The following is a 138,710-nucleotide window of genomic DNA, read 5'->3' as shown; positions in this document are numbered from 1 at the left end:
AGTGGATGAGTCTCTGAAAAGTGAAGCGAAGGAGTTAGTCACTCAGTCCTGCCGACTCTTCGTGACCCCATGGACTGCAGCCGACCAGGCTCCTCTGTCCACGGGATTCTCCAGGCAAGAATACTGGAGTGGGTTGCCATTCCCTTCTCCAGGGAATCTTCCTGACCCAGAGATAAAACTGGGCCTCTTGCATTGCTCATTCTTTACCATCTGAGCCACCAGGGAAGCCTGGCTGGGTCTCTAGGTCTTCCTTGTTCTGTTTGTGTGTGTGTGTCTTTTTCTCAGTTTGTCTCTCTTTGTCTCACTCTCCCTGTCTCTCTCTCTCTCTGTGAAGTTGCCCTCTCTCCCTTCCCATTTGAAAGCCGCCTCCCACATCTGTCTTCCGCCAAGGCCCGGGCTCTGACCCGCCGTCTGAATGCCTCACTCCAACCACACATCTGTGGGGTAATTGTCTCCTACGACCACAAGGTACTGAGGCAAATTATAGTTACGGGGCGGGGGCCTCCATGTGGGCGAACCCGCGTCCGCTGGGCTGGGCCCTGCTGGCCTCAGCTGGGCTAGCTGGCCAAGGCGTGGCCCCGTTTGTTCCTTTGGTTTGTTCGGGCCCTGGCAGCAGCCAGGCCCAGCCCCTCGTCCCTCCCCACCCCCACCCCCTTGCCAGACCTGCAGCTTTTGCGCCAAGAGGAAAATGCCTTTGGGGAGAGTCAGCAGGAAATGCCAGTGTTTGCAAAACCCTGACCGGTTTTTCATTCATTCATTCATTCAACAAATAGATTACCGGGCGCCTACTCGGTGCCAGGCGATGTTCCAGGCACTGAGGCCAAAGCTGTGAAGAAGACAGACAAAAGCTGACTTCCCCACCTCCCCCCATGCCCAAGGGATGGCCACAGATGAGCAATAAGTAAAATGATAAAGTAAAACTAAAATTGGGAGGGGGGATGCTCATGAACAGTAGGGGCACTTTTTAAATAATTTTTAAAAATATTTGTCTTATTATTTATTTATTTGGCTACTCTGGGTGTTAGTGACGTCATGCAAACTCTTAGTTGTGGCATGTGGTATCTAGTTCCCTGGCTGGGGATTGAACCCAGGTTCCCTGCATTGGGACCTCAGAGTCTAGCCTCTGGACCACCAGAGATGTCCTGTGGGGAGTACTTTTAAATGGCGGGTGTGGGCGGGTGCTGGGTGGGCTCCTCAGAGGTGTCATCTAAGCTGAGACTTGAGGAGGCGAAGGTGGAAGCTGGGTAGGTGTCCAGCATCCCCCTGAAATCGCAGAAGTGAGCCCTACTTGCTGTGTGTCCCGAGGCTCCTGACTTAACTTTTCTGAGCCTCCATTTTCCTGTCTGTACTGACCTTGCATGGCTCCTGGCCTGCAGTTTGTGTCAATAGCGGTGATTGGAATCATCTGGTCTAATCTACACCCTTGCACTTGGTCAGCGATCTTCGGTTCCTGCTGCGTGCCTCACTGGAGTCCCAGTGAGGGCTTGGACCCAGGTGCTGTCTTCTGGGAGCCCCCAAGCCAGACCCAGAAACTCAGTCCTGTGTGCTTGGGGGTTGGAACCTGGGGCCAGCAGGTATGTGTCATACAGTGTCTTTCCATCAAGAAAAAAGTGGCTGATTGTCCAAGCCTCTTAGGGTGGGTGGTAAGAGTGTGTAGTCCAGACAGTGTACTGGGCATGGCTGGGTCTCTCTCTGTCTCTCTCACTCACTCTGTCTCTCCCTGAGAATCTCTGTTTCTTTTTTGTCTCTGTATAACTTTCACCCTCAGGATGAGGTGGGAAATATTGGGCTGGGTTTTGAAGGATGCATAGGAATCCACAGGTAATGCAAAGAGGAAGAGTGTGTCAGGCAGAGAGGCCAGGGGGAAGTCAGTCCCATTCCCGGCGGGGGAGACTTAACCTGGGGACACTGGGGAGCATGGAGGGCGGCAGGCAGGAAAGAGAACCCATGAGAGCCATGTTTTAGTCAGAATCCTCCAGGCTGGTGGGAGACAGGGCAGAAGAGGCGGGCCTGGGACAGCCACACTCCCAGCGTGCCCCTCTGCTTGCTCGCAGTGTCATGGGGGCCAGCTCTGGTGCCGGCTGCACCCAGTCCCACTGCCGCCTCCCCCTCCCTCATCCACTCCTAATTGGAAGCCCTAAGGGCCAGCAGAAACCTAGCGGCCATGTGCTCTCCGGCTGGACCTCACCTCTGCCCCTTCAGAGCTCCTGGCAGCCCCTAGCCGGGTTGGGAAGTCTTGCCAGTCTCTCCTGCTGCCAGAGTGAGGCTAGGACATTGACTCACACAGAGAATCGACTGGCCGCTTCTCATGGAGTTTAGGCACACACTCGGTGCTCCATAAATGCACAGTGATGATTAGATGATGAGATCAAAGGGATCCCCGTGGCTCACTTCTGCTCAGAAGTTGGGAGAAGAAAGGGAAAAAGTCGACCAGTGACGATCGCACCCCCTTCTAAGGGCTTCTGTGTTTTGTCCCGTCACCCCCTCGCACCCCACCATTGTCCTCAGTGACGTCATCTGACATCTTCAAGACAAGGAGAGTGAAGCCCAGAGAGGCCCAGGAACTGGTCTGGGATCACACAGCCAGCCTCGGATGTCACCTTGTTTGTGCACCGGGAGTGCCTCTCTCTCCCCAGCTCTCTAAAGGTACCATCTGCTGTCCCTGGCTTCAGGGCCCCACCTGGACTTAATGAGGCTTGGGGCCCCAGCACCACCCCAGCCAGCATCCAGCACAGGGTGGTGGGTGTGTGGGAGGGCAGGGGGGTTGACGCCCCCCACTGCACATACACCAGCTCCCTCCCAGTCCAGCCTTTCTTCCCTGATAGAGCTGATGGGTGGCTGGTAGGCAGGGGAGGGGGGAGACAAGCCACGCTCCTTCCGGGGGTGGGAGGGGGATTCCCAATCAGAGGCTCATTCACAAATCCTTGGTTGGTATGACAGTGCTGACTGCTCACACACACACACTCACACACACACACACACACATACAGGGCCTGCGACGGCCTCCTCGGGGTGTGGGTGGCCACTTGCAAGAGACTGGCCTGGTGTGTTTCAGACCAGTGCATCCGCGCCCCTCCCTCTCCCCCTCAAGCCTGTGATCTCCAGCTCTGAGTGTCCCTCAGAGAAAGCCCCTCGCCCCGGGGGCTATGGAAGCCCGGACCCCGGACTTGCACCCCTGGCGGCCGGCCCAGCCTGCGCTTCTGACTGAGTGAGGCGGCTCGGGCCGCCCTCCCCTCCGTCCGAGCATGGAGGTGCCCGGGCCCCTCGTGTCCAGCAAGCCGGGCGAGACCTCGGTCAAATGGCAGCTCTGCTACGACATGACGGCCAAGATGTGGTGGATGGTGAGTGAGGAGGTGCCCGCCATTGCCGGGCAGGGGCTCGGGCAGGGGCTTGGGCAGGGGCTCAGACCGCCGTCTCGGGGGGCAGGAGGGGACGGCGGGCAGACAGGCGCTTCTCGCCTCATTTTCCAGCCTCTCGGATTTGGGGACACTTGGACGTTGGTGAAGGGAATTCAGGCATGGTTAACGGTTGGCGGTGACCCGTCCCTGAGTGTTTGGAAAATGGGGAAAGGTGATCAGAAGCGGGGAAACCAAGGCCAAACGATGGAGAGAAAGTCATTCCACTTGGAAGCATGGCCGGGTTGCCCAGAGGCAGCTGAGAGTCCAGATTCGACTGTGTCCAGAGTGGCCAAGGGCGCCGAGAGAGGCCATCCTCTGAGAAGGTTTTCAGCGAGTTGACTGGACCTGAAACCTTGCAGAGGCCGAGACTCAGTTGCCCTCAGGGCCTACGATGGGAAGTTCTGAGTGCAGGAAAGTATGGGGTCTGGGGGCTCTGGGGGTCAGATCAACAGACAGAAGGCGGGAGCCTTGTGATCTGAGCCACTGTGGGACCCCAGCCGCACCTCTGCCCGTTTCTGTCCTCCCAGACCTAAGAGAGGGTATGGGCACCCCATAGTATCTGCTCCTAGGACTGGGCACCCTTCTGGAAGTTTCGAGGTAGATGGCCACATTCAGGTTCCAGCCGATGGGAGAGGAGACATTCTAGGGTAGGCTGTGGCACCTGGGGGCTGGGGGCTGGACATTTGCTGCGGTTCTCTGACCAGCATGAGGCCATAAGCCAGTGCACCATTGTCTGCCCCACTGTCCATCTATCCATCTGTCCCTCCAGCAGCTGGCTCACCACCTGAAGTGGAATTGTGAAACCCTCTACCTACCTATACGGTTCTGGGTCTGAACCTGGGCGTGCTGTGTGACCTTGGGCCAGTGACTTGCCCTCTCTGGTCTTCAGGTTTCATCAGGTCCATCAGGGAAATGGTTTGGGGCCTGGACATCTCAGGCTTGGCAGCCAGTGTTCTCCAAGGAGAACTGAGCCTTAGATGGGAGATCTCCTTTGATCCCTCATTACAGGCCCCCTGGAGTTGAGATGACTCAAGTTGGTTGGGGGCAGGAGGAGCTGGTTGACCTTGGAGTATGAAGGTTTTGGGGTCCACCAGTTCAGAGGTGTTCCCACATTCCTGAGAAGTGTTGTGCACTACTTTCACTTTTCATTCCTCATCTAGCCAACACTGATTAAACACTTACTGTGCCTCTAGCCCTGTTCTGCTGCTGAGGACACAACCAGTGACCCAGACAAAGATCCCTTTCCTCTTGGGGCTGATGTTGCAATAAGGGAAAAAAGCAAAATCAGTGTGCAAAATCAGACTTAGTTATGATTGTGGAAGGGGTTCTAAGGAGCTGGAGGCTTTGAGTTAGGCTGGCCAGTCTAGGAGGGCTTCACTGAGGAGATGACATATCATCTGAGACCAGGCAGATGACAGAATTCATTAGACGAGAAAAGGGGAAGAGTGGCCCTAGCTGCAGGCACAGCCCATGTACAGACCCTGGGGCAGGACTGTGCCTGGTGTACTGGAGGAACAGTAAGGAGGCCGTGTGGAGCAGACTGAGCAAAGGGTAGAGAGGGAGGAAGGGAGGGCAGGGAGAGGATGGGGCCGGTCGTGCAGGGTCTTGGGAGCCATGGGGAGGACTCGGGCTTTTACCCCGAGGGAGGTCGGAGCCCTGAAGGGCTATGGACAAAGGAGGGATGGGGCCTGTTTTACATTCTTTAAAGTTCCCTTGGACTTCTGTGGGGAGAAGGGATTGTCTGAGACTGACGTGGCAGCTGGTACCAAGGGGAGGCCGGGAAGATATGATGGGCGCCTGGAGGGTGGAGGGAAGTGGGTGGGTTGCAGATGAAGAAAAGCGAGAACCTGGTGATTAGATTGGAAGCTCAGATAATGGCATAATTTGCTTAAAGTCACCCAGGAAGTGGCAGGCAGAGCTGGAAACTGGAGAAAGCTGGGGCTGAAAGTCAGAAGTGAGGGGGCAATTCCCCATCACCTACCGCCAGGAACTTGGGAAAGTCAAGCACAACTGGCAGTTTGTGATAAGAAAAATGGTTCTGTGCAAACTTGAGGTCTTATCAATAGAGGTAGAAGCCCCAATACAGGGGAGGTTATGGATCAGCTATTGGGCTTCCCTTGTGGCTCAGCTTGTAAAGAATCTGCCTGCAATGCGGGAGACCTGGGTTTGATCCCTGGATTGGGAAGATCCCCTGGAAAAGGGAAAGGCTATCCACTCATTCTGGCCTTGAGAATTCCATGGACTGTATAGTCTATGGGACACAACTGAACAACTTTCACTTTCACGGATCAGCTAAGGACAGGTATCAAACCAGGATATATCCGGAAGAGGAAAGAGAATGGGGTTCAACAGCCTGCAGGCAAAGACTGAGACTTGGGACCTCAGCCCTAAAAAGCCTGGGCAAATTTGGTCAAATTCACCATCTTGTTCTGGACTCAAGTCTCAAGCTTGGTTACCTGGGCCCCACACAGAAGATCTGCCCCAGCCCCACCCACATGGAGCTCCCAACACAAGAGCTGAAACAGTGAGACCCAAGATAGGTCTTAAATCTCCCCAGGTGAGGCTGCCCTTGGGCACTGGGAGCCGAGGAGGTTGTGGGGGAGGGGGTTGAGGTCTGCCTAACGCCAGAGGGCAGGGTTCAGCCTCTGCAAGGGTCAGCTCATCCTTAGGAAGGAGGCTGAAAGGTAATAAGGCGTCCATCACAGGAGGCATCCAAGCCCCACCTGGTGGGAACTGCATCCTCTTAAGTGGAGAGGACCAAGCAAGTCTAAAAAGGTCCCTTTACTCTCAGAGCTTCAAAGATCGCAAGGTGGGTGAAGGAACCAGGCAGCATTCAAAATGTGGGTCTGGACAGGGGAGTGTGGGGAGGTGTCCAAGATTTCAGTCTCAGTCCCCAGGCCCAGGCAGACTCTACGTCTCCTACAGTGACCGGGGTCCGTGGGACTGCCAGTGTCCTCAGAAATATTTTAACTTTTTTTTTCTTTTAATAATCAGAAGAACACTGAATATGATAATAATGAACATATAGCAATGAATCTAGCCCAGATTATGTTTATGTGTTTACCAACGCAGCCAGGAAGCATAATTGTTAATAATTTTATTTTTAGGGAGGAAGGCAAAATGCACTGGGCCCTCAAAAGTCATAATGCAGCTCTGTTTGTTCACTCTCTGTTCATTCATTCAGAGAGCAAATTAGCTAACATTTCTGAGCCTCAATTTCCTCACCTGTAAAATGGGGGAGGGGAGCATGAATGATAAGGCCTCTCTCCTACAGGGTCTTAGTGGGAAATCCAATGAGCTTATGACGGTGGAGGTGTCTGGCAAGCTGTTAAGGGCTGTGCCCAAGTCAGGAACTGTGTGATACTCACACAGCTAAAGCAGGAGAGATTGTGGTTATAGTCTAGGAGGACTTCCATGGCTGCTCACTCCATCTATTCAGTGGGTGCCTACTACGTGTGAGCAGTGAACCAGGCTGACCCAGCCCTGCCCTTTCTAGGCTCATGGTCCAGCTTGGGGTGGGGGTGGGGAGTAAGAGAGAAAATGAATAAGCACAGGAGATAATTTCAAATTGACAGGGAAGCTGTAAAGACCTAAGCAAAGAGAGCATCGGACCTGACCAGGAAGCCGGGTGCGCAAGGAAGGTCTCTTTGAGTTGCAACCTGAGTGGTCTCAGGGACTAAAGATCTGGAGGTAGTGAGCACAATGCATGCAAAAGCCCTGGGGCAGGACTGTGCCTGGTGTGTTGGAGGAACAGCGAGGAGGCCCCTTTGGCTGGAGCAGAGCGAGCAAGGGGGAGAGAGGGAGGAGGGGACGGGGCAGGTCGTGCAGGGCCTTGTGGGCTTGTGGGGAGGACTTGGGGTTTTATGCAAGGGACACTAGCGAGCCCTGGGAGGGCTGTGAGTAGCGGAGGGCCTCCCCATCTGCCGAGGAGGTCTCTCTGCCAGTCTGCGAGTGCCGCCCGCTGCCTCCCCCGCCGTGTGCCCGGCGCTGGGGTGGGATTCGGGGGGCACGCAGTCTCCCCAGCCCCCGGCCCGCGCCCGCCCGGCCGCCGCCCACTCTGCCCACATCTGAGGGACTGAGGAGCCGGACAGTCTGCTGCAAACCACGGAATGTTTCCCGGAGCGCCCGGGCCGGGAATGTCGGCGGTGAGGAGGGGAAGGGCGGGGAGCCCCGGAGAAGAGAGTTGGGGAGACACAGAGAGCAGGGCCGGGGCGGGGGGTTGGGCAGTGCAGACCCGGACAGCACAGAGGGCAGAAGGGGTCACAGTATGCCACCCTCCACTTTACAGAGGGGGAAACTGAGGCACGGGATGGTAAATGGATTTGTCCATAGAGCTAGGGTTGAAGCAGCATAAGGATTCGAACCCAGACCACCCGGCTGCAGAGCCTGGGGGCTTAACCGCTAAAGAAGTCAGTGTGATATTTTGTGAATGAATGAAAGAAAGAAAGAATGAATGAATGGTCTCATAAGTGAGTGAATGAAGGCAGCTGACACTGCCAGCCCCGCCTCTCACTTCAGCTCGAGACAACTAGTCCCTGACCACATGCATGAACCCCGCCACCTCCACCCTGGCTCCAAATTCCAGCACTTTCCTACCTTCTAGGACTCCTTCCTCTCTTCCATCCTTTCTTCTCCTGGGCTGGCAAATGTGGGGTGTGAAGACCATCCCCTGGGGGCTCCTGAGGCTGCCCCTCCAGGAGCAGGGTAGAGCTGGCTGCTGCTCATTCTAGAAGTCAAGAGAAGGGACGGAGTGGCCCAGAAAGGGACAGCACTTTTCCCAAGGTCACACAGCAAATTGCCATAACTTCACAATGCTGAGCCGACAGCTCAAGATAATAACCAACTGGAGTCTTCCCAACAAGCCCACAAAGGAGGCTTGTTCCCCACATTGCAGATGGGGATACAGGCTCAGAGAGGGGCGGTAGCTGTATGAGGATGCAGAGATGTGCCAGGGCGACATAGTGGAGCAGGGCTTGGCTTCTGAAGCAGCCTCTGTCTCTGTCATCCATGAGTGGCTGCTATTACGGGAGGTCAAGTCACCCAGGTGGTGAGTGTCACACCCTGGCCCCACACCAGCTGCTGACACGGTGCTCTGGTCCACCTCTACACCTGGTGGCCTTGTGAGGCTCTGAAAACCTGAGGGGCAGAGCCGAAGGCAGGGTGGAAGAGGATGGTCCTTAGATGGAAACCCAGGGAACAGGCTCTGTTCAGGAGGGCTCTCTGGAGAAAGTGGCATGTGAGCCAAGCCTGGGCGGGGGGATGCCAAGGCTTTCAGCTCAGAGAGATGATAAGGAGGGCATTCCTGGCAGAAGGAGCCATGCAGAAGCAGGTGTGGCGGTGGGGATGTGCTGGGTGTGACCGAGCTAAGGTGGGGAGGAAATGAGGTGGCAGAGGGAGGCAAGAGGGGAGTGTGAAGCCAGACCCTGGTGGGCCTAGCCTGCCGGGATGCAGAGCAAAGCCTTCCTTCTGGGGTAGCAGGGAGCCATAGAGGGTGTTTGAACATGGAGGGGTGTGACCAGATTTCAGGCAGGTGTGAGATTTGGAATGAGGCCAGGGGGAGATGGACGTGGTGATACACATGGCAGAAAATGAAAACTGGGCATGGGTGGGAGAGAGCCCCAAGGGGGTGAATGGGAAGAATGTGGGGGGGCCACAAGCTGTGGAGTGGGAGATGGGGGAGGATATGAGGCTAATGCTGGGATCCCAGCTTCAGGGACGGAAAGCAAGGGTGGAATTGTTCCTGAGATGGGAGCATAGTGGGCAGGCAGGACCGTGGAGGAAGATGTTGAGTCTAGCGACCCTAAGGGATGGTCTGGGAGGGATCCTAGGTAAGGTGTGGAGAAAACCACTGGGGCCCAAAGTAGTGCCTGGTTCATGTTATGCGATCAGTAACTGCTTATCCATGGCAGGGAGGGACAAGGGGTCAGGGAGGGAGCGATAGAGGGATGGAGGGGTGGACAAGTGGGTGGATGGATGGATGAGTGAGTGGGTGGGTAGATGGATAGACAGTGGGTGGATGAATGATTGAGTGGGTGGGTGGATGGATGAATGAGTGGATGGATGGATAGACTGTGGGTGGATGGATGGATGATGGATGGAAATAAGTGGATGGATAGATTGTGGATGATGGATGGATGGATGGATGGACATATGGACAACTGGATGGCTGAATGGACGGATGGGTGGGTAGAGGTTGAAGACAGAAGTGGCTGTCAGAGTGTGAAGGACAGAGGACCCAGTACAACCCGGGAAATCCCCACTGCAGGGCCAGGCTGGTGAGGTTTGGGGGGGCATAAATCATGTTAGTTGCCCCCTAACTGTCTCTCAGTGAGGCCCCCCGGGCCCTCTCCTCTGCCGTCCCTCCTTGTAGATGGCTGTGGGGCTGGATGCTCCTCTCCACACACACACATGGCTCAGCTCTGGGGGGCCCACCGCACACAAATCAGTGGAAAATTAAACTAGTGCCTGTGTGCTGGTTATCGGAGGCCTCAGCTGGGCCACTTAATGACCCCTTTCTGGGGATTGTTACCAGCTGGAGGTGGCTGGTGGCGGGGGTGGGGGGGCGTCAGCACCAAGCCACCCAATCTGAAAGGGAGAGGGAGAGGGTGGTCCCTGGAAGCAGCGCTGTCGGGGAGAGGGGAAGGGCCATATCATGGAAAAGATGGCGCTGGATGCTAGGTATGGACCCACCTGGGCTGCGCATCCTGGTGGGGCTTCCCTTGGGACCTCTGCCCTGCAGTGCCTCCTGCAAAGGTGCCTGGTAGTTTCAGCTCATCTTTTAAGTCTCAGGTCCACCACCTCCAGACAGTCCTCCCAGACCAGATCAACTACTCCCGTCATTCACTCTTAGAAACATCTGCCCTGCCCACCCGTGTGTATAATCTTAGCCCCCTGGTTCTTATGCAAGGGAGTTAAGAGCAAGCACTTCACTTTGCCACTCGTCAGCTGTGTGTCCTTGAGTAAGTCACTTTCCCTCTCGGCGCCTCCTTTTCCTCATCTGTAAAACAGGGATGAGAATAACTCCTTCCTCATAGAGCTATTGGGAGGATTCAGTGAGCTATTCAGGGCAAACTGGTTATTACTGAACACGTACTAAATGCTGGGCAGTGCCATTTGGGGCGGTGGAGGGGGGTCACTGAGACCCACAGTTGGATAAACTGACCTGATACCATCATTGTGTCATTCAGTCCTGATTCCCCAGCTCCCATCCTGGTCTCCACAGTCTGTTATCCCCATAGTGGCCACCAGAGGGAGGCAGTGAGCATCCGAGTCAGACTACACCTCCACCACGGCCCCTCCCTGTTCCCGACAGACTTCCAGGGCTTCTAACTCCCTGGGGGGAAAACCCAAGCCCTCCCTGTGGACCGCAAGGTCCTGCATAACCTGCCCCACCGCCTGCCTGCCCTTCCTTCCTCCCTCTCCCCCTCGCTCACTCTGCTCCAGCCACACAGTGCCCCTCTCTCTTCCACCAATGAACCTGTCACAGCCCTGCCCCAGGGCCTTTGCACGGACCGTGCCCTCCGCCCTAGATGCTGTTTCATATCCCCTTTGCCAAGCTGGCTTAGTTTCATTCCTCTGTTTTCAGCTCAAATGGCCCTCAGAAAGCCCCACTTCCCAACTTTTGTCCTGTCCTTACTCCTCCCCCATTCTCCTGAATGCAGCAAGCACACGTTGCAATTATATTCTGTGTAATTCTGTAATCCCTACTGTGCCACAAGTGGGAGCGGGGATTTCTGCCCTGGCCTTCTCTGGGTTCCCAGTGTTCTGAATAAGGCATGACACACAGGAGGCGCTGAAATTATGTATTGAAAAATGAATAAAGGAATATTAATAAATATCATGTAAATAATGTGGCTGACAAAGTGGTCACGCACTCCCGTCTCTCCAAGCTCAAGCATCTTTATTCCCCTTCTGCTGGCTGACATCACTTTGCTGATAAAGGCCCATATAGTCAAAGCTGTGGTTTTTCCAGTAGTCATGTACAGATGTGAAATTTGGACCATAAGGAACGCTGAGCACCGGAGAATTGAAGCTTTCAAACTGTCGTGCTGGAGAAGACTCTTGAGAATCCCTTGGACTGCAAAGAGATCAAACCAGTCAATCCTAAAGGAAATCAACCCTGAATATTCATTGGAAGGACTGATGCTGCAGCAGAAGCTTCAATCCTTTGGCCACCTGACGCAAAGAGCTGACTCTTTGGAAAAGACCCTGATGCTGGGAAAGATCGAAGGCAGGAGGAGAAGGGGACAACAGAGGATGAGATGGCTGGATGGCATCACCAACTCGATGGACATGAGTTTGAGCAAGCTATGGGAAATAACGAAGGACAGGGGAGCCTGGCGTGCAGCAGTCCATGGGGTTGCAAACAGTCGGACACAACTGAGCGACTGAACAACGACAAAGGTCTTAATTGTGGCACGCAGGATCTTCCTTGTGTCCTGAGGCATCTTTCAGTGTGACACACAGTCTTTAGTTGTTGTGTGTGGACTCCAGAGCACGTGGGCTTCACTAGTTACAGTAGGTACATGTACAGTAGGAACATGGGCTTAGTTGCTCTGAAACACTTAGTTGCATTAGTTCCCCGACCAGGAATCAAATGCTCATACTGAGCATTGCAAGGTGGATTCTTAATCACTGGACCCCCAGAGAAGTTTGTCATGTATCTTTTGAATTAGGGTTTTCTCTGGATATATATCCAGGAGTGGGATTGCTGGATCATATGGTAACTCTTATTTAGTTTTTTAAGGAACCTCCATGCTCCTCTTCATAGTGGTTGTATGAATTTACATTCCCACCGACAGTGTAGAAGAGTTTCTTTTTCTTCACACCCTCTCCAGGTGTGAAAGTAGGCGGTGGGGCCAGAGGCTGGGGGAGGAGATGGGGAGTCAGTTTTTAATGAGGATAGAGTTTCAGTTTGGGAAGATGAGAAAGTTCTGGAGATGATGGCAGGGATGGTTTGCATGACAATATGAATGTGCTTAATGCCACTGAGCTGTGTGCTTAAAAATTATTAATATGGTAAATTTTATGTTCTATGTATTTTACCACAATTTTTTAAGGTGCGTCCATGCAGTCGGAGAAGGCGATGGCACCCCACTCTAGTACTCTGGCCTGGAAAACCCCATGGACGGAGGAGCCTGGTGGGCTGCAGTCCATGGGGTCGCGAAGAGTCGGACACGACTGATCGACTTCACTTTCACTTTTCACTTTCATGCATTGGAGAAGGAAATGGCAACCCACTCCAGTGTTCTTGCCTGGAGAATCCCATGGATGGGGGAACCTGGTGGGCTGCCGTCTATGCGGTCGCACAGAGTCGGACATGACTGAAGTGACTTAACAGCAGCAGCATGCAGTGGACTTCATGCTTAACAAGTTGCTTTGGTTATTGATCGGTAACCATCTCTTGCTTGCACGTCAGGTGTGTCCAACTCTCTGCGACCCCATGGACTGTAACCCACCAGGCTCTTCTGCCCATGGGATTTCCCAGGCAAGAGTACTGGAGTGGGTTGCCATTTCCCCCTCCAGGGCATCTTCCCGACCCAGAGATCGAACCTGCGTTTCTTGCATCTCCTGCATTGCAGACAGATTTTTACTGCTTGAGCCCTGGTAGAATCCGTCTGTTAGGACAAACCAAGTGATAGAGGCCGCAATGCTTATGGATCCCACAAGAGGGCAGCACGTGACCGGGAGACCTGCCCTAACCCTTTGATCCGTATTCCCACGTTATCGAAGGTTTCCTTTCTGTTTCCTATCTTTGTTTTATTTACCTCTGGATTTCTGTCCTTTTTTCCTAACCCCGTCCCTCCATAGGCAAATGTCTTAAGTGTCAATGTGTATCTTCTTTACGTCTGTGTGTCCTTGAAAATGTATTTTGTTAGGCTGCACATATAGGTAATAGGCCTGGAAGTGAAAGTGAATAGTGAAAGTGTTAGTGGCTCACTCATGTCTGACTTTGCAACCCCATGGACTGTAACCCCCCAGGCTCCTAGGTCGATGGGATTTTCCAGGAAAGAATACTGGAGTGGGTTGCCATTCCCTTCAGGGAATATTCCCAACGCAGGGATCGAACCTGGGTTTCCTGCATTACAGGTGGATTCTTTACTGTCTGAGCCACCAGGGAAGCTAACAAGCCTGGGAAAATCATGCAAAAGTGAATGGTGTGGCTGTGTGCCAATAAAACTTTATTTATAAAATGCAGGGCTGGGCTACCTATTCGTCAAGGTTCTCCAGAAAAGCAGAACCAACAGGGGGTGTGTGGGTGTGTAGACATAAACAGACATAGGTATAAGTAGATAAATACATTTATTTTAAGAAATTGCCTCATGTACTGTGGGATCTGGCCAGTCTGGAATCTGTAGGGCAGGCCAGCATGCTGGAAATTCAGTTAAGAAGTGATGTTGCATCCTTGAGTCTGAAATCTGCAAGCTGGGCAGGCTGAAGACAGGCAGGACTTCTGTGTGACAGTTTTGTGGCAGAATTCCTCCTTTCACCAGGAAACCTCAGCATTTGCAATTGGATCCTTCGACTGATTAGACGTTTGGTTGTTTCCAGTTTGGGGTTTTTAATGAGCGAAGCTGCTATGGCTATTCCTATGCATGTCTTCTTGCGGGATGCTGCACTGCTGTATATATCTACCTATGTCAACTGGTAGTAAGTGGCTGCTTTCCAGAGGGGCTGCCGTAGTCCACACACACACACACCCTCACACACACACAGGCTCTCAGCAACCCTCAGCATCCCCCCTCTTTCTCATTTTTGCCTCCCTGACAGGTGTAAAGTGATACAACTGTGCTACTCTGCCCTGCTTATGGCAGACCATTTCTCCTCTCCTCTGAAAGCTGCTGGTTCATACACATTGTCCACTCTGCTCTAGGGGTACCATCTTTTTGAAATGGTTTTGAGGAGCAGGGCCACCATATTGTACACCTCCAGGGCAAACATTTTCTTGGAACTCAATTAGACTAGAGTGAGAATGACTCCACCTGCCACATGCGATACAGCAGCCCTGATTAGGAGTTCCTGTACACTCCAGCTGTTGGTCCTGCCATTTCTCCTCCTGTTCCATCATCTCTCTATTCTCTCTGTTCCTAGTGTCCTAGGAACAGAAATCTTTCATTTTAATGTCCTAGAACTTACACATCCTTTGCTGTCTCATGTAACTCAGTTGGTAAAGCATATGCCTGCAATGTGGGAGACCTGGGTTCAATTCCTAGGTCAGGAAGATCCCCTGGAGAAGGAAATGGCAACCCACTCCAATATTCTTGCCTGGAGCAAACCATGGACAGAGGAGCCTGGCAGGCTACAGTTCACGGGATCGCAAGAGTTGCACACAGCTTAGCGCTATCTTTCTTTCTTTGCCTTCTAGCTTGTGCTTCAGAGGTTCTGTTTACAAAGTCGTTTCCCACCCCCAGGTCCTAAAGTTCTTCTCATACATCTTCTTCTGCCAATGGTCCCATTCTTTTTTTTCACATTTAGGTCTTTAATCCAGGGAGGCATCCATCTGTAGGTGACATCAGCCAGGGGGACAGTTTGAGTTTTCTCATGGAGCAAGTCAGTTTTCCCCAAGACCATTTGTCCAGCCACCCTAGTCTTTTCCTTGTTGGCTTGTGATGTCACATCTGCAGATGTCCGAGGACACACCTCTAGGCTCTCAAATGTCTCTGATGAGTCTGTTTGAGTATTTTAGTATAATTACTGTTAATTTTTTGGCTGTCCTGGGTTTTTGTTGCTGTGGCCGGGCTTTCTCCAGTTGTGATGAGTGGGGTCTACTCCCTAGTTGTGGGGCGCAGGCTTCTCGTTGCGATGGCCTTTCTCTTGTCGCAGAACAGGAGCTCTAGGGCACACGGGCTTCAGTAGTTGTGGCACATAGGCTTAGTTGCCCTGCAGGGCAGTGGAGTCTTCTCAGAACAGGGATCGATCCCACATCCCCTGCATCGGAAGGCAGATTCTGAAGCCCTGGACCACCAGGGAAGTCCCATCATTTGATTGTTTTAAACATCTTGACCCACTGGCTGCAATTGGTGAGATGTGAAAGCTTACTCTATTTGACAGTGGGGGAAACTGAGACTCAGGGGGAGGGAAGACAGTTCCTAAAGTCATACTGTCAGAGGCCAAGGGGAGAGTCAGGACCGGAAGCTGGGCAGGTTGTTTTCTTTGGTTCTGTTACATCTGTTAGTTGTAAAGCAGGGGGAGGGGGACGGGGTCACAAGTTTTTCTATTAAAAGGTAGATAGTCGATATTTTTAGCTTTGTGGACCATTCAGCCTCTGTCGCGGTTACTCAATCCTGCAGTTGTACCATAAAAGCAGCATATATGACATGTACCTAAATGGGATCGGTCTGTGCCAATAAAACTTTATTTATAAAAACAAGCAGTGGGCTGGATGTGGTCCCTGGGCCATAGTCTGCTGATCACTGGCCTAAATGTTTATCAGACTCCTACTGGGTGTTGAGCCCTGTTCCAGGCACTGGAGATACAGCAGTGACCAAGACAGGTGTACACAGACACAGCATCTAACAATGCTGAGGCTATGAAACAAACAAACAAAAAAAACTAGGACGATAGGTGGGTGGCAAGTGGAAGGGGTGAAGGGAGGGAAGGCCTTATAGAGAAAGTGTCCTGAAAGATGAGAAGCCAGCTTTAAGACATTGGGGGCATGTGTCCCTGGCAGAAAGCACCGTCTGTGCAAAGGTCTGGGCAAAGGACTGGTCCTGGTGTATTGGAGGAACAGGAAGGAGGCCCATGAGGCGCAAGCAGAGTGAGTGAAGGGGAGAGCGGGAGGAGGGGAGGGGAGGCAGGGGACGGGGCAGGTCATGCAGGGCCTTGGGCCGTGAAAATGACCGTGGATTTTATTCTTAGGGCGATGAGGAGCCATGGAGAAATTGGGGGACATTTTTCAGATGGGATTGGGTGGAGGCAGGAGTGAAATCCAGGAAACCAGAGAGGATCTGAATCAGCCCCCACTGGGCAAATTTCTTCACCTCTCAGATTCTCAGTTTCCCCATCTGTAAAATGGGACCCATGAAATCCACTTAACCCCACAGCAAAGCAAGAGCGCGTGGAATGTTCATACCCACAGGTTGTAAAGTCAGAGGCAGATCGGGGGTCTATCCTGAGCAGTTAGAAACCATGTGTGCCCGGTCAGTGCCCCACGCACAGTGGACCCACAGGGATGTTACAGGCTATGAGCAGTGGAGGAAATTAGGTAACTGCCCATCTGGAAGATGGAAGAGCAGGAGGAGGGAGAGAGCAGAGGATGAAGGACTGAAGCCTGGCCCTGCTTGCCAACTCCTGCTCTGCCCCTCCTGCCCCCTCCCATCTCACTCTCCCTGAGTCTGCGCCAGTCACAGGGTGGGGGGATCCACAGAGCTGCCTGGTAGATTCAGTTACAGTGGTGAGTGTGTGTCCCGAAGGCTGGCGACAGGTGGCCAGCATGGGAGGAAGTGGATCATGGGCTGGACCAGCGTGGAGTCTGCCCTGTATGACTGTCTGGGCCATATAGAGATCGGGGAGTCTCTCCTGCCCCCTCCCTGCCTCTGGGGACATCCAACACCTGCAAGGAGGCAGCAGGAAGCCAGCCTGGGAGTTGGGAGGAGTGGGAATTCCACCCTCTCCCTCATCCAGTCCAGTTACTGCTGCTGGCCACATCCCTGACCTTTCTCCCAGATGCCGGAGCTGAGTAATAGTTACCGGAAAAAGCTGAGTGGTTGCAGCGCATCCTCCTTGGGGGTGGGAGTCACTCTGGATCCCCAGCCTGGTTGTTGGAGGCCAGGGTACCATGGCTGTGATGTGTGATGGGAACAAGTTTCCTCTTCCCCTCCTCCTGCACTGTCTATCCCCTATTGCGCCCACAGTCCCCCAACACAGGCCCTCCAAAAAAGTGACACTGCTGACCCCCCTTGTAGCTCCCCACAAGGCCTGATGGGTGGACGCAAAGGTCCAGGCATCTCTGGTTGCCCCATGTTTCCTTGCGCTTTAGTCCTGCAAGCGTATGAGTCCAGGAGGAGCCAGGCAGCAGCTTGGCCGGGAGCCTCGGACGGCAAAGGGAGCTGGATGAGAACCTCAGCTCCGTCACTTCTTTGCAGGATGACCTTGAGCAGGTGAGCCTCCCCTTCTGAGCATCAGTTTCTGCCTCTGGGAAATAGGAGCCATAAAACACCCCTTCCTGGTTTTGTGAGGTTGCCAAGGGGTTCCCATGTGAGCGTCCCAGCACAGAGCATGTTCCCGAGTGGCTGTGCAGTACACATGAACAGCGCCGCAGTTGTATGCAGGGTGCTTCCTGGGTGCCTGTGGAGCTGGCATTCCAGGGAGAGAGACAGACTACAGAGGAAAAACAACACATACTATCAAGGGACACTGAATGGCATAAGGAAAACTGAAATGATTGTTAGACTTTATTATTATTGCAGTCAGCATTCGTTTTTAAAATATTTTTTATTTTTGGCTGCACTGGGTCTTCACTGCTGTGTGCGGGCTTTCTCTAGCCGCCGTGGGTGTGGGGCTGTTCTCTAGTTGTGGTGTGAGGGCTTCTCACTGCAGTGGCTGGCAGGCTCTAGAGCACAGGCTCAGTAGTTGTGGCCCTCAGCCTTAGTTACCAAGCAGCATGTGGAATCCTCCTAGACCGGGGATCAAACCCATGTCCCCTGCATTGGCAGGTGAATTCTTAACCACTGGGCCACCAGGGAAGTCCATCAGCAATGTTGATAGCCAATGGACAATGTGGCTAGCCCACGTTTCAGCTTCCAAGGCCTCCCAAGGTCTAGGATTATTCAGCACCAACTGTACACCATGCTCCAAATGTTTAAACCTGCAAAACCCATTCTCCAGAAGAGAACGTGAGGCCTCGGGTTTGTGCAGGGTCAGGAGCCGGTTGTGCAAGGCAGAACCTAGGAGTGGATCTGCCAGGTGGCACACTTCCTAGACCCGTCTCCCCCTCCTCGGGCAGAGCTGGCGCCCTCCCAGGGGAACCGGCCCCTGCAGCCCCCAAGCTTCCCCCAGCAGGTGTCCAGGAGGGCTGGGTTGGGGAGGGGGTAGCCCCAGTGGAGCAGGGCAGAGCAGGAGCGGAATGCTACCTCCCCCAAGGCTGCCTGGGAAACGGCAGCACCTAATCCTGGCTCCAGAGGACACGTCGTACCCGAGATTATATAAACCAACCTCTCCAAGCGCTGGCTTAATTCTTTCAGGCTTTCCCCCGCATCTGTCATTCTTTAATCGCCCTGTTAACGGAGCTCTTGGCCAGGCCCCTCCCAGAAGGGGGCGGGGTCTGTAGCCTGACCTTAGCCACCGCCCCACCCCCACTCCGTGAAGGTTCAGTGGCCTCTGCCCACCCCCAAGTCCAGGTCTAGGTGGTGGAAGGGGCACAGGGGTGGTGGGCTGGGCGTGGTGGGTGCAGCGCGTGTCTGAGGGATGGGAGTAGTGATGGTGGTTGCTAAGTCGTGTCCGACTCTTTGTGATCCCATGGACTGTAAAGCCCGCCAGGCTCCTCTGTCCATGGGATTTTCCTGGCAAGAATATTGGAGTGGGTTGCCATTTCCTCCTCCAGGGAATCTTCCCAACCCAGGGATGGAACCCGGGTCTCCTGCACTGCAGGCAGATTCTTTACCAACTGAGCTACCAAGGATGGAATCATAGGGCCTAAAGTGAGGACACCCAAGTCAGGCTCTGGCCCCTCTCTGACCCCAGATTTGTCCCCTCAGTTTCCTCTTCCAGAAAGTGGGGGTCCTGACCTCCAGGTTGTGAAGAAAGCCCCAGAAGGAGTGAATGCATAGCAGGTGCTCAGTTAATGCGGGCTGATGAACCAAGAGGTGGGATCCACACTGGGGCCAGGACAGCTTGGGACTGGACGTGAGGCCTCATGACTGTGGTGGTCCTCACCAAGACTCACTGTGTTCCTTTGTGAAGTGGAGAGGCCACCTCCCCTCAGCCCAGTCTGTTCAGAGAGTTCTCAACACAAGGAAAAAATTTTTTTTTCTATTTCTTTAACTTTGTATCTACATGATATGATGGATAAATGTACGGTGGTGGTGATGGTGGTTACGATGGTGGTGGTTTAGTCACTAAGTCTTGTCTGACTCTTTGCCACCCCATGGACTGTAGCCCGCCAGGCTCCTCTTTCCATGGGATTCTCCAGGCAAGAATACTGGAGTGGGTTGCCATTTCTTTCTCCAGGGCATCTTCCTAACCCAGGGATTGAACCCACATCTCCTGCATTGCTGGAGGATTCTTTACAACTGAGCTACCTGGGAAGCCCAAACATATAGTAGTCATCAAAAAAAAAAAAATTAAAATAAATTAAAAAGTCTCTTATCCTTGAGAAAAAAAAGAAGAAGAAGAAAGAACAACAACAAAAGTAAATAAATATGCAAGCCAGGCCTATTGCACAGACCGGCAAACCAAGACTGGGGTCCCCTGCCTCTGGGGCAGGGCCGGGAGAGTTGAGAAACCCAGAGGGCTGCCTCCCACCCCTCCACCTGATGGTGCCCAGTGGATGGGAGGCTGAGGAGGTGGAGAAATGAGCTGAGGGCATCAGTCCCCATGGTCCGATTCAAATTAGTGCCAACCCCTACTCTGAAACTCTGTCCTTCCATTGTCAGCCAGGCCAGGTGGGCAACAATGTTGAGGTGCCCGCCCTCCCCACCCCGTGGCTCTGCCCTTTACATAACCCAGCAGCACAGCCGGAAATCACAGTGCCAACGACTCTCTCCCTCTGTAACCGACTTCCTGCCGTTATGACCCACCTTGGGTGCCAGCCACCCGCTCCCCGCCCCCCAGCCTAGGCTGCAGTGCTAGGACTTCAGTCCTCACCTGAGGCTCCCACTCCCAAGAAATGCCCCCCTAAGTGGCACATCTACCTGGGTGTGACCTGGGGCCCAATTACCAGGCTCCTACTACCTTTCTGACTTGCTCTCCCTACTTGTTGGGTTCCCCCTACCTGGCTGCTGGAGGTCGGAGGGCAAAGGGCGAAGGCCAAGGAGCTCCCTTTTAAGACTGAGAGGAGCAGGAGTTGCCCCCTAATTTTTAGAAGGCAAAGAAACCTCCCATTTGGCAGGACTTTTACGAGCAGCTGGCAGGAGGTGGGAGAGAGCCCCCATGGTGGGAAGAGGAGACCCCCAACCCTACTCAGGGGATGTGGGAGGTCTGTCTCTGGGGCCCTCCTCTAGCCAGCAAGGCAGCCTGCAAAGAGTGGCAACTGTGATCATCATGTGGATGTGCCCATTTTACAGATGGGGAAACTGAGACGAGGATGCCTCCTGCTCGAGGCCTCACCATCTTCGAGCAGCAGAGCTGGGGTCTGAGCCTTCAGTGGCCTGACTGCTGGGGCCTGGCAGGTGGGATTCAGGGGAAGAGGCCTCCTGGGCCCTGTGGGACCGGAAATCACAGTGTCACTCCTGCCCCTGTTGCTGCACGGAAGTGCATGATATCTGTTACTTGCAGCAGCGCCCCCAGGCACGTCAGTGAGTTCCTCTCAGACCAATGGGGAAACCGAGGACCAGAAAACAGCAACTTGTCTGAGTTCCCATGCGACAGCGGGAGACAAGCAGCCTGGGGAGCCCTGAGCTGGGCGGTCATGGGGGCCAGGTAGGCTGTGTCCCCACGGCCATCCTGAATTGGTCAGTAGCTCCCACCTCACGAGGTCCCAGCCTCAGTTTCTCCATTCGAAGGAGAGATGCCAGAGACACAAGAGTGGGACTCTGGAGGCTGTGCCCAGGTCGGCATGTGTGGGCAGGCTCCAGAGTGCCAGGCGGTGCCCGAGTCCACACCCAGGTGCCTGTGCCAGGCCCTCTGGCAAAGGTGCTGGGTGGAGGCCTTCTCCAATGGCCTCTGTGGAAGTCTGGGCTTGACTCCGGCTACCACCCTCCATGGCATTCTCAATGTCCCCAGCAATGGCAAGCTCCCCCACAAAGTCACCAGGCAAACTAATGACCAAACCAGGATTCCAACCCAGTTCAGCCTGACTCTAGAGCCAAGGCATCTGGACAATATCAAAGCCCTCAGGGATACAGTTTCCCAGCTGCTGGGCATCCCCTGCCCATGGGGAAATGGTCATGCCTCCTGGAACTGCAGTCTCCCTGTCTTGTCCAGAAGGGTCGTCACTCACTTGCTCTTTGCTCTGCTCCAAGGGTATGAAATGTTTCCAGTAGGGGGAATATTTCAGGTACATTTCCTGCTCTACCAGTCTCCAAAGCCAGGAAGTGCCACTAGGTGTCTAACCCCAGTCTCTCTTGCTGCTTTGCTTCCCTTGCCTCCTGTTTGGATGGCTGCAGGGATGAGCCCAGAGAAGCTGGGGGGCTGGAGGAACTGCACCCTGAGTGGGTCAACAGCAGTGCCTCCCACCTTCCGGGAAGATTGGGTGAAAGGCCGGGGAGCAGACCTAGCTTAGCAGAAATGGGGGTATGAGTACAAATGACCTGGGAAGCTAGCTGTATGTTGCACAGAACCCTGGAACAGACCTCTTGTCTCTGGGCCTCAATTTCCCCATCTATAAAATGGAGGCAACAGTCCTACACCCCTGAGAGGGCAGCTTTGAGAATTACTGCATTGAGTCTGTAAAAGAGTTAGCACAAAGTCGGGCCCCATTGGCTATTGATGTTCTTATTATGATACAAGTGAGTGAGTCTGTCTACATCACAGGCACCAGAGGCAAAGATGCTACCTGTGGTGACTGTGGGCAGGTGCCTCAATTTGTGCATCGGTGAAATGGGCTGAGTAATGGAAGCATCGGTGGCAGGGGTAGAATGTGAGATGGTCACGTGTAGAAGAGGCATGGGAGGTACCTGGCACACAGTAGGTGCACAACAAAACTGTCCTGCTTTCATTGTCCTCACATCCCTTAGCTGTCAGGAAGATAAGTGAAGCCCATTCTGTAAAGGTCTGGCCCGCGGCAGGAGGATATATGCTTGTTGAGTAAATCGTGACCATCAGGCAGACTTTCTTGCACACAACGTTTTCCAGTTTCCAAAACACCTAGCCCTCTTTTGCAGAGTTTCTCCCCCGTGGACACTGAGGATATTTGGGGAGGGGAGTCATTCTCTGTGGGGCTGTCTTGGGCACTGTGAGTAAGGAGCAGCATCCTTTCCACCCCCCACCCCCATCATGACAACCACAGATGTCCCCAGACACAGCCCAGTGTCCTCTGGAGGACAGAACCGCCCCGCTGAGAACCCTACAGCCTTGTTAGCACCCTCACGTTCAGAGAGGTCCTTTAGCAGAGGAGAGAATTCAGGCTCAGAGAGAGTGCACAGCACATCAGGGTGCAACCAGGCTCTACAGTCTCCCCGGGCAACCCATTGCTCAGGGCACTAGTCCCACCTGGGGAGGGTTGGGCAGTCAATGCGATCGGCCATGCCAGGGTTCCAGGAACTGGTAGAAGGAGCCCAAGGCATGCTACAGTTGCAAAATCTGAGGGCGGCATGCCTGGGCAGTGCCACTGCCTTGGCCCTGAGGGCACCATCAGGATAGAAAATGCAACTCAGAACTGGGCACCAGCACAAACAGTGGAATCCCGGGCCTGGGTATGGTGGGTGGAGAGGAAGTAGCCAATCAGCCTGCGCCTGGCCGCGAGGCCTATCAGAACATGCCTGGGTACATGCTGGCCAATGACAATGCTCCAACAAGTCACGCCCCATCTCCAGGTGAAGCCCATTGGCCCAGCAAAGGGTTTCGGAGTGGGTTCCTTTAGGCCGCCAAATCTACCCCTCTTGGTCCCTTAGAGACATCCTTCTGCTGGTGCTTCCTAAGCTGTGGGCCTCAGAGTTGGTTTCAGGGAGATCTTTGCTCAGATGTGTGCTCTTGGGCTGTTATCGCCTTAACAAAGCCGGAATTATACTTAAACGTTCAGTAAGTCATTCACTAAATACTTGTTGAGCAATTGCCATGTGCCGGGCACTAAGGAAGTGAAGATGCAGAGGAAAAGCCACATTGGAAGGAGAGGAGTCAGGGCAGCAGTCATGGCACGTGCAAAGGCCCGGGAGCGGGACCTGACTGGGTGTGTTGGAGGAATAGCCCGGAGGCCTGTGTGTCTGGAACAGAGTGAGTGAAGGGGAGAGAGGGAGAAGGGGCAGGTCATGCAGGGCCTCATGGGCCGCGGGGAAGACTTATTCATCTTGAGGGCAACAGGGAGCCCTGGAGGGCTTTAGACACTGATAAGATATGCTGTGCCACTTAAACACTGGGATTTGGGGTGCAGTTCTGCCTTTCTCTGGGCCTCCCAGTGGCGCTAGTGGTAAAGAACCTGCCTGTCAATGCAGGAGACGTAAGAGACTTCGGAGTTCAATCCTTGAATTGGGGAAATCCCTTGGAGGAGAAAATGGCAACCCACCCCAATATTCTTGCCTGGAGAATCCCATGGACAGAGGAGCCTGGCAAGCTACTGTCCATTGGGTCGCAGAGTCTGACACAACTGAAGCCACTTAGCACGCACACACACAATACGTACCTGTGGAGCTAATGAACATCCCAGCAAATAGCTAGTTTTACATAGTAGGTATACAACCTTCACCTGATCCAGCCCAGCCCCCATTACCACCCACCTGGACCCAGCTCATCGCTCATCCTAGGCCCCGACTGCCACCTGTGCCCTCGGTCTGTGCTCCCCGCAGCAGCTAGAGGGCGCCCGAGAGAACCTGAGTCAGGCCCCGCCCCCTCCTCTGCTCCGCGCGCTCCAGGGCTCCCATGTACCTGGAATAACAGTACAAGTCCTCTCTGAGGCCGGGAGGCCCAGCTCGACCTGCCGCACCCTCTTCCTGCCCTCCCTTCCTCCCTCGCTCACTCTGCTCCATCCACAGGGACCTCCTTTCTGTTCCTTCAATACACCAGTTGTGGACCTGCCCCAGGGCCTTTGCAGGTGCTATGCCTTCTGAACCCCTCTCCCTCTAGACACCCACATGGCTTCTTCTCCACCTCCTTTAGCTTATTAAATTGCACCCCCAAGCCTGACCTGCCCATTTCCCGTCCCCATCTCTCTCATTGTTTTTTCTCCAACTTACTCATCACCACCCAACACTGTACATTCCCCTTCCACATCTTGCTCCCCCACCTATCTCCCCTTTTGCACCATCAGCTCCATGAGGGCAAGAATTTTGCCCTTTTTTTGGTCCCCTACCGCATCCTCAGTGCCCAGAACAGTGCCTGGCACACAGAAGGTGCTGGATCAATGTTGATAGATGAATTAATGAAAGAAGACTATCTTTAACCCCTCTGCATATGTTCCAGTTCAGCCCCCAGCCCCTTCCAGTATCCCCTCTGCCCCACCCCTGCCCCACCCCACCCCCCAGCTCTGGGGGAGCCCCCAGGGTTCCCTGGGCTGAGAGAGGGAAAAGCAGATGTGGTAAGAAGAACCCAGGGCTCCAGAGTCTGGACAGAGCCCCCCCCATACTTTGGCAATTGGGCAACAACCTCCAGCAGCCATCAGCCACTTTGGCTCTCACCTGGGATTTGCTTTCTGAATTAGAGGAGGGGGAGTAATCGGGGTGGGTGTATTTGTGTTTGTGGGAAGGCTTCATGGCCTGGCAGCCTGGTGAGGTCTTGCTAGGTGACTGGCTGGGACTCATTTCTGGCCCTATTCCCGGAATTGGGGGGACCGAGGAAACGGAACCGTGTGTGTCTGTGTGTGTGTGTGTGTGTGCAGATGTATGGAGGGGTCTCAAACCCCACCCAGCACAGAAGCCAGCATGGCCCATCTTAGGGGGCCAAGACCTGGGCAAGCCCTCTGCTCCTTCAGGGCCCAGGGTCCCTGCCCTGGAACTCCAGAAATCTCTGCCAACCAAACCCAGTGCTGAGATTTCAATGATGAACAGATGGTCTCCAGCCTGGCAGGGAGCGAAGTGCCAGGCTGAGCCCTGGAGGGGTAGGGTGGGCCCCCTAGAGGGCTCACCAGAGTCAGGAGTTCCTCTGTGTCCAAGGTGGGGAGATTGCCATCCTCATAGGGTCCTCCCCGGTGTGGCCACGTCGTGCTTGGCAGAGGACTGCCTGGGGGAGGGCGGAGGCCTGGGCCTGCTGCCATGTCAAATTCCTCCCGGCAGCGGTGGGGGGTGGGGTGGGGAGGGAGAGGTTTTTTGTTTTTTGTTTTTTTTCCAACAGAATCCAAAGGAGGAGAGGGAGCTGTTGGCAGGAGGAAGGGATTGGAGCTAAGCCTAGGCCGGGCCACTCTGAATCATACTCCTGGCCTTGCACTCTCGGCAGCTGGAAAGGGGGGAGCAGGTAGTGGGGAGGATTGTGCTCTTCATCCTCTGCCTGCACCCCCTTTTCAGAATCGGGGGTAGCCGCCTCAAAGGACAGCAGACCTGGCCTTTAAGGTCCATGCCTGGCTGCTGCCCTGTCTCCCCCCATTTTTGCTTAGGCCGTTCCTTTGGCCTGGGGTGCCCTTTGCATCCATCTCAGGGTCTCCCCAAGCCGCCTCGAATCTGGTCTTCCTCGAATCTGATCTTCCATCCCTGCCTACCTACAGGCCTGAGGTTGGAGCCTGAGGTCAAAAAAAAAATTCAGTAATACCAATCCTGACTTTATTTAATTGCAACATTTTGTTGCTCCTAGATTTTCTGAAGATACTTTAAAAGATTATTTATCTTGATGACTGAGCTTTTGGTGCCATCTTAGATATCATACCCCTCGATAAGTGCCACATTGGCCTCACCCACATTGCAGCCCTGGGGATCTAGTTTGTGCCAGGCTGAAATCAAGGCCTGAGGATGGAGACAAGACAAAGAATACAAAGGTCATGGGGCTTCCCTGGTGGTTCAGTGGCTCAGACGTCATGCTCCCAATGTAGGGTCCCCCCATGTGATCCCTGATCAGGGAACTAAGATCCCACATGTTTCAAATAAGAGACCAAATGCCACAACTAAAGACCCCACACGTTTCAACTAATACTTGGTGCAGCCAAATGAATGAATGAATGCAAAGGTCAGGCATCTAGTTCCTATCACTGGAGGCAGATGCTGAACCAGTGAGAGCCTCAGGCACCTGCAGTGATGGAGGAGCCCCAACATTGCACATATAGCTCAGCCGCTGTGTGACCCTGGGCAAATCATTTCCTTCCTTGGGCCTTAGTGATGTTTCTTCTTTCACACAAGCTAATAAGGGTTTCCCTCCCCCTCCTTGAGGGCTCTTTGTGGATGAAATGGCTTAATAGCCGGAAATGGCTGCTTACACAATGTAAAGCTGTTATTAGGGCTTCAAGGCCACCCGTGGGCCTCAATTTACTCATCTATAAAATGGGGGTAATGATACCTGCTACAGTTAACCTCCCAGGGACCCAGAGGATTCAAAGGGGAAGGATGGTGCTTTGTGGGGGAACTGTGTGAAGGCTGGGAAAGTAGGGATGGTGGTTTCTGTTTGGAAGACTGGACCCCCCGCCCCACCATCAAAGTAACACCTCCTGCAGAAACATTGAAAAGCTTACTGGCTGTGTGACCTTGGACAACTCCCTCAACTTCTCTGTGCTTCAGTTTCCTTATCTGTACTATGGGAATGATAACAGTACCTTCCACTCGGAGCCATGACAATGAGTTAAGGCAGAGATCAGCAAACTACGTCTCAAGGGCTAGATTTTTCTGTTCAGCCGTTGACCTAAAGCTTTTTTGTAATAATTATTTTTAAAATTAATTAATTATTTGGCTGCACTGGGTTTTATTTGTGGTATGCAGAATCTTCGTTGCAGTATGGGATTTAGTTCCCCAACTAAATCGAACCCGGGCCCCCTGCATTAGGAGGTTGAAGTCTTAGCCACTGGACTACCAGAGAAGTCCCTAAGCATGTTTAAATTGTTGAAGGAAATCATAAGAATAGTATTTCATAGCACATGAAAATGATGTGAAATTCACGTTTTGGTGTTTGTCAATAAAGTTTTGTTGGCACCCAGCCACACCCATGGATTGACAGGTTGTCCACAGCAGCTTTTAAACTACAAGGACAGAGTGAGTGGGTGCAACAGAGATCCTCTGGCCTGAAAGGCTGAACATAGTCATTCTCTGGCTCTTGGCTGGAAAAGTTTGCAAGCCCTGGGTTCCTTTGAACTGTGGTAGGCACAAAATGAGCCTGACCCAGGTGTGTTTGCTACTGTTATTAAATCTGGCCCAACCCCACCTCTGTTAACTTCAAACAGCCAGCATTTCCCTCACACCACTGAGGATTCTTGAGAGCCTGCCTTACTGCCTCATCCTATGCCATCTCCTCCACAATTGCCAATGGCTTGACACTTAGTTTGTTCCCAGTTGCTAAGGCAAATCTGCAGAGGACAGACTTGTGTCTCAGCTGGTTTGTTGCTACAAACACCTTCCATCATTCATTGGGTGTTAGGTCCCATTCTGCTGCTGCTAAGTCGCTTCAGTCGTGTCCGACTCTGTGCGACCCCATAGACGGCAGCCCACCAGGCTCCCCCGTCCCTGGGATTCTCCAGGCAAGAACACTGGAGTGGGTTGCCGTTTCCTTCTCCAATGCATGAAAGTGAAAAGTGAAAGTGAAGTCACTCAGTCGTCTCTGACTCTTAGTGACCCCCTGGACTGCAGCCCACCAGGCTCCTCCGCCCATGGGATTTTCCAGGCAAGAGCACTGGAGTGGGTTGCCATTGCTTTCTCCCATTCTAAGCACTTGGCAAATATAAAATTATTTAATCCTCAGCATGACCCTGATGCTAGGAAAGATTGAAGGCAGGAGGAGAAGCAGATGACAGAGGATGAGATGGTTAAATGGCATCACTGACTCAATGGACGTGAGTTTGAGCAAACTCATGGAGATGGTGAAGGATAGAGAAGTCTGGCTTGCTGCAGTCCATGGAGTTGCAAAGAGTTGGACACGACTGAGCGACTGAACAACAATGACTACTGTGTTCCCCTCCCCCATTTTACAGATGGGCAAACTGAGGCTCAGCAAGTTGAGTTGACTTGCCCAGGGTCACGCTACAGCGATCTGAACCCAGGCTAGGCAGCTCCTGTCTGTGCCTTGAGGTAGAGATCCAGAAGCTGTAGTCCTTGTAGCAAAAGAAGCAAGGATTCAAAGCCTCTCTGGTTCACTGGCAAACTGTCCCCACCAGGTACATCTGAAGATCACTTAGGGCCAACTCTTTGATGTTTCACTCCCACCTATGGCCTCCCAAAGGCAGGCCCTGAACTCTGAGATTCTCCAGGAGAACTGGTCATCACTGCCAAGACAGGAAAGTGACAACCACTGGGTACAATCCTGTTATGGATTTAGGTTGTTGTTCAGTCATTCAGTCATATCCGACTCTTTGTGGCCCCATGGGCTGCAGCACACCAGCTTCCCTGTCCTTCACTATCACCCAGAGCTTGCTCAAACTCAGGCCCATTGAGTCAGTGATGCCATCCAACCATCTGATCCCCTGTCACCCCCTTCTCCTCCCACCCTCAATCTTTCCCAGCATCAGGGTCTTTTCCAATGAGCTCTTCATGTCAGGTGGCCAAAGTATTGGAGCTTCAGCCTCATCATCAGTCCTTCCAATGGATTTAGGGGTCCAAATCAGTAGCTGCTTTGCACCTGGCCCTGATGGGGCTAGGGGCAGCAGGGCTCTGCAGAATCCAGCAAGCCTTGGATTTATGGCTCACCTTGCCTGCTCCCCCACCCCTGCTGCCATCTGACTGGCACTCTCCCCATCATTCACCAGGTCTGCAATGATGCATCTGCTCCTATGTTTGTTCAGTCTTGGCCACTGGGTGTAGAGCAACTGAAATTCCCTCTGGAGGGCGTGTCCCATGGTGCAACCACTTTGGCAAATAGTTTGGCAGGTTCTTATAAAGTCAAAAACACACCTACCACCGTGGGATCCAATCTTTGGCTGTGAGATCTTTGCCCAAGAGGAATGAAAGCTTATGGCCATGGAAGACTTTGATATAAATGCACTTGGCTATGACCATTCTACTCCCAGACCTTTACCACCACAAGGAGTGAAAGCAAATGTTCATAGGAAGGCTTGTGCCCAGAGGTTCATAGCAGCTTCATTTGTAAGAGTCCAGAACTGGAAACAACTCAGATGTCCATCAGCAGGTGAACGGATAGACACTGTGTAACATATCCAGACAGCGGAACACTAGCCCAGGATAGAAAGGCATGAGCTGTTGGTACAAGGGACAATGAGGATAAGCCTCAAAATAATTATGCCCAGTGAAAGAAGCCAGACACAAAGAATGTTATTGACACTTGGCCACACCCATTCGTTTACTTACTGTCTGGGTCTGCTTTTGTGCCAGAGGCAGAGCTGAGTGATCAGTGATTTAGAGTAGTTAGGAAGTAACTCTCTGGGCCTCTGTTCCCCCATCTGTAAAATGGGGCTAAGTCTATCACCTGCACACAGGGATGGGTATCTGCAGCTTTGGGACTGTGTGGCTTTCTTCATGTTCTTATGTAAGTGTTGAACACATGTTTTTAACATTCAGCAATTTGGGTTTTCTTTTTATTCTCCCTCTGCCTAACAAAAAATCTTGGAGATAAGTTCATTATCAGTGCTGTGGTTGAGGAACCCTAGTGTGTGTGTGTGTGAATCTTTTAAATATACATTTAATACATACACATATTCTATAATGTATAAATATAAATTATATAATTAATAATAATTATACATGTTGTTGTTGTTCAGTTTTTCAGTCATCTCCGGCTCTTTGAGACCCCATAGACTGCAGTACACCAGGCTTTCCTGTTCTTCACTATCTTCTGGAGCTTGCTCAAACTCATGTCCATTGAGTCAGTGATGCCATCCAACCATCTCATTCTCTGTCACCCCCTTCTCCTCCTGCCCTCAGTCTTTCCCAGCATCAGGGTCTTTTGGCTCCTATGCATGTGTTTATATGTTTAGTACATATACATTTTATATGATACATTTTTTTAATATATAAGACTTAAGATACACACATGTGATTATTTTAAAAAATGGGATTTTAAACAGGCATTACCCCCTGAGACTTTCACTTATTCAGCAAATATGTACTGAGCCCCCACTGTGTGCCAGGCACTGTTCTCAGCATCAGGAACACAGCTGTGAACCAAGCAGACACCCTCCCCTCTCCCAACATGGAGCTGACAGTCTCTTCTCAGCACATCCTAATTTTGGGTTCGTGATTTTGCTGTTTATTTGGGCTTTAGATGCTGGCATGAGTTTAATCCCAGCCTGACTCACGACTTGCACTTATCATTGTTCCATTTATTAGTAAATTTAAATGTTTGTTAATAGAATAAATATCCTAAATCCTCAAAATAAATACCACTAGGATAAACAGAACTTTCACAACAACTCACACCTCAGAAATGTTTCTCCCCCATCCTACTTTTTGGGCTCCTCTCCCCAGAGTTAATTACGCTTCTTAATCTGGAATGTTTCCTTTCTTTGCTTGAAAATAACTGTACCTCAAATATGTATTCCCCAAAAATGTTGTCTCATTTTAGTTATCTTAAATTCATAAAGACCCTGAGGCTGGGAAAGATTGAAGGCAGGAGGAGTACCAGACAATAGAGGATGAGATGGTTGGATGGCATCACCAACTCAATGGACATGCTGCTGCTGCTGCTAAGTCGCTTCAGTCGTGTCCGACCCCAGAGACGGCAGCCCACCAGGCTCCCCCATCCCTGGGATTCTCCAGGCAAGAACACTGGAGTGGGTTGCCATTGCCTTCTCCAATGCATGAAAGTGGAAAGTGAAAGTGAAGTCGCTTAGTCGTGTCCAACTCCTAGTAACCCCATGGACTGCAGCCTACCAGGCTCCTCCGTCCATGGGATTTGCCAGGCAAGAGTACTGGAGTGGGTTGCTATTGCCTTCTCCGCAATGGATATGAGTTTGGGCAAACTCTGGGAGTTGGTGATAGACAGGGAAGCCTGGTGTGCTGCAGTCTATGGAGTTGCAGAGTCAGACATAACTGAACAACCGAACTGAAATTCATAGAGGGACTCATGCTGTGCCTAATATTGGGGAGTTTTTGTTACACTCCATGTAATATTGCTAAGTCCATCCCTACTGTTTGCCTGTGGCTGAGAACACCACTCTAGCTGATTACTATGCCATTGGGTGAATTTCCCAGGATGCATTTCTCTGTTTTTTTAGAGATGAGAATTTGGGTTGTTTCTGGGTGTCTGCCTTCTTCACAGTGCAGTACTGAACATTTGGGGGCATATTTCCTGGGGCAAAAAGTCAGGGTTTCTTGCGGTATTTATCTGGGTGAGGAATGGCTAGGTTATGTGGCACATGAATGTTCAGTGTTGTGATTAATATCAGTCTGCTTTCCAAAATGGTTGCAGTGTGGAGGAGTCCTGTGTACCCACAGCCTCTCCAACATTTGATATTGTTGGACATTTTAAATTTGGAACGATGATACAGGGATGAAATTGGACCTTGAGGTGGCTTTGTCATGCATTTTCTTGATCCCTAAAGAGGTCAGACATCTCCTCAAACTTCATGCACTTTCTGGCCACTCATGTGTCATCATTTGCTTGCTTTCCTCATTGTCTTTTGGGGGTGGCTGCCTTTTTCATATTGAAACTTCTTTTTTAAAGAACTGTACCACTCCATCAGAAGGCTATACCATTCTTTATAGCATGCATTCTCAGCACAGGCAAAAATCAGTTCTTGGGGAGTGAAAAAAATCTTACGCTTTTCAGGTAGAAAACATAGCTATACATATACTATATAAACAAATATTCGGTATATTTGTGGTATTAAAATTTCATAAGAGGTGATTAGGAAAAACTGTCTAAAACAACCAGGGAGGGATAATGAAAAAAAGGCTGAGAAACATTGATTTATAGCAATTTGCCCAAGTCTGTGCCAATAAACATCATTGGGCATACCTTTGCCCAAGTTCAGGATAGACCCCCAGAAACTGAACCATAAGGTCTGAACTTGTCTTAGTCCTCTACCATGTGTGCCAAACTGCTTTCCCAGTTCATATATACTTTTACCTCCAAGTAATTTATGAAAATGCCTGTTTTACCACATCCTCACCAGCACTGGGTTTTATCAATTCAGAAATCTTTACTGATCTTGATGAGTGCCAAAACATGGGAAGTTCTTATTGTTATACTTTCTTTGGTCTCTATAAGGCTGGACATTTTAAATATGTTTGCTAATCAGTCTGTCTTTTGGGAATGTTCTAGGGTGGAAGAAACATAAGTCAACACATCTGGGAGAAAGGAGATCTTTTATATACAGTGGTGGTAACTTAACAGAGTAGTGTCCTACAGTTATCCAGAAAGCAGAACTTGTAAGTGATGAACTTGGATATTTAGCAGAGGGGAATTTCCAATTGTCGAAGGTGCAGATCAGTTTCTCCTTGCTGCTTATAGCAAAATGTGAGAGGAAAGAGATAGATGGAGAGAAGCACTGTTAAGCAAAGAGGAACCAAGACTTGATGATTTGGGAGAATCTCAGTTTATGCAGATCGCCAAAGAAGCCAAAATTAGGAGATACATTGTCAGGAAAGCGTCCTCTGGACCATTATCACTTACAGGTTGGATGAAACTGGGCAAGAGTTTAAAACCTGGTCTGAGCCTCAGTTTCCTCATCTGTGAAATGGGGATACAGAGGTAATAGCACCCACCTCCTAGGGCTGCTGTAAGAGTAAATGAGCAGGTAGTCCTGTGTAAAGCATTTAACTCTATGCCCACAGACCCAAGGATGGCCTTGTGGGCAAAATGACGGGTACGGGGGCAGCTTTCGGGCCTCTATGATAGCCCTCAAGACCCGAATCTCTGTCTGGCTGACATTAACCCACCCCTTCCCTCGTCTCCTTTCCCCTATTCTCCTCCCAGGTACCTAATTCCCTGAGGCAAGGAAGGAGTGGAGTGTTGAAGCTGGGGATTAACAGAGGCCGATTAGAGAGGAGCTGGGAGCAGTGGGTCTCTGTCCTCCTCACCCTTTCCTCTCCAGAGCCAGAGCTGGGGTATGCGCCCTACTTTCTTTGGCTCCACGTGTGTAAGACGGAAGGCCCCCTCCAGAACCTCCCCATTCCGACCTGCGAAGCACCCGGTTAGAAACGTCAGGATCAGGACCCTTGGGTTTCTGATATGCTGGTTGTTGAGTTTCCCTCTCTTCTTAAAAATCCGGCAAGGGGGACTTCCCCAGCAATCCAGTGGTTAAGACTCTGCCTTCCAATGCTGGACGCAGGGGTTCGATCCCTGGTCTGGGAACAAGGATCCCACATGCCGCTGGGTGCGGCCAAAAATTTTTTTTTCAAGTGGGGAGAGGAATGCGCAGAAGAGAGAAGAAAACTTCAGCGTCCCAGAGCGAACGCTCCCTGGACGCCTGAGATATAGGCTACTTCCGTACCACTGAACATATACTATGTTGGCAGGGCTGTTGTTACCACCTCTTGCCTGAGATTTTTTGGCCGACCCCCGGTTTGCCCAGCAAGACACAGAATGAACTTCCAGAAGCCCCCAGAGTCAGCTAGGGCTCTAGAAGGGCAGTCAGGGCCTGATTCTGCTCCCGGAGTGCTGCCTGCGCCGACTCGAAGCCCTGGCGCTCTCCCTGTGGGAGCTGGGAATCATTTCCCCAAAGGGATCCCTGAATCCCCGAGCCCCAGCTGGGGGAAGTGAGGTCGCAGGCGGGAGGGGGGAACCCAGACGGAAGGACGGCCACAGAATCGCCTCCACCCCACCAGGTCTCAGCAAGCCCCCCTCGCATCGTCCCGGGGTTGCGCCAGACGCAGAGCCAGGGAGGAGGCGGGGAGAAGGGGGCGGTGCCTATTCTGCGGCTGCCCGAGGAGGGGGACTGCGGGAGAGCGCTCAGTGGGGTGGGGTGGGGCTGGGGGGGCGCTGCGGCACGGCTTCCCAGCCCGCAGCGGCCCGCGCGGCAGGGGCGGGGGCGCTGACCCTCCCCGGTCCGGCCCTTCCCCCGCTGCGGAGGCTTCGCCATTAATCCCGACCCAGGGAGGGGGCACCTGCTCCCCCCAACACCCACGGAGCCGCCGCGCGCGCTCCCCGCCCCCGCCCCGCCTGGAGCCCCTGCGGGATCCCCAGGGAACCCCTGCCCCCCAGGTCTGTCACCCTCGCTGTCCGAGTCTGTCTGTGTCCCCATCTGTCCCGTCTCCCCGCTGTGCGTGTTTGTGTCTGTGTATCCGGGACACCTACACTTGGGGGCAAGGGTGGCTGCGGCGATGGCTGGGAGGGAGGGGTCGTGGGGTCGGCATGGGGCTCAGACCGAGGTCTGAAGTGTCTTCCTGCGATTGTCAGTCTGTGTGGCTGTCTGAGTGACACCCCGCAAGCTGTGAATTTGTGTATGTGACAGCGTGGAGGCTGTGGGTGTCTAGGCGACACCCTGCAGACTGTGAGCATGTGGGTCCCCTTGTATCTGGGTGACACCCGCAGGTTGTGAGTGTGTCTGTGTTGGTGGCATCCTGCAGAAGGTGTGCGTCCGAGAACCGAACCGAGCGTGGGCCCCGGGGTATCTAGGTGACACCCGCAGGCTGTGTGTGTCTGTAACACGTCTCAGGCGCGTCGCTGTGCTTTCTGTGTCGGTGTCGGAGTCGAGGAGGCCCGGGCCGCGAGTGTCCCCAGTTGCCTCTGTGTGTGTGTGTGTGTGTGTGTGTGTGTGTGAGCGCGCGCGCGCCGTAAAGGTGGATCCGCTCCCGCCGCAGCGAGCCCGACCCGGGCCCAACGACCCGCTGCCGCGACCGTTCTCCCGGCCTCCCCTCGCGCGGGCCGGGCCGGGGATGGAGCCGCAGCCTGAGCCGCCGGAGCCGGGGCCGGGACGCGGAGCGGCCTGAGGCGCGGGCGGCGCGCGGGACCGGGGGGAGGGCGGGCCGAGGGGAGGGTCCTGAGCCGGGGGGGCGGGCACGGCGCGCCCCCTCCCTAGCGCGCTCGCTCCCTCCCCCGCGCGCCCTCCCTCGCCGCCTCCTCCCGCCGCCTCCGGCCCCCCCTCGCCGGGGACCGAGCGCGCTCGCTCCGGCGCCGGCCTCGCCTCCTCGCAGCAGCGCCATGGTACGTCGCCGCCCCCACTTTCGTTTTCGCCGGGGGAGTTTTTGGGGTGGTGCGTGGGCTCCCGGCGAAAGTTGCGAGGTCTAGGGGGGCAGGGGGCGGGGGCCGCCCGGGGGAGGGGCTCGATGCGGGGAACCCCCCTCCCGCCCGCCGCCCCGGGACCCCCGCCCGCCGATCCACCCCCCCGCGGCTGGGGGCGGAGCTGGCGCGCGGGGAGCAGCGGGGGACCCCAAGTGGGGGGCCCCTCACGGGCGCGGCGGAGTTAGAGGGGAGGGCGGGGCTCCCGAGAGAGGGTCCCCCCAGGCCAGGCCTCCGCCCCCTCCTTGGCCCAGCGGGAGGGCGCGGCTCCGGGCACGAGACCCCCGAGCGCGCAGCCCGCTGGGGATCCCGGGTCGGGGAGGGGGCGCCCGCCGGGGCCTTGCGGCCCGGGGGTCGCGGCGGCCCCAGCGGGCTGCCCCGGCCCGGGCGAGCGCGGCGCGCCAGCTAGCGGAAAATGGCCGCTGCGGAGAGGGGCGGAGAGCGCGCAGCGGCCGCCGCCGGGCGCCTTGAACTTGGAGCCGGGCGGGCGGCCGCGCTCGGCGCCGCGCAGGGGCAGCCACCCGGCTGGCCCTAGCGCTGCCTGAGCCCCGCCCCCGGGCCGACCCCGGCCCTGCCGCGTCGCGCGACGGGTCCCAGCCGAGAGGGGTCACAGGGTCTAGGCCGGGCGCGCCCCAGGCCCGCAAGCGCCGGTAGCTGCACTTGAAGGTTCCGGTGTCCGGTCCGCCGGTGTCGGTGGCATCCGCACTCGAGGGCTGCGTTTGGGGCCCCTGTGCTCTGCAACGGGTCAACACGGGTCCCTGGGGGTGCATTCGAGGGTCTGTGCGGCTAGGTGGTCCCATCCCTGTCCGTGGGTCCCCAGGCGTGGGGTCCTCTCCTTTACGAATCTGTGTATCTGCGCATCCACGTGGCTGTGTGTGTTGTGTTGCGTGTTGTTAGAGCATTGTGCAACTATGGGACAGTGTGTACGTGTTGGGGTAACTGGGCGACTGTGCCATGCGTCCCCGTGGGGCGGTGTTGTGAAGCAGCGTGTCTGGGTTGTGTGTCCCCGGGGAATGTGATGTCCCTGGATGACCGTGGGGGTGTCCCCGTGTGAGTGGGAGGGGGGGTTAGGGGGTTGCCACTGAGTGGGGAGCTGTGTCGTGTGACTGCGTCTCAGGGGACATTTCGGTGTCACTGTGTGCGTTTGACTGGCGCTGAGTGACTATTCTGAGGATGGGTCTACGATTTCTCCCCCACTCCCCCCAGTCCCTTTCTTCCCCCTAACCCGAGCTACCAGGTGGGGACAGTGGCTTCCTTCACTTTGCCAAAGCTCTGTCCCTTCCTCTCACTCCCCACCCAGTTCCTTCCAACTCCCCCTGCCTCGAGGTCCCCCATCCGCGCGTCCCCAGGTGGTCCCAGCTTGAGGTTTGGGCGCGAGGTGGCGCCGGGACGCGATCACTCGGCGGCGACGTCTCCCGCCAGGGGCTGCGCGTGCGCGGGGACCTGGCCCAGAGAGGGGCGGGGCAGCGGGGGTCCCCACTCCTCCTCTGAGGAGGTCCGGAGGGATGGGTGGTTACCCAAGCTCGCGTGGGTTAGGTCTGGACCAGGGAAGTGGCCAAGGAGACCCTCTGGGCTGGATGGACAGGGAGCCGCGCTGCGAGCCCTGCCTCCAGCACTTGTCTGGGACGGGCCAGACGCATGGGCACGCAGTGTTGTTTTCTCCCCTCCAGGGGAATCCCCACCGCGCCCCCACGCCCCACCCCAGGGCGCTTTATATAATTTTCTAAATATAAAAGGCCCAAGACTAGGCGCGAGTCTTTGGGTCTTACTTTGAACCTGCATCCCTTTTGGGGGTGTTGTTTGGGAAGGGGAAAAAAAGGGGTCCCACAGTGACACGGAATCATCCACACCCAGTACTCGGGTCCTCAGCTCATGTGAGCTCCCCCACCCTCAGGCCCCTCCACAGCCTGTGCTCCCCACCCCGTACACCCACGGCCAGCGCTGAAACGCTGCCCTCCCCCACCCCCCACCCCCAGGCACTGCCCTCCACCACACTGGCCTCCCTCCCCACCTGTCACCGGGTGTGCAGGGGAACACCTTCGTGTAATTGCAGTCAGTAGCACACACCCGTGACCCTCACAGCTATCTGTTCACAGCCACACATGTATAGAATTCTGCCCCTACACAGGTGCACACACAATCACACACAGGCAGGCAGCAGACACACAAACAGGCACCTGCATTTGTGGGAGGGGGAGGAGCCAAGCCCATCCCGCCCTCCCCCAGCTCCATGTACAAGCCAGGGTCCCTGAAGATCTGGAGAGCAAAGACTCCATCTGTGGGGGTAACTTGGGGGGGGGGCCAGCCATGAGGGAGGAGCAGAAATGCAGTGTGTTGTGTGTCACTGTGCATGTATTGTGTGCGTGTGTGATAGGTGTCCAACTCTTGGCGACCCCGTGGACTATAGCTTCCCAGGCTCCCTCTGTCCGTGAGATTCTCCAGGCAAGAATACTGGAGCGGGTTGCCATTTACTTCTTCAGGAGATCTTCCCAACTCAGGGATCCCGAATTGCAGGTGGATTCTTTACTGTCTGAGCCACCAGGGAAGCCTCTGAGTGAATGTGTGTGTGTGTGTGCGCGCTGGTGTATAATCCTGGGAGGCGTTCTGCCTATGGGTGCGTGTGCTCCTAAGCATGTATGGCTGTGTTGTGGTCTGAGTTTGTGATTCTGGCTGGTTGCACTTGTGTTGTATTTGGGGTTGTGCATGCCCTCGTATGGGTCTGTGTGTCTCTCTGTGAGTCTATGTGAGTCTGTGTGTGTGTCCCCTTGGGTCTGGGTATCTGTCAGAGTCTGTGTGACATGCGAGAATCTGTGTGTCTCCATATGAGGTGTTTCTGTACATCTGTGTATCTCTCGTGACATGCTGGGTGTGTTTGTGTGCCTCTGTGTTGTATGTCTGTGTCAGCCTCAATGTCATCCCACCATCACTTCTCAAGGCTGAGGACCTTAACATCCCCCTCTGGAGGTTCAATTTCTCATCTGTAAAATGGGGACACAGGATGCCCTGCAAGGTAGGAGGAGGAATGGTCCTGCCCCCCTGGCTGGAGCTCAGTTTGCTGCGTATGGCAGCTGGAGGGTTCCCAGGCGGCTCCAGCTCTTATCTTTCCTCCCTGAGCTGCTCTTGCTTTTTAAAATTTTGCTGTGGATTCCACTCACATTTTAAAAGTTTGCCTTTTAATAACACAAGCCACTCATGAACATCTTAAGAGGATGTAGAAGTGCCCAGAGTAAAAATCAAACCTTCCTTGTCACCCCCACCCTGTGGGACTCCCTACTCCAGAAAAGCCCTATTTTCACCCAGCTTTGTCTGAGCAGCTACACATGTAACAGATACACATTCTCATAAAGGATATATGTATATTCTTTAAAAAAAAATTCCCAAATGCAATCTTGAGTCTGTTTGCTGAGTGTACAGCAGAGGTTCTCCCCAGGGCACACTGAGTGAGGTCTGGGGACACCCGTGGTTGTCACACTGGGGGGCGGGGCTCCTGTTGTCCACCCCCACCCCCGCCCCGCACAGTGCTCAGGACAGCCCAATCAGAGAGGATGGTCTGAAGTGCTGAGTGGGGAGGAGCCCTGGGCTGCAGGGTATTTCTTGGAGGCGTCTCCAGGTAGAAGTCCCTTGTTCTTTTGTGGAGCTGTGTAGTATTTCTGGGTGGCACTGCTGAACTGGTCCCCACGAGGACGGACACAGTAGCTGGTTCCAGATTGTTGGCATTAGTGTTATAGGGTGACAGTCAACACCCGCCTGCATCTATAGCTGGGACAGTTACAGAGGAGCCTAAGAGTGAGTGATGGGGAGAGCATTTTTAAACAGATGAGTTAACTTATGTTCCAAAGCGCCAGGAGCTAAAGTCATGCAGTGCCCCCCTCCCCAGATGTTTCACACATAGGTCCAATCCAGCAATTGTTTTGTTTCAAAAACACTATGTGCATTCCAAACATTGGCAGGTTTACCCACAACAGGCCAGAGGGGTAGAAACTTTTATCACCCCATTTCTCAGAACGGGAAGCTGAGGCACAGGCACTTTGGGCTCCTGGCTAAAGGAGACGTACACCCAAGGCTGTAACCCTGCACTAAAACTGCCCTGCTGTGGACCTATTGTTTACAGTGTAGGGACCCCTTCCTGCTGAACTCGATGATATAGATGGATAGATACAGACAAATGCATTGCTAAGTCGCTTCAGTCATGTCTGACTCGTTGCGACCCCATGGACTGTAGCCTGCCAGGCTCCTCTGTCCATGGGATTCTACAGGCAAGAATACTGGACTGGGTTGCCATTTCCTTCTCCAGGAGATCTTCCCAACCCAGGGATCAAACCTTAATCTCTTATGTCTCCTGCATTGGCAGGTGGGTTTTTTACAGCTAGCACCACCTGGGAAGCCTAGATAGATATAGATAGACAGACAGATAGAACTCTTCACTCTCAATTGTGAACTTGTACCCGCCACCACTAATGTATTAATACTGTCTTTCCACACCTTATCTCAAGGACTCCGATCTGCCCAACCTCCCAAAATGTGAGAGTTGCATCTATTGTAACCATTTTACAGATGTGGAAACTGAGGTTTAGACAGAGACAGAGAGAGTCTGTGCTCTCCAAACTGCGTTCCAGAGTAACCCAAACTACCTGGTGAAGGCTGCATGCCGAGTGGGTGTTGGGAACAGTCTGGCAGTCGCAGCCACCTGGGAGAAAGCTCCTAAGGCAACTTGAACTTGAAAATGTCTGTGAATTGGGGATTCTGCCCTCCAGGTGTTCACAATGGTTTTCAAAATAATAAAATATTGCTTTCTGTTATGTTGGCATTTGGATTCCTAGACACCTGTCTCTCTCTTTCATCCTGAGGTTTAAATGCCCCCCATGGTTGCACAGTGGGAATTTAGAAAAACAAAACATTAGTGAAGTGCCATTTGAGTGACTGTCACTCACAGCAGGGGGAGCCGGCAGGACGGAGGGCGTACGTGTCTGTGTGAATCCTGCTTCCTTCTGGCCTAGCCCCAGGGCCCCAGTAGCATCCTTACCTCGGGCCTCGGGTTCCTCCCCTATAACATGGGGGAAAAGCATTCTTTCTGGGCATGGGGCAGCTGCCCCAAGTTGGCAAGGGGTTATCATTTGTCCTTGGAGATGGGTCAGAATGGCCAAGCTTTCTAAGAGCATCTCAGTGCATATTTAACAGAAGGTCAAGGCACTTCTAAGTGCTGTTCTTCTGCTGACCAACACCAGGGGGTGGGCACTGTTCATGCACTTCACAGGGGAGGATGCCAAGGGGGGAGCATCCTGCTCTTTGAGGTGGCAGAAGTGCCTGAGAGAGGCTGGGAGGGTGTGCAGGATGAACACAGGGAGGGGTGAGGCCAGGTCCTCAGGCTCCCTGGGGGCTCAGACTGGAGGAGGGCAGGTCTGTTCTCCAGAGGGGGAACAACAGAGCCTGCCATGTGGGCTCAGGGGCCAGGTAACTGGGCTCCAAGCCACCCAGTGCCTCAGTTTCTGGATCCAGTCAAATGGGTCCACTGTGGGTGGGGGTCAGTAAGAATCACTGGACACCCAGGAAGAGGCTGCAAGGGTTTATCTGGCCAGCCTGAGGTTCTTCCTGGACACCTTCCTCCTGGGGTACTGGGGAAACATATAGGGGAGGCCCAAACCCCACCCACCCAGCTCCCAGTTCTCCTTTGGTGCTGGCTGAGGAAGCAAGAGCAGAGTTCTGGAGGCTCCCCTGTTGGTTAGGGCCCTTCTGGCTACGGAAGGGCAGTTGTAGACAAGTCCCTCTGCCTGGGAACTGCAGTCCCGGTCTGGCTTCCCGGGGCTATCAGGGGGAGAGGATACCATAAGACCCCCTTCTCCCGCCATGCACCCCGGGTTGTACATCTTTAAGGGGAAAAGCGCGCTCGCGCCGGGCCTCTGCACACGTCACTTCTTCATTCTTTCCCTCCCCCCACCTTGGCTCCTTTCTCCAACTTCCCGGCCAGCTTGGGGCGGGTTGTGGGGGGGGCCTTCAAAATCCACCTTCGGCCCCCAAATGTCCCGCAAGAGCCACCAACCCCTACCCACTCGACTCGGGCGGGCGATCCAGGGGGACCCGCTGCGGCTGGGGTGTGCGCAAGCCCGTTGGTTCCCGTCCGGTGCCCCGGCACAGGGCGGCTCGAAATTCGTAATCATAAGCAATGATGGGGGTTCAGGAGGCATGGGGAGCGCGGGGTGGGGGGCGGCTTTCCTTTCTCGCTCGCGCTCTTTTTTTACCCCCCTCGTTTCTTTGAAAGTTGGATATTGAGAAGTGGGAGGTTCGGGGTGGGAGGGGAGAGAAATTGGGGGAGGGAGGGAGGTGGTTGTCGGAGGGAGGAGAGACAGAGACACAGAGAGAGACAGAGACGGGGGGGTGCTGGAAAGGAAGAGAGAGAGACAGACAGAGGGAGAGAGAGAGGGAGTCGGGCGCAGGAGAGAGGGAGAGCGCGGGAGGAGGGAGGGAGGCAGACCGAGGGAGGAGGCGGCGAGGAGCGCGCCGGCCGCGGCCGCGGGGGGGGGGGGGGGTTTGGAAAAATGACTCAGTAAGTTCAGCGCGCCCGCTCCGGCCGGCCCTGCGCCTCCCGCCGCGCCCGGGATGTATTCGTCCCCGCTCTGCCTGACCCAGGTACGCCCCCCGCCCGGCCCCGGGTGCGTGCCCCCGGTGCCCCGGCCCCGCGCCCCCCGCCACCGGGCCCCAGAGTTTGGAAGCCCGAGGAGGCGGGACGGAAAAGGCGCGCGTCCCTCCCGCCCCCGCCTCAGGCCAGGGTCCGGTAGGCGGCGGGGGGATGGGCCGGGACCCTCACCCGGGACGCCTGCCCTGCGTGCCCCACGGGACCTCTCCCCCTGGCGGACGTGGGGGCTCACCCTGCAGTCTCGCCCTCCCCAGACGCAGGAGGCGCACCCCCACCCAACCCGGGAAGGTCGAGGGGTGCCCGGGAGAAGGCCAAAGGCGGGGTTCTGTGCGAACCCCCGGACTGGACCCAGGCCTGCTCATAGGAGGAATCGAGGGGGTCCCCGTTGGACCCTGGATGCCAGGAGACTCTGGAGGGGAGAACCCCTCTGATACGGGGACGAACGCCCCCCCACCCCATAAGGTGGTGCCCCGCCACCCCGGCCCTGGCCGCCTTTCCCCCCATTATTGGCCCACGTGTGCGCGGAGGGGGAGGGGGCACGCGAAGTTGGAGGCACCAGCGGTGGGGGGAGGGGGTGCTCCAACTTCCCGTCGGGTCTCCCACTCCCCGCGCGCCCCCAACCCCGGCCCGATATTTTCGCTGCATCGATTGTGGGTTATTGAGCCGCCGCCGCCGGCGGGAGGAGCCGGGAGGCCGGGCGAGCCCGGGTCTGGCCCGGGCACTGCGGCGCTGCAGACGCCCTCGCCAGCCCGGCACCTGCCCCTGCCCCCTCGTGTAGCCTCTCACCCCTGGCCGCGCTCCCAGGCTACCCGGGCTCGGCCCTTGTGCAATGACCCAGGGGGTGTGTGGGGAGGGGGCGGCTGTGCCCGGGGTCGCCCCAGGGGACCCCTTCTCTCCCCCAGCTTCCTCCAGGGGGACCCTCCCAGGTCTGCTGGTTCCACTCTCCAGCTCCGCCCCCACCCCACGTCCTTGGATGTCTTTAACACATGGGGGTCCGGCCTCAGTTTCCCTCAAAGTGACAAGTGGCTGCGGAGGCAGTTTCTGGAGGCAAAGGCAGTGTCAAGTAAGAAGCCGCAGAAGCTGGGCATCCAGCGGGCCACCGACTATCCTGAGGACCAACTACTGTGTGGGGAGCACGTGGATGCTAGTCTCTGCTGGGCGTCCCCCACCACCATTCACGATCCTGGGGTGCCCCTCCCGCATAGCAAGCTCTTTCTCACAGGCCCCCTCCAGCCCCCGCAGTTTCTGGCTCCCCACAGGGAATGTGAGGGCCCATGCCAAGGGGGTCTCAGGGCCTGTCTTACCCCTTATCCTCCGAGTGACCTTGGGGATGTCCCTGCCCCTCTCCAGACCTCCCTTCCCCTTCAGAGCAATTTTTGGTGTTCCCCAAAGCCGTCATCGCTGGCTCCCCTCTGCCGCTTGTTGCCCTAAAGCTCACCAAGTACCATAAGGGTCCTAGTCAGGGTTGCTGGGTGACCTTGGGCCTCAAGGGGTGGCCTGGGTGGCCCCGAGGTGCCCCCGCCCCCTCCGTCCTTCCCGCGCTTGCTGGCTCCCTCCCTCTGGGAACCGCCCAGGGGGGCTGAGCCCAGGGAGGCTATTCCAGGCGAGGAGATTGGACGGCAGCCTATTGTCACTGCGCCCTGGAATTCCCCCATCAGGACTCCTTGGGAGACAGGCCTTGGTCCACGTTGCCTGGGGGTGGGGGGTGGCAGTGAGAAGCAGAGCTGGCCTTCCTCTGCTCCCTGGGCCTGGCTTTCCCCGGGCACAGGGCAAGGATCAGCCAGGCAGGCTCTGGGTGGAAACATGGTAATGAAAAATACCTGAGGTTCTGTGTGCAAAGGACAGGGCGACCGGGAGACAGTCCGGTGGAGAGAGGACCTGGGAGCTCCCAGGCCAGGGTGGGGATGGGGTGACCCAGAGGCAAGGGGATCCCTCTCCTCTGCTTATTCTCCCACGGGTGCCCCTCACCCTGGAGGGATGCCTGGGACCCCCTTCAGCACAGCCTCGGTGTAATCTCAAAAGCTGCATGCAGGCTCAGTCTGGTCTGGGCTTTCCATCTGGGGGATCTGGAAAGACTGTTCACGGAGGACCCCCACTCCTGGCTGCATCTTAATCTCGCCCTACCCACCTCTCTCTGACTGCCTGCATCTCTCCCTGTCTCTCTCCCTCTCCATCTCTGGGCCTCTGTCTCCCCTCCTCTACTGACTAATTTTACGACCTGAGCCCATCTGAAAATAGCTCCCTTTTAGCTGATCCGACCCGGATCTTCTCAGAGCCGAGACTGGATGGGGGTGTGTGAAAGGAGGGAGCCGGGCTGCTCCGGTGCCAGCCCGCCCTGTGCCCCCAAGGTCCTGCCCACCTGGGGTGGGGGTAGTGCGGCCACGGCCCAGGCGGCCCTGGAGGATTCTGGGAGCGCCGTCCTTGTTTCAATGGTGACTCAAACGCTTTTCACTTTTACTCTTAAGAGGAACTGTGTGGAGCAGCCGTTACTTCCATAAATCCTGCCGGCGGGAAGGCCGGCCTCCCCACGCTTGCCCCGCTCTGGGCCTCCCTCCCTGCCTCCCTCCCGCCCGCCTCTACCGCCACGTTAGTTATTCCGGGTTTGGGGCCAAATCCCTCTTGGCTGCAGTGCCCAGGATTCCCCGGGGCTGAGGCTGGGCCTGGGCCGTGGCCACAGCAGCGCCGGCTGCCAGGGCCCCCCTCATTCATTCATTCTTCCCTTCATTGCTTCACCCCATTGCCTGGTGGGGCAACACTCTTTTTTAAAAAATCACTGTTTCTCCAGTGGGGAGACTGAGGCTAGGAGAGGGTCCCGGACTCTGTCTTGATTGAATATGATAGATCTTCATTAAGCGCCTCCTATGGGCCAGATGTATGTGGCGGCGGCTTGTGGCAGGGCACAGAAGGCATGAAGTGCCAGCCTAGTATGAGTTCATGGAGGCTCTGCTGGAATTTGGGGGCTGGGTCTCCCAGCATTTCAGGACTGGGAGAGGGGCCAAGACCAGAGGGGGCTAGGGCCTGCCCCCCGGGTGGCACAGCATGGCTGGTGAGTCTGGAACTGGAGCCACTGCCCACCTGACTGGTCAGGCCTGGGCAGGTGGGTGCTCCCTGAGGTTACCCCCCCACGACCTGTGGTCTGGTGGTCTCCGATTGGCTCCTATCCAAGGCACGACCTCGCCCCATGTTTCTCTCCCTCTCTCTGTCTCTCTCTGAGTCTAAGGCTGTGTCTCTTCCCCTCCCTCCTCTGCAGCGGAGGTGCTTCAACGCGTCAGGGTCCGGTGCCTTGTAAATCACGACACTGGGCTTCTGGCCGAGTCAGCGTTCTCTCCCTTCCTCCCCTCCTCGCTCGCTCTCTGCCTGAGCTGACCTACCTTCCTGTCTCCCACCTAACGGATGGGACCCACCAAATGTCCTGGGGCTTCCTGTCCCATGAGCAGGCGGGTTCGCAGTGACCGCACACACGTGTACTGGCTCGTGGCCTGGGTGCGAGTGAACCCTGGGTGTGCCGTCCCCAAAGCTCACACTTCCACACGTGTAGGCACACAGATGTGCACATGTATGTGCCCTGCCTGGGATCAAGAGGCAGGAACCCAGGTTGACCTTGGATATGCATGTAGATCCTGCCTAAGTGGCTGTGTATCTCTAGGCAGGTGACCTGGTCCTTCCTTGCATGCTTCAACCTTAGCTTGGGGCCTGGTATACAGTCGGTGCCAAATAAGCTTGGCTGTGATGATGGTTGTCACTAAACTAAGAACTGCAGCTTCCCAGGTGGCACTAGTGGTAAAGAACCTGCTTGCCAAGGCAGGAGATGCAAGAGACACAGTTTCGATCTCTAGATCAGGAAGATCCTCTGGCAGAGGGCATAGCAACCCACTCCAGTATCCTTGCCTAGAGAATCCCATGAACAGAGGAGCCTGGTGGGCTATAGTCCATGGGGTGGCAAAGAGTCAGACACGACTGAAGTGACTTAGCACAGAAACTGATAACCGGATTAAACACCCCATAGGCATTTTCCGGCTCGTCCTCCTTGCCTTCTGTCACTATCTGCTCAGGGTGAGCTGGGAGCCAGGGGCAACAGTGACTCCCCAGAACCTTGAGCCCTAACCACCACCACCACCACCAGGGTTTTTCTCTTGGTCTTTCCTCCCCTACCTGCCTAGCCCTGTACAGGGTCTCCCTGAGTTTGACCAGACCCGCATGGGAACCGGCTTCCTTCGTCGACTGGGGTGTGTGCCTTGGGAACAAGCAGAAGATGAAGTTGGTGCTTTCTAATCTGGATGCCATTGAAGCAGCAGTGAAGAAACAGATCAAAGCCACGCCCTCGAGGGGCTGCAGTGTAGTGAGGGGATGGCAGGACCTGGCTGCTGCTTTGGTGTCCCGAGGAGGAGGTGGCATGTGATCCAGGGCTGAGCAGCAGAAGGGGGCCACATGGGATTCAGAGAAAGCAGGTGGGGTACAGAACAGGAAGCCCTGAGGAATGACCAGACCCTGAGCTCGGGGGGTTGGGGGAGCTGGCAGTGGGGCCAAGGATCAGGAAGTTCAAGGTCATGGGACCCAGGTTCAAGTCCCAGCTCAGCTCCTTCCTGGCTCTGTGGCTGTGGGCCAGTGGCTTCAAGGCTCTGTGCCTCAGTCTTTCCCTCTGGACAGTGGGTACAACAATTTTTCCCATTTTGTAGAGTTGAGAGCTCAGTAAATGTTCAGCCTTGCTCCCCGTCTCTCTCCCTCACACCCGAACCTTCTGGCTCAGCATCCACCCAGGACCCCAGGGCACAGAGAGTAAAGTCAGTAGATTCAGGGCTCAGACTCACTGGTCACTTGGCCAGGTTTTCTACTCCCTGGACTTGGTTTACCCAAAGTCTTCCCAGGAGGTCCTCAAAGGCCCTGCCTGACCTGCCCATCCCCTCCCTGCCTGCCCTCTTTTCCTCTCCCTCTCACTCACTCTGCTCCAGCCTCACTGTCCTCCCCGCCTGTTCTCTCCAAACATAAGGCATGATCCTGCCTCAGGACCTTTGCATGTGCTGTGTTCTCCACTTGGAAAGCTCCTACCATGGATGCTCATCTTTTAGGTCTTTGTTCAAGTGTCCTCTCCTATGAGAGACCCTCCCTGACCACCTCCAACTAAAAAGAACCATCCCCAGGGGACTCCTTGGACCGCCCCCCACAAACTCCTTTAAATTTCTTTAGAGCACATTGTTCAACCTGACATTTTCTTTTTTGTTCCATCCTTCCTTTCTTTTGCTTTCTGTCTTTCATTTATTTATTTTTTTAGCCACACCTCCAAGCTTGTGGGATCTTAGTCCCCCAACCAGGGGTGAAACCCAGACCCTCAGCATTGAGAGTGTGGAGGTGGAGTCCTAACCCCTGGATCACCAGGGAATTCCCTGTTTTATTTATTTATTGGCTGCAGCTTGTGGGATCTTAGTCCCCCAACCAGGGATTGAACCCATGCCCCCTGCAGTTGAAGTGCAAAGTCTTAACCACTGGACAACCAGGGAAGTCCAACCTGACATTTTATTACATTTCCTAGCTTGTTTAATATCCATCCCTGTCCAAATCAGGATCCAGGTGAGGGCTGAGCCCAGGGCTCTGCTGGGCCCCAGCATCATGCATGGAGCTGGCACTCAAGAGATACTTGTTGGAACATCAAATGTATTTTTCCCTCATTGGATAAGAGCTGTTCATAAGCTATGATGCTCTGAACTTGGAAGGAGGAATCACTAGCAAGAACACTTAGTCTGGCACCAAATGGGCCTGCATTCAAATATGAGTTCTGCTGTTCGACACTTAACAGTGGGCTTACCTGGAGGAAGGGACATTGGAACCTGAGTTTTGAAGGATGCACAGGAGTTTGAGATGAGCACTCAGGAGGTGGACAAGAGATTCTCAGTAACATTCGTTGAGTCACTGAGGAGAGAAATGCTTTGTGGAAAACTTTTGGTTTGGAAATTGGAGCTTGACATCCTGGTTTGCTGTCCTGGACTCTCAGAGTGGGTGAGCCACGGGGAGGCCCAGTAAGGGACACAGCCCAGAGCACAGTTGGCCAGTCCATAGTGCCCAGCGAGGGCTTGGACCCAAGTGTCTGCCTGCCAGCTGCTGCTGTCTTCTTTGGCCAAGTAAGGTTTTTGGAATTCTTAGTCCCCCAACCAGGAATCAAACCCATGTCCCCTGCAGTCAAAGCACAGAGTCTTAACCACTGGACCACCAAGGAAGTCCAGCTTGACATTTTATTACACTTTTTAGCTTGTGAAGTCCCAGTGGGCCAAGTAAGGTTTCTGGGGTTTCTTGCTGTCTTCCTTAACCTTGCATCTGTGATTACCAGAGCAGTGAATAAGCTCCCCACTGATCCCCAGCAGGGTGCCAGGTCCCTTTTTGCCCATTGTACAGGATGAGAAACTGATGCCCAAGGTATGGCAGCGATCTGTTCCTGGATCATACAGAAGGTGAAAATGGAGGCTATTGTCACCCAAGCTTTTTCCCTCCAGTCTGCCTGGCAGCAGGTGCCTCAACCCTGGGCCTCAGGGTTAGGGGAGACCGACTGAGCTGGACTTGAAAATGCCCAGCTGTGTGGTCCAGGCTAGGTCTGGGAGAACCCTGAGGAAAGCAGGAAAGGCTGCCTGAAGGAAGGAACATTGGAGATGGGGTTTGAGGGATGTGTAGGAGTTCAGGAGGATTCTTGGCTTCTAGCTTTCCTTGGCTGTCTCCCTTGCCCTGTCAACCAGTGGGGGCATTGGGAAGTGTCTGGGGAAGAGGCCTTGGTTGTCACAGGTCTTGTGGGACAAAGAGAGCGACAGGCCTGCCTCTCGCCTGGGTTGACCTCCCTGGGAGGACGTGGAGGCTCAGGCAGCAGGTCCATGACCCAGTTACAGGCTGTTTGTCTTCCTTCCTCCAGAACCAGCTGGGGTCACCAGTGACGTGGGCTCCCGCCCCTGCCCACCTCCCTGGCATCTTTCCCCAGAGAGGGCCCAGGGAGGAGGGGGTAGGCATCGGCAGGGGTGAGGGGGCTTGGAGAGGGGAGGAGAAGGAAAAGGAGAGAACTCATCAAACGGGAGGGGGCTCAGAGGCACAGGGGTTCAGGGAGAGGTAGGGTCTGGGCCCAAAATAATCCTAGCAACAACAACAATAATAATAGCATAATTCAGGCTTTTGAGAGCCGGGCAGATAAGGGGGTTCCTATGCTAGAAGGAGATAGCACCCCCATTCAGCTGGCTGACACCCCAACTGCCCCTTCCCAGTTCCCTCTGATCACTCCCCCAATAAGCTCCAGGCCTCGGATGACAGGCCTCCTTCTACCATGGTGTTCCCTCTATGGGGGACAGTGCCCCATGCCTCCATGTATTCTCTGCCCCGATTCTCTGGCCAGACTCCCAGGCTCTGGACCCAGGTCTGCAGATCAGCTGTGTGACCCTGGGCGAGCCGCTCCCCACCGCTGGGGCTGGCATGTTGGGTGACATGGTGACACAGGAAAAGCGCCTCTGAGGTTGGAGGGGACCTGGCAGGAGACAGCCCCTCAGCAGGTCAGCCGGGGCAGGGTAGGGTGGGGGAAAGGGGCTGTAAGGTCCAGTCCCTGCCACAGCTGTTACGGTGACTCACATGTCGGGGGACATTGGCATAGAGGGGGCTGGGCTGGCACAAACAGTACCCCATCCTGCCCCACCCCATGAGGACAGAAGGCTATTTTCAGACCCTCAGTAATAGAGGAGATCTGAGGTCGTCTCCCACCCCCAGCACCCATGGTACAGGTGGCCCAGGGGAGTTGGGGTACAGAACAGAGAGGGGGCACCTGGGGCGGGGAGTACCATGTGCATCCAGGCTTGGAGGTGGGACCGAGCCTGGCCACGTCCACCTGGAAACCAGCTGGTAGCCCAGAGCAACTGTGTCACCATCTTCCCGAGAGACCCCTGCCTCATGGAGAGCAGGCTGTTCCGAGAAAGGGACAGACTGGGTCTTGGTTCGTGTCCTCACACAGACCCTGAGAGCCTCCGGGACCTCAGTCAGGTCTCTGCCTGTCTCTGAGCTTAGCCTCCCCGTCATGCAAGGCATAGTGGAGCCTCGGGCCTTTTCCTGCCGCTAGAAGATTGTAAGCAACTAATCGTTACGGCGACAACAATAATAACAATAATAATAATAGCATAATGCAGGCTTTGGAGAGCTGGGCAGATAATGAGATTCACATGCCAGGGAGAGATGTAACCTCCATTCAAGAAGCCCAGTGCAGCCCCCAGGCAAGAGTAGGGATTGAAATTTCTCTTCTCTGTCTTCCTTTCTCCTTGAATTTCTCACCCCTTGAGAACATCCCAGGGATGTTCTGCAGACTCAGTTTCCCTTGTTGAAAATGGCAAGAATGAGACAGCCTCCTCCCACCCCCAGAGAAGAGGAAAGGGGCCTCCCATGGCCCCATTATTCTCCTAGGGGCTCAACAGTGGGGAGGGCTGCTGTTGTTTCCATGGAGAAGTTGGTTAGGTGTGGCTTCCTGTCCCAGCTCTGCTCCTTGTGACTGAGTCTCTTCTTGGGGTCTCAGTTTCTTCATCCGTAAAATGGGTGTTGTGACTGCTCAGTAGCCCCACTCAGGCAGTGGGGGCGGGGGTGTTGAAATCACAGCTCTGGGCAGGTTTCTGGCCCTCCTCGGGCCTCAGTTTTTCCATCTGTGGAATGGGTCTGTGGGGGGCAGGCTAGGGTGAACTGGCCCCCAGGAACCCCTCTCTCCAGCTCTGAATCTCCATGCCTGAGCTCCCCTTTCTCTGCTGCATTCTGATCTTGCCTCCTTGGGCCTCAGCTCTCCCTGCCCCTGCAATGGGTCTATATAGGAACTGCCCCACCCCACCCCACCCCACCCTTTCATTAGCCTCTGACATACAGTAGGCCCCAGTGGACCTGTGGACCTCTTGGCCTGTGGACCTCAGCTGGTTCTGTCTGTATCTCTGGGCTATAGAAAAGATATCTTGTCCTCATTTTTTCGTCACTGCCAAGAGCCAGTAAAGGCAGCCCTTGAACCTCCGTCTCATGTCAGCTTCCTCTGCCGAGCAGTGGGTCTGGCAGACAAGTGACGCTATGAGCCTGTCTGCTCCTGAATTATCAGTGTCCGGTGTGTGCTCAGCCCTGCTTTGGACATTTGAGCTCACGCTCTAGTTCAGTGCTTTGCAAAGTACAGTCCCAGGGCCCAAGGCCCACTCTCTGTGTTCATAAATAAAGTTTTACAGAAACACTGCCATGTGGTCACATCTCTGTGGCGTCTTGCAACAGAGACTAAAATACTCACTACCAGTTCTTTATGGTACTTTTAAAGTTTGCTGACCCCAGTTCTAGAAGGCAGAGAATGGATCCATGCCACTACTATTCTATCAACCTCAGTTTTCCCCATCTGTTCAGTGGGTCCCCATCAATTTCCACCTTGGACCCTCAGCTTGTCCTGCCTTGAACATTGGAGTTCAAGACAGCCCTCCATGACTGGCTTCCTTGGCCTGTGCCTTCCACCATGATCAGAGCCTCAGTTTCCCCATCGGGGCAATGGGTTCTCAGATGATCCAGTGAACTGCTGGACCCCTCTGGCCCTGTTTTTTCCCTGGGAGTTTGGAGGTATGTGCAGAGGACCTCTGCACACCTCTGCTCCACCATCCCTCCAATGTGTCTGCCTGGGGCCTCTGCAGCCTCAGTCTTCTGGGCCGGGCAGTGGGTCCACGGGCCCCAGCGCCTCCTGATCTCTGGCCTCTCCCGCCCCGCAGGATGAGTTCCACCCTTTCATCGAGGCGCTGCTGCCTCACGTCCGAGCCTTCGCCTACACCTGGTTCAACCTGCAGGCGCGGAAGCGCAAGTACTTCAAGAAGCATGAGAAGCGGATGTCGAAGGATGAGGAGCGGGCGGTGAAGGACGAGCTGCTGGGTGAGAAGGCCGAAGTCAAGCAGAAGTGGGCATCGCGGCTGCTGGCCAAGCTGCGCAAGGACATCCGGCCCGAGTGCCGCGAGGACTTCGTGCTGGCCATCACCGGCAAGAAGGCGCCGGGCTGTGTGCTCTCCAACCCTGACCAGAAGGGCAAGATGCGCCGCATCGACTGCCTGCGTCAGGCCGACAAGGTGTGGCGGCTGGACCTGGTCATGGTCATCCTCTTCAAGGGCATCCCCCTGGAGAGCACCGACGGCGAGCGCCTGGTCAAGGCGGCGCAGTGCGGCCACCCGGTGCTCTGCGTGCAGCCGCACCACATCGGCGTGGCGGTCAAGGAGCTCGACCTCTACCTGGCCTACTTCGTGCGGGAGCGAGGTGAGTAAGGGCGTGCGCATGCACGGGGCTGGAGGTGGAGAGAGCTGGGGATGCGCCTGTCTCAGGGGCATGAACCAGGCTCGCAGATCTGAGCGAGGAGGCAGGTCCAGTGGCCTGCGCGGGGGTTGGTGGGGGTGGAGGAGGCTGACCTGTGAGATGTCCAAGGAGGGAGGCGTGTCTCGAAAGGTTTGAGCAAGGAGGCGGGCCTTCTTCAAGTCAAAGGGAGGAGGCAGGTGCTGGGAAAGTCAGATGGAGTAGGCACGTGCCATGTGAAGTGTAAGGGAAAGAGATCCGGTTCATGGGGAGAGTGAGGTAGGGGGCAGGTGTGTCCTGGGGGTCCAAGCGGGGTGGCAGGCCACAGGAAATGAGATGCTGTCCCAGAAGGTCTGTTGGCAACAGGGGTGAGGATGGGCCACTGACAGGTGGGAGAGGGGCAGCCTTATCCTTCCTGGGAAAGCTGGAAGGGTGCTGGGTGGCCCACTGAATGCTGGTTGATTGACTCAGACCTTCCCCAGAGTCCTGACAGGTGTCATGTTGATGCCAAGTGGAAAGCTGGGGCACTATGTGACTTGAGCTGTGTCATCAATCTCTCTGGTTGTTGGGGTTCCCTACTCCCGCCCTTCTAGCTGGGTGTTTCTGGTGTTTGCTGGCTCTGTGGTCAAATGGTCCACATGGAGACCAGTGGGGTTTGTGAGGATGGAGAAATCCAAGACAGCTTCCTGGAGAAAGAGGCTCCCCTGAGCTGAGCTCTGCAGGATGACTGGGCAGTGATGAGCATGGGGCTCTCCCAGGGGGTCAGCAGCCTGCGCAGAGGTGCAGAGGCTGGACGGGTGGCCCAGTCCTGAACGTCAACAGGTCCTGGTGGTCGTGGGCAGGGCCTGGTTGTGCAGGCAGTGGGCTTCACTGACCCACTGCTTCCTGGTGGTGTGCCCAGTGGAGCTGTCACATGGAGGTTATCCAAGTTCCTACCTGGATTGGGCCTGGGGAGATTCTTGGAGATGGTGTGTGTCGCGTGTTGAGCTCTGGTCTCCTGTGTGGCGGGTGGCAGCTGTGACTGTCTTCATGCGGATGGAATCAGGTGTGCCCTGGAGAACCTAACTAGCACAAGTCCCGTGCCCTGCTATTCCCACCCAAGTTGAGCCTGGTACCCTTGTGGGCGTGAACCTGCACACACCCGGGCTGCCTGAGCGTGTCAGGTGGGTGCATTCGGTTTGGAGACCCAGTCCCACCACCGGTAGCCCCACAGGCACCCACTTGATCAGACAACCAGAAATGATTGGGGAGGGCTTGGGAGGAGCGGGGGTGGGGCAAAGAGAAGAAGTGGGGACTCCAGGCAGGACCGCCGAGCTTCTGATCACGGCCCTGCCCTGCGTCCTGTGCCGGCTGTGTGACTCTGGACTGTAACTCAGTTTCCTCCTCTGTACAGTGGGAGGAACAACCAGGCCAACTCCCAGCGGTGCTGTGAGCCTTCCATGAGGTCTCCTGGTCACCATGGTGTGTAGGGGGTAAAGCCAGGCCAGAGTTCCCAGTCTTGACCTTGATTCCTTGACCTTGACCCCATCTGCCCCATCCCTCACCCCTCTCCAGAAGCAGAGGGGTAGACAAGGTGACTGTTGAGGTCATTGTGATGGGGGAAGGGGAGGGCACGGGCAGCCTGGGGGCTGCAACATTCATTACCATGCAGGTCCCGGTCTCTCCCACCACATCCATCCTCCGCGCCCAGCCCCACCCCCACCTCCTCCGCGCTGAGCTGATAAAATTTTGAAGCAAGTTTTCTGCCGGCGTCAGCACAATCTCCGGGCGCCTCCCCTCCCCCATCGACCCCCTCCCCCACTCAGCTCAGCAGGCAGGCGGGGCCTCCAGGCCTCCACAGACACCTTCATGTCCGTCGGCCATGCTTTTGCTAGCCGATCTGGTCAACCTCCTCGCATGAGGGCTGGGGAAGGTCAAGGCTGAACCCTCTCCTGCTTCCAGCCAGCTCCATCATCCCAGGGGACCGTCACTCAAACACGCCCCAGCTGACCCGGAGTGAGGGTCGGGTTCGAGGGCTGGGCAGGGAGCCCAACCCCAGCTCAGCCTCCTGCCTGACTGCCTGGAGGCTGGGTTACCCAAAACAAGTCACTGAATCTCTCTGTGCCTGCTTTCCTTGTCTTTAAAATGAGACAATCAAAAATAGCTGTAGGAATGTTTGCTTCTTATGATAAAAGTGTTCGACAAATAACCCCTGTGGGGTCATGGAGAGAAGTACCCAACACAGGAATAAGACTTTGTGGACGGTTATTTATTTTTTTCTTGGACCATTATTATTATCATCCTTACTAGGGTTATAATTTCCCACCTCCATGCCTTTGCCCATATGGTTCCCTCTGCTGTGGATGTCATTCCCATCTGGAAGACTCCTACTTATGCTTCTAAACCCCAACTCCCAGTGCCACTTTCTTTCTGTCAAGCAGTTTTTCTGAGGACTTAGCAATTATTTTCCATTCTCATGGCAAGCCTGTGAGGCAGGAATCGTATCCATTGTACAGATGAGGAAATGGAAGCCTCAAAAGAAGGAAACTAAAAAGTACCCTGACAGATGTTACCTGCGCTGCCCAAGGTCACAGTTAGAAAAGGGCAGAATTAGGGTTTGGACATGGGCAACTTCTGTTGCCGGAGCTTCCCTGGTAGCTCAGCTGGTAAAGAATTCGCAAGCAATGCAAGGGACCCAGGTTCGATTCCTGGGTTGGGAAGATCCCCTGGAGAAGGGTTAGGCTACCCACTCCAGTAATCTTGGGCTTCCCTGGTGGCTCAGACGGTAAAAATCCACCTGAAATGCGGGAGACCTGAATTCGATCCCTGGGCTAGGAAGATCCCCTGGAGGAGGGCATGGCAATCCACTCCAGTATTCTTGCCTGGAGAATTCCCATGGACAGAGGAGCCTGGTGGGGTACAGTTCATGGGGTCACAAAGAGTCGGACACGACTGAGCGACTAAGCACAGCACAGCTTCTGTTGCTGGTACCCCTGCTAGCCCTCCATGCTCAGTGGCAGAAGGGGATAGAAGCAAGTTGCAGTGTAGGATGTGGGTGTCCAGTCTATGTGGCTTGGCCACCTCTGGGCTGGGTCTGTGTTCTAGGCTTCTACTAACCAGAGCTTCCTCCAGGATTCCCAAGCTGAGGCTGCCACCCAGAACCCCCTGCTGAGCCCCAGCTCCCCAACTTCCATCGCAGGACCCCCATCCCCATCTGGACCAGAGTTATGTCTCTGTTCTTAGCCAAGCAGTCATCTGATGGCAGAGAGAACTGGCCATCTCTTCTCTCCTCTCCCCTTGTGGGTCTCAGGGCTGCAGGGCGTTTGGGCCAAGGTCAGAGCGCAGTGGCCACTCAAACCAGCCCTGCAGGGAGGCCATGGGGTTGATGGGGAGTGGGGAAAGCAGGCCTTGCTTGACTTCTGGGACAGGTCACAGGCAGGATGTTGAGATGGGTACCTGCCATTCGTCTGGAAGGAGGTACCACCTCGGGTGTCAGATGTGGGGCCTCGGGGCCAACAGAATGACAGTGAGAGAGACCCAGAGACACAGGGGGACCCAGAGACAGGAAGAGACACACGGAGACCCACACACTCGGCCATCCCCTATCCCCAGACCCGGGGATGAGGCTCGGCTCCCCCCACCCCCACAGCCTCTGTTTCTCCCTGGGGCTGTCAGATGGATTGCTGGGGCCCCACCCCAAGGAGGAATCCCAGGCCTCCCTCCCCAGGTTTATTTTGGAGGATCGAAGAGTGGGGATGAGCTGGGAGAAGATCCCTTTGGCGCTGGGGCTGCCAGGCTCCTCAGAGCCCAGGGCACCACCTTGGGCCAAACTTGGCTGCCTTGGGCATCCATCTGGCATTGTTGCAGACACGGGGCCCTGATTCCAGGAGTGGACTCCGTGTGTGCCCTGAGGGTGGCCTAGGGGACAGCTGGGGGACCCTGATGAGGGGAGTGACATGAGCTCTGCCTTGGGACAGTGGGGCTGCTTGTTGCTTGCTTGCCCTTTGTGGGTGGATGTGCCATTGAGCAGGAGATGGGGAAGCTGACAATTCTCAGTTAAATTAATAAAAAGCTAAGGACAGGGAGGGGCGTGGAGAGGCATGGCAGGTACTCTGGCTGGGCCACAGGGAGATTTGAGTGAGAGTGTGTCAGGCCATTGGGGGAGCAGAGCCAGTGCAAAGGCCCTGGGGCTGGAATGGTCCCAAGCACAAGGGCTGGAGGGTGGGGCTGAGGACCGCTGCCTGGCAGTGGGAAGGCCGGGCCTCCTCCCCAGCCTCTCGTTTGGGAAGGAGCCCGGAGGAAGCAGGGCCCAGAGAGAGAAGCTGTCTGCCCAGCCCCAGAGCCCAGCCAGGCCTCCCCGCCCCCTCTGGCGGCCTAAGAAACCTGAGGCGGGCGGGCACCGTGCCAGGGCGGGCGGGGGAGGGGCTGCCAGGCCCGCCCGCTCCAGCAGCTGCCAGCCCGCCCTGAGCCGCCAGCCCAGATGGTGCCCATCTGCTGACGCCGCTGTGGGCTGGCCTCCCGTTCCCGCCTCCTGTTCCCGCCTTGTTCGGTGCCAACCTCCTGGAACGGCACTGTGGGCAGGGGCCTGCTTGGGAAGATCACAGCTGCTCAAGGGGCTGCCCAGGGTGCCCAGGAAGGAGGCAGAAGGATCGAGGGGGGAGGGGTCCCCACCCCTCTTGGATAAACCTGGGAAGCAATCATAGCAACAGATGATAGTAACAGCGGACATGTATTGCATACCCGATGCTGAGCCTGCCCCACATCTGGTTTAATTCTCTCCACCACCCAGGGAGACCATCCTGGTGGCTCAGATGGTAAAGAATCTGCCTGCAATGCAGGAGACCCAGGTTCGATCCGTGGGTCGGGAAGATCCCCTGGAGGAGAGCATGTCCACCCATTCCAATATTCTTGCCTGGAGAATTCCACGGACAGAGGAGCCTGGTGGGCTACATTCCATGGAGTTGCAAAGAGTTAACACGACTGAGCGACTAACACTTTCACTTTCACCACCCAGGGAGGCAGCAACTATTACCTACTCCCGTGTTTCAGTAAGAAAACAGGCCCAGAGATGGTCAATCACTTGTCTAGGGTCACACGGCTCCTAAGAGGTAGAGCAGAATTAGAACCCACAGATCCTGAGTCCTCAAAACCACTAAAGGAAAAAACGGAAAACTGCTTTTGGGGTTACTGAATGGAACCACACCCTCCCAGTTGTACAGATGATGAAGAGAGCTGGCCCAGAATACATAGTGAACAAATGAATGAATATTGGTGAACCTCCCTGAAGTGCCTACCGTGCCCCAGCCTGGGGGCCAGGATCCTCAAAAAGTGCAGCCTGGGCTCGGATGGCAGGAGAAAGGGTCTGGATCGAAGGAGCCTGGGTCGGCTTCAGCCCTGCCTGGGTTTGCTATGTGACTTAGGGCAGAGCCCTGCCCTCTCTGTTCTGAGGTTGGAGGAGAGCTGAGCCAGGAAGGTAGGGCCTTGTGGGGCCACAGAGAGAAGCAAGCTGGACCTTGACAGAGGGAGGGTCCCTCATCTCTTCGAACCCCTGTTAATCTCCATTCCAGCCCAGGACACTGTGCCGGGGGAGACAGGATGGATGTGGACAGGAGAGCATGTAAGGGTGGGCATTTGCTTGTATGATGGACACAATTTGTGTCCACACTTGTTCCAGGCTATGTGAGATGTACTCCTCTCTCTGACCCTTCATTTTCCCACCTGGAGAGTGGAAAAAGTAACTGTGCTGTGTCCACTGCATTGACAATTGGAGTCAGTGACCCCTAGATAGCATAAAACAGGTGCTCAATAAATGCTCAATTCCTTCCCAGATCCTCTCCCCAGCCCCAGGAGGCAAAGTGGGGAAGAACCTCAGAGCATCTAGAGAACCAGCCGGGGTACCTGTAACCGAGGATGGGCCCCCACTGGAAGCCAGGTGTCTGGGTGGTGGAGGAGTGAGGGGCTCCTCGCAACCTGGACTCCCCCAGGGCAGGGAAGCCAGGTGGACCAGCTGTCTGTCCATGCAGGGGAGGTGACTGCCCAGGGGTGAGGTCCAGACACCAGCTGATGATGTATTTATAGTGGTGGTGGGAGGCCTCTGGGCTCCTGGTTAGCGGTGCCAAGGATGCTGCTAATGCAGCAGGTGGGAGCCCCGTGTCAGGAAGAGGTAGGGATGACATCTGTAGCCAGACAGCCCAGGTTGAGATCCTACTGCTCATGTGCCGTGTGGCCTTGGGCAGGTGACATCACTGCTCTGGGCCTCAGTTGCCTTCCCTCTGAAAAGGGCGTGAAACAGATGGTGCCTGCTTCGCTGGGCTATATGGGGTTAAGTAAGATAATGCATGAAGAGTGCTAGGAGAGGGCCTGGCATACAGTAGGTGCTCAAACATACATGCTAAGTCACTTCACTTGTGTCCGACTCTTTGCAACCCCGTGGACTGTAGCCCACCAGGCTCCTCTGTCCATGGGATTCCCCACGCAAGAATACTGGAGTGGATTGCCATGCCCTCCTCCAGGCTCAAACATAATTTGGTGCCTTAAAAAGGAAAGAGATCCTGACCCACGTTACACTGTGGATGGACCCTGAGAACATGATGCTCAATGAGAGAAGCAGACACAAAAGGACACACTGTCTGGTTCCACTCACAGGAGGTCTTAGAGGAGCCAGATCTAGAGAGACAGGAAGTAGATGGTGGGGCCAGGGGCTCTGGGGGGGGTCAGTTAATGGGGACAGTTTTCCTTTGGGAAAATGAGGCAGTTCTGGAGATGATGGTGGGGGTGGTTGCAAGGCAATGTGAAGGTATCCAGTGCCACTGAACTGTGCACTTAGAAATGGCCAAGGTGGTGAATTTGGGGGACTCCCCTGGTGGTTCCAATGGTTAGGACCCTGTGCTTCCAATGCCAGGGGCATGAGTTCAATCCCTGGTTGGGAAACTAAGATCCCACATGCCAAAAAATAAATAAAATAACAATGGAAGTGGTGGTGTTAGTTGCTCAGTCATGTCCGACTCTTTGCAACCCTATGGACTATAGCCCGCCAGGCTCCTCTGTCCGTGGGATTCTCCAGGTTAGAATACTGGAGTGGGTAGCCATTCCCTTCTCCAGGAGATCTTCTCAACTTGGGATCAAACCTGGGTCTCTCGAATTGCAGGCAGATTCTTTACTGCTGAGCCACCAGGGGAATTTTATGCTATTGATAGTCTGCTAAGTCACTTCAGTCGTGTCCAACTCTGTGCGAACCCAGAGATGGCAGCCCACCAGGCTCCCCGTCCCTGGGATTCTCCAGGCAAGAACACTGGAGTGAGTTGCCATTTCCTTCTCCAATGCATGAAAGTGAAAAGTGAAAGTGAAGTCGCTCAGTTGTGTCTGACTCTTAGCAACCCCATGGACTGCAGCCCACCAGGTTCCTCCACCCATGGGATTTTCCAGGCAAGAGTACTGGAATGGGGTGCCATCACCTTCTCCAATTGATATTCTACCACAATTTAAAAAAAATTCTTTGTTGTTAGTGATAATTTGTAACTCAACTAGGCTTCATTTTCAAAATTTTTAAAAAATGATAGTAATAATGAATAATGCTGCTGCTGCTGCTGCTGCGTCACTTTAGTCGTGTCCGACTCTGTGTGACCCCAGAGACAGCAGCCCACCAGGCTCCTCTGTCCCTGGGATTCTCCAGGCAAGAACACTGGAGTGGGTTGCCATTTCCTTCTCCAATGCATGAAAGTGAAAAGTGAAAGTGAAGTCACTCAGTCGTGTCCAACTCTTAGTGACCCCATGAACTGCAGCCTACCAGGCTCCTCCACCCATGGGATTTTCCAGGCAAGATATACATCCTCTATTATTATGCAATGATAAGTAATAAAAACAAAACCAGTGATGGTAATATAATCATAGTTACTATTAGGGCTTCCCTCGTGGCTCAGTTGGTAAAAAATCTGCCTGCAATGCAAGAGACCCAGGTTCAATCCCTGGGTGGGGAAAATACCCTGGAGAAGGAAATGGCAACCCACTCCTGTATTCTTGCCTGAAAAATCTCACGGACAGAGGAGCCCGACAGGCTACAGTCCACGGGGTCACAAAAGTGTTGGACACGACTGAGCATCACCGCCTTTATCATCATCATCACCATTACTGTGTTTCCAGCTCCATTTCTGCCCTCTGGCCAGCTGAGCAACCTTGGGCAAGTTAATGCCCATCTCTGGGCTTCTGCTTTCTTCATCTGCAGGCTGAGTGGAGGCAGTGTTCAGAGACTGAAGTTGTTATAGTCTCTGAGAAAGGAACCTCTCAGCATAAGTGCTCAGAAATTTTAAGTTCTTTCCTGGAGAAGGGAATGGCTACCCACTCCAGTGTTCTTGCCTGGAGAAACCCATGAACAAAGGAGCCTGGCGGGCAGCAGTCCATGGGGTTGCAAAGAGTCGGACAGGACTGAGCAAGTAACACTTTCCTGAGTAGATCGCCCCTCCCCCATGGACCGAGCACCTCTGCTGGGGTGCCCAGCTTGCGCGCCCACACCTGCTGAGGCTCCCGAGGACCCGAGAGGTGTGGAGCCCGCAGAAAGCGGGAAGCATCTCGATGCACCTGTGGCGGCCACCCCAGTGTGGCAGGGCTGCAGTTGCCACTCTGGCCCTGTGCCCAGCCAGCCAGGGGGGGCTGAGGGCAGCTAGGGACATCTCCGGGCACCCCCCACCTCCGCAGACAGCTGCCAGTCCAGCCCCTCTCTCTCCAGCTGGGTGTGGGCAGGAAGTCACAGATGGTCAGAGTCAGTGAGGGACAAGGGAGGGGGCATGTGGGAACACTGCGTTTCTTGTCCACATCAGGAAACTGAGGCCCAGAGAGGGTCCTTCCTCAGGTCCATTCTATCCCGCCTTCTGTCCCAGGCTGTCTTGTGTGGGCGTCAGGATAGGGGGACAAGGGGGGCTCTGCAGGAGATCTGTGCTCGATCCCTGGGTTAGGAAGATTCCCTGGAGAAGGGAATGGCTACCCACTCCAGTATTCTTGCCTGGAGAATCCCCATGGACAGAGGAGCCTGGTGGGCTAGAGTCCTTGGGATTGCAAAGAGTTGGTCATGACTAAGCAAATACCACTGGTACCTCAGGGTAAATGGCTTGCAAGTGGGAAAGAGGTTTCAAGAGAGGCAGGGGGTCTGTTCTAGATCCTCCACAGGACAAGTTTTGGAGTTCCCAAGGCCTGTTTTAGACCCTTCACAGCTAGGATCTTAGGACTTCCCTGGTGGTCCAGTGGCTAAGACGCCATGCTCCCAACATAGGGGACTCAGGTTTGATCCCGGGTCAGGGAACTAGATCTCACATGCTGCAAACTAAGACTCGATGCAGCCAAATAAATATTAAAACAAACAAACAACGCTGGGATCTTCATTTGACAATTCTAGAATTCTCCCAGAGCCACATGGTCAGAATTCCAGAATTTCCAGAATTCCACCTGTGGGATTTTCTCATGTCCAAGGACGGGCTCTGAAATTTCTCAACTTGGGTTCTAGAACATCCAGGGCAAGTTCTAGAATTCTCTTTCTGGCAGGGATACAGAACGTTCAGGTCAGAGTTGAATAAGCCTGTCCTCAGACGTCTAGTGACTGAGCAGAGTATTCTAGAAAAAACCCTTACAGAGGGAGACAGAGGTAGATTTGGGAGATTTTTTAAGGCTTTTTCCAGACTTGCTGAGGCAGGGGCTGCCTGCTTGAATGGGGGCCCCTTGGTGGGGAAAGGTTTGGTAGCAGGACTGTGAGAAGCTGGGACTAAGGGGCCCAGGAATAAGTCAGGATTTTGTTTAATCCGCAATAAAAGTCTGTTGTTTATCATATGTAGGGAGACGGAACCCGGGGTGTTTCCAGAGGCTGTGGGGGAACAGAGCACATAGTAGGTCCTCGCTGGAAGGCAGCAGCTCTAATTGACCCTGGTGACCTCTGGCAGGAGGAAGGGGTTGTCTGTATGTGTCTGGGATGTCGGGGTGCATTATGGGGGGGAACTGCAGGCATACTGAGGGCTTACTAAGAAGTAAATCCTCAGTACATATCAGGGATTATTCACACCATTTTGTTTCACCTTAATCCCACAAAGGTAGGGATTATCATGAACCACATTTCGCACATGGGAAAATTGAAGCCCAGGGAGGTTAAGACAACAACCTGAGGCCACACAGCTAAATGGTAGAGTCAGGATTCGAACGCAGGTGGTAAAGAATCTGCCTGCAGTGCAGGAGACCTGGGTTCACTCTCTGGATCGGGAAGATCCCCTGGAAAAGGGCATGGCAACCCAGTATTCTTGCCTGGAGAATCCCATGGACAGAGGAGCCTGGCAGGCTACAGTCCACAGGTGGTCGAAAAGAGTTGGTTATGACTAAGTGACTAACACTTTCACTTTTCACTTTCACTGGCAGATCTAAGGGAATACAGGAGTCCCCTAGGAAGGGGCTGTTTGGGGTATGTCAGGGACCTCTCTTAGAATGTCCTAGGATCCCTCCTTTGGGCCTAGAGAGTTTGGGTGCTGGTGAGCAGGTGCCAGGCTCAGCTAGATCAAGTTGGGGCTGCAGCCTGGCTGGGAGTAGGCCGGCCTCAAACCCTTGATGTGGTGGAACCAGGGAGGCAAGAGATGCAGCCGAGGCCCAAAGTCTCCCTGTCTGGGTCTCTGTCCCTTTGTCTGTCTCAACCCCCGGTCTCTCTCCCCCGGTCTTGGCCAGTCTCCTCCCCTCACCACCCCAGGCCAGCCTGTGGGCTGCCCGGAGGCGGCAACAGCAATTGAATGGGCCCCTTGTTCCTGACCACACCCGCCCCTTGGGGTCACTCCAGGACAAGCCCTGGCAGCCTGCTGGCTTAAAGGGCCAGTGCCCAGAGAAAGGGGAAAGGAGGGGGCCACCGCTTTGCTCCCAAGCCCCACCCCCCAGCCTCCCAAAGATGGAGGAACTGAAGTGCCTGCGTGGGGGTGGGGGTGGGCAGCATCGCATCCAGACATCCCAGCCCCACATGGTCAGATGGTGGCTGCATGTGCCTGGTGGCGTGTGGGTTTCATCTGGGAAAAATGCCTTCTCTTCTCTCGGCCACTGGGCAGATGGAATGGTATCTGGGTCAGGGTTTGGTACACAGTTGGTGCTCCTCTGTGCTCATGGCATTGCTTGAGCCTCGTGGTGTTCCCCCACCTTTGGGATTGGGCAGTTACCTCTTCACCTTTCTTCGTTACCTCTGCTTCTCAAATGTCAAATGAGGCAAGGGTTAGGCTGGTTAACAGTGTTAAAAGGGTTTTAATTGCAGCTGAGTTTCAGGCTGCATTTATTGAGTGCCAGCTGCACACCAGGCCCTGTTGAGAAAGGTCCTGTCTGCAGCCGCATTTTACAAAGGCGCTGAGACGTTATGTGGCCCAGGTGTCAGTCAGCCCTGCCACCTCCACCCTCTCTACCGGGGCTGTGAAGCTGCAGGCTGCTCGCTTGCCTTCTCTGGGCCTCAGTTCCCCTTCAGAGCAATGGGAATATCCCCTGTCCACTTTCAGGCTGGAAATCGTTCACTTCTCCTGCCCAGGGGATGCTGTGGCTGGGGGAGTCTGGGACATCCTCCACACAGGGGCCGACCTAGAAGGCCTTGAATTGGGCTGTACCCGCTGGCTGCTCTGGGCGGCCTCGGCGCTCCTATGCCCCAGGCTGGCCCCTCAGACAGCCTGGGACAGGTTGCTGCCGGATGGACAAGCCTGTTCCCTGCTTCCTTATGTAACCGGGTTATGCAAGGGCAGCTGGCCTGCTTACATAAGGGGAGGCCGGGCCAGCCCCATCTGGGGAGGGGGAGGCTCTTAAAGGGGCTGGCGTCCCCCAAGTCTCCCCTCCAGGACTCTGCACCAACCCATGGAGGGAACCCTTTATCAACTCTCATCGACTCAATCATTAGAATGCACCATCATTATTATTGTTGTTGATGTTGCTCATCATCGCTCTGTTCTTTCCCAGGAAGCACAGAGCCCACTCTGCTTCTGACCCTCAGCTAGTCCCTTCTGTCCCTGAGCCTCAGTTTCCCTATCTGGGCAAGGGGGTATCAGCAAAGTAAGGCAGTGGGTCTTAACCGGGGTGCTGGCCCTGCCACCTGCTTGCTGTATGACCTCAGGAAAATGGCAACCCTCTCTGGGCCTCCATATCACCATCTGTAAAACACGCTGCCTTTCAGGGTTGCCCAGGGGAAATGAGTTCAGACGTGTGAAGGGTTAAGATAGCATGGGGCCTGCATGCACTCAGTCAGTACAACTTCTTGGTAGCTGATAAATATTTATTAAGTACTTACTGTGTGCCAAGCCCTTTCCCAGGTCCTGGGGACACCACCATGAACAAGACAGACAGAAATCCAGCCCTGGTGAGGTTCCCAGTCATGTGGGGGAGATGGACAAAGAACAAGTTCATGATGAGGGCTGTCGAGAAAAATAAAGTTAAGGAATACAGAGTGATGGACTATTTGGGGAGGGACTGTCTGAGGACCTGATATTTGAGCTGAGACCTGAGCGGTGAGGAGGAACCAGTTGTGCAAAGAACTGGGGGAAGGGCACCCGAAGCAGAGGGCACAGCCAGTGCAAAGGCCCTGGGGCAAGACTGGACCTGGCAGGTTGGAGGAACAGCCGGGAGGCCCGGGTGGACAGAGCAGACTGAGCGAGGGGGAGACAGGGAGGAAGGGAGGACAGGGAGGGGAACTGGTCTTTTACCACCAGGGAGGTGGGAGCCCTGGAGGGCTGTGGGCAGAGGAGGCGGAGGGCCTGACTCAGTGCTCACTGGCGCCCTCTGGCCACTGTGGGGAGAACAGGCTTTGGGGGGCAAGGGTGGGAGTTGAGAAGACAGGGCTGGTTCCGGCCCAGGCCAGGGATGGCCAGGGGCCAGCCAGGCAGAGGCGGACTCCAGAAGCATGAGAATTCAGTGGCATTGGTCAGTCTGGGCAGAGCAAGACCGTGCACTTCACTTGGACAGTCACTTGGATCATGAGGCCCCTTCCAAGGCTGGTGCTGGCCCTCCTGTCCCCTTGCCTCCTGCCTGGACTCAGGCAGGGAAAAGGGGGAGCAGGTCGGCCCCCAGACATACCCAGGGCCCTCTCCTGGAGTCAGGATATTGTTTGTGGGCAAGCTGGGATAGGTCAGTGGTTCCCCAGGTGGCCCGCAGGGCTCTGGGTGGGTTGGGCAGGCAACTGTGGGGCCCCCAGCCTCAAGCTGGGTATTCTGTTTGCATGGCTGCATTGTTCCCGTTTTTTTATTCCTGATCTCACCTGGTAGGCTTGGGCTGGCACCTCAGTTTCCTTGGCTGTGAAATGGGAATGATCGTCTGTAACTGCTCCGTGGGTTCCAGGAGCACTGGCACACAGTGGGCACCAATTCAGGAATCAGTAGCAATAATGTAGGAGGCTTGGGAGGCAGAAAGTGCCACTCCCCCATGCCTGACATGGGAGACAGGTATGAGGAAACCCATGATGCTCATTGAGATGGGCCACTGGGCAACTAAGTGACTCCCCCATCTGAGCCCATTTTGTCCCTGTAAAATGAGACCACAGCTATGGAACCCCTGTGGCATGTTGCATGTTCAGTTGCTCAGTCATATTCAACTCTGTGATCCCACAGACTGTAGCCCTTCAGGTTCTTCTGTCCATGGGATTTCCCAGGCAAGAATACTAGAGTGGGTTGCCATTTCCTTCTCCAGGGGATCTTCCAGACCCAGGAATTGAACTTGCATCTCCTGCATTGGCAGGTGGATTCTTTACCTCTACACTATCTGGAAAGTACAGAAGCCCTGTGACACCTGGTCAAAGGCCAGCACAGAAAGCTGTTTAGACTGTTACTATGCTGTTCCAGCCCCATGTGCCACGTGGGAAAACAGACCCAGAGAGAACCAGGGGCTTAACCCGGAGTCACACAGTCAGTTGGGCAAGGAGTTGTCCCTGAAACAAATAGCCTGGCTCCAAGCCACTCCAGTGCCTCAGTTTCTGGATCCATGAAATGGGTACACTGTGAGGGTCAGTGGGAATAACTGGACACCCAAGTAGAGGCTGCAGGGTTTATGTGGCCAGCCTGAGATTCTGCCTGGACACCTTCCTCCTGGGGTACTGAAGTGACATATGGAGGGTCTTTGGCCTCCACCCCCCTAGTTTCCCTTAGGTGCTGACTGAGGAGATTCTTGGAGGCTCCTGGGTTCACTGGGGCCATTCTGGCCAAGGAGAGGCAGTAGGAGCCATGCCCCTCTTCCCAGAAACTGCAGCCCTCTCTCTCTGGGGAAAGCAGGCCTCTAGGGTCCTCCTCTGCCCTGCAGAATGTCTAAAGCTGGACAGTCTGGCCCACCCCATACAGACAGGGCTGTCTGTCTTTGCTACACACCCACCATGTGCTGCCTGCCCAGTCTCTGCCAGACCCAGACACATTCAGTGAGGCAGCAGGTAGTGAGGCCAAATCTCTGCGTGGGTTCAAGTCCTGGCTGCATGCACTGGACCCAATTGCTTGACCTCCCTGAGACCTCTTTTGCCCCTCTGTAAATCTGTACATAGCTCTTGTGATTGTATGCTGCTGCTGCTAAATCGCTTCAGTTGTGTCCGACTCTGTTCGACCCCATAGATGGCAGCCCATCAGTTTCCCCCGTCCCTGGGATTCTCCAGGCAAGAACACTGGAGCGGGTTGCCATTTCCTTCTCCAACGCTTGAAAGTGAAAAGTGAAAGTGAAGTCGCTCTGTTGTGTCTGACTCTTAGCAACCCCATGGACTGCAGCCTACCAGGCTCCTCTGTCCATGGGATTTTCCAAGCAAGAGTACTGGAGTGGGGTGCCATTGCCTTCTCCGGTGATTGCATGCAGCTCCTGGCATATAAGGACTCAATAAATGGCAGTTATGATTATCATTATTTTCATACACTGTCTCTACAATGTATGACAATGTATTTCATACTCTGTCATTACAAGCCCCTCTGTACCTGGCAAACTCCTACTCAGACATCAAGGCCCCAGCTCCAATGTGCCCTCTAACAGAAAGCCTTCCTGGGTCCCCAAGCCAAGTTTCTATTATTTTGGGGGGTTCCTCCTGCCCTGAGGTCCTGCCTTTGATAGCTAGGCCTGGAGCAGTTGGGTGGGCTTTGCAAAAGAGGATTTCTGCTGATCCTCAAAAGACCAGGGGGGCCTGAGATGGGCAATGCTTGGATGACATTTCATACCCTGCCCTGGCCTGTTGTGGAAATCCACTGTATCACCACTGGTTGGAATCTACACTCCTAAACCTGGTCTTTCCCTGTGAATATCCCCGTTTTCCCAACAGGGGATTCCCATGTCCTACAAGCATTTATTTTGTGCCTGTTGTATACCATGCCCTAGCAGGATCATCCCAATTATTCATGCTATAGGCACATATTGAGTGCCTACCATGTGCCAGGCTCTGCAGGAATATTCACACTCACTTGTCTACAAACATCTGTTGACTGCCAGCTATGTGTAAGCACTGTTTGAGCACCAATTGCATGCCAGGCTTCATGAAGAGAGGCCACAGAAGAGGCAGGGAAGAAAAGTCTCCCCACCAACTATGACGCCAACTATGACCTCCTCCTGCATTTCAGGCAGCAGGTTACAAATGTGGACACCAGAACCAGAGTAACTGAGTTCCCATCCGATTGTCCACTTACCGACATGAGACCTGGGACAAGTCCCTTCCCATCTCTGACCCCTCTGGAAGATGGGGCTCCCAGCAGTCTGAAAGGTTTGCATCTCAAAATCTACTTTCTGCATAGAAGGAAACTGAGGTAGTCAGCAGGCTCCCCATTTGCTGCGGGTGTGATTCCCCCCAGACAACACTGGGGAGAGCACCTAGTCTTAGTTCAGAGAGGGGGAGTGCTGGCCCAAGGGCACACAGCTCAGGGCGGGCCTCTGCCCTGTTCTGGAGGCCTCCCCTTGGTGCCTGCCTCCCTGGCCCAGGCTGCCAGCCTCCGGCCTCCCCCGAACACCTCCTCCACCCCTCCCTGGGGCTGCTGAGTTGGTGACGCGAAGCCCGAGAAACTTCAGAAAGAAGGGAAACTGGGAGGGGCCGGGCGCCCCCACCCCGTCCTTGGCATGGGGGATGCTCTGGGCTTCCGCCGCCTCCATCCACCGCGTGGCCTCAGACGGCTTCCGGGGCCGCGTCCCCTCCCGCGGCCACACGTGCGCGCTCAGCCCTTGGGCACATGCGGCTCCACAGCTCCCAACCCCTGGCGGGGCTGCCAGGGAGGCAGGCCGAGGCCTTGGCTTGGCTGCGGGCGAAGCCAGGAATTCACTCCAAATGTAAACAGCGAGTTATTTTAAGTCTGCCCCCCTCCCCGGGTGGCGCTGACACATTTGACATTGGAGGGGACGGGGCGGGGGGGGGGGGGGGGGGGGGGGCGGGTGTTGCGCGTGTGGGTATTTTTAACCTTGTTTTTCACATCCTTGGTGCCACCCGGAGTCTGGTTTGTGCCGAGCGAGTGGCGGGGGGCACCGGGCCCCGGGTGGCAGCAGGCGGGTTCCTACCCCTGCCTGGCACAGACGCCGCCCTCCTGGCATAAGAGCCTTTAACCCCGCGGAGGCCGCAGAGGAGGCTCAGCACCCCCCACCAATGCCGCCGCCGACCCCTACCCCAGGGGATCCCGGACTCCAGGCCCAGCCAGCCAGCTCCTCCCGCGCCCACAAAATGGCCGCCTAGGTCGGAGAAGCATCTGGAAGCTGGGAGGAAGCGTTGACAAAATGGCCGCCAGAGCGCTGATGTCATAGGTGGCGTGGCCGCCAAGAGCGGCCGGGGTGGGACGAGCCCTGGCCTGCAGGCCTCAGAGTGGGCCCCGCGGCCTACGGGGGCCTCCCTGCCAGCTTCTCGGGCCAGACACCCCCAAACCGCTTGTGCCAAAGCCCCCCAGAGCCCACCGGATGCCCCAAGTTCAGCCCAAAGCCACGCGTTAGCACCTCCCAGGCCTGGCGCTGTGGCCGGCCGGGGGGGTGGTGGACGGCCGCTGTCCTGACCCGCTGGCAAGGTGTCCACGAGTGCCCGGCGGGGCCCACAGCCAGGCCGCGGAGCAGGCGGGGGTGAGAGCCGGGCTGGGTGGGAAGAAAAAAGAAACTTTTCTTTGAAAGTAATTCCGAAGCAGGTTGGCTGGGGCCCAGGCGGCCGGCAGCAGGGCAGAGGGAGATGGAAAGTGTGGTCCAGACTCGAGGAACGTGGCGGGTCAGGAAGGACAAGGCGGGGGGAGGCCTTGGAGGGGGGGGCGGAGCGGGGTGCGGCGCCCAGGAGGTCACCCCGGCCGTGGCCTTCTGCTTCTCCGCCTGGACGCTTTGTCCAGATTTCCCCCCGAGGGCCGAGGATGTCTAGCATCTTGCCTTTTTCCCCTTTGATTTATCCAAATATCCCTGTAGGAGGGCCACCAGGGGGTGGTTTAGAACCTCTGTATCAGGATGTGGAGGCTCAGAGAGGGAAAGTACTTTTGCTGAGATCACACAGCATTGGTGAGACTGACATCCAGTTCTCCTGATTGTTGGCCTTGGGAGTTCTGCAGTCCTGAGCCTGCAGGTGCAAGACAGGGTGTCCCCAGGGAGACTCAGGATTTGTACTAGAATTCCTTGAAGCCCAGAGTAATTTCGGTTCTGGGCCTTCCTCCTGCTATTCTGCCAGGGAAGTCCAAGTTCAGTCTGTTAGTCGCTCAGTGGGTCCAACTGTTTGCAACCCCATGGACTGTAGCCCACCAATCTTCTCTGTCCAGGGGATTTCCCAGACAAGGATACTGAAGTGGGTTGCCATTTCCTTCTCCAGGGGATCTTCTCCACCTAGGGGTCAATGCAGGTCCCCTGCATTGCAGATGGATTCTTAACCGTGGGAGCCACCAGGGACGTCCAGGTTCAGTTTAGCTTGAAGCCTTCCTGCTGTGACTGATCTGGCCTTCCTCAAGGTGGCCTAGAAGAAACCTTGACCTCAAACTTCATGGGGCAGAACTTTGTGTCTCTTTGGTACATTGCTGTGTCTCTGGACTCTAGGACACAGCCTGGTATACTGTAGGTGGTCAATACTTGAGTGAAAGAATCAACCTTTCCCCTTATGCTTGGGTTTGCACAGAGACTCATGCGGGAGGCAGGTGGAGGCTTGGGACACAAAGCAGGTTGTAAGATTATGGGACATATCCGGGAATCCATGGTCACATTTCTTAGGAGGGACACGAGGGTGTGAACCCCCAAACTTACAGAGCATCAAGGCCAGGTCCTGTGGACATGAAACCCCACTTGAACAGAAACCTGAATAAAGAGCTCTTGAGCCAAGCAGACATTTGCAAGAAAGGCATTCCAGGCAGTGCAAAGGCCCTGAGGCAGGACCAATGCCTGGGATGTTGGAGAACTAGGAAGGACCCCATTTGGCTAGAGCAGAGTGAACAAGGGGGAGAGAGAGGAGAGGAGAGCAGGGAGGGGATGGGGCAGGTCATGCAGAACCTTGTGGGCCACAAGAAGGACTTGGGACTTTCATACGTTTAAAGACCCACACTTGGGAATTCCCTGGTGGTCCAGTGTCTAAGACGCCACATTCCCAACGCTAGGGGCCTGGGTTTGAGCCCTGATCGGGGAACTAGGTCCTGCATGCTGCAACTAAGAGTTTGAATGCCACAGCTAAGACCCAGTGCAGCCAAATAAATATATTTTTTTATTTTTTTAATTAAAAAAAGACCCAGGCTCAGTCCAGTGTGATGAGAACTCAGACAAAAGTGGGACAAAGTACGAAAGGAGGGTGTTCCAAAAGAGATTTTAGATCCGGGCTTGGAAAGATGGTTGGAGTTGGCATGAGAGCAAGAGGGGCAGGGAAGGTTCCATGGCAAGAACGAGGAGGATGAAGACCAGGGTCGCCTGACCAGTGTGGCCTTCCAGGACAAAGTTGAACCTTGGCCGGCGATGTTTAAAAATGACCGGTGACACCCAGGAGCTGGGAATTCCAGGACCTGGCTTTGGTTCTCTCTCTAGCTGGCCGGTGCTGGGAGGCGGACGTGGCAGCCCAGCAGAGCCAGCTCCATTTGGAAGCCCGCTGAGGTTGGACAAGAAATCCCGTGTGCGAGCTCACTGTGGCAGCCGAGGCTAGCCCAGCGGATGCACTGTGGGGCCTGAACGGGAACCGTAGGCTCTTCCGTATCCTGCCAGGTTTAAGTGGGTGTAATCATAGTTTCAGCAAGTCCTGTCCTTTCTATATCCAAAAGATGAATTAAGTGTGACCCACTCTGTCCACCCCTGGCTGTTACCCTAGGCCAAGCTGTTATGCCCACTGGGATCCTTGTCCACCCCTCCTCCCTGGACTTCCAGCCTCTGAGAGTGCAGAAATCACTGAGCAGCCAGATTTAATGCGTGTTTGCTTTATTATGGTAAATATATATATAATATAAAGTTCACTGTCTTAACCGTTTATGAGTGCGTAGCTCAGCGGTATTAAGCCTGTTCACACTGTCCTGCAACCATCCCCACCATCATCTCCGGAACTTTCTCATCTTCTGAAACTGAAACTCTGTCCCCATTGAACATTCACTCCTTTCCCCTCCCCCAGCCCCTGGCCCCACCATCTACTTCCTCTCTATGTGAATCTGACTCCTCTAGGACCTCGTATGAGTGGAACCAGACAGTATTTGTCCTTTTGTCTCTGGCTTCTCTTATAAGCATCACGTCTTCAAGGTCCTTCCACATTGTAGCAGGTGCCAGAACCTCCTTCCTTTTTTAAGGCTGAGTAATATTCCATTTTGTGGCTGGACCACAATTTGTTTATCCTTTGTGCTTTGATGGACTCTTGGTGTGTTTCTGTCTTTTGACTTCTCTGAGTCTAGCTGCTGTGAACATGGGTGGGCAAGTATCTGCTTGAGCCCTGTTTTCAGTTCTTTGGGGTATAGACATAGGCGTGGGTCACATGGTGATTCTATGTTTAACTTTTGGAGGGACCTGTGCCAAGCTGTTTTCCACCACGGCTGCGCCATCTTATGTTCCCACCAGCAATGCACGAGGGTTCCAATTTCTCCACATCCTCATAGCCAGAGACGTTTTAAAATGTAACGTAGATCCAGTCATCACCCTTGCAACCAAAATCAAAGCTTCCCACAGGGCCCAGGATGGGGGGTGGTGCCCTGAGTGGCCTGAGGTCTCCTGGCTTTGTGTACTGCGTTTGGGCCAGATGCTGTGTTCCTCAAACATCCTGTATTTGTTCCTGCCCCAGGGCCTTTGCACTTGCCGTGCCATCTGCCCTCAGCTCTCCACACAGCTGGCTCCTTCCCTTCCCTATGTCTTTATAAAGAGTTTTTGCCTGACTTTTTGGTTAAAAGTCACCTCCGCCCCCACCAGCCATTCTCTGTCCCCTGACCCAGCTTTATTGCCTCGGTGGAACTTAGAACCAGCGAAATTATCTCGGTCTCCTTCTGTTGGGTCACTTCCTGTCTGTCTCCCCTCCCTTGGCTCCCTGCCACTTCCCCAGTGCCCGGCAAGCATAGGTGGTCAGTAAACATCTGGGAGATGAATGCCGGGGCGGTGTCTGGACCTCCCAGTTAGGAACTGCTGGAGTCTCAGCCACCAGGATAGTAGCAAGAGTTGTTTGGTGCAGAGGGGGGTGGGTGCTCCAGGGCGGGAAGGGCTGGACCGGAGGCCATGGCGGCGCCTTTGTCACGGGCTAGGACAGACCAAATTTGGGCTCGTGGCCACGGACAGGAAAGAACAGTTTGTACACGCTGTCAATGGGATCCAGTTTACATTTCTGTTGCCGCTGTGATCATGTGTTTGTTTGAAGGAAAGGCCACGGGAGGTGATGACGTTCCGGCTGCCGACAAACACCCCGCGAACCTGGGAAGTCAAGAGAACTGGTGCCAGGCCAAGCCAGGGTGTCGCTTGAGACACATCCGCTGTCTGTCCAGGGCCAGTCTCACTTATACTAGCATGAGCATGGTTAGCTGCGCTTTGGGAATGGTGCTGGAGAGCTTTGAGTGTCTCTCAGAGAAGAAACCTTTCAGGAAGGTCCCAGAGAGAGGAGAGAATGTGAGCCACGTAGATACAGAGGGAACAGTGTTCTAGGCAGTGGACACAGCCGGTGCAAAGGCCCTGGGGCAGGACAATGTTGGAGGAACAGCCAGGAGGCCTGTGTGACCGGAACAGAGTGAGCGATGGGGAGAACAGTAGAAGGGGAGGGGAGAGAGGGGATGGGGCAGGTCGTGCAGGGCCTATGAGCCACAAGGAGGACTCGGGCTTTTACCCCGAGGGAGGTGAGAGCCCTGGAGGGCTGTGGGCAGAGGAGGGACAAAGTTCATGTAACTTCTGAGCTTGGAAATATGCTGTCACACAAACAGTATTTATCCTTTAGACTGTGATGGACCCCTCCCCTCCTGAGTCTCCTCTGATTTGAGCCTCACACCCATATAAAGTAAGGCAGCAACAGAGAAAGCCCACTTTATAGATGGGGAAAACTGAGGCTCAGAGGGAGAGGGGCCTGATTCATCCGAGGTCACAGGCCAACTTGTGTCAGGGCTGAGTCTCCAACACAGGAGGGCTCCAGGACTCCAGCTTCTAAAACACGCTCCAGGATCATACAAGTTTGGGCCCCACAGCCTGTTCTTCATGACCCCAGGGTGCCTGAAAGACTCTGAGGAGTCCCACAGCTGCCCAAGAGGCCCACAGCAAGGCTCAGGCTTTTTGACTACAAACCCCAGGGTCAGGTGGAGTCTGTGGACACCCAAGGGACCCCTGTAGGTGCCCCACTCCCCAGGTCAAGAATGTGCATTTTGGTTCTGTGGTACTTCTCTGGAGTGTCCACGTTTTTCTCACACAGTCTGGAATGTAATCTGAGCAGCACCAAGTGCCAGATCGAACATCTGATCTGAGTGGGGCTGCAGAAAATCACGTCTTCGGGGATGGGCAGTGGGGGACTCCAGGGACAGCAGCAGGTCAGGAGAAAGCTTGTCAACAGGCAAATGTCTTAAAGCCAGCAATCGACATGATATAAAATTCAATGAGACATTCAAGGATGTTTCCCCTGGCCCCCTCTTTCTAAAAATAAATGTTACTGGAGAATAGTTGATTTACAGTGTTGTATTAGTTTCAAAGGTACAGCAAAGCAATTCAGTTATACATTTGCATGTATCTGTTATTTTCAGATTTGTTGCCCATATAGGTTATTATAGAATATTGAGTACAGTTTCCTGTGTTATTCAGTAGGTCCTTGTTGTGTATCTATTTTATATATACTCGTGCATAAGTTAAGGCTTTTCAGGTGGTGCTAGTGGTAAAGAACCCACCTGCCAATTCAGGAGACCTAAGAGATGCTGGTTTGATCCCTGGGTCAGGAAGATCCCCTGGAGGAGGGCATGGCAACCCACTCCAGAATCCTTGCCTGGAGAATCACATAGACAGAGGAGCCTGGCGGGCTACGTCCACAGGGTCGCCAAGAGTCAGACACGGCTGAAGTGACTTAGCACTCTTGCACTCACGGTGTATGTTAATCCCAGACTCCTAATTTATTCCTCCCCATCACGTTTCTCCTTTGGTAACCATAATTTTATTTTTGAAATCTGTTTCTGTTTTGTAAATTAAGTTCATTTATATCATCTTTTATATTAGATTCCGCATGTGAGTGACATCATTCGATATTTGTCTTTCTGTGTCTGACTTCACTTGGTGTGATGATCTCTAGGTCCATCCAGGCTGCTGCACGTGGCATTTGCTTCATTCTTTTCATGGCCAGATGGTATTGCCTTGTGTATAGACCCGACATGGTCTTTACCCACTCATCTGTCTGTGGACACTTCGGCAGTTTCCCTGTACTGGCTGTTGTAAATAGTGCTGCTGTGAACACTGAGGTGCATGTATCTCTTTAAATGATGGCTTTCTACGGATAGGTTCTTTAAGAGAGGAGCACATAAATCCGGGTTGGCCCATCGGCTTTCCTTGCTATGTGACCTTGGGTAACTTACTTACCCTCTCTGGGTCACGTGTGGTTGTCAGCCTCAGTCAAGGATTGCTGCAGGGTGTTAGACAGGACTGTCAAATGCACAGCCTGCCACCTGGCCTTTGGTAGGCTGTCTGTGCTTGGTTGTTGCCAATATTTTATTATTATTATTATTATTTAGCATCATCATCTCCTATCTTCTCACTCTACACCTTAGCTCTCTGCTCAGTGAGGTGAGGGTGCTCTGAAATTTCCTTGACCCATGCAGCAGGGTCTGGGGCATCTGCTCCCATGGACATTAGGGTCTGGGGGCTCTTCTCCCATGAGGGGCTTGTTGGCATAAGTGAAATGGCTGTTCCTCACTGCCCCCAGCTGTCCCAACACCACATTTAGTAACAGAAAGAACTTTGGAAAAAGCTGAGCATCAAGGGACCCCCAGCTAGGGGCTTTATCTGGTCAGACAACAGGGTTCAAACACAGGGGAATCGCCCCAAACTACTAACAAAGAAGGGGTTCTGTCTGTTCTGAGCCCCCCTCCAAGGGCCCCCACTGGATCCCTCCTAGTCCCTCCACGGACCCAAACGTGAGGCCTCAGGGTGTCTGGGCGTTGACCCCAGGTCCCATTGCTGCCACCTGGTGTTGTGTGAGTTTGTGTATGTCGCCACCTCGCTTTGTGCCTCAGTTTCCCCATCTGGAAAATGGGGGTGATTACCACACATCCCTCCTGGGAGAGTTTCAAAGATTAGACGAGTCAGTGGAGGTGAAACATGCATTCCCAACACAGCTAAAGGGGTGACTCACTAAGTATTAATTACTGGAATGTACCGTTTCACATGATGTGGGCTTGATGACCCTCCCAGGAGCTCCAGTCACAGCCCTTCACCCACCAGGGGCTGCCACTCTCATCTCTGGGTTGAATGACCTCCCTTGCACCTGACCCAGCTGAAATTATATACTCCTGGTTAATCTGCTTCCTTGTTGATTGCCTGGCACTCCACCATTAGGACATCAGTACCATGAGGGCAGAGAATTTTGCTCCTCTTGTTTGTTGCTGTGTTCCCCCAGGCAGGCGGCACCCAGAGGTGCTTGGCAGTCAATTTGCCAAGTGCTCAAAGGAGAGAGGTTAACAGTAGTGCAGTTCAGCCCTGATTCACAGATGAGGAGATGGAGGCTCAGAGATGTCAGGCACTTGTGCGAGGACTCACAGCAGAAGTTGGCAGACTTTGAATAAAGTAAATGCTTCAGACCACGTAGGTCACTTCCGGTTTCTGCTGCATATTCTTTCTCTTTTGACAGCCCTTTAAAATTGTACGGGACACTTTTCTTTCATTACTACCTCCGCCTAAAGAGTCTTTTTGGGCTTCCCAGGTGGCACTAGTGGTAAAGAACCTGTAGGTTTGATCCCTGAGTCGGGAAGATCCCCTGGAGGAGGGCATGGCAGCCCACTCCAGTATTCTTGCCAGGAGAATCCCATAGACAGGGGAGCCTGGTGGGCAACAGTCCACGGGGTCACAAAGAGTTGGAAAAGACTGAAGCGATTTAGCACACACACAAAAAGCCTTTTTAGACAGATTTTTCCCTAATCAGTGAACCTCATGAAATTTTAATAGCACAGGTATATTATATATTTATTTATATATTGTATCTATGTCTATATATCTGTGTTTTATTTAAAAAAAGATAAATTTTTAGCCCCCTCCCTGCCACAAGAGCCAGTTTTTGCTTCTACTGAGAATGGTTGGATCTGGACTGGACTCCCTCCCCAGTCCAGACATCAGAGACTGGGCAACTCTCGGTGGGATTCTCCCAGGCCAGCATCCCTGGCCCAACCCCTCAATACCAGGAGCTCCTTCCCCTGTCATGACAACTACAGATGTCCCCAGACATCGTCTTGGGGAGCAGGAATGTCCTAGTCAAGTTCCTCTGTGCTAGGCAATTTCTTTCCATAGACATCAACTTCGAAATATAGACTCTCTGAGCTGGGACTCAGTTTACAAACCTCATCAACTGGGTAGATTTAGTCAGATAGTGCCATGAAGCTCATAACACAGTAAAAGCTCAACAAATGAAAGCTGCCCACTTGGGGACTGGGATGTCAGACATTAGCCAGCCTTTAGGCATTATCCACTCTGGGTCTCTAAGTAGAAAGGAGGTGGAAGAATTATCTGTGCTCTTTTTCTGATTTTTCATGGAAATATCCAGAGCAGCTCAGCCTGATAGAACTTTCTGTGATGATGGCATGTTCAGTGCTGGCCAATTCAGTCACCACTGACCAAGTGTGTTTGTCCAGTATTGAAAGGTAACTGGCATGGCTGAAGTCCTGAAAATTGCATTTAATTTCAGTTTAGCCGATTTAAATTTCAAGTCACACGTTGCTCAGGGCTCCCACACTGGACAGCTCCAGAAGATTTGGAGTTTCCAGAAGCCAAATGACTGGCAAGTGGTCAGCAGGTGGGTGAGAAATAGTTTGAGGTTTTTAGGGATGGTTAAAAATAAGATGGCATAGTAGAAAGGAAGGAGGTTCTCACACCTGCTACAATGTAGATGAACCTCAGAGGACGTGATGCTCAGTGAGAGAAGCCAGACACAGAAGGAGTCAAATCTATAGAGATAACAAGTAGATGGTGGGGGCCAGGGGTTGGGGTAGGGGACAGAGAGTCAGTGTTTCATGGGAACAGAGTTTCAGTTTGAGAAGATAAGGAAGTTCTGGAGATAGATGATGGAATGGTCACAAGACAGTCTGAATTTACTTAGTGCCACTAAGCTGTACACTGAGAAACAGTTAAATGGAAGAGTACATGTAATGTATATTTCAAAACAATCTAAAAGTCAATTAAAATTTTTTTAATGAGATGTCATATAAGTATAGCATCATATAATTTAGAAACTATACTTATTTAAATTAAAAAAAACTCCCAGGAGTATAGGAAACAGAGAGAAAGAGAGGCAGGGGAGGGGGTGGCAGAGGGGGCGGGTGGCAGGGGAATGAGCTTTTTCAACCCAGTAAAGGAATTTGCAGAAACCCACAGCTAACATAGTTCTTAGCGGTGAGAGACTGAATGGGTTTCCTCTAAGGTTAAAAGCAAGACGAGGACACCTGCTCCCACTACTTGTAGTCGACAGGGTTTTGGAAGGCCTGTTGCTGCTACTGCTGCCAAGTCACTTCAGTCGTGTCCTATTCTGTGCGAGCCCATCGACCTCAGTCCACCAGGATCCCCCATCCCTGGGATTCTCCAGGCAAGAACACTGGAGTGAGTTGCCATTTCCTTCTCCAATGCATGAAAGTGAAAAGTGAAAGTGAAGTCACTCAGTCGTGTCTGACCCTTAGTGACCCCATGGACTGCAGCCTACCAGGCTCCTCCGTCCATGGGAGTTTCCAGGCAAGAGTACTGGAGTGGGGTGCCATTTCCTTCTCCGTTTGGAAGGCCTAGCCAGCGCAATAAGGCAAGAAAAAAAATCAAGGCATACTGATTGGGAAGGAAAAAATAAAATTAGCTCTGCTTGCAAGTGATACAATTGTCTACACAGATAATCCCTAGCAATCTATTAAAAAAAAAAAGGGGGTGGAGTCTTAGGACTAATACGTGAATTCAGCAAGGTTGCAGGATACAAAATGTTGTTGTTGTTGTTTAGTCACTAAATCATGTTGGATTCTTTTGCAACCCCGTGGCCTATAGCCCGCCAGGCTCCTCTGTCCATGGGATTTCTCAGGCAAGACTACTGGAATGAGTTATCATTTCCTTCTCCAACAAGCTTAACACCCCCAAACCAATTCCATTTCTAAATTTTAGCAATGATCAATTAGAAACCTAAATTAAAAGGACTTCCCTGGTGGTCCCGTGGTTAAGACTCCATGCTTCCCCTACAGGAAGTGTGGTTTTGGTCCATGGTCAGGGAACTAAGATTCTGCATGCTGTGCAGTCAAAAGAAAGAAAGGCCTTAACCAATTTTTCTTCCATAAGAAAAAAAAAGGAAAGAAACTTAAAAACACACTCTCATTTAGGTCCCCCAAACCATGTATTGAATGTCGGTTTGGCACCAACATTTTACAATTGTTATTAGCTGACATGGAGACCTGACAAACACTGGGAAGTGGGTTGTGTTAAATCCTCATTTTACAGATGAGGAAGGTGAGGCTCAGACACATGATATGGCCGGCCTGAGGTCAAGAGCAAAGGATAAGGGCGCCAGACTAGAGCCAGCCATAGCCTAGCGCCATGGCTTTCAATCCATAGGAAGTAAAGGCACCCAAGGCAGAAACAACCAGAGAGTAACAACAGTAATGAAACTCTCCTCTGGTGGGTGAAGGGCTCACAGCTCTGAGGGAGACGCTGTAATGGTGCCCATTTCACAGATGTGGGGAGTGAGGCACAGGGAGAGGCCCGCAGTGCCCGGCTGCCTGGTTCCAAAGCAGGAACACACAGACAGCACTTGGGAAATACCCCCACCTCCTTCGGTAGGCGCCTGAGTGCCAGTCGGGCACCGCTGCCCGCTGAGTCCGTATGGGCACCGGTTCTCGAAGAGGGTCTGTGCCCGAGGCCTGGAGCCCGACGGCTGGCTGCCCAGGCTGGGCCCTTCCCAACAGTGGCCACCCATGCCCAGCCACGCGGCCATTCAAGCAGGATAGGCTGGCTCCAAGGGGCCGCTGGCTGCCCAGCCCGGGAGCTGCCATGGGGCGTGGGGCCCAGCCGGGCACAATCCCCTTGCTGCTGCCCAGCTTTGCCCAGCCGAGCTGGCCACACAGGGGGCTGCTCAGCCAAGCCAAGGAGGGCTGCCTGCACGCGCTTCTGTCGTGGATGGGACGTGGAGGCGGGGTGGTGGTGGGGCACTCCTGGGCTTTTTACAGCATCCACGGTCTTGGCTGCCAGCAGGTGCTCAGCACACAGTGTGTACAAAGCTGCAGGTTCCACGCCAGGCAGATGGCGCGGGCTCTGTAACTCTTGTGAGCAGTGTCATCATTACTATTATCCCCAGCAACCCTGGGTGAACTGAGGCCCCAGGAGGGGAAGTGACCTCCCCAGGACCATGTGGCCTCGGATGCTCCCAGAGCTGGGATGGGAACTCAGGCACCGAACTGCAGATGCCAAGCAGTTTATGTTGGTCGCGCTGCACGTCTGGATACATGTGCAGAGTATGAATTAAATTAACAAGGGGAGGCTTCCCTGGTGGGCTAGTAGTTAGGATTCTGTGCTTCCATTGCCAGGACCATGTGTTTGATCCCTGACCAGGGAACTAAGATCCCCACAAGTTGCTCCCCTGGTTGGTGGGGGGGGGGATTAAAAAGTAAGTAAAATAAAATGATACACTACCGTAAAAAAAAAAAAAAAAAACAAGGGGCATAGTGCAGGCACTTTTTCGTCATTCTAACCATCTATTTCCTTGTCTATAAAATGGGTACACTAATAATGCCAGAGAAGTAGCTCTTAATGGTTTAAGGGAAGGTATGAAATGAGAACAACGAAGCACCATATCTACAGTCATCTTAGGGACTTAAAAATAACAATAATAATAATGGGATAGATGTTACCATGTATATAGAGCTCAATATGCCCTAAGTGCTTAATATATACTGTTAATATCCCCTTGCCACCTCCTGCCAATCCAGTCGGGCCTGTGAAATGCTTTCACACATTTGAAAGAGAAAACTCTGAGGCTCAGGGCAGGTAAGCAACTTGCCTGAGGTCACACAGCGAACAGCCCTGGGCTTGGAGTGTGGCAGGTGGCAGGGGCCTGATTCTTTCTCCGTCATTTGATGGTGCTTCCGGCCATCTTTGTCCTTGACCTGAGACATAAATGAATAGGGCTCTAGGGGTTCTGTCCATCTGGGCTTGGTCAAGTGCTCCCCTGCCCCCAACCCAGGGTGGAGGGTGGGGGTGGGGACTGCAGAGGGGGCTGGCGTGACTCGCCCTCCATCTAGTTCTCCGGAGCCAATAACGCTGAGCTCAGCGTCTGTCTGCTTCACCCGGCTGCCAAGGAGCCTGATTATTTTTAGATAAGATGGGGGGGCAGGCGCCGGAGTGGGAGGGAGCCCCCAAGTTGGGCAGGGGAGGGGGACATCACAGCTGCGGAAATGTGCCCCTCAGCCCCCTCTCTGGGGACCCTGAATAGCAACCTAAGACCATGGGCTGGGCTCCTGGGACTCTGAAGGCAGAGGAAGATGGGAGTGGGCCTGAGGGGTCAAGGACTCACCTGTCTGGCCCTCAGTTTTCCCATCTGTAAAATGGGCATGAGGGTTCCCACCTCATACAGTGGAGGCAGGATTAAATGAGTTATCCTTACTTGACAGAAGAGGAAACTGAGGCTCAGAGAGCACTTCCTATGACTGAGCCAGCTCCTGCACTTGGGTTCTCACCTGTGACCCCAGTGACGAAAGACATCCATGACCCTCTGTGGCAGCAGCCAGGGAACGCCATGCTCCAGACCATTGTCTCCATGGTGCTGGTCCCAGCTAGTGCTGGGCTGACGCCTCCTCCCTTCGGGATGGGGACCCCTGTGGCAACGTCACCAATTCCCCCTCCCTCTCTTTGCAGATGCAGAGCAGAGTGGCAGTCCCCGGGCAGGGATGGGCTCCGACCAGGAGGACAGCAAGCCCATCACACTGGGTGAGTCTGGAGGTGGCTGGGTGGAGGGCATGGTTGCATTCCCATCTTTTATTTAGGAGTAATTTTGGGAACACCCTTTGTGGGTTCTGTGTGGTCCTGTGTGAGTACCTGAGTCATTCCTGGAATAGGTGCTGCTGTTGTTCTATTTTGCAGAGGAGGAGACTGAGGCCCAAAGAGGCATATGAACCTTCCAGGGGCATCCAGGGAGCTGGGGTTGGAACTCATGACCCTGAACTCTGGCATCTGGACTCAGAGGTGCTCCCCCAACAGTCTCACAGGATGTTCAATGAATAAGTAGGACAAGTCAGTTCCATGTTGGGGTGGGGGGATAGGAAGCAGGAGAATTTGCCTGCTTCAGGGCTGGGAGCAGACACCTGAAGGACAGAAAGGTTTTGGAAGCTGCAGAGGCCCTGCTTCTACTCTATCCCCTGGCTCCTGTCTGTCACAGTGTTGTCTTCCCTGAAGTGGTCAGAGGGCTCCTGTGAGCACTTGAGTCATGTGTTGCCCCTCCCCCACCCACAGCCCTCAGGGTAAAAGCTCAAGTCCTTCCTGCAGACTAGGAGGCCCTGTACAACCTGCCCCATGCCCTCCGTCTCCCACGTCCTCCTTCTCTGCCCCTTGTCACTCTGGTCCAGCCACAGGGGGCCTCCTCACTTCTCCTCCAATATGCCAGGCACCAGCCTGTCCCAGGCCCTTTGCACAGGCTGTACCCTCTGTCTGGACAGGTAACTGCTCTGTCTCTCTCAGATCACCCAAGTCTTAGCTCAAATGCCTCCCTCTCAGAGAGATCTTCTCTGAGCTCCTTAGCTCAAGCCGCCTGGCCACTCTCAATCCCAGCCCTCTGTTTTAGTTCCTTTAGAGGAAGTTAGTGATTGCGTATGTATTTGCTTAGCTGCTTAGTGATTGCATATGTGTTTGCTTATCTCACCTGGTGGAACATCCCCTCCTAAAGGGCAGAGGTGTTTGTCTTGATCACTGCCCTGTCCTCAGTACCTAGAATAGGACACAGTACACAGCACACGCTCAAAAAACATTGATAGAAAGAAAAAAAAAAAAAAAGGAGAGGAGGGATAAAGCAGAGAGGAAAAGGGAAGCTAGAGAGATAGTACACCAGGAGACAGGACAGAGGGGAGATGAAAAGGGAGAGGGGAAGAAACACCCGGTGGATGAGGGCATCCCCCATGGAACATCCGTCACAGGCATGCACAGGGAGGCTGGATGGTTCCAGGAGGTTCACAGGCCCCGGGGCCACATCTCACTGGCCATCTGTGACCTGAGTCCTCCTTGGCCTCCTGTGATCCCCACGTGCCTCCTTCCAAGCCAGATGTTCGAGGCAGGCGGCGGGGGCTGCGGCGTTTGGCCGGGTCCCACGGGGAGCTCCAGCGTCTGGTGGAGGAAGTCACTTCCTCCCCGCCCGCCAGGGAGTCCCCTGGAGATGGAGCTGGGCGAGCGCTGCACAAACAGGAAACCCCTGTGGGGGGAGGGGGGAGGGGCGTGCTGACAGCAGCTGGCCAGCTGGGTCAGCAGGAAATGGCCATGGCCACTTCCCCTGGACGCTGGGAGCCACCGCCCTGTCCTCCTCGGGAATGTTGTGGTCCTAGCCTTCCATCATGGGCCCGGGCAGGCAGTAATTGCTCAATAAATGGTGGACACAAAGCTCGCAAGCAAGGAGGGGGCTTAAGTGATGGACAGCGGGGGAGCCCGCCACGGCTCTGCGCTCCCTGCGGCTAGTGCTGCCCCCTAGAGGCCTGGACAAGAACTGCTCCCACCACCGCCTCGAAACCGAGAGCTGCCACCTCTACTCTGACCGCTCTCCCGGCTCCTTCAACTCCAGCCCTGTCAGCCTCCAATTCACCAAGTGTATCCCCACCCCAAAGACTTGGACTTCCCTGATGGTCCAGTGTTCCACGCTCCCACTGCAGGGCACGCGGGTTCGATTCCTGGTCAGATATTTTCCGTATGCTGTGTGAAAGTGAAAGTCACTCAGTCATGTCCAACTGTTTAGGACCTCATGAACTATACAGGCCAGAATACTGGAATGGGTATCCAGTCTCTCCTCCAGGGCATCTTTCCAACCCAGGGATAAAACCTAGGTCTCCCGCATTGCAGGACGATTCTTTACCAGCTGAGCCACTAGGGAAGCCCAAGAATACTGGAGTGGGTAGCCTATCACTTCTCCAGCAGATCTTCCCAACCCAGGAATTGAACCGGATCTCCTGCATTGCAGGTGGATTATTTACCGGCTGAGCTACCAGGGAATCCCCACATGCTGTGTGGTGCATCCAAAAAAAAAAAAAAGCCCTATGTTCCAACCCTAGGGCCTTTACATAAGCCATCTCCACTGCCGGGAACATTGTAGCCCACAGGCAGGTGGCAAAACATTGAGTTTAAGATCATCCTAATCAAGGCAGCCAACTTCTCACAAGGCAGTTTCACTGTGCCAGGGGCTGTCTGGACACTTCTCAAATTTAAACTCACATTTCTCTTTTCCACCCCTACCCTGATGTCTTGGTTGAATGTTACCCTCCCAGGGAAGCCTTCTCTGAGTCCTTTGTGCAAAATAGGTCTCTTCCCCATCAGGCTCCCCCACCTTGCCTGCCTCGCTACCCCCTGACGCAGCTCATGTTTGACTTAATGATCTTTAAAAGTTTTTTTAAATTGTGGTATAACACACATAAAATGTATCATTTTAACCATATTAAAATGCACTGTTCGGTGGTATTAAGTACATTCACCAAACTATGCACACATTACCTGTCTAGTTCCAGAACATTTTCATTACTCCCAAAGCAACCCCACCTCCATTAGCTACTCCCCTTCCTTAGGTGACCACTCATCCACTCTCAGTGTCTGTGGATCGGCCTGTTCTGGATCTTCTCCCATCAGTGGAATCACACCTTGTGTGTCCTTCTGTGTCTGCTTCTCTTACTGAGCATCGTGTTCTCAGGGTCCTCTCAGGGTCCGTCCATGTGGTGGCAAGTGTCAGGGCTTCTCTCCTTTTCATGGCTGAGTGATGCTCCCATGTGTGGAGGGACCACATTCTGTCTATCCATTATCACTGATGGACATTTGGGTGTTCTCTGATTTCAGCTACTGTAAATCATGCTGCTATGAACATTCATGTAGAAGGGTTTTTGACTTCCTGCTCTTATGTGGCTTCCTTTGCCCACTCCAGACTGTGAGTCCTGGAGAGCAGTGGCCCCTGTTAGTCTTGTTCCCCATGGTTTCCCCAGTGTCCAGCTCGGAGGCAGACACAGGAAGTGCCTGGGAAGCACTTGCTGAGAGAGTGGGTCCTGCCTGTGAGGGCCTCTGGGCAGGACAGGCCTGTTCCCTCCCAGCTCTCCATGTGGGTCAGGGCTCCTGCCCTCTTGGGGCCAGCCTCAGTTTCCAAATCCATGAAATGGGTCTAAACCACCCCATCCTGGAGAGGAGGCTGTCCAAGTGTCCAGACAGCCCCTGCAACAGTGAAACTGCCTTTAAATTAGGCAGGAGTGGGTCTAGGCACACTGGAGATTTTAACTGCTGCCTGTGGACCCTCCATTCAGCCCATGGTTCTGAGCCCCTGCTGTCTTCTAGGTTCTGGTCCAGGAACTGGGAATGCCACAGAGCTCTCAGCCTGGCAGCAGAAAGCTAAAAGACTGCAGTGTTGCATGGGGCGATAAGTGAGGCAAAAGGACCGAGCTGGTCCCTCTTGGGTTGTAGCATTCATATCTCACAATCACCCAAGCTGATGGGGTGTATGGTCCCCACTTTTGAGACCAAAGAGGTAAAGTGACTTGTCCAGAATCACACACCAAAGTGGGAACCCTAGCTGGGATGTGAACCCAGGTCTGGCCTCCACTCATGTGTGCAGCCTACCATGCCACAAAGACCCTGGAGGAAGGCTGGGAGGCTGGAGGACAGGAGGCTGGCTGCAGCTGCGCTGAGAAGGATGGAGCAGAGACTCAGGAAAGAAGATCTGCTCCAGCTGCGTTAGGGCAGAGGACTCCTCCTCAGCCTGGAGGGGTTGAAACAGCCATCCTCTCCCTGCGGTCAAGGAGAATGGGGGAGACGGGGGTGCCTGGTCAGGCACCCCAGAGTCTGGGCAGCCCAGAGGTGTCAAGGTCAGGTAACAGACACGGTTCAACCAGATGCCTGCTGAGCCCCGTCCTCTGTCTCTTTTCCAGACGCCACCGACTTCCAGGAGAGCTTCGTCACCTCCGGTGTGTTCAGTGTCACTGAGCTCATCCAAGTGTCCCGGAGTAAGTGTCCCCGCCCACCCTCTTCTGGGACTTGCCAGGGAAGGGGAGCAGCTGTCAGGAAGAAGACGTAGCTTTGGGATGGGGGCTCCCAGGGGGAAAGGGACTCAGGGAGGGAGGAAGAAGGAACCCATATCCCTGCCCCACTCCCCCTCGTCCTCTCCAGCCACCCCTATCACTAAACTAAGGTTCCTAGGAAGGGCAGTATCCAGGCCCTTTCCAGAGTCCAAGGTCAGGCTGACATGCGCTTCCCCAGGAAGGACTCTAGATGCTGGGTGGAGGGGCCAAACGAACTTCCGCCCCAACATCCCCCCTCTGGGGGCCTCCCTCACTCCATAAGGAGGAGACCCCAGAGGGTTTCCCAATCCGCTTTGCCTCTTGTCCTTTTGCCTTACCTATGGACCTGCTTCGGGACCCACCCCCCAGATACCTCCATTTCAAATCCACACCTCAGGGAGCCCTGGTGGCTCAGGTGGTAAAGAATCCACCTGCAATGTGGGAGACCTGGGTTCAATCCCTGGGTTGGGAACATCCCCTGGAAAAGGAAACAGCAACTCACTCCAGTATTCTGGCCTGGAGAATCCCACGGACAGAGGAGCCTCATGGGCTATAGTCCATGGGGTTGCAAAGAGTCAGACACAACTGAGTGACTAAGCACAGCACAGCACCCTACCTTAACCCTAACCATCTCCCTCCCCATCCAGATCAGCAGAGCCTGGCCTCAGAATGCTGGGAAGCTTGGCCTCTGGCTCAGGCTATGTCTCTGCCTCACAGTGTGACCTTGGCCTCTCTCAATGGCCTTGTTCTTCTGATACATAGAATTTAGGGCAGTTTCAGCCAAACTAGTGCCAGCCCCCAAAGGGCTCTCCCCACCCCTCCAGGGCAAATCACAGCCCTGGACCTTGTTCCCTCCCTCACCCTCCTCTCTGTCGCCTTCTGCAGCACCTGTGGTGACTGGAACAGGACCCAACTTCTCCCTGGGGGAGCTGCAGGGACACCTGGCATATGACCTAAATCCAGCCAGCACCGGCATGAGAAGAACGCTACCCAGCACATCCTCCAGCGGGTATGTCCCCCGGGCCCCACCTCTGGGCATTCCATAACCCCACCCACCCACCTCCATCCAGCCCCAGCTGGTTCATTCGTTTCCCTGTTTCCACATTCCACCTGGAAAACTCTTATTTATCCTTAAAAATCCAGGACCCAAGTGACTCTTTTCCCCAGTCCTGACACCCCACACTAGACTCCTGCAGCCTAGAGCCCTACAGGCCCAGCCCTTGAGATGAGAACACAGCCAGTGATTCTTGCTGAGATGTGCTATGTGATTGTGAGCCAGTTACACATTATGTTTGCCTCGGTTTCCTCATGTGTAAAACGGGATCATGATCCTACCAGGTTGTTCTGGGGATTACAGCAGCTCAAGAGATGAGCCAGGTCTTCTGGGCTTTAGTCTCCACTCTGCTAATTTTCTAGCTTGGACCTCAGCCGAGTCCCTCCCTGTCTCTGGTCCCAGGTGTCCCATCCAAGTAACGGGCAGATTGTAACAGGTGTTGTCTGAGGGCCAGGGGCAAGTCCGCGGCTCGCATGCAGTCTCGCGATAGCACCCTCTTCGCCCCGCCCCACCCCAAGGGCCGGAAGTAACGACGTCTGCTGGGCCCCCTGCGTCTCCGTGGTAACCGCCCTGCTGGCTTCCTCCTTCGCCCTTTAGGAGCAAGCGGCACAAATCCGGCTCGATGGAGGAAGACGTGGACACGAGCCCCGGCGGCGATTACTACACCTCGCCCAGTTCTCCCACGAGTAGCAGCCGCAACTGGACGGAGGACATGGAAGGAGGTGGGCCTGGTGGCGGGAGCTGGCCGGCTTTCCGGTCGGGGTTACCGCGGCTGGGACTACGTATTCCGACAGGCACTGCGCGGGCGCCAGAGAGTCGGGAGTCGGCCTGGAGCCATGGGGCCTCCTGGGGATTGTAGTCGCGCGGGTTGCGTTCGGCTGGACGTAAACTCCGGGTTTGCATTCCCGGAGCTCTTTGGTTCCACTCTGGCCGGCTTTCTTGCCCTCTGCCTGTAAACAGGCTATCTCTGTGAGTTTCTTGCTTTACAGAATTGACTCAGTATAGATTCGATCAGCAGGGTGCTTCTTCTTGGGGTTCCCCATAGACCCTCCAATATAGGGTCGCCGCTAGAGGGTCCTGATATATAGGTTGCCTACTCACGGGGGTCCTTTCTGGAGTTCCTTCCCCTCAACCAAGATTCGCATCTCCACGGGAGCTTGGTATGGGTGATTCCAGTTCCATAGGAGCCCCTCTTCTCTTATGGCATCCTTTTCCTGGCAGGTTTTCTTGTTGCTCCTTTGTCTTCCTAGGGTCCTCTCTAGAATGTGTCTCTCATGAGGCCCCTGTTTTGTAGGGTCAGCTGTTTCATAGAGGCTCTTTTCTGTCGAGCGCTGGCTCTTCCGGATTCTTTGTTTACTAACCGTCTCCCCAAGGGCATTCTCCAAAGGCTTCCCTTCTTTGGCGTTTCCATCTCCACCGTCGTTGTCGTCTAAAGAATCCCTTTATGGGAATTCCCTAGCGATTCAGTGGTTAGAACTTGGCGCTTTCACTGCAGAGGGCCCTGGTTGGATCCCACAAACCGCGGGGCGCAGCCAGGGGGAAAAAAAGAGAGGCAGTTTCTTTCACCTTAAGATTCCGCTCTCTAGTGAGCTAGCGCTAGCCATAAAGGAAGTGGTTTGCAGAGTGGCCTGTGGAGAGGACGTCCCTGGCATTCCTCAGATTCTCTTGTCCCCCAGTTTTAGAAGCTTGGCTTTACTCGATGTCTTTTCCCTTATCAAGGGTTCACCCCATCATATAGCCTAGTGATTATGAATGGTGGACTCGAGTCCCCCAACCCTTAGCAGCTTCCTGGTGCCCCCACCTGTCTGTGCCTCAGTTTCTTCATCTGTAAAATGGGGGTGTTAATGCCTACATTACCCACTCCATAGGGTTGTTGTGGGGATTAAGTAAATTTATGACATCTAATGTTCCTAAAACATGCCTGACACATAAGTACCCAGTATACCTTTACAATTTATTTTCTTCCCTCCTCCTCTTCCTGTTTCCCTCTTCCCTACTTACATAGAGCCTGATGTCTTATAGAGATCTGTCTATACAAAGTGCCATACCTATAGTATCCTTGATAAGTAACCTAAGATTACAATTAAAAGGGCAGATTCACTAAAATGGAAAAGAATCTGATATATATATATATATATGAAATTGAATCATTTTATTGTATACCTGAATCATCATAAATAAACTATTCTTCAATAAAAAGAAAAGAAGGAAGGAAGGAAGAAAAAAGGCAGGTTCAGGCATCAGAGAAACAAGGGTACAAATCCCAGCCCTGCCTTTTGCTCACTGTGTAGGCTGTGTACCCTTGGACAGGTGACTTAACTTCTCTGAGCCTCAGTTGCCTCATCTCCAAAGTGGGAAGATGAGAACGATCATTCTTTTGGAGAGTTGGAAAGAGGACATGGTGGAATGTGAATAAAGCAACCATCTGGCATGTGATAAGTGACCAGGAAACAGGAGGGTTTCTCGGTGTTCACGTCCTTATAAAATTCCATCTCTTTGAATCAGTCTGTAACACAGCTGGTTGTGACATCTGAGGTCCCAGGGGTCCTCCCTCTTCCTCACTGTGTGCTCCCAGAGCAGTACCAAATGCTGGGGGGACCTCTCTCTATTAGGCTCTAATTTATGAATCAGAGTGTCTCTATGGTTCTGTCGCTTTGAGTTCCCTCTCTCTCTCAAGTTTGTCTCTATAAAGACCTGCATTCAATAAGCTTTAGGTCTGATTGCAGATAATAGAAAACTCAAAAGGAAGTACATTCTTCTCAAATAGATGTCCAGCCATCAGCAGCCCTGGGCAAGTGTGATGTGAGGCTTTTAGTCTCCTGCATTATGCAGCACTGAATATGGTTTTTATTCCTACATTGTGGTCCAGAGTAACTGCTGGAGCTCCAACCATCATGTATCATATCCAGCCATCAGGAAAGAAAGGTCAAGTATGGGCATGTCCTCCCCCTTTAAACATAATTCTCAGAAGACTCACTTAGCTCTTCTGCTTGTCTTTGAGCCCCTGAGTTAGTCCTAAGGCCATAGTTGGCTGTGTGATGGATGCCGGGAAATGTAGTTTTACTTGGGGCAGTCGTGTGCCATCTCAAATTAATGGTTCTGTTACTGAGAAAGAAGGATAAAGTAGATATTGGGAGACAGTGAACTTCTGCCCTGTCATTTCCTGATTGGAAACTCAAAAGCACTTCTCATTAACTCTGTAATTGAAGAGATTGTCTACATATAAAGTGTATACTATTTAGAGCTGAAAGACAGCCTGTGCTGGGGTAGCCATAGCAGTCCTGAGAGGAAAAATTATAGCCTTCAGTCTATTGATTAAAAAAAGAGAAAGGCTGGAAATAAAGAGCCCAGCTTTCAATACAGGATGCTCAAAAAAGAAAAACAGCATTTTAAAAGGAAGGGAGTACTGGAGAGAGTCCCTAGGGCTGGATCTGACCTTCCTGCCCTGAGAATGACATGGCCGTGACAGGGGAGGACAAGAAGGAAGCCTGTAGCAGCTTCTGGTGTGTGATAGGGAATCACAGAGCCAGAAGGGGATGCCAGAGGGGGTCAGTCCCCCTGGAGCTCCCATTGGTTGCCTCAGATAATGACAAACTTGCTTCCTTCTGTGGGCATCTCAGTGGGCATCACACACAAACACAAACACACAAATCTCTAGTGTGTGCCTGTCCCTGCTTTCCTGGTGCTCACAGTCTATTGGCGAGATGGATTCTGTCTTTTCCTCCCTCCTCCTCCTCCCCCTTCCTCTCCTTCCCTTCTTACAATGCCTCCTCCTCTTTCTCCTCCTCCTGACTTCCTCCAGCTTCCTGTCTAGACAGCCCCCAATTAGCTGTTCATTAAGGGGGTTAAGCTGATTAGAGCAGTCTCTCCCTTCCTCCGCTGTGGCCTCCATGGGCAGCAGGCAGCGCTCATCTAACTCCCCAACCCCAGCCTCCACACTCCAGGGCCTTAAAAGAGCAAAGGCCTATTGCAGCGGGTGGCAGGGGGATCCAGCCCCTCCAGGACAAGACCACCCCGCCCAGTCCAGGCAAGACCCCCTGCCTAGGCAAGACCCCCCTCTCCACCCAGGCAAGACCCCTGCAGCCACATCTCTCAGGCCCTCTATACCAGCTTCCAGGCCTTTGCACACTCCATGCCCAGGCCAGGAATGCCAAGAGTGCCTATTCACGTGGCCACCTCCTCCCCAAGGCCTTCCCTGCTTACTCAGCCAAGCCTGGCAAAGAGGGGATCCCAGAGTGCTCTGCTCTCGCTGCTTCTGTGGCCCTTCGCCAGGGGATATAGGCCCTTCACAGGCAGTTATTCCATTGTGGGAATGGGGGGTTGGCTTACCTCATCCCTTTTTTAACTTTGCAGCGGAGGGGGGCAGTGGGGGGTGGCAGAGCATTGCCTGTGGTTATGGATTGGGTTTGAGTCCCAGCTCCACCACTTTGTGGCTCCCCAGGGTCTCACAGAGGGTCCTCACCCAGGTCATCTGTGCCCCCAAGGGACACTGGGTGATCTCTGGGACATGTCTGGTCATCATGACTGGAAGTGCTCCTGGCTTTGAGTGGGTGGGACCAAGGAGGCTGCTCCACACCCCACAGAGCCCAGGATGGTTCTACAGAGGGTGACTGGCTGAGATCAGCAGTGCTGGGGAGAGCATCCCACATAGTAAGTGCCCACTGAGTGGTGGTGGTTCCTACCAGAACTGTGCTCCACCTGCCCACCTATCCACTCTGCACACCCTCTGCCCATGCTGTATTGTGGGCCCTGGAGACTAGAAGGCTCCACCACGGTGGGCTGCAGGGGTATGGGCTAGTTTGTGGGTCTCAGATGGGGGAGGTACAGGCCTACCTGTTAGATGAAGAGTGTGTGCTTAAATGGGGGACAGACAGGCATGTGTGACAAGCATGTGGAAAGATGCTGAGGGGAGCGGGGCACCTACTGGCACCTGTCTCCAGTTAGGTGTGTATCTTCCACCGGCGGCATAGGGATGCTCAAAGAGGACATATACGTATGTGTATTGAACAGAAAGCTGGCTGGTTGCATCAGGATGGAGGGGTCAAGGGCACACCTGCTAAGTGGAGAGATGCTTACCTTGATGGGGCGCCTAGGGTCCTCACCCAGGCCAGGCACCGTGTTGACTGCCACGGTTGCACATGTGGGGCTGTTCCCGGTGTGTTTGTTGGACGAGCTAGAGATGTTCAGATGCAGGAGCATCAGATGGGGTGTGCGGAACATGAGGGTGACTCTTTCTTGCAATGCGGGTGCCTCCTTGCCCCCACCCCACGCCCTGGCTCCCTCAAGCCCTGGAAGCTCTAGAAAGGCCTTGCAGAGGTGCGGCTGGGGGTGGGTCTGGGCTGGGCTATTTCCATGCAGGGACAGGCTGTTCTAGGAGATCCTAAGTGAGCGTCTCACAGCCCTAACCTCATTCTTGCCACAGCCATGCCCCAGCCAGGTGCCCACTGTGCATGCAAACATGCGTGTGTGCACACATACCCCCTCCATGGCTGCAGGGACACACACACACCCTGCCCTGGGTCCTGCCAACTCTTCCTATCCCTGGGAAAGCCCAGACCTGCTCCCAAGCCCCTGCTTGGCTGCCTGGTCCCTCTGGACCGCCAGCCCCATCCCAGGACATGCCACCAACCCCCCCCCCAACCCTGACACACACACAACAGCAGGTGCACACCCAGAGCCATCAAGAGCAGTGGTCTTTGTAATGGCAAAAGCAGTTGGTGGCCTGAATGCCCTTAATGGGCCTGACACTTGGATCGGGCTCACACCCCTACCCCTACCCCCACCCCCAGCGGTGCTAGTGCAGCAACCAGAAGCGCCCTATGATGAAATGCCTCAGGGAATAGGGTGCCCCAGGTGTCCCAGATGGGACAGCGCTAGGGACACATGGAGATGTCAGCTCACAGAACGATGGGCAGGAGACCGCAGAAACAGGGCCCACTTACTTTATACCATTGTTTCATTCACTGAGGCTGAGCTGGAGACCTTCTGGGTTCCCCCAGGGCATTCAGGGTAGGTAGTGAGACCACTCTCTGCAGAGGAATGGAAGCAGGTGATTCCAGCGCATGGGTTTGTGCTGGATCCTGGTCTGACGACTTTACCTGTCATATCTCATTTAATAGTCACGATGACCCCACAGGGAAGGTTCTGCACCCCCAGGAAGGATGCCAGGGGCACAAGCACAGAGCCACTCGGATTTTGGACCAGACCTTCCCCTCTGCCCACCCTGCTGCCTTCTCTAGGGCTCTGGCGTCCCCCAGGGGGTGAGGGCAGCCCTGAGCTCACCCACGTCTAGAAGAAGAGAAGATGTGAGCCAGGCTCTGTCACCCAGGGGCCCATGGGGCATTAGGCCCCTCATCCCCGTGGGCCACATGACCCTGGGTGGCTCCCTGCCCCGCTCTGAACCTCAGTTTGCCCTCTCTGCAATGGGTTCCCAGCCTCTCGCCCACAAGTGGCTGGTGGAATGATGGGCAGAGGCTCCACGGGGAGGCCCAAGGGTCCTAGGAGTGGAGAGACCCTGCCTGCAGGCCCTTGACTGTCTGGCTCTCCTCGCAGGCATCTCATCCCCAGTGAAGAAAACAGAGATGGACAAGTCTCCTTTCAACAGCCCATCTCCCCAGGACTCACCTCGCCTCTCCAGCTTCACCCAGCACCACCGGCCTGTCATCGCCGTGCACAGTGGTGAGCACTGCAGGCCCCGGGAGTGGAGGGGTGGCTGGGCCATCTCAATAGGGCCCTCGAAGCCAGGGAAGTCCCACCAGTTGTCTGACCACAAGTCCTATTGCTGTAGCCTCCCATCCAGGCAAGAAAGCCTGCAGGTGCTGTGGCAGAGAGCACCCAGGCCTGACTCTTTGGAGGCCTCAGTTTCCCCTTTTGTACCAAGAGGTGCAGCCAGGGGCTCACCTCCCAATCTGCTCCCCATACAGTATGACATATGACCTGTCATGGGTCACATCTGTCCAAGTGACCCATGGACAGATCCCGGGGTTGGACCGCCACAAAAAGAGGCAGACACACAGCACACATGGTGTGTCACACACAGGCCACACGATGTGTCACACACAGACTTCCCTGGCGGTCCAGCGGTTACGACTCTCTGCTTCCACTGCAGGGGGCATGTGTTGATCCCTGGTTGGGGAACTAAAATCCCACATGCTTGGTGTGGCAAAAAGATTAAAAAAAAATTTTTTTTAAGTTTAAAAAAAAGAAGGCCGCACACAGGCCGCACAGGAATATGGGCACTCCTGGCCACCCACATGGGCAGCATCACACTCACAGCAGCAGAGACAGGACTCTAGCCACCACGGGGCTTGAGCTAAGCCAGTCACCTGTCCATCAGGGCTCCTAAATGTCCCCCACCCAAGGCCGTGCGTAGAACCAAATGAGTTAAATCAGAATGAGTTAAACAGGAACCTGAATGTCATCTGTTGTCCCTTGGTTGTGATAATAATGATTTAGTTCCATACAAAGGCAGGTATGTATACAGGACAGAGGCAAAAGTCAAGATAGTACAGCAATTTAGACTGGGACCCAGCAAAGCAGGGCCCCCAACTGCCACCTGTTCTTGTAAATAAAGTTTTATTGGCACAGGGCCACACCCATCCGTGTACACATCATCTGTGGCAGCTTTCAGGTGACAAGGGCAGAGTTGAGTAGCCCTATCAGAAGCCCTATGGCCTGGAAAGCCAAAAATATTTACTGTCTGGCCAGAGAGAGAGAATAAAGGGGAGTGACCACTAATAGATACAGGGCTTCTTTTGTGGGGAAAGAAGATGTTCTGGAATTAAAAGTGTCACTGAATTATTTAGAACAAGAAAAAAAAAAAACAAATGCCACACGGGACTGTTACTGAGCAATAAAAAGGGGTGAAGCCCTGACACTTGCTACCACGTGGATGGCCCCTGAGGACACGATGCTCAGTGAGAGAGGCAGGCACAGAGGGACACACAGGGTGTGACTCCACTGACGGGAAATGTGCAGAGCAGGCAGATCCACAGACACAGAGAGTGGGTTCCTGGTGGTCAGGGGCTGGGGAGGGAATAGGAGTGTTGCTAATGGGAACAGGGCTTCTTTTGGTGGATATGAGAATATTCTAAGAGAGATTATAGTGATGGTTGCACAGCTCCGTGAATGCGCTAAAAAAGAAAGTGAATGTACACTTTAAGAGGGTGTATTTTATAGTGTGCAAATGATATCTCAATTTTTTAAAAAAATGGGCCCACCTTCCATTTATGGAAAGAGCTAGCTGAGCCCTGGGTCAAGGTGCGGGCTGTGGGGCCAGTCAGTGTGGGCTCAGACCCCCAGGTCTGCCACCTGCCTGCTGTGTGGCTAGAACAGGGGACGGTCCCTCTGAGAGTCACAGTCGTCCTCTGTTTAACAAAAGGGCCGGTGGAATTTCCTGGTGGTCCAGTGGTTCGGACTCCACATTTTCACTGCCGAGGCCTGGGCTCAATCCCTGGTCAGGGAACTAAGATCCCATTAGCTACGCGGCATGGCAAAATAACAATAGTAAATTTTAAAAAATGAATAAAAATTGTAAAAGGGGTGGTTCCAGGCCCCCATGGGCTCATGGTGGAGATGTAGGCGTAACCCACTTGCATAAACACGGTGACTCTGAGACAGGGCAGCCCAGTGGGGGCCCCTGATGACCACTGCCCACGCCCCAATCTCTACAGGGATCGCCCGAAGCCCTCACCCGTCCTCAGCCCTGCACTTCCCCACCACCTCCATCCTGCCCCAGACGGCCTCTACCTACTTCCCGCACACGGCCATCCGCTACCCGCCTCACCTCAACCCCCAGGACCCGCTCAAAGATCTCGTCTCGCTGGCCTGTGACCCGGCCAGTCAGCAGCCTGGACCGGTGAGTGTGGGGCGGTGCGACCACCCCAGGGACCCCTGGGCATCGTTTATGAGTGTCAGGCGGCCCTTCCTCCAACTGGGCAGCTTCTGTTTGCAAACACCTGGGTCCGCAGCTCCTGGAGTCAGACCAGTGGGAACTTAAGTCTGTTTCAAATGTCTGAGTGGACGACCCCGAAATCAGACATGATTACTGCTGAGCTCAGGCCGGCTTTGGCCAAACGTCCACCAAAGCTTTGATGTTCGGAGGCTTTTGGACCTGGGGACTGTGGGAGAGGTGATGGATGAAGGGGTACTCGTGGCAAACGCGGGGAGATGTGTCCAGGCCGCCCATGCAGTCTGGTGGTGCTGATCCTGTTTAGGAGAAAGTGGGCATGAAGTGGCTTGAGGAGGCGGCGATGATACAGCCATCCCAGGATGCTGGAGGCCTGCGGGGCCAGGCGAGCCCCGGGCACCCACCAAACTCGTCCCAGCCAGGCCCATCCACAGCCCCAGGGTGGACAGCAGCCCGAGGCGGAGGGGGCACCCGCCGCCTTAACCACCTGTCTCTCTGTTCCCCCCAGTTAAATGGAAGTGGCCAGCTCAAAATGTCCAGTCACTGCCTTTCTGCTCAGATGCTGGCACCCCCGCCCCCCGGGCTGCCGCGGCTGGCGCTCCCCCCTGCCACCAAACCCACCTCCGAGGGAGGAAGCTCGTCGCCGACCTCGCCCTGTAAGCACCCAGGAAGGCGTCCCCCAGGGGCCCCTCCCCTCCCCGGCCCCGCTGCTGGGGTTGGGGGCTTAGGCCCACCCGGTGTGTGCCGGCGAGTTTGGTGGGTCCCCAGATGGAGGCCTGGTCCACGCAGGGCCAAGGCAGCTTGAGGAGATGGCTGGGGGCGAGTCTGGGGTCTGCCTCCGCTGGCTGAGTGGCCTGGGGCCCCCTGTGTGCCACCCCACCCCCACTCCCATACCCAGGCTCCAAACCCTCCTCTGTACAACAAGCAGTAAGGGAAGATCTCAAACTGGAGGCGGGAGGGCCAGACCCGGCCCCCAGGTGCCTTCTGTCTGTGAAAAAGGGGACTCTGTTATGATGGTTGCTGTTTTAAAGTCAGGACATTTCACGTAAAATTTCCAGATTTCCCCTGGATTCTCAGGGAAAACTGGCCACAGCGGGCTCTGTTCCTAGCTGCCAGACTGGGCCACACCTTCAGGCTGGACAGTCCCCGCTTGCCCATCTGTCCCCAGGAGGCCAGGGGTGGCTGCCCTGCCTTCTAGAACTTTCTGCCCTGTAGATGTAGGTCTGGGTGGTAGCCTAGTGGGAGGCCCTGGCCGGGTCTCCTAACCTTCCCGAGCTTTCCACTTTCGGGATGTGGCTGGAGAGATTACAGCTCACCAGCCCCCAGTGGACGCCCCTACCCTGGTCCAGGTATCCCCATCAGCCATGGCTCTGCCCCCAGTCTCTCCCTGAACCCCATCTTTTTTAATGTCTCTCTCCCTCACTCCCCAAAGGAGCTTCCTCACCCCCAGCAGGAGGGGCCAGCCCTCCCTCTGGGCCCTGTCGGCCCCGCTCCCCACACACAGCACCCCCACCCCTAGTGTTTCTTCCCCAGTATCCACTGCCTGCCAAGACCCGGGGCGGCCTCACATGTAGACATCTTTCTCCAAACACCAGTACGCAGCACTGGAATGCTGGGCTCCAATCCCACCCCTGAAGCTCCTTCCCTGTGTGACCTTGGGCAACTGTCCTCCCCTCTCTGAGCCTCAGTTTTCTCAGCCGCAAAATGGGACAGTCACCAGGGGCGGTGCGGAGCGAATCAGTGAAACAGATCAGGGAGAACACTTAGCAGGAGGCAGGTGCAGGGCACAGAGTTGGCATGGGGGGCTGGTCATCACCTTCTCGCCCTACTTCCTCATCTGTGAAATGGGCAGAAGAGTCTTGTCTGCTGTGTTGAGGCCACTGAGTTAACCCTGGAATGCTGCCCACTGCGTGGTATACAGTAGACACTTAATAGACGGGGAGTGAACGTGGATTTCTTCTCTTTTGCCTTGTACCAACTTCTCTACTGCAGGTCCAGCCTGCTTTCCCCCCGCAAGCTCCCCAAGCCTCACTGCCTTCCACTTACCCTTGCTTGAGTGGAGACCACATGGGGACACTCCCGCCACCCCCTTCCCCACACCCCAGCCTGGATTTCGAATCATTGCCTCACCCACAAAGCGTGATCAGTGAGATTAAAATATAAAGATGCTGCGTGTGTGCACCCAGCCTTCCCCGAGCCCTCTCCAGGAGGGAAATTAATAAATAAAACGCCCTCAATAATTCATGGCACCCCGCACGGCGGGAGGCAGGCCACGGGAGCAGGATGGACCAGGCACTGGAACTCTCTGAATAATTCACAGGCGGTTTCTGGATTATGAATCTTTCATCCCGCGCCTTCCCTCCCGGCAGACACCTGCCTGCGCGACCCCTGGGGCCTGAGCCTGTGGGCTTTTCGGGGTGCCCGGACCATCCGGGGGAGGGCGGCCAGCTCAGAGGTGCCAGGTGCTGGGCGCGCAGGCCTGGCTGTCTGACCCTGAGCAGCGGCCACCCTCTCTGGTGCTCCCGCGCCACCCCCGCGCTAACGGGCTCTCGGTCTCTCTCCTCCTCGCAGCCTACTCTACGCCCGGCACGTCCCCTGCAAACCGTTCCTTTGTGGGATTAGGACCAAGGGATCCAGCGGGCATTTATCAGGCACAGGTAGGGGCCAAGAGGCCGGCTGGCGGGGGGGTGGGAGGGGCAGGGCAGAGGGGCCGGCCGGGCGTGCAGGGAGCCTTCCCCCAGCTGTACCCCTGGCATGGCAGCTGTTGAGCGTGGCTGGAGGACCCACCTGCCAGGTCCTTCCAGGGCCTTGAGCCCATACCGGGGGATGTGGTAAAGCCCCAAATCCCGCCAGGGGATGTGGGGCTGGGCTTGTCACTGCCCCGGTCCTATTTGTACAGATGGGAAGACTGAGGCTCACAGAGGAGAGGGGCTTTGCCCAGGATCACATACTGCATCAGCCCAAGCTTTCAGACCCCCAACCTTCATCCTCTCCCACGCCGGCCAGAGGGAGGCAAGGGGTGGCAAGGGATCCCAGGATGCCAGAGGAAGCTGGGGAAACCAAGGCAGCCCATGGCAGGGGGGTGGGGCCTCCTGGTAGAGCATGCAGGCCCCCACCCCAGGCTCCAGCCCGCGAGGTGGGAGGGAGACAGCAGAGGTGGGGTTGGCATCACTGCCACTGAGTGTGCACCAGGTTGGGGGGACCAAGGCTGGCTGAGGACAAGACAAGGAGGCTCAGAGAGGAGGAGTGAGTTGCCTGAGGCTGCACAGCACTGCGGGGCCAAGCCTCAATGTGTCTGGAACTGAGACCCGTGGCTCCCAGCATCTCTCGAAGCAGGAGGTGGCCTTAGCCCCTCCCTGTGTGTCCCCAACTCCCACCTTTGATCTGGCATCTGTATCAGTGTCGTGTGCAGGCCAGGAAGGTGCTGGCAGGTGGTGTTCGATGGTGGTGGCTGTACCCCCAAGCCCTGCTCCCTGGTTGGTGTGTGTTGAGGAGGGGATCACGGGATGTAAAACGGCTGCTGCAGCCCCTCTGAGTCCCAGATGCACAGAGAAACATCCTGGGGCTCCCCAGTAACCATAGAGCATGGGGATTTGCAGGGTCCCCAGGGGTCACATTCAGATCCTCAAGCCACCGTGAGAGAGTGATCTCTTGCAACAGAGTCCATGGGCAGGGGGCAGGGGTGAGGGCGAGGTGGACGGGTAGCCACGTCCCCCTTCTCCGCTGAGATCAGAATCAGCCACTCTGGGGAGGCCCAAGGAACCTCCCGCCACAGCCTGGCCCCCGGCTGCTGCTGGCAGCTCAGGGGGTCCAGAGTTGGGGGGAACCTGGCAGTCCCCCTCCCTCCCTTCACAGACTTTAGCTGGGGGTCCTGGGGTCAGGAGATGAGGGCTTGTGCCCAGCTCTCCTTCACCCACTCTGAACCTCAGTCTCTTCTTCCAGCCTTGGGTACTTCCTGGGGAGTCCTTGAAGTGTCTGGAGCATCAGGGGACCAGTTTGATCCAAAAAGGGCATGGAAAGGCCAGGGCCGCCCCTCGCATACCCAAAACATTAAGTGTCCCGCCTCACTGAGCCCTGGCCAGGATCCAGACAGAGGGATTGCTTGGTCAGGGTCACCCACTGAGCTGGCGCAGCCCCAGGCCACCCCTCTTTCAATTGGGTTTTGAGTTCTATCCCAGTGTGGACACCCCTGCCCCCAGAGTGCTCAGGGAGCCAGGATCTTCCTCTTCCACTCTCACCTGACAGCCTTCCCCACTGGAGGCTGGGCATGTCCTAATTGCTTCCGAAACCAAAGCTAACAAAAGCAACGGACGGGTGCGGGCTGCCCTCTTCACCCTGCCCCGGTCTCCCCCATCCATGGTGTCACCTCCCCTATCATCAGCCTCTGCATGGGGGGAGAGGGGACCACCCCAAGTGGATGGCCTGGAAGGGGAGAGAAATCAAGGCAGGCAGGTAGGGGGAACCTTTGTTTCTCTGTGCCTATGGTCACCCCCTGCTTGGTGAACAGGCCCTGCCAGGGGACCAGAGAGGGTGGGACCGGGACTGTGGAGGACCCTGGGGGAGGGGGCATCTGGGCCCCTGCCTGGGAGGGGAGAGGTTGGAGCCTGGCGTCTGACAGAGGATAAGTATGTCCAGGCAGGGGGCTCAGCGCTGCCAAGGGCTGGAAATAATGGGGAAGCAGCCTGAGCATAGCTGGCAGACCTGGAACGTGGGCTTGGCCTGGGGGCCCAGGGGAGCAATGGAAAAGGTTAGAGGGAGGGCGGGGTCTGCACAGCCAGGGCTGGCAGCCAGAAAGAACTTTGTGGGGCTGGTGTCAGGGGGCAGCAAAGGTGTTGGATGGAGGACCCTGCCAGAATTGTGTAGGCAGGACCTTGGGTCCCTGGACTAAGGGGTCCCCCGACCCCGGCAGACCCCAAAGGGAGGGAAGGGGAGGAAGGAACCGCGAGACCCATTCCCCCCTCTCGGAGCCCCTGTGCTAAGGGCTCAGAGCGGAGAGGCCTCCTCTTTGGCGCAGTCAGCACTTCCTCCACCTTCCTTGTTCCTGGCGGGTTGGCTCTCCTCTGCACGCGGCCCCCCACCTCCGCCCCACCTCCCAGCCTGCATTGGCTTCTCCCCTCCCCACTTCCATCTCCTGCCCTCACCCTCATCAGCGCCTGGCCCCCTGATCAATATTCTCTGACCCCAATCAGCGCCCCTCCTCTAATCAATGGCAATTGATCTCTCCCTGATCAATTGCCTGCCTCTTCATCTCCCCACCCCCATCTCTCACCATCCCACCCCTCCCCCGCAGCCCTGAGCCAGCCATCACTTTGGCCTCCAGAGTAGGGTTCTGTGGGGTCTGACGCCTCCCCCGCTTCCCTGTGTGAAGGGGTGGGTCTGCCTAGCCTAGCATTTTTCCCCAATCCTTCTCTGCCCATCACACCTGGTCAGCAGATGAGCAGAGGGCCTGAGTGGTTAAGCCGTGTGCCCAGAGCCACACTGGGGGCTCCAGCCAGGCCAGGGGGTGACAGAGCCCAGACCTCACTGTTGGCACCATGCGGCCTCAGTCTCCCCCTCAGCTGATGGGAGAGGATGTTGAGTTGAGGGTGCCTTCCCTGCTCCCACCATTACGGGGGCCAGAGTCGGGCGGGCAGAGAGCTTAGGAAGGGAGGAGGCAGGGAGGAAGGGCCTGGGGAGGCCGGCCACCACAGGGGAGGGTCACGCCCAGAATCTGTCTGGTTGCCAACGGAAACCAGACATGAGGTAATGGCCAAGATGAACTTGAACTTGGCTGGAGGTGGGGGGCTGGGAGCCACGGCGCCAGTTCGATGGGATGGCCCAGCGGCTGCAGGCGGCCTGGTGGGATTGATCGCCCGGTTGGAGGGAGTGTGACTGGTTTACAGCAGGGGTGGGGGCACAGCGCTGCTGTGACCTCAGTGGGATGGGGCAGGGGGGTCCCTACCCCAGTCCCACTCCCCAGGTGGATTGAATGTATTTCCAGGGGAAGGGTCTGTACAGCAGCTTCCCTGTGGGGACCCAGGCCAGAGCTGTCCCTATAGACCTGGCTGCCTGACCCCAAGCCTCGGTCTCCTCCTCTGTAAAGTGGAAGTCATGACCCCCTCAGTGGCCAGGCTAAGGGGTCAGCCCCAGGCAGGGGGACAAGCAAGTAGCTTCTCAGGCCCTAGTGCAAATTCTGTCTTCTTCCCTCAAACGCTGGTGGACTTAGGCAAGTTACTTTACCTCTCTGAGCCCCTGTCTTCTTCACTGTAAAACGGGGTCGGGGGGCAGTAGTCCCTCTTTCATGAGGGTTCTAGGGGAACCATTAAATGCGAAAATGTTAAAAGTAAAAAAGAAACAAACAACCCAGGTCACAGGGCCTGAACATGGTGCCTGTCTGTAGAGATTCACCAGTGGCCCTCCTCCCACGAGGGGGAGTATCCCCTCCCGTGTTTTATACTCAGGGTTGGAGGTGGGGTTGCCAGATTTAGCAAAACAAAACTACAGAGTTCAGGTAGATTGCAGTTCCAGATAAAGAATTAAAAAAAAAAAAAAGAAAATTTTTTTTTAAGCACAAGTATATCCCAAAAGTTGCATGGGATATACTTACACTAAAAGGCTTATCTAGGATTCAGGTGTAACTGAACTTCCTGAGTTTTATCCAGCAGCCCTGCTTAGGGGCCCAATCACTCGCCCAGGGTCACCTAGCAGGTTACACAAGTCTGGGACAGAGGTCATAGGTTCCAGGGGTCGAGGGGGCCGCAGTGGGTATAGGCTGTGGCTCACAGAGCCTGACCCCCATCTCTCTTTCTCTTTCTCTCTCTCTCTCTCTCTTTGTGTCCCCCTCCGGCCGCCCAGTCCTGGTATCTGGGATAAGAAAGATTTCTTCCCACGCCCTGCTCCTTTGTCCCAGGAATCCCAGGGGGCCGCATGGACGGCCCCCGGCCCACATTTTCGGTGGAAAGCTACAGCAAGCAAGAACGCCCCGCCGCCGACTCTCAGCCCGGCCGAAAGACAAAATCACACAGACACATAAACACAGGAGGAAAAAAAAAGAAAAAAAAAAAAAAACGGAAAAAAAAAAAGACAAACGGGGGAAAAAATTACAATACATAAAGATAAACCCACCCAACCAAGAAGATAGACGGTAAAGAGGACAACGCTTCGGACTCTCGGGACACCACGGCCGGACGGACCGGACGCTCGGGATCGTCCTAAGTTATTCATCTCCTCTCGCTGCTGCTGCTGCCGGTCAGGGAGGCCCAGCCACGCCCGCCTCCTCCCAGGACCAGGTGAGCGCAGCCTGGAGCCCGCGCCAGGCCCACGGGGCAGGGCACCCAGTGAGGCCTCCGCTCCACCCGCGCGCCCACCGCCACCTCCGGGACAGTGTTTGCCAGGCTGGGGAGGCTGGCCCTGGGGGGCCGGCAGGGACCCCAGCAGCAGGCAGCGGAGGCGGCTGGGTGGGCAGGGGGCGACGGGGCCAGAAGAGGGTGGCAGGGAGACCCCGGCAAGGCCAGGGCACTAGCACGTGGCGGATGCTCGGCGAAGGCGCGCCCGGCAGGCGTGGACCTCTACCTGCTCTTTCACGTGAAGCCCCTCCGCACCTGCCGGGTTTGGGAGCCGTCTCTATGCAAATGACCCCCAGCCCCACCCCAGGCATAGGAGGCCACCCCAGCGCACCCCAGCCCCCCTCCCACCGGCTCCACACCCCCCCACCCACCCTGGGAGGGCCCCACGTTGCACACACTGTAAGAAATGCACTTTTCCAAGGAAGGGGCTGGGGGCGGTGGAGCAGAGAGGCCTGGGGGCTGCTCTGGTCTCTCTATCCACCCAACCCTTGAACTGGGGAGGACCCCCCCCACTTAGCCCGTGGAGGTGGGAGGTGAGAGCGAGTGGTTTAAGTGCCTGATTTCCACCGCCCGCCCCCCTCCCCTGTGTCCAGCTGGGACGAGAGTGGCCGTGGGCCTCCCCCCTCCCTCCTCTCCCGCAACCTGGCCCCTTCCAGTTGCTGACCCCTCATTGCTATGCCCCCATCAGAGCTAGAGAGATGGAACCCCGCCCCCAGCAGGCCCAAGGGGCAGAGCTGGGCCTCCTCCCAGTGTCCTGCCCCGCTGGGGTATGGGGCCTGGGGTCTCGAGAAGCTGGTGTGCCCTCTCTGCCCCCACGCCTCCTCTGCCAGTGCCTTACATCCTGGAGCGACAGCCCCTCCCTGGTGCCTCCCGGCCCAAAGGGGGACCACGGTTTGCACTTTCATCCCCCACCCCCTGCCGAAGTGGGGCACAGCCAGGAGGCGTCGCCCGCTGGGTGGCCAGAAGGAGAGGGGCCAGGCCACCTGTGGTCCAGAACAGGGCCGGGGGCTCCGGCTGGGGGCGGGCAGGTCGGCGCCTTGGGGCTCCCTGCTGCCATGTAGGGGGGCCTCCCATCTGCTAAACATTTTCCGTTGAGCCGCTCCAAAAACACTAAACCTGGGGACATGGGGTGCCCCTTTACCCCAGCTCCCCGGCCCCATCCATGCCTCCTCCCCGGGATGGCCATCTTGGGAAGGGGGGCCTGGGAAAGGGTGTTAGGTGTTCTGGGGTCACCAGGCCCAAACACAAAGACCCCTTCCAGCCATCTGTCTGAATCCCAACTGGTCTCCATGCCTGGCGCTGGGGAATGCTGACCCCCATCCCCGGCCTAGGCCAAAGCCATGGCCCTGGGAGGGCCTCTGCCCACTGCTCCTAGCCTGACCCACCCCTCCCTCTCCTGGTAAACCCCTGGTGCCCCGGGCCTGGCCAGCCTCCTCCCACCTCCCCAGACACCGGACTTTCCCCCCCAAACCAGCCCAAGGGGCTTGGCGAACCCACTCAATTATAAAGAGAAAGACACCCCCACACACAAGACCCTTCCCCACCAGCCGCACTCCCACTGTCCGGAGGGGTTCGAGAACCCTTGGTCCGTCCGTCTGTCCCCAGGGCCCCTCCAGCAGGTGGCCGTTGGGGACCAAAGCATGGGCCGCTCTGGGGGAGGGCAGGAGGGGTGGGTCGTGCAGTTGGGGTATCCGGAAGCTTGTCAGCCGGGAACCTGAGGGTGCGGGTAGGCAGGGAAGGGGAAGGGGCACCCGGCAGCCCCCAGCTTCCTAACTTTGCATGGTGCTTAGTCGAGGATTTCTGTGACCTGGCTCCTGACTTCAGCTCACGGCGGCTGAAACTGCATGGCAATTGATACTGGCTCTATCTCCCTCCCTACGCCACCCCCCACTCCAGCCCTCCACCACCACCCTCCTTCTCTTTAAAAGAAAACAAAAAAAAGATACAGAAAAAAAAAAAAAACCCTTAAAAAAGTTCCATGTTTCCTAATTTGCACGAAATTTTCTATCACATGATGTGCCTTGCCTTCCAAGAATAAGTATTACCTTTAAACAATATCAGCGCACACAGATAGCTGCATGCACTGCTCGTGTAGTTTAAAAGAAAAAATGACAAAACAATGACATGAAATAAAAAGTAAAAATTGAAAAGGGATGTATTTCTATTTGTAAAAAAAAAATTAAGAATTAAAAAAAAATCACACGCTTAAAAATCACATTGCTTAAAAAAAACAAAGCAATGCACGCAACAATCACCCCACAGTTTGCCCTGCCCCCAGTCTGCCCTGGGCTCTTGTCTCCCCATCTCCTGCTGCATTGGGGGTGCCCCCTGGTGCTCTGCAACCCCCCCGGCCCCATCCTCGGGCTCCAGAGGGGTCATTTCGCATCCCCTGCCCACAGCAGCGGACAGACCTCAGGGGTGTGCCCTGGCCCCAGGCAAGGGTTTCTCCCCTCACTGGGCCACAGGCCAGCCCCCCGCAGACGCCACGCATGCACCTGCGCATTCTCACCCCCCCCATCCTGGGGTGGCCACCCTGCCGACAGCCAGACTCCCCCCGCCACCTCTCCCACAGGCTGGCATTCCCCTGGCTCAGGGTCGCATCGCTGTGTCACTACCCCTCTGCAGCCCCCTCCTTCTTGCCAAAGGACCTATCCCCATAGACTGGCCTTGGGGTGGCAGGAAGGACCCTCCTGCCACCCCCACCCCCCCGGTTCTACTATGTCTTCCAGCTATGACTGCAGAGGGGGTCTGGTGTGAAACAAACAAAAAGACAAAACCAAACCCGATATATGCAATATTTGTCTGTCTGTACCTGTAAGGTCTAGCTCAGCCATGGAGGCCCGGCCGGGGGGTTGACGCCAGGGGGCAGGGATGGCCGGGGGGCACCGCGTCACAGGCCCCGTCCAAGGGGCCAGCCATTGCTGTTGTCTTTTCTTCGGTTTTATTTTCTCTTGTTTTCCTTTCTGCCTTCTTTTTCTTTCTCTCTTCCTTTTTTTTCCTCCAATTTTCTCTGCCTTTAACTCTACCAAAGCCGAGACAGTAGCAGTCAGTGAAGTGTCCAGGCAAGAGACCCCGAGGCTGGGTCCACCAACCTTGGGCCCATCCCTCCTTGCCATCTCCGGCCCTCCCGGTCCCTGGGCCCCTTGAACATCTCCTGTTGGCGTACGCTTGGCGGGCAGTCCCCATTCGCTCCCTGGCCACCACCTTGGATGTTAGAATTGTCTCCAGAGCTGGGTGGGGCCTTGCAGCCAGACCCTGGCTTTCGTCTGCCACTCTTTGCTCACGCCATGTTTTCTTCCAAAAAGACACCTCAGCCAGCCCCAGGGCCAGGGGGGGGAGAGACCAGGCCCCGGCCTTGACCCTGCCCTTGAGAACGGCCCTTTGGCCCAAGAGCCCAAGGCCCTGCTTGTCAGTTTCCACAGGGCCCATTTCAGGCTTTCATACCCCCCCACCCCCGCCACCAGGGAAGTGGGGACAGTCAGTGGCACAGGGGAGTGGGTGGCACATCCCTGTGGGACCCCTCCTCCATAGGCTTGCCTTGGACCATGGTGTCCCTCATGACTGCACCCTACAGCACCCTGGGCCTCAGAGCCCCTCCCTTCCTTGCCTGCTGTGCATCAGAATAGGCAGAAACACTAGGAATCAGGCTCCCACCTGCCAATGCAGTTGGGGCTCATGCCCTGGGAGGGAGGTGGGCAGGGTGTTGGGTGTTTTTGGTTTTTTTGACACTTAATGAAACTGACATCTCAAACCCCATCCCCTCCCAAGCCCACCGTCACCCCCTCACTCATAGCCCATCCCATGCAGAGTCCCCTAGCCTGACTTTGGGGTCCAGTCCTTGCTGTGGAAAAGACTAAGGGAGACCTCCCCAATATATGCAGATCACCTCCATCGCTCTCTTTGGATGGAGGTAGCAGACCCTGACCAGTGTGGAGAGGGAGGTGTGGAGTGGCAAGCCAGCCCCACCCTATCTGACCTGGGGAGGGAGGATGGGTCCAGGGTCCCCAGTGCCCAGGTCTGGAACCCACATTCTGGCTGGATTATGAGCCCCGATTCCCACCCTGAGCTAGACAATCAGACTGGAAGGGAACCCCAAGGGAGGCTGCAGGGAGGGGGCCCTGCTGCCGCTCCCCAAGCAGCAGTTTCAGCCTCAGCACCCCCCCACCCCCAGCTCCGGAACTTTCCCTCTGTCCCCGGAGACAGCAGCATTCCAGGAGCAGACACATTTGGCTGGACAGCTACCAGTGAGGCAGGATCCCGGGGCCAGGAGCAGCCATCCAGCCCTCTGGGAGAGACGGGACCCCAGCCACCCACTCCCTCTGGCTTCTCTGATGGTACTTTGACCTCCAGTGTAGGGCTATACTATACATTATATATATATGTATAATTTTGGAATTTTTTTCTCATAATACAGATTATACAGTGGCTACTTTTTATTTTGGCCTGGAGTCTCTCTCTCTTTGAGACCCCTGATTTTTACTTTTTGTGTGTAGGGGGGTGGGTTAGGGAGGGTGATGGGAGAGAGGTTCCAGAGACACGCCCTCAGGTCCTACATCTCCTGCATCCTTCCGTCTTTCTGCCCCTTCGGACACTCCCTGAGAGCCGCATCTCCAAACTGACACCACCTCTCCCCCTGCCACCCATCGATCTATCCCTAAGCATTTCAGAGTGTGTGGGGTCCGAGCTGGCCCCGGAGGCCCACCCCCACCCCACCCCGCTCCCCAGGTGAAGCAAGGAGACCCAAAGCAATCCCAGCAGGACTTGTTGCCAGCGATACCAAAACAGACTTCCCAAGCAGTGCCTCACACGTCTGCTGGTGTAGCTTTGAGGTCCTCCTTCCCGACTCCCAGGGGGTCTTCAGGCCTCAGGAAAGAGGAGGCGGGATCCAACAGGAACATGGGCTCCAGGAGAGGAAGACCCACTCCCCCCGCAAATTCCCGCCCTTCACACCACCTGGCTAGAAGAAGACCCGCTGGAAAGGGGCCAGGAGCTACCCAGCCCCCCTCCGGTTGTGAGCCCCCAAAGCTCACTCCGTAAGTGCATCAGCACCCCAGCCTCCCATCTTGGATCCCAGCCAGGCCCCCTGAAACCAAAGCCCCTTCCAGTCCAGGGGTCCTGGCCCCTACCCCCATTCTCACCCTCTCCCCCTTGCCAGGGCCACACATGGCGGGGGGCGGTGGTGGGAGGGCGAGACAGCAGGGTGTCTGAGGGACAGAACCATGTGGTCGGGGGGAGGCAACAGGGAGAAAGGAGGGAAACTCGTTTTCTCTCTGAATTTTCTTTCTTTCTGTCTTTTTTTCTCTCACATTTTTTGGTGGTGTTGCTGTTTCATTTCCTGTCGCCTCGGAGATATATTTTTTGAGTTTTTCCCCCCATTTTGTATTTTACCAATATTACCAGGATAGTTTACTCTGTCTCTCGCTTTCTGCTTGCCACACATACCGGATCTCTCTCTCTCTCTCTCTCTCTCTCTCTCTCTCTCTCTCTCTCACACACACACACACACACACACACACACACACACACCATGCTCATGAACCTATGTCAGGAGAAGGTTGGTGCCAGGCCAGCCCACTGCCCATCTCCTTTCCCCTCTCCTCCTCCCCAAGGCAGGGATGGGGGACAAGGAGCCGGACATCCGGGCTGACCCAGGCCCAGCCTTCTCCTTGCCTGCTCCTCTGCCCCGTGCCCCCACATCATACTCCGTTCATAACCTTGTATATTACGCAGTCGTTTCAGTTTGCGCGGACGCGCCTACCTAAGTACCATTTACAGAAAGTGACTCTGGCTGTTATTATTTTGTTTGTTTGTTTCCCTATGCAAAAAAAAAAAAGAAAAAAAATGAAAAAGGGGGGGGTTCCATAAAAGATTCAATAAAATGCAAAAAAAAAAAAAAGAAAAAAGAAAAAATGTATAAAAATTAAACAAGCTATGCTTCGACTCTTTCTAGCTGTCTTGGGTCCTACTTTCTGTGTTGCGTTCAGGCTGTTCCAGGTTCTTGTCAAAGTGCAGGGAAGAGGCTGGAAGGGGAGGTAGCCTCAGAAAACCAGTCTTGGAATTCATCAGCACCTTTGATCAACAAGTTCCATGGGCATCTATGGAGCACCTGCTCTGTGCCAGCTCAGGTAATTCCACCTCCTGCCTGGCTCCAGGGACAAAGCCTGGCACATAGTCAGTGTTCCATAAATGTACAGACTGCCTTCCTTCCTTGTTTTTCCCCCACCTAGCAAAACCCCATTCATTCAGCAAAGATTCCCTGAGTATCTTCTGGGTACCTAGCCCTTGGGACACAATGGAGAACAAAATGCCCTAAATGATCTGCCTTCGTGGCACAGTTCAAAGTTGGGAAAACAGAAAATAAACAGTAAAAATAAATGTATGTCAGAGGAGATAAATGCCAGGGAGACAAATAGAGCAGAGTACGGGATAGGAGAGTTGGCCACATGTGAGGAAGTAACCTTTCAACAGAAGTTTGAATGGAGAGAAGAAACAGCCCCCTGAAAATCTGACAGAAGAGTTTTCCAGGCAGAGGGCACACACCATGCAAAGGCCCTGGGGCAGGACTGTGTTTGGTGTGTTGGGGGAACAGTGAGGCGGCCTGTGTGGCTTGAGCGGAGAGAGGGAGGGGGCGAGAGGGAGGGGAGGGCAAGGAGGAGACAAGGCAGATCATTCAGGGGTTTGTGGGTCACAGGAGGACTTGGGACTTTTAACCCCAAGGAGGTGGGAGCCCTGGAGGGCTGTGGGCAAAGGAGGGGACGGGGCTTGGCATGGTTTCTCTACCCTCACCTCCAGGAGGCCCTACCCACCTGCCTAGGCCTGCCATGCTTGCCCTCCCAGCACCCCAGCATCCCTGTCTCTCCAACCCCACCGCTGACCACTCAGAACCGTTCATGTTCAGCTCTCCCCAGAGCCACAGGGGCGTGGCGGTAAGGAAGTACCATGCCTATCAAAGTCGCTCAGTTGTGTTGGACTCTGCGACCACATGGACTGTAGCGTACCAGGTTCCCCTGTCCGTGGGATTCTCCAGGCAAGAATAATAAGGGAGTGGGTAAGCCATTGCCTTCTCCAGGGGATCTTCCCGACCAGGGACTGAACCTGGTCTCCCGCATTGCGGGTGGATTCTTTACCATCTGAGCCATCAGGGAACCTCGCTATGCCTGTGAGGGGCAGTCACTACCCCTTCTTGGGGGGGAGGTCTTCCATCCTACCCCCTAGCAGTCCCCCAGAGACCCCAAGACATGTAATCAAAGCTCCCCAGCTGCCCAGGCTCCTTGCATCTTACCACACGCCACCCCGCACACCGGGGAGGGACGTTTCTGTCTCTCTTCACTGATGGGGAAACTGAGGCACAAAAAGATGGCAAGGTGAGCCGAGACGGTAGGGTGAGCCAAGACGGTAGGGTGCGCCGACGCGGACACCCAGGAACGCAACCCACCCCGCCGCCCGGTAACAGGGGCAGAAGAAACATTCGGGAGGCAGGGATGAGGGATCCCAGGACCCCCGGGTGGACGCGCACCCTTCCCATGCCCCTGCTGCATTCCCAGAAGGGATGGTCGCTTCTGCTCTCAGCGAAGAGGTTCTGGCGCCCCCTTGTGGTCAGACCTAGGACCTGGCTCCAGAAACCAGGTCCCGCGTGGAGGAGTCAGCTGACCCCCAACCCCACAGTCCCGCTTGGGAGGAAGGGGCGGGAAGAAGGGAAGAGGGGATCTAGAAGGAGCTTCTTTTGCGGGATGGGGCTCTCATCTCGGGTGAGGCTCAACTTGGTGGGGGTTCAGCTGGAATGGAGGGTTCAGCCGGAGGCTGGAGGTTCATCCCAGGGTCGAGGCTCAGCCGGGGTGGGGGAACTCAATCTAGCCTTTAATTTCAAGGAAAGCCGAGTCTTTTTCATCCATTGGCCCCTGGGGTAAAACAATTTGGGGGCCTGGAAAGGGCTGTCCCAGCACTGACTCCCCACTGAATGCCATAAAAGGGGAAGGCTTGCGACAACCTAAAAACGCCCCCGAAATGCCCCCAGAAGCCTCCTAGTAGGGAAGTCCCGCCCCTGCGGAAAGGGAGGAGCCCAGACAGCACCTCCCTTCTCCCTTCCCGCCCCACCCTCCGCACGGCCACCCACGCGGAAGCCCCGGGCCTCGCCTGGAGGAAACCGGAGGACTGAGAACTACGCTCCCAGAACTGTCGTCTGAAAACACACCCTCTGACCTTCCGGATCCCCCAAGTCTGAGGCGGCAGGCTCCTTTGCCCCTACCCCCATCCTCACCATTTCAGCATACAGAAAGCTGATGCTTGTTAGATGCCTTTAGGGTGCTGGGTCCTGCGCTCCGGAGTTTTGTAGGCAGTATTTCATTCAGTTCCTCGTGACAACTTAAGAAGGATTTATTCTTTCCTTTTACAGAACTAGACTCTTGGGCACAGAGCGGTTAAGTTACTTGCTCCGGGATACACAGCAAAGAAGTGAGGACTCCAGCTCCTTCTCTATGGGGCCTCCCCACCAGGAGTGCAGGACAGGAAGAGGGATAATGATCCTGTGCAGGACAGGAAGAGGGATAATGATCCTGTGTCGCCCCCCTACTCCCACCCCTGCACCCCCAACCCACCCCCTGGGAGTGCTAGCGTGCAGGACAGAATGCTGAGACTCAGCACAGGGTAGGAGAAGCCTTCATCTCCCAGGAAACGGCCCTGCACGCTGAGCCAGCTCAAAGTTCATGTTCAGGGACAGCGAACAGCAGCAAGGAGAGGGACTGGGACTCAAAGAAAGCTCTTGGAAGAGCTTACACCTGGGCAACAGGAGGACCTGCCTTCTCTGATGAAATCCAAACCTGACAGAAATTGGAGGTGGGAAAAGAAATCAGGCGCTGCGTAAAAAGATGCCTGCGGTGGACTGGGTAAAGAGACAGGAGACAGTGGGGCGGGGGGGTTCTTGGAGGGATGTGGGCGGCTCCTTCTCCAAGGGCGCCCTCCATGCTCAAGAAGAATCATCAGGTGGAGACCAAGCTTGAGAAGGGGTACAGGACTACCAGGTAACACACAGAGAGCCCTCTGAGAGGGATTTGGGGCGGGTTCTGAGACCTCTGAGTCCCAGAGAGTCATCTTACTGGCCCCAGGACCAGGTCCTTTGCTGATAGGGTGTGGAGAAGGCATTGGGGCATCCCTGGAGGACTGCCTGGAGGAGATGAGTGGGAAGACTTCATGTGGAGGAACTTGCCATTGCTTCATGGTTCAGAGGCCCCTCTGTGTCCTCCAGTTCCAGCCCCCAGTCGTCCTCTCCCTTCTCCTTTCTCACAGTCTCCTCTTCCTTCTCTTCACTGCTGTGGAGACCAGAAGAGCCCAGATAATCCGAGTTAATAAGGACAGACAGTGCTCCAGGCCTCTGACAATTCTCCCAGAAGCTCTGAGTCCTGCAGGCACCCTCACTGTTCCCATGACACAGAAGGGGACGAGACTCAGGCAGCTTAGGACACTGGCCCCCTTAGAACACGAAGGAAGTTCAGGAGCTCGAACTGTATGATCCAAAACTGAGCTCTTAATTTCTGGCCTCTTTGGCTTCCTGGGTTTCAGAACTGTGGGTGAGTGGACGGGCAGAGAGATGAAGGGCTTGACCGACGGATGGGTGGATGGATTAATGAGTGTGTGGATAGATGAACGAGTAGACGCATGGATGAGTGGTGGGAAGGTGGGTGGATGGATGGATGAACAGATAAGAGGGATAGATGATGGAAGGAGGGAAGGAGAGAGAAAAGGTGGGAGACAGGTCGGGGGGATGATGGATGGATGATGGACAGGTGGATGGATAAATGGGTGGTGTTGGCATTGGGGTGATACTTTATAGACCCCCCTATTGAAACACATCCTAGGGATGGGGGATCTCTGTGAGGAAGCCACCCTCGTTTTGCGGGTAGGTAGTCAGGAGCAAAGCCAGTGAGGTCCTGTGAGGCCCCCCTGGGGACCTCTCAGAATCAGAGTATTACCCCGCTGGTCCTGCCCAGTCTTGGAGGATGCTCGGAAAGGGAAGGGGCTCCTAGAGGGGAGGGGCTTATAGGGGAGGGGCCGGCGAGGGGCGGGGCTCAGAAGGGCGGGACTCATAGAGAAGAGGGGCTAGTAAGGGAGAGGCTTGGCACGAGGAGGAGCTTAGAGGGGTGGGACTCAGAGAGGGGCGGAGCTGAGATGCTAAAGAGTAAGCGATGGGGAGGGGCTCAGAAGGATGAGAACCCACCTGTCCTGGGACTCCCGGCACCAGACGGCATAGACCAAGGTGAGGACAAAGATGAGGAAGAAGAAGGCCAGCGCAGCCCCCAGCCCCACCAGCCACGACTTCCGCTGGGCCACTGCGGGCGGGAGCAGGGTTGGGTCAGCGTCGGGGCCGCCAGGTTAGGACTGTTTTCCCTACTCCACCCCCACTCCCTCCCAAGGCCTTACGGGGTTGGGCCTGCACCAGCCTTGGGGCCAGAGCTGCGAGAAGAGAGAGTTGACCGGGGGTCGTACAGAATTTACCCATCCTGCGCCCTCTTGTCCTCGCCCCTATCCAGCAGATTCTGGGGTTGCAGCCCCGGCGGGAGAAGGAAGTGGCCTGCCCAGCGCACCCCAGGGCAGGGTGTGGCCGGTGCCCCAGGAAGTAGGAGGTGGGGTCCCCTCCCTGAGTTCCGGGCACCATGGGGAGGGGCTCAGGGTCCTGAGCTTCCTTGTACCTGTCTCCCTGAGGCCCATCCTGACTCTCACTCTCCACGGTCAGAGCCACAGCAGGGGCGGCTCGAGAAGGGTGGGGAACTCATTTCCTGACCACCAGGCATTGCACTGGCTCTGAAGTCCCAGCACCTCCATCAAGTCTCAGACTCTGGTGGTCAGAACTCTGGTCCTCACATTGCAAAAGAGGAGCCAACTCGAGGCTCAGAGAAGTTAGGCCACTTCCCTGGGACCACATAGCATCCCAGAGGAACACAGTTCTCCCAGCTAGGAACACCCCCTACCCCAACCCTCTCCCGTCCTAGGACATGAACCTCCAAATCTGACCTGAGCCGGCCCCTGCATGTGCCCGTCACTTGGGCAGCCTAGGCTTCCATCCCAGCGCTGCCAACAACCGCCAGGGAGACCTGGGCTGGTGGCGTCCTTCTTTCTAAGTCTCAGTATTTTCAGCTGGAAAAAGGGACGAATTGCAAACCGACAGAGACTGAGACCATAAGGATGCTAGGCGTTCAGTGGAAGCATCTTTTAGGGAGATTATATATTTTTATTTACGGCTTTTCTGCCCCCTGGTGGCCGATCCTGGGATAGTCTCAGAAGCTCCCCGCCTTCTGGGCTACCACCCCAGCTACTGGCTTCACAAGAGAGCCCTAATGCAACTACTGAAGCCTGCTCCGCAACAAGAGAAGCCAACACAACGAGAAGCCTGCACAACAAGACAGTAGCCCCCGCTGGCCACAACTAGAGAAAAACCTGCGCAGCAACGGAGACCCAGCACAGCCAATAAATAAATAAAATGATAAACACCAGCCTTTATCAAAGTTCTCATTAGGAAATGGTTAACATCCAGGGCAAGGTCCAGGGCCTGAAGAAAGTGAAGAGAGCAGGGGAGGCTTGTCCCCTCCCAAGATGGTGCACCCAGGGGCACCCCACCCATCAAGACCCAGTTTCTGGAAATGGAGTCACGTGAGCCAAAAACCTGGGGGTGGAGGGAGCAAGGCTTTCCCAGGAGACAGACCTCGGGGCTCAAAGTTCAGGGTTCAGGACGGCAGGATCAAGATTGCAAGGGGAGCGTCTGATCTGCCCAGCACCTGGGCACAGTGGAGTTTTCCACAGCTGCCCAGGCCTTGCTCCCAGCCCCCAAAGCTGTCTCCTCCTGGGGAAACTGAGTCCCAGGGGACAACGGAAGCCCTTCTGAAAGGCTCTCCCCCAGTCCCTGGCCTATACTGGTCCTGAAGCTGAACGGGAGGAAGGAGGTTTTGGTCCATAGATGTCAGGCAGTGGGGAAAAGCAGGTAGAGCGGTGAGATTGTAGGGGTTGGGGGTTTCTCGCGAACCAGGAATGGTCTCCGAGTGCAAGAAGAATCACCAGATAGAACAAATCATAACAATATAGACTGTATAACACACGAAGAGCCCTCCTTGGTGGGGGGTGGGTAGGGTTCCAAGCCTCTTCATTCAGGGCCCCGTACTCTCAACCACAGATGGAGTCACCACAGTGGCTTCAGGTTCAGTTCATTGCTTCTAGGGTGTGGAAGGGGCATCTCTGGCGGGTTTCTTGGAGGAGGTGACTGAATCTTTACATGGCCGTGTTCTTGACTTTCTTGTAGTCCCTGCGCTCCTCATTTTCCTCTAGCTCCAGCCCGAAGTTTCTCTTTCCTTTCTTCTTGGCCTTTTCCCCCTTCCCAGCTTTTTTCTCCTCAGCCTTTTCCTCCTTCTCTTCCTTCCCTTTCTTGTCTTCTTTTCTGTAGGGACACAAAAACCCCAAACCATGGTAACAAAACAGAATCATTCCCATTTCACAGACCCTCACCCGTGCCAGGCCTTTACCTGTGCCAATGCTTCACAAAAAGTCTTTGCTGAATCTTCAAAACAGCCCTTACAAGGCACCCTTGTGATTTCCATTTCACAAAGGCAGAAACTAAGGTTCAGTTGTTCATTGGAAGAATGGATGGATGGATAGGAGAATGGATAGATGGATGGGAGAATGGATGAATGGATAGATGGATGGGTGGATGGATAGATGGATAGGTGGATGGATGGGAGAATGGATGGGTGGATGGATGGATGGATAGATGGGAGAATGGATGGGAGGATTTGTGGGTGGGAGTGTAAATGGATGGATGGGGAAGGAATGAACCTGGCAGGGAGCAAACTATGAATTAGGAGCACTTATTGGACCTGGAGCCTCCAGCACATCCTGAGAGCAGGAACCACACTTTACTGGGGCTGAGCTGGGTCTAAACAAAGCATAGTCCATCCCAGACCCCTCCCTCAGGCATTTTAGGCTCAGCTGAGAATCTTCCAGCCAGGATAGTCTCCTCCCAGCTCCCAGCTCCAACTCCTGTCCCCAAACCTTTGCCCAAGTTGGGGTGCTTGCTCCATAAGAGCCTCCAGCCCTGCCCGCATCCCTGAGCTCTCATCAGAGTCACATCTGGAAACAGGATCATGGGAGACGCTGAATCCAGGAGAGTCACCCACACCAAATCACACGCACACAGTCCCTGCACTATCCCACACCACCATCTTGTTCAACAGGTATTTAGTAAGTGCCTACTGCATGCCAGGCCCTGGGCAGGGCCCTGAGGACACAGCCTGGACCAAAGCTAAGTTCTGTTCAGAAACCAGTAAATGACTTAGATAATTTCATTTGGCAATACGTGCAAAGAAAGATGCAGGGCTGTGTCAGAGAGAGCATCAGGAAGGCTGTTGGTCAGGTTGGGCTTCTGTGGGGAGGAACCAACTGAGCAGGGACTGGAGGAGAGACAGAGCCAGCCAGAAGATATGGGCAAAGGTGTACAAATCAGAACAGTAGGTGCTAAGGCCCTGGGGCCAGAGTGTGGCTGAGGTGTTCAAGGACAGAAAGAGGTCATCAGTGCACACCCACCCCTCCTGTCCCTGAGAGGGGGACAGGAGGGGCTGACCATACACACACACATGCTCACACAGCAGTACCTCAGATCCACTTCCTCATACGGGTTGGGATTCATCCTCAATGTGGGCCTCTCTTCATCCTCAGCTCTGCAGAAGAGATGGGAATCGGAGGGGTGGGGATGGATAAAGGGCAGGAAGTGGAGGCAGCCTCAGTCTCCCCCAGATTGAAGGAACTCCAGGAAGCAAGAGCCAGCGGGGGGAACTGCATGATTGTACTGGGCTGTGGGTGCAAGGGGAGCAGGGAAATGGGGAGACAAGGAAAGGGACTAGAGAGGGTCATGAAGTGGAAGAGGTGCCCAGCACTTTGGGAGTAGGGAGGGGAAGGGGTGAGGAATGGGGCTCCCACCTTGCTTTGGAGCACCAGAGGCGGCTGGCCAACATGAGGATGAAGACAATGAACAGGAACCCCACGACCGCAGCCAGGCCCACCAGCCAGGGCTTCAGTTGGCGCTCTGTGGGGAGGTGGGGGGAGTGGGGACTCAGAAATGGGAAGGGTGGAAAGTGGAGTGTTAGTCCCTCGGTTTTGTCCGACTCATTGACTGTAGCCCGCCAGGCTCCTCTCTGTCTGTGGGATTCTCCAGGCAGGAATACTGGAGTGGGTTGCCATGCCCTCCTCCAGGGGGTCTTCCCGACCCAGGGGTCAATCCCAGGTCTCCCTGCATTGCAGGTGGATTCTTTACCGTCTGAGCCACCAGGGAAGCACCAGGGAAAGGTGGGGGGGCCCCGAAAGGACAGGGAAAGAAGAGTGCAGGAGATGCTCAGACATTAGCATGTGCGATCTAGTTCCCCAACCAGGATGGAACCCGTGCCCAGGGCGGTGGAGGTGTGGAGTCCTAACCACTGGACTGCCAGGGAAGTCCTTTTAATTTGTTTGCTTGTTTTTGCAACACCGCAGCTTGTGGGCTCTTAGTCCCCCGACCAGGGGTTGAACCCAGGCCTCGGGCAGTGAGAGAGCAGAGTCCTCAACACTGGACAGCAGGGAAGTGCCTCAGAGATGGGGGTGCTCAGAGATGGGGTGGGAAGCCCCAAGGGAGTGGGGGAGTTAGGGAGGGGGCCTCCCTTCTCTTCTGCCTGTCCCCTCTCTTCTCAGGGTCCTTGGTTTCTCATCAAGTGGGGAGGGGGCGAGCCCATGTCCAAGCCCATCCCCCAACCCCTCCTCCCATCCGCCAAACCAGAGGTCAGAGCCTTACCCTTCTGGGCCTCAACTGGCGACAGGAGCAGACCCATGAGCAGAAGCAGGATCCCTAAGGTCCCCATCGTGCAGAGGAGCCAGCAGCCGGGGCGCTGGAGTGTGCCGTTCCCCCGTCAGGGTCAGGGGAGGCCCTGCCCAGCTCCTGATAAGGGGGCAGGCGGGTCTGGGGGCGGGGCAGGCCCCAAGTGAGGGCCCCTCCCTTTGCCCCACCTGGTTGGCATCCCACACCCTCTCCCCCGCCTTCCAGGAGGACAGACTCTGGACCTGATTGTAACGATTAACTCGGGAGTCCAGCCCCTCTGCTCTGTGTCCCACCCCTGGACAGCCAGCCTGCGGGGCCCCCAGGCTCGCCCCACAGGGGCCGAGCTGAGATGGCCCTGACCTTGCTTCCTGACTCAGTGCTTTTACACCTCATTACACTTCTTTCTCTGCACACACCACAGATTTTGCCACCTGCATTTTACAGGGAGGCCAGGAGTGCCAGGCTGGGCAGAAACAGCCAGCACTGGGATGTGAACAGGGTCTCTCTCATCACCAGCTTATGCTGCTTCATTGTGGACAGCCAACTCCAGGGAGAGGACAAGGAGCAAGAAGGGAGGGGCCACCGTCCACCTTCAAGCCCTGGAGAACGGGGCCCGGAGCAGCCGATGACTCAGTCCCCAAGCTCTCCTGTGTGTCTACCCTGATCACTAAGTTGATTAGATAGACGGCCCTGTCTGGGAGAAGGGGGACCCTACCCCCTAGCCGCCATGGGACAGCCACGGCCCAGGCACGTGGCAGGAAGACTGGGGTGGGGAGGCCTGGCCCTTCTCCAGGCCTCCAGCATCACTGCCTCCTCCCTTCCTGAGGTCTGACCATGGCCGCAGTGCAAGAGGGCCACTTAGTGGAGCCCAAGGCAAGCCAGGCAGCCCAGCCCATCAGGCACACTTGAAGTCCGTACTGTGTACCCTGCCCCATGCAGAGCTCAGGAGGAAAGGAGGCCCCTGTCCTCGGGGTGCCCTCAGGCTAGTTAGGAAGTCAGGACCCCCAGAGACAGACCACCCCATAATCTAGCTGAGAGGACCTGGAGATGCAGGAGCCCAGGGGACACGCCTCTGCTTCCCCAGGCAGGTCGCTGGCTGGGCTGGCCTCATCCCACAAAAAATTCTCCCTGCTCCAACCAAGTAACGTCTGGGCTGCATGCCTCCGTTTTCCCATCTGATAAATGGGTGGATAAGTCTCGCACAGAGTCAGACACGACTGAAGCGACTTAGCAGCAGCAGCAGCAGCAGCAAGTCCCACCTCAGAGGATTGAATGAAATAAAATACAGAAAGGGCTTGCTTAGCATCCCACAACTCTAGCTAAGGGTTGGCCGTTATTGTTGTGAGATTTTATTTTTTTTTATCTCCTTAGTGTTTTTGGTTTACAGGTTGCCCAGGGCTTGGTGGAAACTGGGCTGGGTTAGGCTCTGGCAGAATGGGGGAAGCCAGAGCATGCAAATAACAGTGTCCAACCACTGGAGCCTGCGAGCCAAGAAAGACCATGTTTTCTGTCAAGACAGCGCGGATCAGTGGAGAAAAGGCTCTGATGGACATGAGTCCACTTTATATTAATACAACCGTCAATGGGGTTGGAGCTGGCCTCCTGGGCCCCAGGGCAGGGCCCAGCTCAGCCCAGCTTCCAAAAGGAGCTCCGGACTGGTGGATCTTTGAAGGCAATGGAGGGGCGGCGGGGGGCCCGGTTGGGGGCTTCTGCGGGGGCCCCCTCGCCACCCCCACCCGCGTCCTCCTCGCCTCGCCAGGCCAGAGCCAGCTGCAGGTCCAATTCTTCCAGGTCTTCACCCTCGGGGCTCTCGGGCAGCTCCCGGGGGGCGTCCTCCTGGTCCGGCTTCGGGCCAAAAGCCCAGTCTGTGACAGGAAGGTGATGAGGAGCGTCCCCAGACATGGCCACCTTCCGCCCTCTTCCCTGGCTACGGGAGACCCTTGGGACCTCCCTCCCCCCACGATCCTGCACTAGCCCACGCCAGGTGTGGTAGATAGTGGCTCACCAGCCAGATCGTGGGCAAGGTCCTTGATGAGATGGCCCACAATGGCGTAGGCCACGGCCACCACCAGGAACGCAGCCAGCAGCAGGTACAGCACGTACCTGGGCAGGCGGATGGTGTCCAGTGGTGGCGGGCGGTACTCCTCATAGAGTGGCGGGGCTGGGCTCCAGTCGTCCATTCCCTCCTCAGCTGCCAGCCCCGGCATGACAGCCACCCGGAGCAGGAGAGGCCCGGAGGTGACCTGCCTGGCGGAAGTATTAAGGAGCTTTGGGTAAGAGGATTGGGGCTCCCCTGTGGCCACCATCTGCCTGGGTGATCACATTGCAAATCACTTCCGCCCACTGCCCCCCTCCCTCGCTCAGCAACAGCCACTGCCAGGTGCTACCCTGCACATCCATCACCCCCCACAGGGCCTTAGCACAGGTTGCTCCCTCTTCTGGGAAAATCCCTGCCCTCCTGGAGCTGATGGTCAAGATGGGGAGATAGGGGGTTTCCCAAGTGACTCAGTGGTAAAGAATCCACCTGGACTGCAGGAGATCCAGGAGATGTGGGTTCAATCCTGGGTCGGGAAGATCCCCCGGGAGGAGGGCATGGCAACCCACTCTAGTATTCTTGCCTGGAGAACCCCATGGACAGAGGAGCCTGGCAGGCTATAGTCCACAATGTTGCAGAGAGTCAGACGTGACTGAAGTGACTTAGCATGCATGCATGCGCGCACATGGTGAGACAGACTCTGAGAAAAGCATAACCGTAGAGTAATGATTGTGTTGTGTTAGAAAGTGAACAGTGGGGCGGCCCTGGTGGTCCAGTGGTTCTGAATCCTCCGGCAAATGCAGGGGACACAGGTTCAGTCCCTGGTCTAGGAAGATTCTACATGCCACAGGGCAAGTAAGCCCATGCTAGTGCCTGCAAGCTGCAACTAATGAACCCATGTGCCACAGCTACCAAAGCCCATACGCCCTAAAGCCCGTGCTCTGCGGCTGGAAGCCACTGTTCCCCACAACTAGAGAAAGCTCCTGTGTGTAGCAACAAAGACCCAGTGCAGCCAAAATAAATGTTATTAAATAAAAAAAAAAGAGAAAGTGAACAGTGGTTTGAGGGTGGGGTGGGCGGGAAGACCACCCTGCCCTCAGTGATTTGAGGGCAGCATAGGGCTGCTAGGAGGGAAGTTAAAGTTTGCAATAGGGCAGCCAAGGTCATGTTCAGCTGATATTTGACCAGAGACCCAGAGGAGGAAAGGACCAGCCATGGCAGTACCAGAGGGAAGAAGTTTCAGTTCAGTTCAGTTCATTTCGGTCGCTCAGTCGTGTCCGACTTTTGTGACCCCATGAATCGCAGCACGCCAGGCCTCCCTGTCCATCACCAACTCCCGGAGTTCACTCAGACTCACGTCCGTCGAGTCAGTGATGCCATCCAGCCATCTCATCCTCTGTCGTCCCCTTCTCCTCCTGCCCCAAATTCCTCCCAGCAACAGAGTCTTTTCCAATGAATCAACTCTTCGCATGAGGTGGCCAAAGTATTGGAGTTTCAGCTTTAGCATCATTGCTTCCAAAGAAATCCCAGGGCTGATCTCCTTCCCAGATGGAAGAAGTTTATTGGATGCAAAAGCCCTGGAGCAGGACCGACTTGGACTTGTTGGACAAGACCGGACTCGGGTGCTTACAGGCGCCCTCCGGTGGCTGCTGTGAGAAAGACAGACTGTGGAGGTGAGGGTGGGCTCTCACTCAGGTGCTCACAGGCGCCCTCCGGTGGTTGTTGTGGGGAGGACAGATCCTGGAGGTGAGATTGGGAGTCAGGGGATGGATGGGCCAGAGGGATTGCGCTGGTTCAGATGGCCAATAATGAGGCTGGACCAGGTGCAGGCAGAAAAGTGAGGCGGAATAGGCAGAGCTGGGGCAGATTTTAAACTGATCAAGCCCTGGTGTCGGCAGGCTGAACACCTGGAATGACAGGAGTTTCCATTTCCTCTAGGAGGAGCCACTATAGGAGGTAGTAAGTCTAAGGACTGCTAAGTTTGGGAAGCCTCATCAGCTAATTGGAGATATCCAGACTGGACCCTGCGGAGAAGGCAATGGCAACCCATTCCAGTACTCTTTCCTGGCAAATCCCATGGACGGAGGAGCCTGGTGGGCTGCAGTCCATGGGGTCGCTAGGAGTCCGACACGACTGAAGCGACTTAGCAGCAGCAGCAGACTGGACCCTGAGTCAAGAGCTCCGAGGATGTTCCCCCACCCCCACCCAACGGCTGGAGTCAGAACGGTGGGTATCATTGAAGCATAGATGGGATTTAAGCCCCAATAGTGGATGAAGCTGCCCGGCTGGGATGTGAGTGGTGCTTGAGGACCCAGCCCTGGGCCGATGAAGGATAGGAACGGCAGAGGAAGGCGGGCCGGAGGCGGGGTCCCTGAGAAATTCCCAGGAGCAGAGGGGAGAGTGTAGACTGTGATGTGACAACCAGATTTGGACACTGGGAGGCCACCTGTGGGCTTCCCCAGTGGCTCAGCAGTAAAGAATCCCCCTGCAGAGCAGGAGCTGCAGGAAACCTGGGTTCAATCCCTGGGTCAGGAAGATCTCCTGGAGGAGGGCATGGCAACCCATTCTTGCCTGGAGAATCCTCATGGACAAAGCCTGGAAGGCTACAGTCCATAGGGTCGCACATACTCGGACACGATGAAGGGACTTAGCACACACTCACAGGTCATCTGTGGGCAAGGACAGTTCTGGGGACTTGAGAGGCAGTCCTAGTTGGTGCCGGTTTGGGAGAGAACGGGCTGGCGAGGGTCTGACAACTTCCTAGGGCTTATGGGGGCCAGAGCTGGAAGGCATGGGGTCAGGACTGTGTGTGATGGTGGTTGTTTTTCTGCTCTTAAATTACAGGGACTTCCCTGGTGGTCCAGAGGTTGGGAATTTGCCTTGCAGTGTGGGGGCCATGGGTTTGATCCTTGGTCAAGGTACTAAGATCCCACATGCCACAGGGCCAAGTTGACGAGACGGGCTGGGGTCCTGGGGAAAAATGGGGGAGAGGGCTCGCAGCTAGCACCCGAGGGTGACGCTGTAGGATAACAGGAAATCTGTTTGTTCTTCGTCCTGGCACCTGACTCAGAGCTCCCAAGAACCTGTAATTTCCCGAGTGATGGGATGAAGGATGCCTCCTCTGAGGTTCGTAAGCAGCCTCTTTCCACCACACCTGGGTGTCAGCTGATGCAGACGAGGTGGGGCAGCTTTGGGTTGGGGGGGGGGGGTCCCAGTGGCATGGGGAACCTACTCTGGGATAGAGGGATGGAACTTTCAGCTCCACCACCCCAGGGAGAGGGCTTCGGGGTGGCTCAGATGGTAAGGAATCTGCCTCCAATGCAACAGACCTGGGTTCGATCCCTGGGTCAAGATTCCACGGAGGAGAGCATGGCAACCCACTCCAGTACTCTTACCTGGAGAATCCCATGGACAGAGGAGCCTGGCAGGCTACAGTCCACGGGGTCGCAGAGTCCGGTACGACTGAGACACAACTGAGTATACCCGGGGAGAGGGGCTGGGAACTGAGCTAATTGCCAATGGCGAATGATTTAACAGACCACGCCCATGTTGAAAACCCTACCGGAAGGGGCTTAGAGAGCTTCCGGACGGGTGAGAGCATCCGCCCTAAACTCCACGAGGACAACAGATGCTCCTGTGCTGGGGACCCTCCTGGACTTTGCGCCTGTTCATCTGGCTGTTCATATGCCTCCTTTATGATAAATAGTTAAGTAAACTGTTTTCCTGACTTGAGGGGGTGGTGGGAGCCCCAAATTATAACCAGTCGATCAGAAGTATGGGAGGTCCAGGCTCGAGACCAGCGTCTGAAGTGGGGCAACTCTGCAGGTCTGACCCCTGAACCTGGAGGGTCTGCACTTACTCTGGGCAGATGATGTCAGCACTGAACTGAGTTGTAAGACACCCAGCTGATGCCCATGTATAAATTGAGAATTTCTTGGTGTGAAAATGTGTCACACATGAAATGAGTTCTCTTGTTAACACCCATTTTACAAAGCGGTAAATGGGCTGCTGGAGACTGCAGGTGGAGGAAGTAGGGGACGGAGGTGGGAATGGGAACGCATAGCCCGAGCTGTTAGCCATACCACAAAACCCCTTCCCTTATGTCCCCAATAAAGGCTGGGAGAGGATGAGGTCTGGCTTGGAGGGAACTGGCTGGGCAGATTTTATTCCTGCCCAGGAAATTGATGGGGAAACAGGAGCACTGGCTTGTGGTTGGTCACACAGTCTTGGGCAGGGCAGACGTCAGAGCTGAGCTCTCCACATGCCTTTGTCCCCCACACTTTCCTTTAGAGCTGCCATCCCTCACCTCAGCCGCCCCACAACACACTCTGAGAGTCATCGCTTGGCAAAAATAATTTAATAGTTCATCTAGGCTATGTCCCTGGGACCTGCTTGCCCTCCCTAAGCCCTTAGCTCCAGGCCACCCCACCCCACAAAGCACAGCTCCAACACCCCCAACCCTGGGGGCCTGGGTTTCCCCACAGTGCCTTCCCCACGCCCTTTCATTCCTAGAGAAGCGGGGCCACCACCCCCCGACCCCCCAGACGCAGCTTTGTTCCCGCAACCCCTCGGTCCCCCTCCCCTTGTGCTCAGTGGCAGAAGTGACTTAAGCGTAGCCCCCGGGAGCCTGCGATCAAGATGCAAAAGGGGCTGGAAGACAGGGAAGCAAGATCCGATTCACTCCAGCATGGTTTATGCGCCGAGTCCAAACGGGGGACCGCCCCGCGGAGGCCCTAGGAGAGGGGTGAGCACAGCCGCTCCAGCCCGTCTGCATATTGGAAGGTCGACCCCGTCTCATACTCGTACATGTCCAGGGCCACCTCGCAGCTCTCCCGCACCACACGCTCAGGGTCGGCCACGTGGGCCCGCAGGGCGGCCAGGCAGGCAGGCCGGGCGATGGCCCCCAGGGCCTCGGCACACTCGTGTCGTACCATGGGGTTCTCAGTGGGCTGCGCCAGGGCTGCCGCCAGTTGGGGCACTGCCGCCTCGTGCTGCATCTGGCCCAGAACGTAGCCGATCTCATGGCGGAAGAGGGCACTGCCGCAGCGCAGGCCTACAGGGGAAGAAGGCTGGGGTCACCACAGAGCAAGGAGGGGGCCTGGCGCGGGGCACCGGGGAACAGAGGGACCGAGAGGGGACGAAAGGAGGTTCCCGAATCCGGGAGCACTCCCCAACACCCCCACCGCCAATCATGGAGTTCAGAGGTGGGACCCTAGCCACCAGAGGGACTGGGGAAGCAGGGTGGGCCCATCGGGCTCTGGAAACTCGGCCCTCCCTTCCCACTCCCCGGAGGCCAGACTGGGCACGGCCGCCTCCTTCCCGTCCTGTCCCCCGCACCCCGACTCCGTGTTGTGCCCACACTGCCAGTGCGATTTGCAGGCATCTTATACATTTGTGCTTCTGGGTCGTTTCCTGCATGATCCCCACACTCCATAGAGTCTTAGTGACCCTGACAGGCAGAGTCCCAGGCTTTTCACCAGCACAGCCACACAGAGGGGCCACACTTCTCCTGAGAGGGGCCCAGCCTTGGACCCGGGAGTGACCTGCCTGTGATCCGATGTCCTCTGGAGGCAGAGCTGGGATTTGAGGCCAGCCCGCCTGACTGTGCAGCTAACCGCCCAGGACAAACCCACACCTGCCCCCTCTGCGCTCCCGCCGCGGGGTCCACGTGGTGGTGATGTCCCAGCATCTCCCTGGCTAGACAGGAAGCTCCAGGAAGGCAGAGGGACTCTGAGCACTCTGTGGACCAGAAGCAGCCACCTCAGGCGTGGGGGAGGGGATCAAGGGACCCCAGGATTCCTGGAGGCCCCTCCTCTCCTTTTCTGCTAGAGGAGCCACAGCCCCTCAGACTTGCACAGGGCTCCCTGCACAGCTGAGATGAAAATGCCACCAGTAACGGTCACGGGGGACCCTGGGGTCAAACCCAAACTGCAGCTGAGACTGCTGTGTGACCCTGGACAAGTCCCTCTGCCTCTCTGGGCCTAGGCTCCCACCACGGAGAAGTGGGGGTAATAAGAGTACCTGCCCCAGGATGCACTGCCCAGGATGCTATGCAGCTGTGTGTGACAACTATGGCCATAGGGGCCAAGGGGCCCCGAGCCTGACCCCCGAGGCCCCTCCTCACCTTCGGCCAGCGCCAGGGCAGCCTCCTTGCCTCCAGCATCACGCAGGGCAAACATGGCTCGGTATCGGTCGAAGAGTGGCCGGGCCTCGTCCAGTAGCGCCTCCCGCAGCTGCCCCAGGTCGCGCTCCTCAGCGGGCGGGGCTGGGTCCACAGAGAGGTAGGGCCCCCGGACCGCTGACTCTCCACCATGCTGCTGCAGCCACTCCAGCCGCCGGACAGCCAGCTGGCATGTCTCAGCCACCTGCAGGGAGAGGGGCACACAGGCGGCCGCTGGGGACGGAAGGGAAGGGAGTGGACATGCCAGGTCCCCCTCCAGCCCCCAGGGCTCCCGGTTTAGCAGGGACACAGCCCACAGACTCTGGACTAATTGATCCTTCCAGGCTGGAAACAACCGGCATGGACTGCTGTGATCAGGGAGTGACAGGGGAACAGTGGGTCAGGAGGAGTCACTCGGAGGTGACCGGTGAGAAAGGCATCAGGTGGGATGAGCCAGTGCAAAGGCCCCAAGGCAGGACCATCGGGGGGTGCCAGCAACAGACATGACCTGAGGCCAGGCCTGAGGAGGCCAGGCCAGACTGCTTAAGACTACTGTCCCAAAGGTGATGACAAACCATGAGTCTTGAGGCACAGAATAAGTTAATAGATGATGGATAAATAAATGTGATTGCTCCACACACAGCAGCATCACTCAGCCCTGAAAAGGAGAGAAGCCCAGACACCGGCTACCACGCGGATGGACCCTGAGAACACGGTGCTCAGTGAGACGCAGACACAGAAGGACACGCGGGGTGTGATTCTACTGACGGGAAACGAGCACAGCAGGCAGATCCACAGACACAGAGAGTGGGTTCCTGGTGGTCAGGGACTGGGGCAAGGAATGGAGGAGTGACTGCTGATGGGGATAGGGCTTCCTTTTGGGGGGATGGACTGTTCTAGGAATCAGACAGTGGTGATGGTTCTATAACTCTATGGATGTACGAAGTCAAAGTCGCTCAGTCGTGTCTGACTCTCTGAGACGCCATGGACTATACAGTCCAGTGAAATTCTCCAGGCCAGAATACTGGAGTGGGTAGCCTTTCCCTTCTCCAGGGGATCTCCCCAACCCAGGTTCACACCCAAGTCTCCCGCATTGCAGGTGAATTCTTTACCAGCTGAGCCACAAGGGAAGCCCACGGATGTACTAAAAACCACCCAAATGCACATTTTCAGGGAGTGGGTTTTATGGTATGTGACACATCTCAATAAAGCTGTTGTTTAAAGAAAAAATAGGGACAGCGGCAGGGAGACACTGGATGAGGCTGGGTGGAGGTGGAGAGGTGGGTGGGTTGGGAGATCTACACGATGGAGGGACTGCCTGTGGGAGGCTAGGAGAGAGGCGAGTGGGGGCTGTGCTGGCGCCAGTGGAGCAGGGTGGGTGTCACGTGTGAATCGAGTTCAGTTTTGCCCAAAGGGGCAGTGGACGGCGTCCATCCTGACTGCAGCCCTCTCTTGGCATCCCTGGGTGGTCACCCTGGCAACCAGACACAGGGTCTGAGGCCAGTTCCTGGACCCGAGATGGGGGTGGGTATGGGCAGGGGGGTGCTGTGTTACCTCAACAACAGGGTCAGTAGAGTACTGCTTCAGGATCTCCAGCACCTCTGGGTCCCCAATGGCCCCCAGGGCCTCCCCTGAGAAGAACATGGCAGAGAGCGTACATTGGCTGGTTAGGAAACGCCCCAGATGCCTTCCCCCTCACTGCCCCTGCCTGTGTCGTATGGGTGGGCCACCCAGCCATGAGTTTTGAAGCAGGGACCAGTCCATCCCTGGAATCTGCACCAATGAGTGTCCCTTCCCCAGATATCAGACTTTGCTGGAAACTGGCTCAGACCCCACACTGGCCCACACCCCTAGAGCTCATGGCCCAGAGGGGAGATGCAGATTAGCATGCCCTTACAACTTGGGGACATGGGTGGCGAGAGCCAAGAACAGTCCGCTGAGTCGAGTCCATCATGGAGAGGCCCGAAAACATGGGGGAGGTTTCTAAGCTGCGATGTGGGCAAGGAGGGTCAGCAGACAGGCACCATCCTGCCTCGGGGCCTTTGCACTGCCCAGAACCCCTTTCCCCAGACAACTCCCTTACTCCACTTGGATCTCTTTCCAGCAATTAAAAACAGCAATGCTGGACTTCCCTGGTGGTTCAGTGGTTGAGACTCCAAGTTTCAAACGCACGGGGCGCAGGTTCAATCCCTGGTCAGGGAACTAGGATCCCACACATCCCATGGAAAGGCCAAAAAAAAAAAAAAGGCAACACCTCTGGCACCCTCTCCCAGGCTTTATTTTCTTCCGTAACACTTAGGTAAGCGTTTGCACCATAACATGACTGGGTGTTCCAGAAAATCACACACACGAAATTGAGATTTGGGCTCAAATGTTTCTCTATACGGAGAGCTCCCAGAGGAGTCAATGGTTGGGATCCTGAGAGGAGTCCAAGGCAGCCTGGCAAAGCTGGAGATTATCTCAGGGAATATTCAAAAGGACCAAGAACAATCATAAATGGAACCATAGCCCCTCACTGGCTATCTGAGCCTCTTGTGAGAATAGCACCTGGCCTACAGTAGATGGTCCATGAACATTTGTCCAGGGAATTCCCTGGCAGTCCAGCGGTTAGGACTCCATGCTTTCACTGCAGAGGGCACAGGTTTGATCCCTGGTTGAGGAACTAAGATCCCACAGGCCATCTGGAGTGGCCATAAAAAATTGTCCAGTAAGTGAAGTGACTGAGTAACCTTGGGTTGGCTGGCTATGACCACTGCCTGTCTTTGTATGAGCAAAGAATGGTATTTCCAGTTTTAACTTTTTTTTTTTTTAGTCACTCAGTCATGTCCGACTCTTGGCAACCCGATGGACTGTAGCCCGCCAGGCTCCCCTGTTCATGGGACTCTCCAGGCAAGAATACTGGAGTGGGTTGTCATTTCCTTCCCCAGGGGATCTTCCCGACCCAGGGATCAAACCCAGGTCTCCCGCATTGTCTGTGTATTTTCTTTTAATCAAAGAGATCAGGGACTTCCGGTAGTCCAATGGTAAAGACTCTGAGCTTCCAATGCAAGGGGTGCGGGTTCAATCCCTGGTGAACAACCTAAGATACTACACGCCATATGGAGCGACCAAAAAAATAAAAACAAAAAGGGATCACAATTTATGACTCGTGAAATTCACATCTCAGGGCCCATAAAGCCAGACTGGCTCGAGGCAACACCCATCCATTACCTGGGATTTACCTGGCTCTTGTGCTTCGGCAGTAGAGCTGAGACATGGGGCAGAGATGGTCGAAGGCATTCACCACCCACCCCTTCCAGCACTCGCCAGGTACAGCCCGCACCCCGTCTGCTCACCTGCCTCATGGCGCACCATGGGCTCCTGGCGGGTGTCCCGCAGCACGTCCAGCAGCACGGGGATGGCCCGTCGGTCCTGCATTTGGCCCAGGCAGTAGGCCAGCTCATGCTTGAGCAGGGCTGAGTCATCATCGAAGGCCCGGCTGATCCAGGAGATGGCCACTGGACCCCCGAGCCCACGCAGTGTGAACAGTGCCCGGAAGCGGGCCTGCAGGGGCTGCCCGGGGTCAACCAGCGTCTGCCCCACTGCCTCCACTTCCTGCTCCGTCACCATGGCGATGCCGCCTTCCTCCTCCTTGGGCTAAACCAGGGGACTCTCAAGCTTGAGAACCTGATGGGAGGGGAAACCGAGATGCCAGGTCAAGGTGCCGTTTGCTGCTAGCTGACTTGTTCATCTCAGAGTTAGGACCTCAGCGGGGTGGTTTCCAAACTGCTGAACAGCCTGGGTGCCTGGGTCCGGCCCTGCCTACCTGCTGTGTGGCCTTCCCTAAGGCACTTTCCTCTCTGGGCCTGTGGCCTCTATCTACCTCACCAATGACTTCCGCTGGTCTGTTCGCCACACAGCAGCCAGAGGGGCTGTGGAGACTGGTTCCCAACATGGCCTTCAGGGACTCTCACCTCCTGGTGTTTGTGGACCGTGTGGACCTTACCCCCGACCCCACAGCGTATAGGGCTGACCCGGGTGAATAACGGGATACGGGAGAAATGGCACTGTGACTTGGGAGCGTCATAAGGGACCCTGTGGCTTCCTCCTTGTGGCTCCAGGGGCCCACATGGTGGAGAAACTGAAGCCTTCCACCAACAGCCAGGTGAGAGCGGCAGCTTGAGAGCAGCTCCCCCAGCCCCAGTCCAGCCCTCAGATGGCGGAGCCCAGCCAGGGTCTGCACGCAACCTCACGCGTGATCAGAGGCACAGCCACCCAGCTAAACCAGGCCCGGACCCCTGACCCACAGAAACTGAAAAATAGTGTTACTACTGTTTATAGAGCTGCTGAGGACATCCCTGGTGGTCTAATGGTTAAGAATCCGCCTTCCAGTGCAGGGTACGCAGGTTCCATCCCTGGTCGGGGAGCTAAGATCCTATGTTATTGTTGTTCAGTTGCTAAAACTCTGAAGGCAGGGACTGAGTGCTAGTCACCCCTGTACTCCCAGCACACAATTCATTAATAAGAACAATGACCATGGACTTCCCTGGCGGTCCAGTGGTTAAGAATCTGCCTGCCAATGCAAGGGACACTGATGTGATCCATGGCCCGGTAAGATTTCATATGCTGTGGGGCAACTAAGCCTGCGAGCCACAACTGTTGAGCCAGAGCGCTGCCACACTGAAGCCCACGAGTGCCCTAGAGCCTGCGCTCCACAACAAGAGAAGCTGCCGCAATGAGAAGCCCACACACCGCAACTAGAGAGAGCCTGCACGCAGCAACGAAGACCCAGCACAGCCAAAAAATAAATAATAACTTAAAAAAAAAAAAAAAGAAACGTAAGGGACTTCCCTGGCTGTCCCGTGGTTAAAAATTCACCTTCCAACGCACGGGGTGCAGGTTCCATCCCTAGTTGGAAAGTTGAGATCCCACATGCCTTGTGGCCAAAATGCCAAGACACAGAACAGAAGCAATATTTTAACAAATTCAACAAAGACTTTAAAAATGATCTACATCCAAAAAAAAATTTTTAAAGAACAATGACCATAACAATAATAGCAACTGACATTTACACAGGATGTGCTACTTTGACAGTCATCTATTCTAAGCCCCTACATTCCTAAACTCGCTCCATCCTTTCCATAACCCTTTGAGACAAGCACCGCGGTCGTCAGTGTTTTACAGGAGGGGCCGCCAAGCACAGAGAGGTGAAGCACTTGCCTAGGAACCCAGTGAAGAGTTAGAGATCCCGGCAGCTGGGCTCCAGAGTCAAGGTCTAAACCACAAACTCGGGGTTGAAAGGAAGGATTAAAATGAAAGGATGCAGCTGAGGCTGGTCTTCATCCTCCAGACCAGTGAGGACACTTCGTGAAGCTTACGAGCAGGGTATGGCTCCCAGCGGAGTCATTAGGGCCAACCTGGTATAATAAGGGAGGTGCAGTTGTGTGAGCACAGGTGACCATCAAAGGAGGTGGCACTCAAAACAGGGATCATCAGGGACTTCCCTGGTGGCCCGGTGGCTAACTTCGTGAGCACCCAATGCAGGGCCTGGCTTTGAACCCTGGTCAGGGAGCTAGATCCCTTACGCCACAACTAAGACAGACTTCAATGAAGAGTGAGTAAGGGATGGAAGAAGGGAAGTTCGGAATTCCCGAAATCCGCCCCCTCTAAACCAAGAATTCCCAACAAAAAGACCTTCGATAAACTAAGCCCCCGCCCCCGCTGCCGCTAAGAGGCAAGTCGCCCCAACAGGGCATCCCTCGGGGCTGCTCCCAGGATCCCCCAGCGACGACCGGGTCCCCAAAGCTCCATGGAAGAGACTCCCAGGAACTGATGTCTCATGGCATCATTGACTCAATGGACATGAGCTTGAGCGAACTCCGGGAGATGGTGAAGTAAAGTCTGACATGCTGCAATCCATGGGGCAGCAAAGTGTCAGACACAAATGAGCGACTGAACAACAAGACACGTTTACGGGTGTCCCCCAGTACCTGATCCTTCACAGTTTGGTTCTCCCAGAACCCCGAGAAAGAGGTCACCCAACATGGGACCTTCCCCCGCGCGCTGATTCTTCACTACGCGCATCCCCGGAGACAGGGTCTGCAGAACTGGAGCGAAATACTTCGCCGGGACCTCTCAGAAGGGAGGCCTTTCTACTCCCCAGCGAAAGAATCCCAGCGCCGGGACCCCAGTGAGGCGTCCTCCCCGTCCCCCTCGCCCCCAGAACACCCCAGTGAGCTACCAGATCGGAGGATCTACAGGACCCACCCGCTCCGCGGCCGCTGCCACCAACACTTCACCAACCGCGACACTGCTACAGCGCTCTGGGGGCCGCCATCTTGCCGCCCACGTGACCAGGCCAGACGGCACCAACGCAGCACTGAGGGAGGATCCAATCTAAGGCTCCGCAGCGTGAGTGGCCCCGCAAGCGCGAGTTAGCAACGGTGCCATAGCTCACTCACACATCAGGAGGAATCTACGGGCACTTCTCAGGGAAATAAAAGGGCAGCTTCCATCGTTTCCACGTAAGAGATTTTCTCTCCGGCCTCCCCACCCGATACGACGAATGGAAATGGTTTGTCCCGACTCAGCCGAGAGGTGAGGCCGGCAAGCGACGCAGCTTGTTCCTGGGGCGTGGTCAAGTCTCAGGGGCGTGGCCAATTAGATGGGAATTCAGTTCAGTCGCTCAGTCGTGTCCGACTTTTTGCAACCCTATGAATTGCAGCACGCCAGGCCTCCCTGTCCATCACCATCTCCCGGAATTCACTCAAACTCACGTCCATCGAGTCGGTGATGCCATCCAGCCATCTCATCCTCTGTCGTCCCCTTCTCCTCCTGCCCCAAATCCCTCCCAGCATCAGAGTCTTTTCCAATGGGTCAACTCTTCGCATGAGGTGGCCAAAGTATTGGAGTTTCAGCTTTAGCATCAGTCCTTCCAAAGAACACCCAGAGCTGATCTCCTTTAGAATGGACTGGTTGGATCTCCTTGCAGTCCAAGGGACTCTCAAGAGTCCTCTCCAACACCACAGTTCAAAAGCATCAATTCTTCGGCGCTCAGCTTTCTTCACAGTCCAACTCTCACATCCATACATGACCACTGGAAAAACCATAGCCTTGACTAGACAGACCTTTGTTGGCAAAATAACGTCTCTGCTTTTCAATATGCTATCTAGGTTGGTCATAACTTTTCTTCCAAGGAGTAAGCGTCTTTTAATTTCATGGCTGCAGTCACCATCTGCAGTGATTTTGGAGCCCCAAAAATAAAGTGTGACACTGTTTCCACTGTTTCCCCATCTATTTCCCATGAAGTGATGGGACTAGATGCCATGATCTTCGTTTTCTGAATGTTGAGCTTTAAGCCAACTTTTTCACTTTCATCAAGTGGCTTTTTAGTCCCTCTTCACTTTCTGCCATAAGGGTGGTGTCATCTGCATATCTGAGGTTATTGATATTTCTCCTGAGAATCTTGATTCCAGCTTGTGCTTCTTCCAGCCCAGTGTTTCTCATGATGTACTCTGCATAGAAGTTAAGTAAGCAGGGTGACAATATACAGCCTTGACGTACTCCTTTTCCTATTTGGAACCAGTCTGTTGTTCCATGTCCAGTTCTAACTGTTGCTTCCTGACCTGCATATAGGTTTCTCAAGATAGGAAGGAATGAAAAAAAAGGACTTGACCTAGTCATTTATTCATTCACTTATTTATTCATTTAACAAACACTTTATGGGACTTCCCTGATGGTCCCATGATTAAGACACACTCCCAGTGCAGGGGGCACAGGTCTGCTTCCTGGTTAGGGAACTAAGATCCCACATGCTGTATGGCGCTCCTCCCCACCAAAAAAGAAAACAGACAGAAGGGATGGTGGAGGCAGAGAGAAGTATTCAGATTCTGAGTTAATTTTGAAGGTGGAACAAACAGGATTTGCAGCTGGATTGCATATGGCATTTGGAAGAGTTCCGATCAGGATAAGCACAAGGTTTTGACACCTAAAGTGAATGGAGCCACCATGAACCATCCACTTCAGTTCAGTCACTCAGTCGTTTGGGACTCTGTGATCCCATGGACTGCAGCATGCCAGGCTTACCTGTCCATCACCAGCTCCCAGAGCTTGCTAAAACTCATGTCCATCCGTTTAGTGATGCCATCAACCATCTCATTCTCTGTTCTCCCCTTCTCCTGCCTTCAATCTTTCCCAGCATCAAGATCTTTTCCAATGAATCAGTTCTTTGCATCAGCTGGCCAAAGAATTGGAGCTTCAGCTTCAGCATCAGTCCTTCCAATGAATATTCAGGACTGATTTCCTTTAGGATGGACTGGTTGGATCTCCTTGCAGTCCAAGGGACTCTCAAGAGTCTTCTCCAACACCACAGTTCAAAAGCATCAGTTCTTTAGCACTCAGCTTTCTTTATGATCCAACTCTCACATCTGTACATGACTACTGGAAAAATCATAGCTTTGACTAGACTGACTTTGGCGGTGAAGTAATGTCTCTGCTTTTTAATATACTGCCTAGGTTTGTTACAGCTTTTCTTCCAAGAAGCAAGCACTATTAACTTCCCTATACTAACCATCCAGTTAACTCTACTTCTGAAATATGAAATAGAGTTGGAATTCAGTCACTTCATTCATTTTACCGCTTTGTCTCCAGGATGCTGCCTCAAAGAGAGCTTGTAAGGGATTATGTCAAAAGAGTAGTTCCTCAAAAAGTTAAACATAAAATTAGCATCAAAAAAGTGAAAGCCGCTCAGTCGTGTCAGTCTCTTGCCTCTTTGCGGCCCCCATGAGCTGTAGCCCGCCAGGCTCCTCTGTCCATGGAATTCTCCAGGCCAGAATACTGAAATGGGTAGCCGTTCCCTTCTCCAGGGATCAAACCCAGGTCTCCCACATTGCAGGTAGATTCTTTACCATCCTGAGCCACCAGGGAAGCCCAAGAATACTGGAGTGAGTAGCCTATCCTTTCTCCAACAGATCTTCCTGATCCAGGAATCGAACCAGGATCTCCTGCATGTGATCCAACAATTCCACTCCTAGAGAGAATTGAAAGCAGGGACTCCATAATTGTACACCCATGTTCATCACAGCATTATTCACAATGACCTCAGACCTTGGTAACCTCTAGCATATTTTCTCTCTATGAATTTGACTACTCTCAGAACCTTAGCAAGTGGGATCAAACAATATTTGTCCTTTTGTGCCCGGTTTATTTCACTGAGCATAGTTATCCTCAGAGTTCATCCACACTGTAGCATGTGTCAGAACTTCCTTCCTTTTTAAATTTCCTTCCTATTGCATGAGTGGACCACAATTTGTTTATCTATTCATTCATCAGTGGACATTTGGATTGTTTCCACCTTTTGGCTATTGTAAATAATGCTGCTATGAACATTGGTGTACAAAGAGGTGTACCTCTTTGATTGCCTATTTTCAAATCTTCTGGGCATATACTCAAGAGTGGAATTTCTAGATTATATAGTAGTTCTATGTTTAACTATTTGAGGAACTGCTGAACTGTTGTCTATAGCTGCACCATCTTATGTTCCCACCAGCAACAAACAAGGATTCCAATTCTTCCACTTTCTCATAGAAACCCTTGTTATTTTCTGGGTTTTTTTTTTTTTTTTTGGTGTTGTTTTTTGTTTTTGTTTTTGTTTTTTTATGTACACCATTTTTTAAATCTTCATTGAATTTGTTACAATATTGCTTCCATTTTATGTTCTGGGTTCTTTTTTTTTTTTTTTTGGCTAAGAGGCATCTGGCATCTTTCTTTCTCAGGAATCAAACCCATACCCTCTGAATTGTCCATACCCTCTGAATTGGAAGGCAAAGTTGCAACCACTGGACCACCAGGGAAGTGTTAGGGAAATTAAAATGGAGGAAGTCCTGTTCAGACTTCAGAAGCAGGGGAGCAGGCCTCTGACCTGCTTCTGACCTGCCTAGACACTGCTGGGATTCTGTCCCTTCCTGCAAGCACAGCAAGCCAGACAGCACTTTAGATAAGAAAGGAAGTGAGTCCTGGAATCTCTTAAGCTTCTGAGGATCTGGTCAACCCCCTGGGGTTTAAGAAGTCTATGACTCACGAGGTGAAACAAACAGCATTGCAAAAGTTCAAAGAAAAACTGGAGCTAAAATTTTGCGCTCAAACTGATGATGATATCATTTTCTGCCTGGGATTAGAAGTGGATGTGCCTGAAACTGCAATTTGAAATCTCACCAGTTGGTTGGACCCACCACCTGGGACCTATCCTGTTAACAAGGGACTTCCTAACGCTGTTCAAGTTTGGACGTTGGTCAGCCGAATCTGGTGATGTGTGTGCTGTTACTTTTCTCTGTTGTTTCTATTTCCTTTCTTTGAAAAAAAAAAAAAATTATTTACTTATTTCTGGCTGCCCTGGGTCTTTGCTGTTTTTGCATGGGCTTTCTCTAGTTGCAGTGAGCAGGGACTACTCTTTGTTGTGGTACTCAGGCTTCTCATTGCAATGACTTCTCTTGTTGCAGAGCTCTAGGCATACAGGCATCAGTAGCTGCAGTTTCTGGGCTCTAGAGAGCTACGGTGGACAAGTTTAGTTGCTCCGAGGCATGTGGGATCTTCCAAGATCAGGGATTGAATCATGTCCCCTGCATTGGCAGACAGATTCTTTACCACTGAGCCACCAGCAAAGCCCTCTATTTCCCTTTTTTAATGGCTGCATCTTGAAATTAAATCAAATAATCCTCTATTAAATATCGGAATTGTTTATTGTGTGTTTGACAAGTGGTTTCTTTTCTTAAGGAATCCTTTGAACCTAAAAGGAAAGTAAAACTTTTGGCAAACAGGAAGTCTTGTTATTTTATTTTTGATAGTAGCCATCCTAATGGATGTGACGTATGCAACTTGTTTGGAGATGCATTAAAAAGTGAGATATACTGATGAATGGATAAAAGGATGGATAAATACAGAATAGGGCAAAATAGCAAAGTGTTCATTGAGAAAGTGGACAGTAGGCATATGACAATTCATTGTAAAAGTCTTTCAATTTTTCTGTGTACTTGAAAGGTTTCATTATAAACTGTTCGAAAAATAGGTGGTGGGGGAAATGAGCACAATTTCTATTCTCCATGTTTCAGCATTTCATCCTTAAATATTTGAAAAGTGTTTTTAACTATTTAATGAGGAATCTTTGAGTCTGCAAATCCATTTTGAGGAATTTCACTAAGAGTAAAAAAAAAAAGTGAAAAAAGCATTCATTTCCACATTATTTGAAATGGCAAAAAAAAAAAAAAAAACACCACTAACTTCCTCCTCTGCCTCCCTCAGCGTTCAGTTCTCATCATCACTCACTTGGACCAGTAAAGTGGCCTCCACCCTGGACACCCCCACCCAACCTCTCTCCATTTCCCCACATTCTGTCCTCCCCGAGGAAGCCACCTGAGGGCGCCTGTGAGCACCAGCGACAGCTCTCATCCTCATCTCCACAGTCTGTCTTCCCCGCACCAGCCACTAGAGGGAGCGTGTGAGCGCCTGAGTCAGGCACCGCCTTTCCTCTGCCCACAGCCCTCCAGGGCTCCCACCTCCCTGAGTAAAAAGCCTGAGTCCTCTTGCAGCCCTCGCACGACCCGCCCGTCCTCTCCTAGCCCTCTTTTCCTCCCTCTCTCCCTCGTGCCCACTCTGCTCCAGAAACACGGCCTCCCCGCTGTTCCTCCAACACACCAGACACAGTCCTGACCCGAGGGCTTTGTGTATGCTGTGCCAACTGCCTGGAAGACGTGTTCCACCAAACACCTTTGTTCACTCTTTCAAGTGCAAGTGTTTGCTCCTTCGCGGAAATGTTACTTCCTCCAGGAAGCCTACCTGAGCATTTTAATTACCTCAGCCGTTGCAGTCCTTGGATTGAAATTGTGGCTCAGAGGTTAAAGTGTCTGCCTGCAATGCAGGAGACCTGGGTTCAATCCCTGGGTCGGGAAGATCCCCTGGAGAAGGAAATGGCAACCCACTCCAGTATTCTTGCCTGGAGAATCTCATAGATGGAGGAACCTGGTGGGTTACAATCCCCTTGGTCGCAGAGTCGGACACGACTGAGCGACTTCACTTTCACTTTTCACTTTCTGCAGTCCTTTACCCAGTCCCCTGATTTATTCTTCTCCATAGCATCTATATTTTACTGTGTGTGGGTGCTCACTCAGTTTAGTCATGTCCAACTCTTTGTGACCCCATGGACTGTAGCCTGCCAGGCTCCTCTGTCCATGGGGATTCTCCAGGCAAGAATACTGGAGTGGGTTGCCATGCCCTCCTCCAGGGGACCTTTCCAACCCAGGGGTCAAACCCAGGTCTCCTGCATTGGCAGGTGGATTCTTCCCACTGAGCCACCCAGGAAGCCCATATTTTACTGTACATTTTACTTAATTGCT

The 138,710-nt window shown here is 54.8% G+C and overlaps 5 protein-coding genes across 11 annotated transcripts; 1 reads left to right on the top strand and 4 right to left on the bottom strand.

The window, feature by feature from the left end:
• The first annotated feature begins 34,946 nt into the window (after positions 1 to 34,946).
• On the top strand, positions 34,947 to 109,274 carry NFIC (nuclear factor I C). 4 transcript variants are annotated; one of them, XM_061422739.1, is made up of 11 exons: positions 34,947 to 35,309; positions 51,735 to 52,266; positions 81,676 to 81,747; positions 85,914 to 85,988; positions 86,928 to 87,051; positions 87,694 to 87,818; positions 93,649 to 93,774; positions 95,769 to 95,953; positions 96,513 to 96,660; positions 98,576 to 98,661; positions 102,839 to 109,274. In XM_061422739.1, the coding sequence occupies exons 1-11, from the start codon at positions 35,307 to 35,309 to the stop codon at positions 102,854 to 102,856; spliced, it is 1,494 nt and encodes a 497-aa protein (XP_061278723.1). In that variant the 5' UTR covers positions 34,947 to 35,306; the 3' UTR covers positions 102,857 to 109,274. The 4 variants fall into 4 exon arrangements, with proteins under 4 accessions (XP_061278723.1, XP_061278720.1, XP_061278721.1 ...); XM_061422736.1 differs by lacking the exon at positions 34,947 to 35,309 and adding an exon at positions 41,900 to 42,008; XM_061422737.1 differs by lacking the exons at positions 34,947 to 35,309; positions 96,513 to 96,660 and adding an exon at positions 41,900 to 42,008 and having other exon boundaries at positions 102,839 to 102,852.
• A 2,650-nt stretch (positions 109,275 to 111,924) lies between these two features.
• LOC133250915 (small integral membrane protein 24-like) lies at positions 111,925 to 114,699 on the bottom strand. Of its 3 annotated transcripts, none has more exons than XM_061422750.1 (3): positions 113,743 to 114,699; positions 113,540 to 113,651; positions 111,925 to 112,634 (listed from the first exon to the last, which is right to left on the bottom strand). In XM_061422750.1, the coding sequence occupies exons 1-3, from the start codon at positions 113,975 to 113,977 to the stop codon at positions 112,514 to 112,516; spliced, it is 468 nt and encodes a 155-aa protein (XP_061278734.1). In that variant the 5' UTR covers positions 113,978 to 114,699; the 3' UTR covers positions 111,925 to 112,513. The 3 variants fall into 3 exon arrangements, with proteins under 3 accessions (XP_061278734.1, XP_061278735.1, XP_061278736.1); XM_061422751.1 differs by having other exon boundaries at positions 111,925 to 112,631; XM_061422752.1 differs by having other exon boundaries at positions 113,818 to 114,699.
• A 92-nt stretch (positions 114,700 to 114,791) lies between these two features.
• Positions 114,792 to 118,211, bottom strand: LOC133250916 (small integral membrane protein 24-like). The gene is made up of 4 exons (XM_061422753.1): positions 118,127 to 118,211; positions 117,283 to 117,388; positions 116,958 to 117,023; positions 114,792 to 115,747 (listed from the first exon to the last, which is right to left on the bottom strand). The coding sequence occupies exons 1-4, from the start codon at positions 118,191 to 118,193 to the stop codon at positions 115,582 to 115,584; spliced, it is 405 nt and encodes a 134-aa protein (XP_061278737.1). The 5' UTR covers positions 118,194 to 118,211; the 3' UTR covers positions 114,792 to 115,581.
• Positions 116,958 to 120,814, bottom strand: SMIM44 (small integral membrane protein 44). The gene is made up of 3 exons (XM_061422749.1): positions 120,156 to 120,814; positions 118,127 to 120,015; positions 116,958 to 117,023 (listed from the first exon to the last, which is right to left on the bottom strand). Exons 1-2 carry the CDS (start codon positions 120,454 to 120,456, stop codon positions 119,777 to 119,779), a joined length of 540 nt encoding a protein of 179 aa, XP_061278733.1. The 5' UTR covers positions 120,457 to 120,814; the 3' UTR covers positions 116,958 to 117,023; positions 118,127 to 119,776.
• A 3,713-nt stretch (positions 120,815 to 124,527) lies between these two features.
• Positions 124,528 to 132,883, bottom strand: DOHH (deoxyhypusine hydroxylase). Of its 2 annotated transcripts, none has more exons than XM_061422745.1 (5): positions 132,566 to 132,883; positions 129,681 to 130,011; positions 127,900 to 127,976; positions 126,310 to 126,550; positions 124,528 to 125,238 (listed from the first exon to the last, which is right to left on the bottom strand). In XM_061422745.1, exons 2-5 carry the CDS (start codon positions 129,952 to 129,954, stop codon positions 124,919 to 124,921), a joined length of 912 nt encoding a protein of 303 aa, XP_061278729.1. In that variant the 5' UTR covers positions 129,955 to 130,011; positions 132,566 to 132,883; the 3' UTR covers positions 124,528 to 124,918. The 2 variants fall into 2 exon arrangements, with proteins under 2 accessions (XP_061278729.1, XP_061278728.1); XM_061422744.1 differs by having other exon boundaries at positions 132,592 to 132,882.
• Between the last annotated feature and the right edge of the window lie 5,827 nt (positions 132,884 to 138,710).

The sequence above is a fragment of the Bos javanicus genome, chromosome 7 (genome assembly GCF_032452875.1).
Source record: "Bos javanicus breed banteng chromosome 7, ARS-OSU_banteng_1.0, whole genome shotgun sequence".
In the NCBI taxonomy this organism is placed as follows: Eukaryota; Metazoa; Chordata; class Mammalia; order Artiodactyla; family Bovidae; genus Bos; species Bos javanicus.
The sequence above is the reverse complement of the archived record's forward strand: the minus strand, read 5'-3'. Positions and strand labels throughout refer to the sequence as shown.

Excerpts from the sequence above, each read along its gene's own strand:
- NFIC (XM_061422736.1), top strand. The coding sequence starts at position 41,979 with ATGTATTCGTCCCCGCTCTGCCTGACCCAG. Across the intron at positions 87,052-87,693 it reads CCCAGCACATCCTCCAGCGG|GAGCAAGCGGCACAAATCCG; the intron begins GTATGTCCCCCG and ends TTCGCCCTTTAG. Across the intron at positions 96,661-98,575 it reads CTCGTCGCCGACCTCGCCCT|CCTACTCTACGCCCGGCACG; the intron begins GTAAGCACCCAG and ends TCCTCCTCGCAG.
- LOC133250915 (XM_061422750.1), bottom strand. The coding sequence starts at position 113,977 with ATGGTGCCCGGAACTCAGGGAGGGGACCCCACCTCCTACTTCCTGGGG. Across the intron at positions 113,652-113,742 it reads GCTGGTGCAGGCCCAACCCC|TGGCCCAGCGGAAGTCGTGG; the intron begins GTAAGGCCTTGG and ends TCCCGCCCGCAG. Across the intron at positions 112,635-113,539 it reads TGCCGGGAGTCCCAGGACAG|CAGTGAAGAGAAGGAAGAGG; the intron begins GTGGGTTCTCAT and ends TGGTCTCCACAG.
- LOC133250916 (XM_061422753.1), bottom strand. The coding sequence starts at position 118,193 with ATGGGGACCTTAGGGATCCTGCTTCTGCTCATGGGTCTGCTCCTGTCG. Across the intron at positions 117,024-117,282 it reads CTCTGGTGCTCCAAAGCAAG|AGCTGAGGATGAAGAGAGGC; the intron begins GTGGGAGCCCCA and ends TCTCTTCTGCAG. Across the intron at positions 115,748-116,957 it reads TATGAGGAAGTGGATCTGAG|AAAAGAAGACAAGAAAGGGA; the intron begins GTACTGCTGTGT and ends GTGTCCCTACAG.
- SMIM44 (XM_061422749.1), bottom strand. The coding sequence starts at position 120,456 with ATGGTGGCCACAGGGGAGCCCCAATCCTCTTACCCAAAGCTCCTTAAT. Across the intron at positions 120,016-120,155 it reads CCTTGCCCACGATCTGGCTG|ACTGGGCTTTTGGCCCGAAG; the intron begins GTGAGCCACTAT and ends TTCCTGTCACAG.
- DOHH (XM_061422745.1), bottom strand. The coding sequence starts at position 129,954 with ATGGTGACGGAGCAGGAAGTGGAGGCAGTGGGGCAGACGCTGGTTGAC. Across the intron at positions 127,977-129,680 it reads CATGGTGCGCCATGAGGCAG|GGGAGGCCCTGGGGGCCATT; the intron begins GTGAGCAGACGG and ends TGTTCTTCTCAG. Across the intron at positions 126,551-127,899 it reads CTACTGACCCTGTTGTTGAG|GTGGCTGAGACATGCCAGCT; the intron begins GTAACACAGCAC and ends CTCTCCCTGCAG.